At 37.7% G+C, this 128,370-nt stretch overlaps 2 protein-coding genes across 5 annotated transcripts in view; both read left to right on the forward strand.

The window, feature by feature from the left end:
- Positions 1–19,235: 19,235 nt before the first annotated feature.
- IFT56 (intraflagellar transport 56) lies at positions 19,236–90,616 on the forward strand. Of its 2 annotated transcripts, none has more exons than XM_069087326.1 (18): positions 19,236–19,378; positions 20,882–21,019; positions 34,472–34,564; positions 36,165–36,279; positions 38,646–38,695; positions 42,368–42,513; positions 43,212–43,383; positions 49,451–49,525; positions 52,292–52,394; positions 59,910–59,965; positions 61,519–61,572; positions 62,577–62,640; positions 75,530–75,618; positions 78,938–79,021; positions 81,255–81,324; positions 85,118–85,224; positions 87,668–87,801; positions 88,223–90,616. In XM_069087326.1, exons 1-18 carry the CDS (start codon positions 19,376–19,378, stop codon positions 88,332–88,334), a joined length of 1,665 nt encoding a protein of 554 aa, XP_068943427.1. In that variant the 5' UTR covers positions 19,236–19,375; the 3' UTR covers positions 88,335–90,616. The 2 variants fall into 2 exon arrangements, with proteins under 2 accessions (XP_068943427.1, XP_068943426.1); XM_069087325.1 differs by lacking the exon at positions 19,236–19,378 and adding an exon at positions 20,183–20,519.
- A 12,488-nt stretch (positions 90,617–103,104) lies between these two features.
- UBN2 (ubinuclein 2) overlaps positions 103,105–128,370 on the forward strand; it is a 135,785-nt gene continuing 110,519 nt past the window's right edge. For 2 of the 3 annotated variants that reach the window (XM_069087327.1, XM_069087328.1), the window contains exons 1-2: positions 103,105–103,936; positions 111,158–111,250. In XM_069087327.1, coding sequence (XP_068943428.1) covers positions 103,451–103,936; positions 111,158–111,250 — 579 coding nt within the window. In that variant the 5' untranslated portion in view covers positions 103,105–103,450. The remainder of the gene's footprint in view (positions 103,937–111,157; positions 111,251–128,370) is intronic. The other variant, XR_011168184.1, reaches the window with a different exon arrangement.

Raw genomic sequence — 128,370 nt, forward strand, 5'->3', positions numbered from 1 at the left:
TTACTAATTGTGGTATGAATTTATTCAGTATGTATGGAAGCCCATTACTATAAAACAGATTCTGTACAGTTAGCAAAAGACTTTTTTTTTTTTTTTTTGCTTTTTGGAGGGGGGAAGTCAGGGTAATTGGGGTTAAATGACTTGCCCAAGGTCATACGGCTAGTTTTGTGTTGTGTCTGAGGCCGGATTTGAACTCAGGTCCTCCTGACTCCAGGGCTAATGCTGTATTCACTGTGCCAACTAGGCACCCCAGTAAAAGACTTTTTGAAAGAATATATTCCTAGATTTACTTGGCATTAAGGTGTTACACTGGATACAGCACCAGGCATAGAGTCAGAAATACCTGAGTTTACATCACTTACTAGCTGTGTGACCCTGGGCAAGTCACTTAACCTCTGTTTGCCTCAGTTTCCTCATCAGTAAAATGGAGATAATATGGTACCTACTTCCCAGGGTTGTTGTGAAAATTAAATGAAATAATAATTGTAAAGCACTTAGCACATTATCTGGTTCTATATAGTAGGATCTATATAAATGTAATTTATTATCATTATTATTAGGTTTTATTTCCCTTTGTCTATCAACTGTGACAGAAGTACTCAACTACTTTCCAGAAAAATTGAAAAGGAAATCTGCAGAGCACTGCACAACATTTTCATTGCAGACATCACTGTGAACTCAAAGGGACAATAAAATTACAAAATGTAATTAAAAATTTTTTGTTAAAACTTTGTGCTAAACGGTATTTAGCCAGATATTTTCCCCCTAATTCTTACAAATAAAAGGTCTACCACTAATAGGAAAAAAAACTAGATTTATTCACTGTAAATGTTAATGGTATGTTAGTTCTCTGAATAATACCTGGTTGGTGGCATTCTGTGGAATTGTTGTAAGGCATCAGTGAAATGTGTCAAAGCTTCCACACACAGGTATTTACTTACCTTACTGGGAGCCCTCCCCACCACTCCAAAGGATTGTCTGGGCACCCTTTTTGTGGCTCAGAAGATTTCCTGAGTCACTATGGGGATATAACACCAACTTTGGGATCTTGAATTGATAAAACCCTAGGAAATGCCAAGGACCTAAGCCTACTCAGCTGCTCAGGGTATAGGCACGGGCTTCTATATAAAGATGGGAAAATCCTACTCTACTCTGTACCCCCAAATACTACACAAGTAAGACAGTATATGTCCTGCTTGGTAAAGGGAGGTCCTTGCTTTAATAGCACAGTAATGCTGAGCTTATATATTCCTAATTCAACCTGAGAAGTTAATATGAGCTATATACAAGTTCAGTAATAGCTGCATAACAACTTACCACAAAATAAAAGGATTTATTCAGCTGACTGGGAAATTGGCAAGACCTCTGAAAGTTTAGTTATTTTATTATTTATACATTATTTATTTAGTTATTTAATTAAAGTTATCAAATTTATTTAATTAAAATAAATAATATATTATATGCAAATTATATATTTAATTTCTTTTAATAATTATTTAGATGTAAATATAATAAATGATAATATATCAATGATAATGTAATATAAATATATTATTAAATTATTTTAAATTTTTTGTTTTTCTGAACTCAACAAACACCGACAGGAATAATTTTGCATAAAAAAAGAACAGAAAAAGAGACTATATATAAAACTACAAATCTCCATTATATAAACCTTTTAAAAAAGGTATATAATAAATTAAGCATGTTAGTTCCAAAGCAGTTACATTTGTCTGGGCTTTCCTCTAAACCACTTTGTTCTCTTCTGTGAATTTAAAAATAAATGTTACCTAGTACTCCAAATCACTAGTAATAAGAGAAGCAAAAGTCAAAACAAACCCCAAGGTTTCACCTCACAACCTACAAATTGGCAAAGGACAAAAGATGGAAATAGAGTTAGAAGTTTTGTGGAAAGATAGGTACTGGCACACTATTGGTGGAGTTGTGAATCAGTGCAGCCAAACTGGGAAACAATTTAGAATTATACAAATAAAGTCACTAAAATGTCCATTCCCAGAGATTCCATTACTAGGCTTATGCACCAAGTAGGTCGTTGATAAGAAAGTCTCCATATATGCCAGAATATTTGCAACAATACTTTTTGTGATAACAAAGAATTGGAAGCAAAGTAGATATACATTACTTGGGGAATAACTAAATAAATTTTGGTACATGTATGTAATGCAATATTACTGGGTTATAAGAAGACAAATATGATGGATATAGAGAAGTATGAAAAGCTTCACATAATCAGATGTAAAGTGATGTAAGTAAAGTCAAGAAAACAATTTACATAATGACTATATCAATGCAGACAGAAAGAATAAATATAAAACAATAAAAAATTAAAGTTGCAAAATTTCAAAGAACAAATATTCCTCCAAAAAAAGAGATATGAGAAGAAACACCCCTCTGACTCCCTTGCAGAAGTTGAAGTCCAAGAGTATGATACACTACACATATTTTCAGACTTTTTTTTTTTTGCTTTTTGAAGGGCAATGGTGTTAAGTAACTTGCCCAAGGTTACTCGGCTAGCTTTTTTGTGTGGGTGTTAAGTGTCTGAGGCCGGAACCAAACTCGGGTCTTCCTGACTCCAGGGCTGGTGCTTTACTCACTGCGCCACCTAGCCACCCCATTTTCAGGCTTTTTTGATGTAGTTATTCATCAAATATACTGATCTTTTTAAAAAAAATTATTTATTCTATGAAATTATTCTCTTGGAGGGGGAGAGTAAGGGATACTAGAGAAAGTCTTGGTGATTAAAAAAAGATATTAATAAAATATATTTTAAACAACAAAAAATATTTCATTTTTGTTTTTTCCTGTTCTCTTCTTTGTTTTGGAATCATTATCATTAACCCTCCTTTGTCAGGAACAATATAATAAAACCTTATACCATGCAGATTACAGTATTTTTTTTTCCTTAAAAAGTTCTGAAACTATCCTTAAGCATTAAATGGCTCTGGGGATTAAGATTTGGGCAATTGATTCTTGGTCTTGTGAGGCTCAGGCTTATGACCACAGGCCACCAGTATGACTGAACACCAACACAAGAGAGCTTCATTCAGTTGAATCAAAGTTGTATGTCTAGTGAATACCCTTGTCCTTCTCTGAATGTCCTTTCCTTGCTATAGCTAAATAAGCCTTCATTTGTTAGCTGTTAAATGAATTCTAAGTGTCTTGTTTTATTCCAGTATCAAACTTGAAGTGCTAGCATCGCTTGAGCCAGGTCTAGTCTACTAAAACCCCAATTTCCACCCCTCATATTCAAAACCCTTCCTTGTAATAAATAAGTATAGTTGAACAAAACAATTCCAAATATTGTTGTAATGTTAATGGAATAATATCTTCTCCACCCATTAATACACTTATGTGCCTAGCTGAACCACATCCTGAATCACAGAGCCTATTGGGGGAGGGAAACTTGTTTGTAGGAAGGCTTTCACGCATTTTGCTAATTTCTAATTAGGCATTGAGTCATGAAGGTGTGATGCCTTCTGACTCTGAGAAGTATATATATATATATACTCTGAATTGATATTTTGCTATGGGACCTCACTTATGAGAAGGATCTTGTGATTCCCTGGTCAAGATTCTGAGTGGCCATATGTTCAGAGCCCCCTGACTGCTCAGATGAAAAGGCTGTCTCGATCTAGGGATGTATGTATGTAATGGAAATGCAAATTTAAAGATCTTCCCTGCCCCTAGGCTAAAGTGCACCTGGAGCCTGGGGTGGGAGGCTTGTTTTTCAGTAGATACTTCTTGATTGGCCAGTGGGTCCAGAAGGTTGTTACATTCTCTGAGCCAGGAGAAGGCTATATAAGCCCTGATGTGTAGCTTTGTTTAGGGGGCTCACTTTGAGAAGTGTTCTGTGATTTGATCTGGATTCTGGGAAGCCGTTGTCCAGAGCCCCCCCGGCTTTGAAAAACCCAGATGTTGAAACCCAGATGTTGACTGGGTATGGATGTAATGGTTGGACAGTTTGGAAATCTGTCTACTTGATCTGTTTCTGTCTTGATAATTCTGCCTGTATACTTTGAAGTTCGGGGTGCTGACCTTTTTCCCCTGAACAAGGTAAACGATATATGTCTGACTGATTAAATTAAGCTTGTTAACCCATTTTGAGTTGCTTTCGTTTATCAAAGCAGATCCAGGAACCTATGGTGGCAGCAAACCCTGAGGACGCTTGAGGTTTTTGCTGCTACAATGTAAAGTGTATAGTTGATGCAGGGAGTCAGAGCCCTGTCTGTTGGTCTTTATTTCTCTACTTGTATTTTCTCTGAAGTTCAGGGTGCTGGCTATACCCCTGAACTAGTAAATGTAATTTTAAAAGATTGCTGACCCCTTAAACAGCTCTCTTTCCTAGTAAAGCAGATCTAAGAAGCTATGCTAGCAGCCATCCTGGATATGCCATTATGGTTGCCACTACAGTTGGTCATGTCCAAAAATGAATGTCTCATTATGCATCTCTAATCCTCTCTGTCAAGAGGTGGGAAGTATGATTCATCATTAGTTCTAAGGATTCATGGTTGGTTATCACCTTGATAAGGGTTCTTAAAACTCTCAAAATTTTTTTTCTTTATAATGGTATTGTTGACAAATAAATTGTTATGCTGGACACACAAAGCTTCCCAGTATAACCCCCCTGCTCAAAGTAGTTAGATGTTTCCTGAATGACAGCCCTGTGATGCCACTGTCCTTGAGTGAACTGCCCCAAACGACCTTTGGGTGGGAATGTTAAGTTTTTATAATAATATTCCATTACATTTATATATCTCAATTTATTTAGTCATTCCCTTATTAATGAAGTATGGATATGAATATATGTATATGTGTACATATACATATTTACGTTTGCATATGAGTTCTTTCCCTCTTTGATTTTTATACCTAATATTGGATCACTGTGTCAAAAAGTATCTACAATTCAGTGACTTTCTGGGCATAATTTCAATTTGCTTTCCAGAATGGCTATAATAAGTTATAGTTCATAGAACCACCAACAGTGCATTGGTGTGCCTGTCTTCTCCCAAATCCTCCAACAATCATCATTTTCCTTTTTTGTCATTTTCACCAATCTGATGTGAACACAAGCAAGGTAGGATTTTTGTTGTATTTCTTTTTGTTGAGATATTACCTTGGGGCTCACTCATGGGAAGAATATTTCACCTGAGGTCTTTCTGATTTCCTGGACAAGACTCTGGGTAGTTGTTAAGGGACTCCTGGCTTTGTGAATCCAGATATTGGTGCTCTCTAGGTCTGGTGATGTATGTAAATTGTTTATTATTCTGTTATGACAGTTGGAGCCCTGTCCATGGGATTACTAATGGATTACCTTTACCTTTTACTTATTGCTTCCCTCATGAGGTAAGACATGGAGCAGGAACAGAGAGCTGACTTTGTGTGAACCCAGGCAGGAGCTAGGAGCAATCCCTAAACCTGCAGGAGGAGGAATCCTGGAGTTCAGGACTCAATCCTGATTCAAGATGGCAGCTTTGCAGCAGGGCTAGAACAGTGAATGTGCTTTCCTGCTGTGTTCTCCTGGGATGGGCTGGGACCCCCAGGAGTAGAGTTGTCTATGGTAGGATGGTGGAAGTGCCATGGCCCCTGGGGGACCCACACTGTTGTCTTTGTTGCCCAGCTGTCCCTCAGGATTTGGAAGCAGGGGCTGGAGCAGTATTAGAATTTGGACTCTTTGGCTCATTGGAGCATGTGTGCACCTGAGAGTGCCAGGTGGGAGACCGCAATGGCAACTTGGGGAAAAGGACACACTCCCAAGAGGACTTTACTTGGACACTCTGTTTGGATTGAAGGGATGGTAACCTACTGTGACCTAGGGGTAGAGTATGTTTTGTTCTCTGCTGCCCCAAGGATGTGTTGTGTTAAGGGAAGACCCTGGCCTGGGATCCCCTGATTGTATAAACAAGTATTTTGGGACAGTACCTGAGTGAGGAGGAGCTGGTTGCCCATTCCCAAAAGATTCTGACCCCCAAAGAATGTATAAGGTAGAGGATATCCTAGGGTATGTTATATATTTTTGTGTCTGTTTAAGGCCATGTGGTCACCTTGCTAATAAGTTGTTATGGATTTTGATGTTATATTGTGAATGCTTTAGCTTCTTGAATAAGGTTTACTTTTGAGTAAATAGAGGACTTATTATGCTGTGTGATTTGACCCTAAATAAATATATATATTCACAGCAGCAGACCTCAAGTATGCTGTGTTGATTGGCATTATATCTGATGAGTATAAAGTGGAGCCTCAGAGTTGTTTTAATTTGTATTTCTCTCATTATTAGTAATTTGGAGCATTATTTCCCCATAAGGTTGTCAATACCTTAGATTTCATTTTTGAAAATTACCTGTTTATATCTTTTGGCCAGTTATCCTTATTCTTATATAGCTTAATCAGTTTCCTATGTATCTTGGCTATCAGACCTTTATCAGAGAAACATGTTACAAAGACTTTTTCCTATTAGTTATTTCCTTTCTTATTTTAGCTGCATGGATTTTGTTTGTGCAAAAGTTTTTAAAATTTATGTAATCAAAATTGTTCATTTTTGTTTCTTGTAGTACTGTTTGTCCTACGTTTGGCCAAATACTTTCCCTATAAGCCTAGTTACAAAAGCACCTCCTTCCCTGTTCCTTTCATTTACTGTGACCTTTTATATCTAACTTGGAAAGTAAGTTACAGGTAGCATCCCTACTGGCTTTATCTATTTCATTATCCCAGTACCTGGAGTTAAGCTTAGTTGTTGCTGCCTCTCCTATACTTTTTACCAAACACCACTACTTTTAATCTCGTAGAAGAAAGGAGGTCTGATTTATGTTCTTTTTTGTCTTATGTTCATTGACTATGAAAAAGGTCTAAATTTCCAAGATAATAATGCTTTTATTCTAGAAACATAAAAAGTCAGGGAGAATGTGGACTGACTTTTTTTCTTTTAACTCCTAGAGCAGGGGTGGGAAATCTCTAGGTCCTCAAGTGCAGCCCATTGACTGAATCCAAACTTCACAGAACAAATCCCCTTAATAAAAGGATTTGTTCTGCAAAACTTGGACTCAATCAAAAGGTGGCACCCAAAGACCTAGAAAGCCACATGTGTCCTCAAGGTCACAGGTTCCCGAACACCTATCTTAGAGCTTGTTGCAGGGCTATGAGTAATCTAAATAGCATTTTCCTGGGACTATGGGAAATCTTGCTGCCTGTAAATAGGACAATGAAACAAAACTTGTTCAATTTGCTGTAATCAATCTTTCTGTTAAAAATTTACTTTCCCCCCAAGAATATTCCAATTCACAGTTTTATTGTTGAGCCCTGCTCACTTAACTTTTTATACCACCTTTTTATTCTAACTTTGTATGCCTTCATCAGTCTCCTAGTTTTATATACTTCCATTTCTCTTCCAAGTCTGTTTATCCCCATTTAGCTGTGAACCTTGTACTATTCTTATTGATTTTTTTCTTCTCAAAAATGTTCAACTTTGTACAATGTGGAAAAGAGCTGCTTCATAATACCACAGAGGTTGTGTGTGTCTTTGAATAAATGTCTCTTTCCTTGCAGGTGTAAGCAATAAAGAAATACTGTGATTAAGCAAGAAATCAAAGAATATGGACTATTTCTTCAACACCTGTTGCATTTGGGGTCATAGGCCACAGCATCATTAATTTACCTGAACAGACTATTAGGAATCTCTTTAAGCCACAGCTTATTTGGAAAATGGGGAAATTAATATCTGTAGTAACACTAATAACTGACTCAAAGGATTGTTGTTAGGATCAGATTAGATAAATCATATGAAATACTAAATAAATGTAAACCAATATATTTTACTCTTTATATCCTCTGGTTTTATTTTACAGAAAAAATGTCAATATTGCAGTGTTTCATTTTTTCTGTTGTGTGTAGATTTGCTCATTGTTGGGCAAATATTTCATGTTAAGAATATCATCAGTTAAATTGATATAAGTATAGCAGCACTTTTGTGGCAGCAAAGAACTGGAAACAAAGTAGATACATATTGATTGGGAAATAGATTGTGTTACATGAATGTAATGGAATATTACTATGCTGTAAAAATTATAAATATGATGAATACAGAGAACATGGAAAGCTTCACATGATCTAATGCAACATAGAAATTAAATTGATTCTGTTTTTTATTGATCCTATTTAGTTAATTGATTTTGTCCTGTAGCTGTCTTTGTTTTTGTCATGTTTCTTTGTCTCTGAATTTAGTTCAGAAATTCAGCTGTCCTGTAATGAGTTAAGATTAGAAATCCAATGATCTTAGTAATTGTTCTGTTCTTGCCTCAAGGAAATCTGCTCTCTTTGAGAGATGCAAGTAGACACCAGGGAGTCTGGTCCACTATCTCTAACCTTACAAGTGGACTCAAACAATGAACATTTTTTAGTCACAGGAGTTTAGCTTCTGTCTGAGTTAAAGTTACAATTAATGGGAAAAAAACTGTTATCTACCCTACCTTCAGTTCCTAGGAAAATATCAAGACATCTGGTATTATCTTTAAGTTTTGAAGGTGACTCTAAGAAATATGTTGTCTATCCATGCCTGTTATTGTACACTTAATAAATAATAACAAAAGAGTCAGAGAGTCTGCTATCCCTGTTCCACTATCAATAACCTCAGGATGGGTCCCATAAAGCAATGAAGCATTCCTCTAATACAGAGAAGGGTGGTTGATAGCCCCATGTGAGTGTTAACCCACTCATCTTAATGTAACCAATCATGTTGTCTCCAGCCGCACAATGCTCTCTACTCTGTAACCAATGACATGGTCTTCCCCACCTACTCAGTTCTGTATTCCTCAAAACTATATTAAGGCTGGTGGGTCCTACCTCAGTCTTTGGTCACTGAGAGAGGCCACTGACCCAGTTTATTGGTTACAGCTAGCCTAACTAATAAATTGATCATTCTTAGATCATTGTCTCTCAGTTTAATTTTCTTCCCCTCCCCCAATTTATTAAATTATTTATTTTTAGTTTTCAAAATTCACTTCCATGGGTTTTAAATTTTCTCCTCCACCCCCCTGCCAGATGGCTTGCAATCTGACATGGGCTCTATACATACATTTCTATTAAACACATTTTCACATCAGTCATGTTGCATAGAAGAATTTTAATGAATGGGGAAAACCGTGAGAAAGAAAGAAAAACCCAAAATAAAACAAAAAAGAAAATAGTCTGTTTTATTCTGCATTCTGACTCCATAGTTCTTTCTCTAGATGTGACTCTCAGTTTTTTTTTTCAAATGTAAAGCAATGAAGTAAGAAGAGCCCAAAAAAACCCCAAACCCCCCAATATACACGACTACATCCGTGTAAACAGAAAGAATAAACACAGAACAATTAAAAATGAAAGTTGCAAAATTACAAAGAACAAGCCTGGTTTCAAATAACATACTTCCAACCTACCCTTTGAAAAGGCTATGGGTATGATTTATTGTGCATATTTTCAAACTTTCTCAATGTATTGATTCTGTTTTCTGATTTATTTTCTCTTTCTTTAAAGATAATATTTGTTAACATGGAATGGTTCTCTGGATGGAGGAAAGGCAAGGATGGTAGAAGAAACTTTGGTAATGTAAATAAAGTAAAAGATATCAATACAATTTGTTTTATAAAAAAAGAATTGTGTGATTTTTAGGACTCTTTACCTCTTCTGCCATTCCACTACTATTATGACAGAAGGGGGAAATGGGCCATATAAGACAAATAGCCATTTCATGCTTTTTGCATTCTACCTTTGCTATAACTCAAAGAAAAATCTTTACCTGGTGACCAGTGATTCTCTCTGTACTTACCTGAGCTAATTATCAGACCCAAAGTCTGTCACCAAGTCTATACACTAAACTTTTCTATTTTGCTAGAATATTCCACAGTTTATAGCTTTCAAGAACCTACAGGCTCTTTTGCTCCAGAAATTTATATCAGAGTAGTGCCTCACTGAAAAATGGAGCACTGACAAACAAGTTGCTTGTACCAGGACTTTATTAGGTACCCGCAATAGTTCATTCTAGGCCAAAGAGAGAGGTCCTTGCTCCCAGTTCCTTAGGAAATCAAGACTGTCTGTATGCGATGTAAAACGCAATATGGATTCCTATTCCCAGATTCCCTTGGTTCCCTCTCCTAACTTTGAAACTCAAAGGTCAGAGACTTTATTCTCAGCACCAAGACCAGAAAAGAGCAAATGAAAAGACTAAGGAATAAGACCTGTTTTCCCAGAGGCTATATGGCACAAGGGGTAAAGGCCTCATGGACTTTCCACTTCGACCACAATTTTCTCACTGGAAGCCATGAGTGAAGGAGTTAACCTTAGTCTCCCAAGACAAATACTGCCAAGAGATGGCCAGAGATTACTCAGATCTTTTTAAAGATACTGACAATTCCAGTTATGCTAATGAAAAAAGGATTCTACCAGTCATGTGCTTGGCCAATTGGAACCAGTTACAGAATATTCATACACATAATTCAGATATCATGATACTCTCAGAAGCAGCTCCCTACTGTTCGTCACATGTAGATGCCATCTTAACAAGCTGATTAATCTATACATGAGTCTATATATGCAATCTATACATGAGCCAGCAAATTAGCAGGACATACAATCACTCCATAGAAATCTGATCTCTTCAATACCTAACCAAATCTCAGAAAGCAGAGACAGAAAAAATAATTTGCATTCAAAATAACTACAGAATGTACAAAATATTTTAGTCTACCTACTAGTTCTCACATAGGAACTATATGATTATAACCTCAAGATATTCTTTGCAGAAGTAAAGACAGACTTAAATAACTAGAAATATTAATTGCTCATGGTTGGACTAAGCCAAAATAAATGACATATAAATGTCATTTACTGCCTAAATTAAATTTATTTTTTTAGTGCCATACCAATCAAACAACCAAAAGGTTATTTTATAGAATCAGAAAAATAATAACAAAAGGAAGAACAAATTATTCTCAAGAGCAATAATGAAAAAAAAAATGGAAGGGGACCTGGCTGTACCATACCTCAAACTATACTACTAAGCAGTAATCATCAAAAAAATTTGGTACTTGCAAAAAACTGAAAAGTTGCCCAGCAGGAAGGAATGTTAGGCAGGATGTGAAAAAATGATACTAATGCACTGTTGTGGTGCTGTGAACTGATCCGGCCGTTCTTGAGAGCAATTTGGAACTGTGCCCAAAAGTCTATAAAGCTGTATATAACCTTTAACTAGCAATACTACTTCTAGGTTTGTACCCCAAAGAAATCAAAGGTAAAGGAAAAGGACCTCTATCTACAAAAATATTTATAGAAAATCTTTTTTGTGGCATCAAAGAATTGGAAATTGAGGGGCTGCCCAGTTGGGGAATGGCTGAGCAAGTTGTCGTATATGATTTTGATGGAATACTATTGTGCTATAAGAAATGACAAGCCGGGTGGTTTCAGAAAAACCAGAAAAGACTAACATGAACTGATGCAAAGTGAAATGAGCAGGACAAGGAGAAGACTGTACACAGTAATGGTAATATTTAATAATGATAAACTGTGAATGACTTAGCTATTCTCAGCAACACAAAGATATAAAACAAATCCAAAGTATCATGATGAAAAATGCTATCCACTTCCAGAGAAAGAATTGATGGAGTGTGAATACAGATTGAAGCATACTTTTTAAACTTTCTTTATTATTCTTGGGGTGGGGCAGATTTTGGTCTGTTTTCTTTTTCTACATGACTAGTATGGAAATGTTTTGCATGACTGCATGTGTATAATCTATAGGTATATAGATATGTTATTGTTGTTCAGTCATTTCATTAGTGTCTGACTCTTTATGATCCATTTGGGGTTTTCTTGGCAAAGATACTAGAGTGGTTTGCCATTTCCTTCTCCAGTTCATTTTACAGATGAGGAAACTAAGGCAGACAGGGTTAAATGACTTGCCCATGGTTATCCAGCTTGTCATTTCTTATAGCACAATAGTATTCCATCACAATCATATACCACAACTCGCTCAGCCATTCCCCAACTGGGCAGCCCCTCAATTTCCAATTCTTTGATGCCACAAAAAGATTTTCTTTTTTTTTTTTTTAAGCAATTGGGGTTAAGTAACTTGCTCAAGGTTACACGGCCAGTTATTTCTGGGTGTGGTGCTGAGTATCTGAGCCTGGATTTGATCCAGGTCATCCCGACACTGGAGCCGGTGCTCTTACTTGCTGAGCCACCTGGCTGCCCCTGAACAATTTTTAACATCCATTTTTCTTTTTAAAGCAATCGGGGTTAAGTAACTTGCTTAAGGTTACATGGCCAGGTGTTTCTGGGTGGGTGCTAAGTGTCTGAGCCCGGGATTCGATCTCCAGGTCATCCTGACACTGGAGCCAGTGCTCTTACTCGCTGTGCTACCTGGCCACCCCCACAAAAAGATTTTCTATAAATATTTTTGTAGGCTGGATGTGAACTCAGCTTTTCCTGATTCCAAGCCTGGCACTTTATCCACTGTGCCACCTAGCTGCCCCTGTATGTGTGTGTGTGTGTGTGTGTGTGTGTGTATATATATATATATACACACACACATACACACACATACATATGTATATGACATATCACATGTATGATCTGTATCAAATTCTCAAGGAGGATAGAAGAAGAGAAGGAGATAATATGGAACTAAAAAATTTGTTAAAATGAATGTTAAAATTGTTTCTTTGGGGGTGGCTAGGTGGTGCAGTGAATAGAGCACCAGCCCTGGAGTCAGGAGGACTTGAGTTCAAATCTGGCCTCAGACACTTAAATACTTACTAGCTGTGTGACCTTGGGCAAGTCACTTAACCCCAATTAATCCCTTTACCCCTCCAAAAAATTTTTTTCTTTGCATGTAATTGAGAAAAATACAATATAAATTAAATGTAAAAAAAGGCTTAAATTTAGATGTATTAATTGCTCAGGATTGGGTCATGCTAACATAGTAAAAATGACATTACTATCTAAAAAAGAGAGAAAGGTTGGTCAGCAGACTAGATTAGGCATACAGCATACAGAAGCAAAGCAACATAGTTTGATAGCTCTAAGCCCCCAGTTGCAAAAGAAAGGACTCAATATTCTACTAAAACTTCTGGAGAAACTGAAAACCAGTTTGGGAGAAATTAAATTTAGACCAGCAATCATACCACAATAGCCTCCAAATGGATCCACCACTTAGATAGAAAAAGACATATCATATACAAATCAGAAGAGCAAAGAAGGAGATAATTTTTGCAATAAATGCAAAGGGAAAGGTTCTCCATCAAACAAGGGAGAGAGAGAGTATCAAAAGAGAGGAAATGGACAATTCCAGTGATATAAAATTGAAAAGCTTCTGCACACACAGAAGCAATGTAGTTTAACTTAGAAGAGAAATAGTTAACTGGAAAAATATCTTTGCATTAAGTTTCTATAATAAAGGTCTGATATCTAAGATATATGTAATTTATTTGAATTATAAGAAAAAAACATTATCCAATAAATTACTGGTAGAAGAATTTTAGTAGGCAATTGTCAAAGGATGAAATCTAAGCTATCAAAAGCAGTATTTTAAAAGGTCTTATCTCATTAATTAAAGAAATATAAATAAAAACAACTTTGAGGTCCCACCTCACATCCATCAGATTGGCAAAAAATATAAAGGAATATGACAACTGATGGAGGAGATATGGAAAGATAGGCACACTAATGCACTGTTAATAGAGCTGTGAATTCATACAGCCATTATGAAAAGTGTTTTGGAGTTATACGCAAAAAGTCATTAAGCTGTGTATATCATTATCTGTGTATATCACTATATATGATATACATATGTCATGTATATCACATGAGCCTAGTCTTATGCCCTGAAAAGATAAAAGGGGAAAAGGTCTCATTTGCACAAAAAATATTTATATCAGTTCTTTGGGTTGTAGCAAAAACAGGAAACTAATTAGGTGGTCTATAATTGGGAATGGCTGACCAAATTATAAGATATGAATGTAATGGAATGCCATTGGACCACAAGCCATAATGAAAGTGATAGCTTTAGAAAAACTTGAGAAAAATTGTATGAACACACATAGTGACATGAGAGAAGCCGGAGAACAATACAATGATGACAACATTGTAAAGATAAATAACTTTGAAAGACTTAAGAACTCTGGTTAATGCAATGACTGACCATGGCTTTAGAATACTGATGAAGAAGCATGGTCCCACCTCCTCATACAGAAGTGATGAACTTTAAAATGAGACACAAACTCTAATCTTGGACAACTTGGTGATTTATTTTGCTTGACTACACCTATTTATTACAAGGATTTCTTTTTTCTTTTTAGTTGGATGGGGGAGGATTTGGAATGAAGGGTGGCCTAGAGATAGTGATACACTCAAAAAAGAAAGAGTGTCATTGCAGCATTTTAAAAATGTATAGAAGAGAACAGGAGGAAATTCAGTAGGAAATGAATAAGCAAGATAACTTTTAAAGTAATGGGTTAAATTTATTATATGTTTTAATAAAAGGAACTTATACATAGAAGAGATTCACTGCTTCATTATACAATCCTCCTTTTCTGTTTGGTAAATATTTCTGATTATATTAATGGAGTTCATCTTGGCTGATTTTTTAAATGAGAAGTATGCTTGTAGGATTGAGGAGCTATAGTTTACAATCCATTCAACAGGCTTACCCCTTAGTGCTGTGAGAATATTGTGTCCATAGCTGCCCATTCTAGGAACTCTAGCCTTTTATGTCAATACAGGTCAACTGAGCGAGTCAATCCAGAAAAAGGGAAAAGGAAGTTCTGAGTCCATGTTCTCACTATATTTTGTTGTTGTTCAGTTGTGCTCAACTCTTTGTGATCCCATTTGGGTGTTTTTTTGGCAAAGATAGTAGAGCAGATTGCCATTTCCTTCTCTAGCTCATTTTACAGGTGAGGAAATTGAGGCAAACCAGGTGAAGTGACTTGCCCAGAGTCACATAGTTAGTAAGTATATGAGGCCAGATTTGAACTCAATGAGTCTTCCTGACTCCAGGCCCAGCACAGTATATCCATTGAGCCATCTACCTGCCTCTCTCACTATAGTTACAAGGTAATAAATATGGTGAGGGGAGTAATTGGGAAGTGACATTAAAAATTAATCAATTAAGCAGTTTTAAAATGAAAGTCACAAAAGAGTCAAAGGACTTCAATGCAGTGGTGACAAATCAATCGACATTAGATAATGTAGATCTTTGGTCATATGACCAATTGAGATGGAAAACTAGACATTTTCTCTAATTCTCATGCCCTCTAAGACCTATTTTAAATAGGAATTATGTGCTAGAAATAAAACAATTTCAGCTCTTTCCACAATGTAGGACACTGCCCTTCCTTTCAAAGAGGACCAATGACTTCATGGGGTGATTATCTTGACTGGCATGTGAATCTGATTTATGAGGTAGTCATTGAAGTCCAGAGGCAAGACAAAAGTTAAGATGTAAATATACAGAAACAAAGGACAATCTGAAAGAAGAGAAGAAAAAGCAATAACATTAAAGGAAGCATGATCTTCCTATAAGCAAAACATAATGATGTAAAAGATAGGATGCACATAGACAACTTAATGATTGTAGATCAAGAACATGATAAGTAAAAAAAAAAAAAACATAAAATGCCAGAAATAACACAAGAAAATTACCCAGAACTTTGGAAAACATAAAACAATGTCAATAGAAAGAATACACAGATTGCCTCCAACAAAACAAAACAGAACAAAACCTATGCTGCGAACTTTGAGACACCTAGTGGTTAGATTTAACAATACCCTTGACAAATAAATTTATAAGTAGCCAGAAGTTTTTATATGTAAAGGAAAAGTAACACAAGAGTAACACAAGACTATTCTGCACCCACCAGAAACCACAGGAGGGAACAGAATAATGTGTTCAAAAAAGCAAATGTGTTCAAGATGCAATCCAAATTGATATACCCAGCAAATCTAAGCCTAAAAATAAATGAAAAAAAAAAAAGATGGATGTTCAGTTTTTAAAAGGCATTTGAAACATTTCTAGAAAGAACAACAGAAGAAATTATTTGGTCTTCAAAAACCCCAAACAACAGAAATACAAACAAAGAAATACATCAACCAAGGACAACGACAACAACAGAGATACCATTAAACAATTTCTTTCTAAACGTATACAAGGAGACAAGAGTGAAAGCAGAAGTCAAATAGAAGTAATGGTGGAGAAACCAGTCTGGAATACCATGGACTAAAACTCATAACACTCTACCTACAGGTGAATCAATGTTTTTTGCATCCATTACCTGCTCACAATCCTCACTCACACCAAGGAAACAGACAAATGCTTTGAAAGTTACAGGTTGAATTTGTTATATAACAGATATTTAATAATATATATATATTTGTTATACCAAGGAAAATCAAGCTGTAGATAATAGGGATTTGTAACTTAATAAACAATCCTCTTTTCCTTTTTCTATGAAATTTTAAATTTTATTTGGTATTTGTTAAGTTCAAAATAATTTTTAAGAGAGAAAGACCCAAATAATTGTGCTCACAGTGAGGACTGAGAGCAAGCAATGGGTAGAAGAGATAGAAGCAAGAAGGACTCAGCAATCCACTGGATATGTAGGGTAAGGAATCAAGAAATTTTCAAAAGTTCTAAGTCTTGGGGTAGGTGGGTGGTGCAGTGAATAGAGTACTGGCCCTGTAGTCAGGAGGACCTGAGTTCAAATCCGAACTGAGACACTTGACACAATTACTAGCCGGGTGACTTTGGGCAAGTCACTTAACCGCAATAGCCCTCCCAAAAGCAAAAAAAAAAAAAAGTTCTAAATCTTGATAGTTGGGAGCATGGTGTGTCATCAGTAGAAACAGAGGAATTAGAGGGAAGGGCAGGTTTAGTGGGGGAAGATGCTGGATATCCAGCTAGTTAACTCAGAAGCAATTAGAAAACATGGACCAGAGCTAGCAAAGAGATGAGGGAGTGGAGATACAGGTGTGGGAATTACTTGCTTTGAGGGGATAATTGAAACCTATACAGTTTACATATGTTTCATATGAACCATACTTTAATGCCTTGTGGCATGCCAGAAATCCTGGATTTTCTAAATCTTTCCCCAAATTGCCTGCTGGAGTTTTGGCATATCCCATTAAGCTAAAAAGTCTGAGTAAAAGGTGTGGCACATTTTGATTCTGTGGGTATCTAAGCAGCCTTAATAAGTGGGGAGAGGCTTACTGCCAGGTTGGCCAGTAGGAAAATTTTTTGGGCATGGAGATGAATGAAAAATCAAAATACAGAAAATATGCTTGAGCTCTCAACTGCTTCTGCGATAATGGTAACAAAGGTGCAGAAGAGAATGCAGAGAACCACCATTAAAACACAAACAAACAAAAATCAAGCCACAAGGGCGAGTTTCTTTGGTGAAGTTCGAAATGTGAGTAGTTCAAAGAACAACAGGTTGATACACTATTGGATATAAGGAGACACATTAATATTGACATGAAACGACAGACCAATGATTTGCCAACGATTTGTACCAAAAATTGGTACGAGTATGACAGGAAAAGGAAGTGGTTTGGCCATGCAGCCAAAACAAAGAATAACACATCCTCTAAAAGATGTGAAAAGACTCAGAAGGTCTCCAATCCTTTGGGTACAGAGTCTCTATGGAGGATTGACATAAAGGACTGGACAAGAAGGTTAGGTCAGGTTGTGGTCTGTACTGGAGAGAAAAGAGGCCCCCGGTGAGCTCACAAATGAGGGAGCCTTGTGTGGAGCAGGAGGGCTGGAGGCGGGACTTAAATTCAAATAGCCACTTTGCTTCTGTGTCTACAACTGCTGACCTCTCCTGGCCTCAGTTTCCTTATCTGTAAAATATAAGGGATAGTTTCTGAGATCCCGTCTATCTGTGTATGACCCAGGGAATACCGGATCCGCGGGTACCTTCGGCACTTCTGCATGTACTCGGCCCTCGGCTGAGGGGGCCCACTGTCTACTTGGAGCAGAGTTTGCCCTGGGTTTAGCTCCCTGACCCAGGCAGAGATCACGTGTCAGCGCCTGCCGGGTTACTATGGAAGCGAAAGAACGCCGTCGCCACCGGAAGTGGTTCCCCGAAAATTACAATCCTTCCAAAGGAGGTCGGAGAACTAGAGCTCAAAGAAAGCTCAGTCATCCTCTAGTTCAGACCTCTTATTTTTTTCAGGTGAGGAACCTGACGCCCAGAGAGGGGGATGTCATTTTGTCCATCATGTCTAGTCGGCAGCCTCCTCCCCGAGGTGTTGTAGAGCTAAAATTATAGTCGGCTTCTAAAGTTATAGCTCTCAAGTACTCCTCTAGTGTTGATGCTGCCGCATTGCATGGCGGTGACCGTGGGCTCCTGAAGGTTAAGCCGGCTTGACCTGCAGCTCAGTATCTCGTTGTGGGAAGTGGCCCTCCGAAGGTTCTGAGTTCAAATTCTGCCTCAGACACTTGGCTAGCTGTGTGAACCTAGGTGCATCACCTAACCTCTCTCATTCTCAGTTTCCTCGTCCTGTAAATAATACTTTTCTGTCTCAGTTTCCTAATTTGTAAAATAGGAACGGTAGTAACAGCATCTACCTGTGACCTGGCCGACTGGGCCAAGCTTGCCCCGGACATTCTCTCTCCACTTGGAGCCTTTTCCCCGTCGCCATTGCGTGACACGTTCGGCCTCTCTCGCTTCCCGGGCTTCCTTTGTCTCAACTAAAACCCCACTAGACTGAGCTCCTTGAGAACAGAGACTGCTGTCATCGTTGTTTTAACCTTGGTATTCTTTGGGCTTAGCACAGTGCAAGTGCTAGTTGACTGAGTACCTCACAGGGCTGGTGTAAAGATCAAATAAGAAAGACGCATTAAAGCGCTCGGCAAACCTTATGGCGCCCTGCAAATGCTAACTCTCTCTTAAGCAGCTGGGAAGCCTTCAGGAGACTCCTGGGGACAGGATCTGTCTGGTTTCTAGCCTGGCTGGGGAGGTATAGAGAGGCTCATTGCTAGAAAGATGACCTGTAGGTGGTGAATTCTGTAGCCATGGCAACCGAGGAAGCGAAAGAAAAAAAAAATAAAAAGAACCCAAAAGCCGGCCAGATGGCCTAGGGTGGCTCTCAGAGAGAAAAAAAGCAAGCTCTTTGGGGATTGCCTGAAGCAGAGTGGAACCAAGAGCCTTGGGGATCTAGTTCTCGGGAGGACGCTTCTGCCCGACGGAACGTTTGGCTTTCCCTCGCGCCCTCTCCTCCCCCCCCGCCGGGTTGCCGTGGAAACGGAGGAGGGAGCGCGGATGCAGCGAGTGGCCAGAGCGGGGCCTTTGCTTCTTCTCCACCGAGTGGGCTCGATTCAGTCGCCAAGATGGTGAGTGTCCCGGCGGTGAGCTCCACCGCGGGGCGGGCGGAGAAGCCTGGCCAGGACCTGGGGTGGGCTGAGGGGGCGCGACTTGTTCCTGGGACCCCCTAGCTTCTGACTGAGCCGGCGGCTGGTTGGCGGGGCTGTTTCGGGATCATCCCTCGCCGGAGGAGGAAGCAGTGTCAGAGACCCCAGCCCCACACACGTACCCCGACACGTACCCGTAGACCCTCACTCCCCTCTGCCCTCCTCCAGTTCCTCTCCTTCCCTTCCTCCCTCCCCCCTCAACTTATTTTCCCCTTCTTGCCTTCCTCCTAGAACTCTTCACCCCTCTTCTTCCTTCCCCTTGATCTCCTTCCCTCCCCCAACTCCTTTTCCCCCACTCACTCCCTTTTCTCCCCCTTTCTCTTCTCATCCTTCTTTCTTCTCCTTGATCTCCTCCCTCTCTTCCTCCTTCTCTCCCCTCCTCCCCTCCTTATCTCCTCCTCCTCCCCTCCTTATCTCTTCCTCCTCACTCTGCTCCCTGCCTTCATCTCTGCCTTCTCTCTCTTCTTCCCCCATCTCCTCCGTGCCTTGATTTCCTCCTCCTCACTCCTCTTTTCCTTCTCTCCCTCTCTTCTTCCTCCCCTTCCTCTCCCCTTTATACTCCCCTCCCTCCTTGTTCTCCCTTCCCCTTCTTTCTTTCCTCCTCCTCTTCTTCCCTTCTTTATCTCCTCCTCCTTCTCCTCCTCTTCCTTCTCTCTCCTTCCTCTTCCCTTCTTCACCCTCCTTTTATCTCCTTCCCCCGCCCTCGGTCTCCTCCTCCTCCTCCTCTTCTCCCTCCTCCACCTCCTCTATCACCACGGATACCACCGGCCCTGGCATCACCTCTGCCCGTAGCCAGATTAGCAGGGAAGCGCAGAGCCTTGTGATGGAGAGCCTGGAAAAGGGAGTGTGAGGGAAGCAGCGCTGAAGCTGCAGATCTCCGCCTGGAGGGCAGCTTGGGAGTGTGGGGAGAGACCGCCGAGAAACCGGTTAATTCAGCGGAGGAGCAGAAAGCAGCGGAAAACCAAGGCTTCTGCACCCGCTTCCTTCGTCCTCTAGCATTGCACGGTGGTTTTGCTTCTTCACTGGTACATTGGGAAGAATGCAGTCTCTGGAGCTGGAGGAAGTGGGTTTGACTCCATGCTGATTCTTATTACCTGTGTGGCTTTGGGCAAATCATTTAACCTTGGTCTTATTTTTCTCATCTATAAAATGAAGGTTGGACCAGATGACTTCTAAATGTGATCCTTTGAAATGCTATTACAGCAAGAATTTACTTAACATAAATATTTCAGGTTGGAGAGAATATTTCTTTTTATTTTATTTATTTCTTTTTATATTTATCTTGATCCCAAGGAAGGAATTTCAACAGTCCCTTGGAATTCTTTTGTAACAGGATCTGTCGATGCTAGAATTGTTTGTTTCTGTTTTGATAAAGCCAAGTTCAGACCACAGTATTATTTTTATTATTTTACTTGTCCTTTTCAGATGCTTTCAAGAGCCAAGCCTGCTGTAGGTGGAGACCTACAGCAAATTGACAAACGGAAGAAGAAAGGAAGAAAGATTCCAAAACTAGAAGAGCTGCTATCACAAAGAGATTTCACTGGAGCCATTACCCTACTGGAGGTATCTCTTAACTTCTTTTGGGGCCTCAGTTTCTCATATGTAAAATGAGGGGGTGATTACTGAGGTCTCTTCCAGCTCTAACTTTGTGATTCTAATACTAACACATGATTGTCCATTTTTTTTACACACGTCTAAAACTCTGACTTGACCCTGTAACTTGCAATTAACAAGCATTTATTAAGCTCCTACTATGTGACCTCAGGCTAGTGTATAACTTTTGAAGATTAAATATTTTTTTATACCTAGATTCTGTCTGATCTACCCCATGGTTGATAGAAAACTTAACTGGTCTCAATGCTGTGGTGGTAAAGTATCATTTAATATAATAATCATTCACACAAATTAAATATTTTGTTCAGCTCAAACCTTGGCCACTTAATAATTTTCTTGTAATATGTGTTGCAGCATTTTGTGTAAGTTGAAAGAATTCTGAATTTTGACACATTTATTGTAATAAAAAGTAACTAGCTTTTAGAAATGTTTCTCAGTAAACAATATGGGGCTCCTAAAGTTGAAGCAGGATAGATAGAGGGACACTGATATAGAAAAAGAATGCCTAGTCAAGGTTTTTTTGTGGCATGATGCCAAAATCATTTCTAAAGCACCACTCCAACCATGTTATTCCTAAGTATATAAATAGCTAAGTATACTGTACCATTCTGCTGTTTGTTATTATGTATTTTTTTCAACTTTTGTCTCTTTAAGAGCATTATGTTTTATTATTTTATGATGGATTGATTATGTTTTATTCTTATTTTTGTAATGGAACACCTAACATTATGTATCCCCCTTATGATGATAATGATAATGTGGATTGTATTTGTCACAGGAGTAGGTTTTTCTAGGCAAGAAAATTATTCTCGTTCAGTCAGCATTAACGATTGATGTCATGTATACTTATGTATGTTATACATTCTTATTACTATAAATATCTCAGTTTCTCTAAAGCAGAAAGGTATCTTTACCCTCAAAGTGCAGTGACCTGGGGAGCAGGCAGCTCAAGGTTTTTAGGGCTGCTTGAAGATATCATAACTAAATTCAGTGATATACTAAAAGAAGATTCTGCATTGATGTCTTTATTTAGCCCCTAAGGGGTTCCTAATAGTTATTCTTGAATTGACTGGGCAGAGACCTTTATTCCTCCATCGCTAAATACTGCAAATCATGAGAGGTGGTTTTCTAGGGAATTTTGTGTTAAGAGAAAGACTGATCTGAATTTGATATTTTTTAAAAGTGACTTAGGAATTTGCCTAAATTTAGGGGGAAAGAACCATTGGGTAAGGTGCATATGCCTGTTAAGTGGGTAAGCTATCCTGAAAGATGTAGGTTAGAAATTTTTTATTTTGGAATCTAGAATCAATATTGCTATCTCTGCTTTTTAAAATTCACTGAAGCATAATGGATTTTGCTCCATCTTTTATTTTGACCTTGTGAATATGTTTTGAATGTGTTTTTTATAAACTTACTGTTGGAGTCTGCTTTCTAATCCATTTTGTTACCCTTTTCTGTTTTTACACTCAAAATTATTATTAGTTGTATATTTCTATCCTATTCTTTTATACTTTTTTCCTCTCTTTGGTACCTTTCCTTCTCTTTATAAAGAAAAAGGAGGTATTCAGAGAGGTGTGCTTAACATTTATTTTTGATGCGGTAAACTTCCATTACACTACTTGTCTTCTTTTCCCCTTGCCCAGTCCCTGAAAATAGATTCTTATCTTTTCTTTCTTTCCTTTTAGACCACCCTAGGAAGGTGGAATTTGTTTTATTTATGACTAATACCTCCCTGAATCTATAATCCTTCTTAATTCCTCTCCCCACTCTCTCCTGGTACCTGCCTGCTTATCTGTTGAGTTTAATGTAGTTCTACACTATATCCTATGTATGTATTCAACTCTCCTTTGTTGGGTTCAGATGGAAATGAGATTTGTATTTAGTCTGTTCTCCCCACACTTTCCTCCTTGTTTGTATAGTTTTCTATATAAGTACCCTGCTTATGGAAGATAAATTCCATCCTCTTTTTTCTTCCCTAGTCCTTCCCTTTTCTTTTTTCTCTCAAGATCTTAAAAATACAATAAAATTGGTCCTAGATGGTTTTAAGATTTATTAATCACTATTGAAGACATTAGTGTTCTAACAGAACCATTATTCTTTTGCTTACTTTAGAATATAAATATTTCATCATTATACAGACTCTTCTGATTTTCCTGCCCCCCCCCCCAGTTATATTCAGCTTTGCCAGTTAAATTATTCTTGGTATTAAGCCTTTATCTTTTGTCCTCTGAAATATAATTTCCCAAGGTTTCCTTTCCTTTTGTAGCTACCAGATCTTACATGATCCTGACTGTGACTTTCTTCTTGGGTACTTGAACACTTTCATTCTGGATTCTTTCCATATTTTTTTATTTGACCTGAAGTTCTGGATTTTGGTTGTGACATTACTAGGAGTTTTCCTTGTGAGGTTTCTTTCAGGAAGTGACTAGTAGATTCTGTTATCATTTAGCCATCAGGTTCTAATAGACCTGAGAGGTTTTCATTTATGATTTTTTGAAATATGGTATTTAGACTTTTTTTAATGGGTGAAGTTTTTCAATAGTCTGATGATTCTCAGATTATCTTTCCTTGACTTGTTTTCCAGGTCACTAATTTTTAATATAAAATTCTTTATATTATATTTTTTCAACCTTTTGATTTTGTTATGATATTTTTGTCTCAATCCAGCTTTCGAAGAATTTGCTACTTGAGTAAGGTTTTGCCCTTCCTGTACTAAGATGTTTATTTTCCTTCCAATACTTTTTTTAATCAAATGCTTTATTAACTTCTAGTTTATATCATTCATTTCCCCAAGATTTTGAGTTACAAATTTCCTCCCCGTTTTTCCCCTACCCACCACCCCAAAACAGCAATCCCACTGAATAACCGTTCCCCCAATCTGCTCTCTCCCATATCTTCCCCCATACCTCCTCTGACTTTCCAGTAAGGCACGGTGGATCTCTATGCCCCAGTGCCTGTATATCTTATTCCCAGTTACATGTAACATTTTATTAATAATAGTATATATATGTATATATATATATATGTTTTTTTTTAAACATTTGATTTTAAAACTTTGATTTCATTCCCAGATTCACTCCCTTTCTCCCTTGTTACCCACCCTTACTGGGAAGATAAGCAGTTCAATATAGGTTGTACATGTGTAGCCATGTAAAACATTTCCATAGTGGATATATTGTAAAAGACTGGCTATATTTCCCTCCCTCCTATCCCACCTCCTACTTGTTCTATTCTCTGCTTTGATCCAGGCTTCTTGGTCCTGATTATGGTCAGGAAGACATAGCTGAAAGCTCCAAGAATCCTTGTTAAGATGCTAGTCTGTGCCACTCTCCCTGTTCCTGGGATACAGCTTCAGACTTTAGGCTTCCCTAGATTGCTCCTTGATTCACAGCTGGAAGGCTTCTAAGATCTATGCTCTTGGGTCTTTTCTGTGTGGACCCCTTCTGTAGTAGTTGAAAGCAAGCTTCTGGCTGTGTCTTTGTGTATACTTGGGCTTGCAAAATGCAGTGAACTGCAGTTTTCTCCTTGGGTTTCTTTATCTTTTTGTAATCCTATCCTCTATTTTTTTCATGTTCTTGCTAGAGTAGTTATTTCAGAACTGGGCTGTTCTTCTTTCACTCATTCCACCATCTTGAAGAGAGTCCTAGAAATTTTTTAATGTATGAAAATGGAAAGGTGTGATACTTTCATTAGAATGACAGAATAATGGGGGAAGAGGAAATGGTAGGCTATACTTCTTATTTTTATGTAATGGAAGAGTGAGAAATTAATGAGCCAATCAAGCAAGTATTTATGGTGTCTACTTTGTGCCTAGCAAAGATTATTTAAAGCCTGGGTAATTGTCATATTCTTGCTAACTAGTTCTTTTACCCCAGAGACTTTCATTATGAAATAGGCAGGAGAAAAAAATTATTTGTATCAAATTACTTGGGATGAAGGAAAGGTTTTAAAAAGTTAAGATTATCATGTTTCATATATTATACTATAAAAAGCATCTCAGTGAAGTTAAGTTCAATATTTTGTCAGGAGAAAAGAAAGGAATACATCCTGTAGTTATTTACTTTCAGAAAAGACAACTATAACAATAACATGATTTGGATCAGAAAAGGAATATATATAGATGTGTGTGTGTATATATATAGCATTTGTGTATATATATGTAATATATAAAGCCTTTAATTTTTTGAGTTATTTAATATTCTCCCAGTTACATATAAAATTATTTTTAACATTTGTTTCTTAAAACTTTGAGTTACAAATTCTCTCTCCTTCCCTCCCTTGTCCCCCTCATTGAGCAGATGTGTAATTTGACATAGGTTATACATGTGTAGTCATGTGAAACAAGGAATATATTTTTAAAGCAAATGATACCCAAGAAACAGTCTTTTTTTTTTTTTTAAATAATGAATTTAAAGGGCGGCTAGGTGGCTCAGTGAACAGAGCACCGGCCTAGGAGTCAGGAGGACCTGAGTTCAAATGCGGCCTCAGACACTTAACACAAGAACTAGACACAACACAAAAACTAGCCGTGTGACCTTGGCCAAGTCACTTAACCCCAATTGCCCTACCTTCCCCCCTCCAAAAAAAGCAAAAAAAAAAAATGAATTTAAGCAGTTCTGTGGAATACTGTTACTACTACTATTTTATAGAACTTTGAGATTTAACAAAATATTTTATGGATTTTCTCATTTGAAAATTTAAAAAAAACCCTAATTTTAAACTCTGTGCGGTTCCATATTTCCTTCCAAATTTTGTTAATGTACATACATATATTTGTACCAATGCATACATACTCTTTTATGTTCTACTTTTTTCCACTTAACATTTCATGTACAAATTTTAGTATGTTGACATGGTCTGCACATGGAATGAAATTTGTCTTGGTGACTTCATCAGCTACCATGGGGCTTAGTTATCATCTCTATGCAGATGATTTCCAAATGTTTATATCAAGCCCTGGTTTCTCTCTTGAGCTCTAGTCTCAATTAACCAACTGTCATTTGGATCTTTTGAGCTGAATGTCATGGAACCACCCAATAGTTAGCATGCTCACAGTTATCTTTCCCCTAAAATCTACCCCTCTTGATCTCCCTTATTTTGGTCAAGGGCACCAACATACTAACATTTCTTAACTTCAGAGTTATCCTTTAGTCCTCATTCACCTTTACCCTACCTCATATCCAATTAGCTGCAATCTTGCTGATTTTACTACCTTAACATCTCTTGTCATTTCTGTTTCCTCTAGGGTCAAATACAAACCTCTCTTGCATTTATAGCCTTTCATAACCTGAATCCAACCTACATTTTTCTATACTTATTACACATTACTCTTCATAAAGCACTCTAAAGTTCAGCCAAAATGGCCTTCTTGCTGTTCTTCACAACACAGTACCCCATCTCTCATCTCCATACCTCTGTATAGGATGTGTCCCACACCGGGAATGCATTCCCTCCTCACTTCTTCCTCTTAGAAATTCTTATTTTCTAAAAAGCTCAGTTTAAGTATGGCCTCCTATGTAAGGCCTTTCCTAACTCCTTTCCACTGCTAGTGTTTTACCTACCAAAATTGCTTGTTATTTTATGGGTGTGTATGTATACATTGTCGTTGTTCTTCCTTTGTTTTCTAAGATGAGCAATCATATCATGATGTTGGGGTCAGGGTAAAGTGTATTCAGCTATGACTGATCAGTCCAGTATGACTTGGGAAGGCTCTACCACAGGTTGGTTACAAGTAGTCCATTAGAGCATTTGGGATGGGTGTGTCTCCAGATTTGTGCAGCTCATTTCTTTTTGCTACTGTGATACTTCTTTGCTCATGAAGTACAGCACCTTCTTTGATGAGGGCATGCCATACTGGGCAGTCCTGTGCCACCACCTCCCATGTCTCACAATTGATTCTAAAATTCTTCAGAGAGATCTTGAGAGTTTCTTTTTACTGCTTTTTCTGACCTCTATGTGAGCACTTCTCCATCATTTTAACTACTTGACCAGCCCATTAGAATTGCCTCTCTTAAGTAGAGTTTGAATGCTTGGTAGTTCAGCCTGAGAGAGAACCTCAGTGTCCAGTACCTTATCTTGCCGGTCTATCTTCAAAATCTTCCCAAGACAATTCAAATGGAAGCAGTTTGGTTTTCTGGCATGACGCTGATGGACTATCAAGGTTTCATAGCTATACAACAATGAAGTCATCACAGTGTCTTTGTAGACCTTCAGTTTGGTAGGCAGCCTAATATCACTGCCCTCCTTTGAAGCCTTCCAAAGACTGAGTTAGTTCTGGTAATGCATGAGCCACCTTCAACAATATGGACACCCTGGAAAGTATAGTGCCAAGGTAAATGCACTTATCCACAGCATTCAAAATTTCTTTACTGCCTCAGACACTTGACACACTTACGAGCCGTGTGAGTTTGGGCAAGTCACTTAACCCCAATTGCCCTCCAAAAAGCAAAAAATAAAATTTCTTTACTTACTATGACCAGTGGTTACACATATGGACAGTGCAGTACAAAATTTTTTGCCAAGATGATTTTATTTACCATTAGTACATAGAGTGTGCACACAGTCTTGGCAACAACATGAAATTCAGGAGACTGAGTGACTTGCAACCTGTTGTTGCAAGAGAATGCAGCAGGTATGCATCCATATAGCAGCCCTGAGTGAAGCAAGGCTAGCAAAAGAAGGCCAGCTTACTGAAGTCAAAGCTAGATACACATTTTTCTGGAATGGTTGAATGAAGGGGAGCACCGTGAAGCTGGTGTAGGTTTTGTAATCAGATCTAATCTAGTCAGCAAGCTTGTGTGCCTCCCAAAAGGAGTGAAAGACAGACTCATGACAGTGCAGTTGATACTTGCAGGAAAGTGCCATGCCACCATGACAAGCCCTCAGGTAAAAAAAAATTCTGTAAAGACCTGGAGACCCTCATCAGCAGTGTGCCAAAAGAGGACAAGCTTGTAATTCTGAGTGGCTTTAGCACCAGAGTAGGCACAACTATCAGACATGGCAGTGAGTCCTTGGCAGTCTATATGTATACATATAGAGTGTATACCAAAAATCTTAGTGCTATTTTAAACTAACTTTAATGGTTCTCATGTGTTCATTGTATGTATTTCATATACACACACTTATACATATTTATACACATGTCTTCTTTGATAGAGTATAAACTCCTTAAAGGAAGCAGCTTTGTGATTTTTGTAGTTGTGTCTCAAGGGCCTACCATCATTCCTGGGATATTAACAATACACTTGTTGATTGGTGGATTGTATGGAGATGTATGCAGTATCTTCTTGTGTTAATTTGGATGCTCTGGCACTACTCTCTCCAAGCCTCAGGCTTTAGGGTACCCTAAGGAGTCTGACAGCATCCTCTTCTATGAGGACATTGGCTCAAGCCAACACCTGATTGACTGTTCCCCACCTCATTTTTGGGACCCTGTGACTAGTGCTCCAGTTCCATTAGACCCCTTACCATCAGATGGCTATTACAAAAGGTATTTGTTTCAGACACAGCAAGGACAAAGCACAAGCATTTTACCTTCCCCCTCCTCCTGCTTCCCTGTACCTCAGGGACATCCTTTCTCCCATACCACCTTAGGCTCACCAGCTTCCTTCCTACAAGGGTTGTTCCCATCAAGTTCATGTCTAGAGGCAGCACAGATACTGATAAGTCCTTGTTCTTTGAGGTGACAGTCCTGTGATGACTTTGAATCTGACCACAATCCTTTCATTGGTCACCAAGCTCCCCCAAGATAGCTGAAGCGAGGTAGAGGGGCCAGAAGCTGTCAGGGATTTTTAAGTTTCTCTGTAGGCAGTCAAAGAGCCTCCACTTCATCACGTAGTGACTGACCTAAACCGTCTCTCCAAGGTATTCCCTTACACGTCATCACAAATATCCCAGATACAAGTTCCCCAGGTTCTCTGTGTGAGGAAATGCCTTTCCAGGTTCTCTGTATAGACGGACATTAAAACTATAATTTTGCTTAGTGATTTCCCTCTAATTGGACATTTGGATTGTTTTTTTTATAATTTTTTTATATATTAGTACTACTACAAAAATCTTAGTATAATTCTTGTTTTTCTTAATACCTTGGGACATATTCCCCAAATTAGAATTACTGAGTAAAACTGAGTTTATTGTGTGTATTGTCAGATTGCTCTCCAGAATTATCAAAGTAATGAATAGTACCATCCACAACATATTCCTGTGCTAGTTTCGCTATTTGTTTCTGTTAGTTGAAATCGTGGCATAGTACCTTAAAGTGCTATAGAAATGGGAATTACTTTTAATTTCTTTTCATTGTTAGTGTTGCAGTGATTACTGTTTGTATTTACAGATACTAATAACAGTGGCATAATTTACAAAGCAATTTACAGTTTACAGAATTCTTCACTTATATGATCTTATTCAAGCTTCACAATAATCTTGCAAGGTAGCTTTTACTATACAGATTTTGCAGATGAGGAAGTTGAGGCTCAGAGGGATCATGCCATTTTCAAGTAGCAGAATTGTGACTGAAATTCAAGACTAATGCCAAGGCCAGTGTCCTTTTAATTATATTAGAGTATTGCTTTTGTAAACTGTCTCCCCTGAATTGTTTATCAGATAGATTCTGGATATTATATATAGGATCTTTAGATATTAAATAGCAAACTTTTTGTTAGTTGTGTTTCTCATATATATATATAATGTATATATATTTCCCAGTTTGTTATTTTTCTGTTTAATATTTGTTACATTTGGTTTATTAATATTTTATACATATATTCAAACAAATCAATCTTGTTTCTGATTAATCCTCCATTTTTCCCCCCTTTTTGGAGTGGGGGAAGGCAGGGCAATTAGGGTTAAGTGATTTGCCCAAGGTCACAGCTAGTAAGTGTTAAGTGTCTGAGGCCGGAATTGGACTCAGGTCCTCCTGACTCCAGGGGTGGTGCTCTATTCACTGTGCCACCTAGCCGCCCTGTTAATCCTCCACTCTTAAATAATCAAATGTTTCTCCTTCACAGATCAGATAATTTTATTATTTAGATATTAAAAATAATTTTTAAAAGCTGAGTTCTTTATTCATCTGAAATTTATTGTAGTGCATTGTATAAGATATAGACCAAAGTTAATTCTTCCCTATAATCAACCTGGGCACTTTAAAAGATCAATTATTGGAAATTTGGGATAAATAAATATATGAAAAGAATTTTTAAAAACCATTTAGAACAAACAAACCCTGCATTCATTTGTTGCATTACTCAATAGCCTCTTCTATCAGATTCATGCTATTGAAATTTATTGCCCAATCCAGACATGTTCTTTCCTTCTTTCAGAGCCTAGTACATAATAAATGTTTGATAAATTTGCTTGTTGACTGACTGTTAACTCTCAAGAATCAGAGGCTATCATACAGAAAAAAGGGATTTTTCAAAAAATGAAAGAGGAGGAAAAAAGAAGCAGATGAAATGAAAACTGAAATTTCAATACTGAATCAATATGGGTATTCCCTTAAGCAAGTCAAAAAAAGTATTTGAGGAGGAGTTTATGAGGAATTCCAAACCTAATAATAAACACTTACTTGAAGGATAGTTTACTATGGGTTAGTGTACAGTTTCTAACTACTAGGACAATTTAATTTAGTGCATGCACATATTCAACTATAGTGATGTGTATTACCTAGAAATAGGGACTTAATAGCTAGAAAAGAAAAAGAATAGATTGACATTGCTAAAGCAGAGGTTCCCAAACTTATTTGTTCTGGCAGTCACTTTTTTTAACTTTTTGACTTTTTCTTTTTTATTAATTTGTGTCATTTCAAAACATTTTTTTAAAATGATGAATCTTAAATTTAACAATTTATTATAAGTTTGTGGGGATTTTTTTCCTGCACTGTAATTTTCATGACACAATATTGTATCAAGTCATTACATGCACATATTCCTGCCAATGCATTCAGGATTTCCCGACAATGCACAACACACTTGCCTGACAACACTTGCATGTTAAGACCTGTCAATGAACTTGACCACTGATTGGTTATAACTTGCATTTTGTGTATTTATTTGGAAAATAATGTAATCACTACAACCTTAACTCTGTTATACAACAGGAAATATGTATGAACACTTTTTCAAAATTTTCTTCTCAGGGGCAGCTAGGTGGCACAGTGAATAGAGCATCAGCCCTGGAGTCAGGAGGACCTGAGTTCAAATGTGACCTCAGACACTTAACACTTACTGGCTGTGTGACCTTGGGCAAGTCACTTAACCCCAATTGCCCTGCCTTCCCCCCTCCAAAAAAAAGAGCAAAAAAAAAAAAGCAAAATTTTCTTCTCTTCTGTCCTTATGCTTCCACTGCCCTCTTATTTTTATTCAGTGACTCCCAATTGCACCCAAGGCTACTGCTCCCTCTCTCACACTGCCCCCCATCATTTCAGCACCCCCCAGGGGCAGTATTGCCCACTTTGGGAACCTCTGAAAGTCATCACAACCATTCACTTAGTGCTTCTCCAAATTTTATTGCTTTTCATTTCTGTTGAGAATAACATAAAAGAAAATTAATTTTTTTAAAAGAAAAAAAGGGCTTCACCTATAGTTGTGGTTGAGATGAAAAATTAGCTATTTAGGAATTAGATTTGTACCACTCAGAAAAACCACTATGCCTATAAAATAGCCCCAGATGCAAGATGAGTAAGTACCTCTCATGTTTTCATTGTCTCTAATTCAATTGTAAATATTCTCATTTTTCTAGTTATAATATAAATAATATTTTGATACTAGATGGTTTTGTGGTCATATTGATGACACTTCATCTAATCAGTGGTACAGATTGAAATTCCATCCAGTGCCTTTTCATCCTGTATGGCTCTGAGGTATGGACCCATATCCTTACACAAATTGTCAGTCTTCCATCCATTGAGCTAGGGACCTTCCTGTGGAATAATGAACAGATCTTAAATTTTAACCTTATGTTTTGAATGGAATGTTACACTTGAAATAATGAAACTTGGGTCTGAGTTATGCCCTGCATACTTTTCTGGCTAAGTGACCTAGGTAAATCACAATCTCCTTAAGCTTCAGTTCTCATCCGTAAAATGGAAATAAAAATGACACCTACCTCACAAATGAGATAATGTTTTTAAAGTGCTCTGCAAACCTTAAAGCGCTATATAAATGTAAGGTATTAATTCTAGTATTATTACAGATGAGGAAACTGAGAGGAAAAGATTGTGACTTGCCCAGTGTCACATATCTTCAAAGGAAAAAAAATCACATAGATAATCAGAGGAAAATGGGTATAATGAGAGGTAAAAAGGAGGTAGACTGAATTCATAGTTCTCTACTTTATTTTTTTATTAAGGAAAATAATAGGGAAACTTTTATTCACAAAATATTTCTGAAGCAGTCAGATTGGAGATTGTTATTAAGTGTCAGCACACAAGAAATTTTATACTTAATCAGCAACCTCAATATAGCAGAATTATAATAATCAAGTGGCAAATAATAGTCCCAAAGTATTTTGGGGAATTTCAGAAGAGTTGATCTGAATGTTATGAGAAATGATCATTGAGTTAGAGGATTTTGAATTATTATTGAAATTTCCATAGAGGAACTGTTTGGTTAGTACATTTCCTGCTATATAATAGGTGCTTAATAAATGCTTATTAAATAAAATTGAAATGAATTGAAGGAAGATTTGGCTTCTTCACCAAAACCTGGCTCAAATACAGTGGACAGTGTTTGTACCAGCCAAAAATAAAAGCATATTGCCTTTATTCTTTTGCTTCAGGGTAGGATAGAACAGGGAATTTAAAGGGATAAATAATTAATACTTATACCACTTCAGCTTTGAATGAAGGCGGTTAGGGGAGCATCATTTCTGACTCCTGCTAAGGAGTTAGAAGAGCATCTTTTGACCCCATCTGCAACAGATTATAGCCTCTCACCTTTTTCTCTTTCACAAGAATAAATCTTCTCTCTTATCCTCCTCAAGGCTTTCCCTTCTCTCCCTCCTTTCCAAGGAGTCCAGGCCTTTCCCCACTCCACAACCCAGGTGAGGGAAAGAAATCCTCATGGTACTTACTGCCTTCTCTTCAGGAGTCCTCTCAGAGGTCCTGGGAAGTTAGGAAGAGCCTGGGACACCAGAGGCATTGGTTTGTGCCTGGTGGCCCCCAAGGTCCCTTCCAACTAAGGCATCCCATCCCCTTAGCCACTGCAGGAACATTTTTCTCCTTCTACTCTTAAAAACTGAACTTAATTGCATATATATTATTTCTCCCTAATGAAATCCAAAAGGGATTTGCATGCTCTCATCATCCCCTTGGTCCCATTTGGTAGTTGCTTGCCCTTGACTACGGTTGCCCTTGCTCTGAAATTTGCCTTTACTAATTATGTTTCTAAATGGTAAACTATAAAAGCCATAATAATTCATTTTGGCAGGCTGGCTTAACCATTTTCAGACAATATATTTTGTTGGAGGAATGTTGCTTGAATATTGAGAAGTACCCTAATGTTGGGATAGAATATTAATAAAATAAGATTGTCTCTTCAGTATATAGAGACAAAGTCCAAGAGGATATGCTCTAAATTGATCAGTGACTGAATGTGGGCAGGCACAATCAATCGTCAAGTACTGAAACTAAGGAGAATACTTTGAAGCTTTAAAAAAGTCAACTTAAAACAAATAAGATTAAGCTATACTTTACATGGAAGATAGTAAACTACAAGCTACAGTCACTTTGTCTCTGACCTTTTCTGTAAAATGCAATAATAGTCTAGAGATCTCTGGAGTCCCTTCTAGCTTTGTATTCTGACATCCTAAAATGAAATATGAATGAGCTTAAATAAAGTTTTCATAATCTTGAGAGTACTAAACGTATTATGAGTTCTTGATGGAAAATATAACATTTAGAATATGTCCTTTAACATTTTGCAGTCAACCTTGCCTGCCAAAAAAAAAAAAAAACCCAAAACCAAACCAACCATTTCTTTGTACTACTGTTCAAATTTGATTACTGGACCAAAGGACACAAGGTCTGAGCCATTTATAGAAGTTCTTATGTTCTTTTGTATTGTATGGTCTAGTGGGAAAAAGCCATGGGCCAAGAGCCAGGAGATCTAGGTTTTAATCCCAGTTTTACCATAAACCAACTATATGGTCTAAGGTAAGTCATGTGATTTCTCTGTACCCTACTTATTTCATCTCACAGAATTGAAAGGCTAGTAGATGTATTTTCTAAGTAAAAATCATTACATAAATAAATATAATGATGATTTTACCAGAATATAATCTTAACTAAAACTAAGAGTTTTACTAAAACTTCAGCATCTATAATTCATTATTATTGAGAATTTACCTTAATATTTTTAAAGGATTTAACTTTCAATGTTTATTTCACCATATCATTAAATCTTGAAGTTCAAACGTCATGTGGGAGAGCAAGATGAGGATGCTGATCTGTGGATTGGATATTGTGCTTTTCATCTGGGTGACTACAAGAGAGCTTTGGAGGTTAGTAAAGAAATAATTTTGAGTTGTGATTTCTTCTTAGAAATTCTTTGACAAAGTTTCATGTGAAGAAAATCTTTGTTTCTTTGTACTTTTCTTGATTATTTTCATGCCTGAGGAAGTCAAAATTTTATCACTTGATATTTATTTAGATTTTCTCATTTGAAAATAACATCTTTGCTTTTTGAAGCATGGTTATCTTTTAAATTATTCCATTTGGTTATTCCATGTTACATATGGTCAGTGTCTCTAATCTATAGGATTGTGGCTCAGAATATAAGCACTGACAGTGGGCAGGGTTCAGTAGCTATTTGTCACATATTTTACAGTTATTAAATAGAACCATTTGATCAGTTGAGCATATGTTCTTGCTCTTTAGGTACAGCATAGAATACTTGAGAAACCTAATAATTGGTGTAGGGGTCTTAAGAATTAAGTGGGGACTTAATTAATTAGTGACTGAAGAAGAAAAGGGACCAGGACAAGCAAGATGGTTGTAGATGTTTCAAGAAAACACCTATTGAACTGAAATTTACTGGAACAGAGTAGTTAGTTACTTGTGGAGGCTGGAGAAGAAAGGAAAGATAGAACTAGAAACATCATAAAGAAAACAAATGGAACACTGACATTTGGAAAAATAAATTTAAGAAATTGAAAGGTTATCAGAAAAGCATAGTTGGCAACATGAATTTCAAAATGCGACCCTGGTGGAAAATAAAATCTCTTTATGCAAATAAGTAAAGCTAAGAACTTATCAGCAGCATGGCATAGTGGATAGAGAGCCAACTGAAACCAGAGCAACATGACTTCAAGTGCACGTTTCTGCCACATGGTGGCAGTGTGACCCCCGGGCAACTACCCAAGACTGAGTTACAGAGATGGTACTGACCCAGCTTTGTAGGTGGCTTCTCCTCTGGGAGCCCCCATGCCAATAAAATCTGTCACAGCCCCAGGTCCTTTCCCTAACTCTAAGAGCTTGTGCAAGCAGCATTATTTATAATCTTTACCTCTTAAGGGATCTGAACTGAGAAGATAGAGGGGACGCATCATGAAGTGAAATTAGGACCAGGCTGGTGCTTGGAATAAGGAAAACCTGTATTCAAATCTGTCTTTACACACTAGCTGTGAGATCATCTGCAAGTCATTTAGCCTATCTGAGCTTCAGTTTACTTGTCTATAAAGTGAGGATAATGATATAGGTAGCATCTACCTCATAGATAGGGTTGTTGTGAGGCCCCCAAGTTGATAATGTATGTAAAGTGTTCTGCAGATTTTGAAGCCCTATGAAAATATTAGCTATCATTATTTTGTCTACTTCTACAAAAGGAATATACCTTAGCAGCCTTCCATTGTATACCTTGTTGACCAAGACCAAAAATTTTAGCAGCCTGACATCTCTACAGCTCTCAATCCTAGATCAATTTCAGAAGAGGAGAAAGTTTGAGGTGAGTGGGGCAGCATTCTTCCTAGAATTAAGTAGGTTGCACTCTAGCATGCTGCTTAACCTTTCAGGGAAAGAAAAGAACAAGGGAATCCATGATTTCCTAAAAGGTAATTCCTTCTTTATTACTTAAATATAACAGTTTAACGTCCCACATTTCAGGAATATGAATCTGTGACAAAGGAAGAGGGTTGTAATCCTGAAGTTTGGGTGAACTTGGCCTGTACCTACTTCTTTCTTGGGATGTATAAACAAGCAGAAACAGCAGGCTTTAAAGGTGAGATGAGCCATTCAGTTATATTACTTTCTACAGCAGCAGCAGTTTTTTGAGATTTTAAAACTTATTTTCCCCTATTCCCAAAGCAGAAAGTAAATTTTCTGATAAATTAGTAAGATTATGTGTGTTTTATATAATATCTAGTATGGATTTGTGGTGCTTTATGTTTGAGAGAGCTGATTTTCTTTCCTGTTTTTAAGCATAGTACAGGTGCTATTTCAAGTAGCTACCAGAATAACAGCTAACATAGCTTCTCCTATCTTACAGATCTATTAAAGAAAGAGAATTTCCCCAAGATTATCAGCCTCCCAAAATTAAGCTTTATCTCTAGCCCTGGCCAGTATCTAGGAGAAGAGGGAAAGGGCAGTATTTCTTCTTCCTAACTTAAGGAGATAGGAATTAGATACTGTTAGAACAGAAAAGGAGGATGATTATAGGGGACAAGAAAGGACAATAATAGTCCTTTTCCCAAGCCCTTTCATAACAAGATATTATTGTTCTTGCTCTAAGTTGAATTTATTTGATATACATATTGTGGTTGTCTTTTCTCTAACTGCTTTATCCTTTTCTAAAAGGTAGGGTCAGAATTGTTAGTTGAAAAAACTTGACTACTAAAACTAAAAAACTTTGCTCACCTCCTAACCCCTATCCTCATAGTCACTACAGAAGAACTATACTCAAGACTATTTAGACCTGATGTGGGGTACACATATAAGATTGGGGGAGGAGGGAAAGAGTAGGGAAAAAAGGTTGTAGAGAGTAGTTAGAGGAGAACCAATTGAAACTTAGAAAAGTCCAAGGACAGTTTGCCTGGTATAAGTTTATTTAACTTGGGGAAGAATGTATTAAAGAATTGAGAGGATTTTTTGGAATTAATTTTAGTTCAAGTCTTTCACAAAAACTGTGACAACTCCAGTTTACATTGACCTTGCTTTCCTTTTTCCATACCACATAATTTAATATTTATATACTGCCATATATTGTTCTCTGATTGTTTAATGTCAGTCAGTAAGCATTAGCACTATATGCTGAGCACCCTGCTAAGCCCTGGGGATACAAAGAAAGTTAAAGACCGTCCCTCGAGGTGCCCTCAAGGAGCTCCCAGTATATGGGGAAGACAACACATAAAAAAGTATGTACAGTTAAGCCATGTACAGGATAAATTGGAAATAATCAAGAGAGAGAAGGCACTAGAATTAAGGAGAATGGGGAAAAGGTTCTTGTGGAAGGTGGTATTTTAGCTGTACTTTAAGGATGTTGGGGAAATCAAGAGTTAGAGATGAGGAGGGAGAGCATTCCAGGCATGGGGACAGCCACTGCAAACGTCCAAAGATGGAGCATCTTGTTTGAGGAGCAGCAAGGAGGCCAGCGTCATTGGGTTGAAGAGTATGTGGTGGGTGTAAGGTGTAGAAGACTGAAAAGGTAAGGAAGGCCAGTTTATGAAGGGTTTTTAAAACCAAGTGGATTTTATTTGATACTGAAGGTGACAGGAAGCCACCAGAGTTTACTGAGTAGAGAATGATATGTCAGAACTTCACTGTAGGAAGATCATTTTGACAGTTGTGGAAGGGGGACTGGACCAAGGGGAGACTTGTGAAAGGGAGACCAACCCTCAGGCTATTGCAATGAGTTTTTGCTTTCTAAGTCGCTTGTAAGCTCCTTGAGAACAGGGATTCTGTCTCATACTTCTCTAATTTCCCTACCTGTGACTTACAGATTACCAATAAATAATTGTTGGTTGATTTTCTTTGGGAGTTTGTCTTCAAGCTTAAAAAACAGAAAAGAAACTCTCCATAGGAAGTTTATGAGTCTCCTATATATCCTCCTCAGAGGACTGTGATATTGGCATGAATAAATAAATAGATAAATGCACTTATTAAGTAATGGAGGGATTATACAAGATACATAAATAGAGGATAGAAAGGGATTCTTTTATGGAATAGGGATGGAAAATTCCAAAGAAAGAATATCAGGAAGAAGCCACAGGATATAATACAAATGCATTTGCTGAGGTGACTGTATCTTCCAGTCAGTGTATGGTTTGGCATGGGCTGAACCACATAAAGCAGAGTGTCACTGCTTTCTGCACTCGGCCTGGAGAGCTCTGCTTTGGGCCACAGCAATAGCATCTGATTAAGGGAAGCTGAGAGTTCAAGGGTAATTCCTTTTTGGCTCCCTCTGCTAATGCCCCCATAATGATTGGGGGCATGGACTGAAGTGGCAAGATTTTTATTATTTCAGAGATTTCTGAGAATCAGAGGTAGGAGTTGTAAAAATACAACTCAGGGGTTCTTCTGTTCCATCAAAGGTATATGTCTGATATGGACCATTCAGTTTTCTAACAACCAGCTTGTATTTTCTTTTAGCTCCCAAAAGCCGACTCCAAAATCGTCTTCTCTTCCACTTGGCTCACAAGGTATTATATTTCTGCTTAATTTGTGTATGTTGCCTATTTTTCCTTTTCTGTCTTCCTTTTCCCTTCCATTATAAACATTAATAGAAAGCCTGCCAAATCTTGATACTGGAATTTTTCTTTTTTTTTTTTTATTTTTTTATTAAGCAATTGGGGTTAAATAACTTGCTCAAGGTTATACAGCCAGTTATTTCTGGGTGTGGTGCTAAGTATCTGAGCCCGGATTTGATCCCGGGTCATCCTGACTCTGGGGCTGGTGCTCTTACTCAGTGCACCACCTGGCTGCCCCTGGAAGTTTTCACTGATTTTTCAGAACAAGTAGAATATGGACTATACCACAGGGATGGGGAACCTGCAGCCTCAAGGCTACATGTGACCCTGTAGGTCCTTGGGCATGACTTTTTGACTGAGTCCAAACTTCATAGAACAGATCCTCTTGTTAAGAGGATTTGTTTTGTGAAGTTTGGATTCAGTCAAAGTGCCAAACTTGAGGATCTAGAGGGCCACTTGTGGCCTCAAGGCCACAGGTCCCCCACCTCTGGACTGTAGCTATGCAGGATTATTTCTTCCATTAATTTCTTTACCCTTATAATATAGTTGTAGATGTTGGAATTCAATTTCTTTGTGGAAGTAGTCATTAAGAAGGTCAATTTGAATCAGCTGCATTCTAAACTCCTATCACCCCAGCTCATTTTGTAAAACTCTTACAATGATGATTTTGATCCCATTATCATGTAAGAATGATTTTAAATGCCCTCTTTTCATATTATTTGCTTGTTGATCACCAAAATTGAGACAAGTGGTAACTGGAATCATTAGATCTCTGTTCTAGGCTACAGTTTGAAAAATAGTAGTTGAATCTATCCAATTATCATGTTAAGGCAGAATTGAAGTAATTTTTGTTAAATGATCAGATTCTGCCTCTGAAGCTTGCTATTGATCAATCAAAGTAATTTTTTTTTTAATATTAAGTGTCTTCTATGGGTCAGGCATTGTATTAGTGCTGGAGACATAAATACAAAAAATTTAACTGTCTTCAAGTAACATATTCTAGTGAGGTAGACAACATGCATATATGAGTATATACAGAATAAATAGAAACTAAATACAAGGTAGTTAGAGACGGAGAGTCCTAGCAGTTGAGGAAGCCAGGAAAAGCTTTGTTTAGAAGATGGTGCTTAAGTTGCATCTTGAAAGAAGTGAGGGATTCACTGAGGGAGAGGTGAGGAGAGAGTGCCTTCGAGGCATGAAGGGTGGCCTGTGCAAAGAAGGGAGATGAGGGGCCATGTGTGAGGTACACCTAGAAGGCCAGTGTGGCTGGATTGTAGAAGGCAGGATGGTGAGCAACGTCGATAAGGCTAGCATGAGAGATTGGAGTCAGGTTATAAAGGGCTCTCAGAGCCAGAGGAGTTCTCTTTTGTCTATAAGGAGCCACAGGAGTTTATTTAATATAGGAGTAACATGGTCAGATCTAAGCTGAAGGAGAATTACTTTGGCAGCTGTGTGGAGGATGGATTTGGTGAGGAAGAGTTTGAGATAGGGATACCAGTTAGGCCTTTCCAATAGTTTAGGAGAAGAGTAATGAGCACCTAAATAAGGTTGGTTGCTCTGTGAGTAGAGAGAAGGGGCTGGCAAGGACAGATGTTTTGGAGGTAAAAATGGCAAGATTTGTTAACCAGTTGAGGTTAAGAGTAAGAAGTCAAGGACAGTACTAAGATTATGAACTGAAAGACTACCTTCAACAGAAAAAGGAATGTTTGGTTTGCATTGTGTCTTGGACATCTACTTTGAAATGTTCAGTAGGCAGTCTGTGAAAGAGATTCTGTGGTGTAGTATAGCAGAGCAGATGCTGGGCTCTGGGAGTCATGATGACCTGGGTTCAGATCCCACCTCAGACACTTAGTAGTTGTGTGATCCTGGGAAAAATCCCTTAATTTTTCTATGCCTTATTTCCTCTTTTCTATAATGACGGAGTAGGGCTGGATGGCCTTCAAAGTCCTTCCAGCCCTAAACCTATGATCCTGTGGGATTGATGCTCAAGAGAAAAAAAGGAGTCAGATTTGTAGACAAGTGAGTTTTGTGAATAATCATGGACAAGACACCAGACCTCTGAGTTACATTCTCCTTCTCTGAAATAAAGCAGTTGGTTGAGGTGATTACCTTTTAGTTTCCTTTGAACTCTGAACCCTGTGAGCCTCTGTAAGAACACCACATTGATCCCTGTTACCTCTAGGATAAAATACAAATTCCTCAGCTTGGTATCCAGATTCCTTCACGGTCTGGCTTCAGCTAGGCTTGTCGTACATTCTTCCCTTTTACATGCTGCCAAGTTTGCCTCCTTGCTGTTTCCCAAATTCAGTATTTTATCTCCTGCTCTTGTGCCTTTGCTCACACTGCCTATAATGGTTAGCATGCACTCCTCCAACACCTCCGCTTCTTGAAATTCTTGGCTTCCTTTATGAACCTGCTTATGGACCACCTCCTGCCTAACCTTTGGGATTCCTCTCCTGATTCCCCTCATTGTTAGTAGCCTGTCCCACCTCCTTAAAAAAAAAGTGTGTATGTATACATAGATGCATATATCACATATAATATACATACATATACATATGTATGTGTGTTTGTATACACACATATACATATGTATGTGTGTTTGTATACACACATATACATACACACCTACCTATCTCTCTATTTGTGTGTATTGTTGGGTAAATAGAATGGAAACTCCCATAGAGCACAGCCTGTTTTTCCTTTCCTTTTTGTGCCTAGTTCCTCCACCTGGTAGGCATTTAATAAGTTCTTATTGGTTTAGATTGCATTGGATAGTAAGTGTGGAGCAGGAGCTTGAACCCACAGCTTTTTAGTCAAGTCCACTCTGCTTTCACCTCATTTACTCTAATGAACTTTCTCTTATTTGAGTCTTTCTAGTACAGTGATTATTGACCCGTGCATCACCTTCTCTCTTCCCTCTTATTGTACTTAATATTCAAGGAAACCTCCTAACAGATGCTTTATACTCCAAATATGAGGGAATAAATGTTTTTTTTTCTTGTGAAGTGTACTGGAATGCAGAAAGTAGCATTTTTTTCTGCTGTTCCTAAAACAAATCTTTTTAGTAGCCAACTAAAACAGTAGGTGCACAGATCAGGAGCACTGCTTTAATCCTTTAGGCCACCTGCAGCCCCCACGAGCCTCATGGAGAGGAGGAACAAGATTAAGAGCCATGAACCTGGAGATTTATTCAATAAAGCAAACAATAAGAAATATGCATTATTTTTATATTATGGCTAATCAGTTAAGAGAAAAGTAGAGATAATGTGAAATTAGAAGCAAAAGGAAGAAATGAAAGGGAACAATGGCAGAGAAGAGTACAATGTTGGAGTAAAGACAAAAGCATTAATAGACATATATTTCACTCTCACTTTATAGACTTGTATTTGCAAAGCTAATTCTCCAGAGGCTTTTCTTTTTACTTTTTTTCTGTAAAGAAAGACAGAGAAGGGAGAGACAGAAAAAAATGAGTAAGGTAGAGAGGAAATGGAAATAAAAACACAGGAGAGTGACAGGGAAAAGGGAAACTCTGCCCATACAATAGTTGACTGTAATTGGTTTCTAATTTGGTATTGTTAACAGTTGAATCTTACAAGTCTTCTCTATCACGTTGTATCTTAGTTCAACGATGAGAAGAAATTGATGAATTTTCACCAGAATCTTCAGGATGTTACAGAAGATCAGCTGAGTTTGGCATCGATTCACTATATGCGTTCTCACTACCAAGAAGCTATTGATATCTACAAGCGAATACTGCTAGATAACCGGTTTGTGCCCTACCTCTTCAGTCTATTAGTTTTGATAGAACACTATTTATAGAAAAAAATAGTTTTGTTAAAACCAAATGCCTTTTGAATATGGTTTTCCCACCTTGTGTGTCTTCTTAGTTAGGTTTGGTAGTCATAGCGCGATTATCTTGATATGGTAAAATTCTAGATGTTAACTTTAGGTCTTTGGACCCTATGTTTGAAATGTCCCATCTTCAGTCATCCTACCCTGTTAGGTGTCATCTCCTGGCTTCTTAATATTGAAATACAAATATATTACATTGTAAAACAATTCTGCATTCCTTATTATGCCTCCTTCCACTCATGAAAGATGCATAAATTGCCTTTTGACTTAAATTTGCTGAGGTAATCCCTTTAAATTTTTTTATCTGAACTTATGATTGAATAATTATGTAGGATTCTGGTGTGGAGTTCAGTACTATGTTTGTAAATTATAGAATCTTTATAATTGCCTAGTGCACTGAGAAGTTAAATGATCACACAGCTAGTAGTATGTTTTAGAGGCAGCACTTGAACCTAGATCTTCCTGACTTGAAGGTCGGTCAGCCCTCTCTCTGCTCTATTTTGCTGCCTTGGTTTTATTCCAAAAGGCCATAAAAATGATCCTGATGCTCTAACCTTACTTCTGTGCAGTAGTAGAATGTTATATGCATGCTCTTACCTCTCTTATTTCTCAGGGAATATCTTGCTCTCAATGTTTATGTGGCTCTTTGTTACTATAAATTGGATTATTATGATGTATCTCAAGAAGTGCTGGCTGTTTACCTTCAGCAAATTCCTGATAGCACCATTGCTCTCAACCTCAAGGCCTGTAACCATTTCCGTCTTTACAACGGCAAAGCAGCTGAGGTATTTCTGGAAATTTGCTTTTAACTTCATTGTTATTGAAAATACTCTGCAAACATTTCCCAGTTGTTTAAGAACCTCTTTATAAAGGACATGTTCATGATTAGTGACATGTAATTTTGTCATTAGCATAGTTATATTATACCAAAATGTAGTAATGTGTCTGTGTGTCACATTTCCTGAAGGGAATTTGCATTTATGTATTTTTACATGTTTAGCAGGCTGTGGGTGGTTAAAATGTATTTGAGTGTTTTTTTTCAAGACAAATAATAATACCTTGCATTTGTATAGCAGGCTATATTTTTAGATTCCATTTAACAAACACTTATTAAGCAAGGCATGGTGCTAGGTGCTTGAGAATATAAAAATAAAAGAGTCACAGTATCTGCCTTCAAAGGTTTAACAACAACAGCTACTCACAGTTATTGAGCACTTGAAAGTTTAGGCATTGCAAGTCTTACTGTTCCCATTTTACACATCAGGGACCTGAGGTGAAGAGAGGCTCAGTGGCTAGTCTGATGCCTGCCTGGCTCTCTCAGACTGACCTCCCTGGGTGGCTGTAGTCTCTACCACCTCTCTGTTTAGTCTTAGCTGCAATCCTCAGCTGAAGTATTGTGGTGCTGTTTCAGAAGGATCAGGGACCTTTACCTTAGTACTAGCATATGCTCCCCCACTTTAGCTCCCTTAGTGACTCACTTCTGGGGCCTGCCACCTCAAAGGTAGCAGGTGGGAGAGCAGGTCAACCTTTAGGCTTTAGTCTCTTGTTAGGACAACTCTTCCTGTAAAAGGAAAGAAATCATTCATCCTAATTTGTGGTGACTATCCAGTACATTTTCCAAATCTGTATCTCTGTATTTTAGGTCACAATCGAGCAGTGGCTTTTCCCCCGGTAATCTCCAGACATCTCTGGGGCTCAGAGTTCTTCAGTTAAAAAACAAGCAACAACAACAACAACAAAAAAAACGTCTTAGGCTTTCCTAATGGTCCATGTTAGTAATTGAGAAAATATACAGAGGAAAAAATCTATGCCATGGGAACCAATGTTTTCTGCTAGTTGTGTAATTTTTTTTTCTTGCATTTTCATATGAAAATGACTACTCAAGGACTCATGTTCTTTACCAGGTATGAGTGAGCTGAACAAAATTTTATATGGTCTACAAGGTCTAAACTGATCCACTAGATTTTGAAAGGGCCTGCATCCTTTATAAGGTACAAATGCATTGTGAGTGTGAGGCACCCTTAAGATAGTCAGATTTTAATTGTTTTCCCTTTACCTATTTCACCTTGGAGAAGGTATTATAGAAATAGAGGAATATAAGAAAAACCAGAACACAGTGAAGCTGAGGGTGAAGAATTTCAAGCAGTAAATGGTTAGTGAAGTCAAGAGCGATGAGGATTGAAAAAAGATTATTGTAGAGGCAGAGTACAGTCAGGAAACCAAAAATCTACCAAACATTCCCCTCAAATGAACTTTAAAATAACTTCACATTCATAAATTAATCAAAATAAAATTTTGGAGCAGCAAAGCCAACAAAAGATCAGTGAGATATTTTTCGACCCTAAGACAACTTAAGAGATTGGCAGGAGAGGTGTGTAACCCTAGGATGGGAGCTGGCCCAAAGTATGGCAGAAGCATCAGCAGTGGACCTTGGAGGTGGCTCTGATAGCCCCAGCAAACAGCAGCAACTTCGAGAGCTCTCAGTCTAGAGACAGTAAGGGAGTTGGACAATTGTTCAGAAAGATAATACAGGTAGGACCCTTTGTTAGCACAGGGTGTAGCTGGCACTGATTGGCAATTGTTTTGCCCATATACAATTCTAGGTGGTAGTTCCATGGTGGAGAGAAGTGCTTGTGATCAGTCTCAAGGGAACAGGGGCCCTGGTCACAGTTGAAGGTAATGAGGAGCACTAATACTTGTGGCTGCAGGAGAGCAGAGTACCTGTTCACAGTTCTAGGTTCCAGGAAGAGCCCAAACACTGCAGGGAAGAAGGGGCCCTTCCAGACTGTAGTCCAGGAAGCAGTGACCACAACTCTTCCTGGATCACACCACCTTAGAAGAACCAAAAATCTTCTAGATACTCCAGAACTAGCTCTGAAAACAGCAGCATGAAAAAGCATGAAACTTGGGACAGTGCCTTCACACCCCTACATGAGCAAAACCCAACTTTAACATAAAGTTCAAAGTCAAGAAATAGACTGGAAAAATGAGCAAACAACAACAAAAAGAATTTGATCATAAAAAGCTACTACAGTGGCAGGGAAGACCAAGACATAAACTCAGAAGATAACATGTGAAAACAACCATAAACAAAGCATCAAAGAAAAAATGCTCATTGGGCCCAAGTCCAGCAAGAATTCCTGGAAGTGGGGGTAGCTAGGTGGCACAGTGAATAAAGCACAAGCCCTGGAGTCATGAGGACCTGAGTTCAAATTCGGCCTCAAACACTTAATACTTACCAACCATGTGACCTTAGGCAAGTCACTTAACCCCAAATATCCTGCCTTCCCTGCTCCAAAAAGAAAAAAGAAAAAAAATTCCTGGAAGTATTAAAGAACAGAGTGGCAGAGGAAAAACTGGGGAAAGAAATGAGAGTGATGCAAGAAAATTATGGAAAGAAAATTAACAGCTTTGTAAAAGAGGCACAAAAAATGCTGAAGAAAATAACTTTTTAAAAAGCAAAGTTGGCCAAATGGAAAAAGAGATACAAAAACTCACCAAATAAAATAATTTCTTAAAAGTTAGAACTGGGCAAGTGGAAGCTAATGACTCCTTGGGCTTTCAAGAAATAATAAAACAAAATCCAAAGAATGAAAAATGGAAGAAAATGTAAACTATCTCATCAGAAAAACAACTTGGAAGAAAGAGAGGAAATAATTTAAGAATTATTAGACTGGTGATTGGAAAAAATAAAATACTCTTTATCAATAAAAAAAGTTATCAGACTACCTGAAAGTCATAATAAAAAAACAATATTTCAACAAATTATCAACCCTGATATCTTAGACCCAGAGGGTAAAATAGAAATTGACAGAATCCACTGATAACCTTCTGAAAGCGATCCTAGAATGAAAACTCTCATGAGTATCATAGTCAAATTCCAAGTCAAGGAAAAAGAACTACAAGCAGCCAGAAGGAAATAATTAAAACATCATGAAGCCACAGATAGACTCACACAAGATTTAGTGCTTTCCACATTAAAGGAATGGAGGGCTTAGAATATGATATTCCAGAAGGCAAAGGAGCTAAGATTAAAACCAAGAATAATCAACCCAGTAAAACTCAGTATAATCCTTTAGGGGAAAAAATGAATATTCAATGAAATAGAGGATTTTCAGGTGTTCTTGATGAAACAATCTGAACTGAATAGAAAATTTGACTTTCAAATATAAGACTAGAGAAAAGGATTAAAAGGTAAATATGAAAGAGTGATAATAAGTGACACAATAAGATTAAACTCTTTATATTCCTACATGGGAAGATGATACATATAACTCCTCTAAGAACTTTATTATTATTAGGATAGTTAGAAGTAGTCTATGTAGACAAAGGGCATGAGTGTGAGTTGATTATGTTGGGATGATTTCCAAAAAATCTCCCCCAAAAATGAAGGGGTGAGAAAGAGAGATGTACTGGGAGAAGAGGTAGAATGGAGAAATTTTTGTCATATAGAAGGTGGGTAAGGAAGATCTTGTGTAGTGGGAAGCTTGAACCTCACTCTTATCAGAATTGGTTTGAAGACAGAAGAATATATATAAAAGGTAAGTTGGGTATATAAATTTATCTTACCCAAAAGGGAATTTAGAGGGGAAGGAGATTAAAGATATGGGAAAGAGAGTGATAAAAGGGAGTGGATTAAGGGAGGCAGTGGTCAGAAGCAAAACAGACTTTGGGGGGGATGGGCCAAAAAGAGAGATAAAAGGGTAAACAGAAGAAAATTGGATGATGGGATATACATAGTAATTGTAACTTATGAATGGGATGAACTCACCCATAAAATTGAAACAAATAGTAGAATGAATTAGAAATAACATGTTCTTTACAAAAGACACACTTGAAACAGAAAGAGACACAGTTAAAATAAAGGACTAGAGCTGAAGTTTAAAAAAGCAGAGGTAGCAATCATGATCTTAGACAAAGCAAAAATAAACCGAATTAAAAGAGATAATCAGGGAAACTACATTTTGCTCAAAGGTACCATAGATAATGGAGTTATAAAAAAATTTTATTGGACATTGATAAAGGCCTCATTTCTCAAATATATAGGGAACTGAGTCAGATTTATAAAGATAAAAGCCATTCCCCAAATGATAAATGGTCAGAGTATTTCAGGCAGTTTTCACAAGAAGAAATCAAAGGTATTTATAGTCATATGAACAAATGCTCTAAATCACTATTGATTAAAGAAAGGCAAATTAAAACAACTCTAAGGTTCCACCTCACATCAGTCAGAAATGACAAGGGGGATGAGGTGATGAGGGGATGAAGAAAAATAGGTATACTGATAAACTATTGGTGGACTTGTGGAGTGGTCCAGCCATTCTGGAGAACAACTTGGAACCATGTCCAACGAGTTATGAAACCATGCATACCTTTTGACTTACCAATACCACTCCTAGAGGGGTTGTCCATCTATTGGGGAATAGCTGAACAAGTTGTGTCATGCCATTATGATGGAGTGTCATTGTGCCACAAGAAATGATGAGGGGTGAAGATCTATATGAACTGATGCAAAGTGAAGTAAGAAGAACTGGAAAATCATTATACATTAATTAGCAATGTTTTAATGATAACTGTGAAAGATTAGGCTACTCTGAGCAATACAGTGATCTAAAACAATTTCAAATGACTCATGATGAAGAAATGCTGTCCATTTCCAGAGAAAGAACTGATAAATTCTTAGTGCAAATTCAAATATAATTTTCTCACTTTCTTTTTTGAGATATGGCTAATATGAAAATGTGTTTTGCATGATTTTACATATAATTGATATAATTTTGCTTGTTTTCTTAGTGGGTGGGGGAGGGATCACAAGGAGGGAAAGAATTTGAAACTCAAAATTTAAAAAGAAAAGAGTATTAAAATTAATAATTTTTTAAGTGATCAAATAAAAAGTCTTCACAGGTGATTTTGCAACTTTTTTTAAGCCATTGGATTTTATGATTAGGAGTTCATTGGTCAACTTCACGTAGTTTCAGTAGAGTTGTAGGGGGAGAAGCCGGATCATAAGATATTAAGGAACAAGTGGTGAGAAAGTGGAGGCCTAAAGATAGATTACTCTTTCAAGAAGATTACTCTTTCAAGAAGTTTGGCATTGAAATGAATGTGAGAATGAAGTTCCAGTTAGAGGCCAGACTTTGGTAGACCATTTTCAGAAGGGATGGTAGCAACGCAATAGGTGTAAAGGTTAGCTTTCGTAAGAAGGAAGAATACTTCTCTGAAACAGGTGAGGAGAGAATACATGGATCAGTGGAAGTAAATGAGGTAAACAGAGACAGTAGAGGTGTTGAAGAGGATTTGGGAGTAGCATTATAGGAAATACCTGTATTTACTAGGTAAAATTAAGAAGACAGTAGAAGTTCCCAAGGGTTGGGGATAAGCAGATAAGACAAACGATCAAGCAAATGATTCTAGGATACATTGTTGATAGAGCCGACTGCGAGGATCCAGGTTGGTTAATGAGGATAGAGACAGAAGGGAACTGATAGACAAAAGAATAATGAATGGTTGAGGAAATGTTAGAGATTTTGGACTACATTAATGGACAGGTCCAGATCTGTAATTAAATTAAGAAATAATAATCATACCTAGTTTCACCACTTACTAAACAAAAAAAAATAACTAAAACCTCAGTTTTCTCATTTGTAAAATGGGGACTAGAACATCTCTATTTACTTTTCAAGGTTGCAGTATGTACACATACATACATGACATGCATATATACATACACACATAAATAATATACATGAAAGCACTTTGTGAAGAATTATAAGGATATAATAAGATGATGAGGAAATAAAGCACTAGTTGCATATTTTTATGCTTTTCTTCATTGTCTTTTTTGAATTTTAGGCAGAACTCAAGAACCTGATGGACAATGCCTCTTCTTCCTTTGAGTTTGCTAAGGAACTTATCAAGCACAATCTGGTAAATAATGGGTTCTAGTTTTGAATGAATTGGCTTCTATCCTACTGTAGTACATTCTGCTCTATAAAAGGATGTGAGCAAGAAATTTCTTTTTTTTTCCCTCAGTCATTAAGAACTTATTAAGCACCTGTTATGTGCCCAGCATAATGCCAGGCACTTTCAGTACAAAGACAACATTAAAGCAACCTCTCATCTCAAGGAGCTTATATTCTGTCAAGGAAGAGTACACATCTACACACATAAATCTGTGCTGGAAATTTCACAAGCAAATAGCGTTCTACTACAAGCCAAGAAACTAATAAATTCTCATTGAATGATTTGCTCTGCAGAGGGGAAATACAAAAGAAGTATTAATATATAGTTTACCTTAGGAATCTTACAGTCTTGTAGTGATTATGCATATACAGAAAATAATGAAAGAATTCAAGTAAGAATAGTAGCAGATGCTAAATATAGAGAGATCAGTGTAGACTTGAATAATTAAAGAAGGCTTCATCATAAAGGTAGAATTTGAAAGGTGGGAGAGGAATGAAGAAAGGAAATTTTCCTTTCCAAGAAATTTGGAAATTATGATTTGGAATTTCCAATTCCAAGAAAGGAAATGGCATAATCAGAGGGACAGAGCAAAGATTAAGAATTATCTTTATGGAGGACAGTAAGCATATTTGGTTTATTAGGACTAAAAGCTTACATTTAGGAGGAGTGAGGAAAATAATTGTATAATAAATTGGGATCACATTATGGTATGCCCTTTTTAAATAACAAGGTATGGAGTTTACATCACTCCTATAGGAGAGGGCCTTTATAGATTCTTAACTAGGTCATGATAGGATGTTTATTCAAGAAGGTTAATCTAATAGTGTATGACATAAATTGGTTGCATGTGAGTCTGAAAGCAGGAAATCCAATTAGGAAGCTCTAGCAATAGTGAGGCAAAGGCTCAAACTAGTGTTGTGGCAGTATAAATAGAGAGAAAGGGACAGATACAAGAAACATTACAACAAAATTTACATTGTGATTGGTTTGATCTGGGAGATAGAGCACTCACAAAGTTTGTAGCCTAAGAAGCAGTGAGAAGGCTGCAAGAATTTTCATATCAACACTGCGGAGGACATTATCAGAAGTCCAGAAGATATATTTCCATAGATATAATTTTTATTGACAACTACTGTTTTAGTACAATTATATTTTTTCTTATCACAGTTTTTAACAGCTTTTCAAAAAGTGGCAAAAACTAAGAAATGCTGGATTACTTAAAGTCTAGCAGCTTGTACATTCATTTGAAATGAATTTAAAACTTTTTAAAGTAAACTCAACTAGTAAATTTATAATTTTTTTCTGAACAAACTACATTCTAAATATAAATTTTATTTTAATTAATACTGAGAATTACTTGGTACATTCAGCAATTCAAACATATGAATAAGAGTGTAAGAAAAAGTTTTAAGTTCATTTAAACAGAAACCAACCAACATACAGGATATTTTGAACGTAAATTCTTTCAGTAAATTATTTACTGACAACCCCATTCCAAAAGATACACATATTGATTTTATAAACCAAAATCTTAGAATATAGTAGGATTGCCATTCATTTTTTCTCCTAAAGATGTTACAATTCAACCTCGAGATCATCCAGGGCAGCATCCTTTAAAGCAGTCCTGCACAAGTTGGCAATAGGTAGGAGCCAAAATTAAAATAGGCTGAACTTCAGGTCACGGATAGGTTAGAGACAGACTGCCAATGGGTGGTTGCTGTAGGTCACATAACAAGCAGGACAGTGTGCAGTGGCAACCCTGTGTTTTTCACAGGCTGCCCAAAATCCTTTAGTGGGCTGCAAGCAGCCTGTGGGCTGTATGTTGTGTAGACCTGTTTTAAAGTTTTCTAGCTCAGGTTAAAAAGGTTAAAAAGGTGTGGTAACATAGTTTGGTACCAGAACCTAAATTTCCTCATTTGCCTAACAGGCTTTTCCAAACCAAACATGTTAATTCTATGATCAAATCAAGTTTGTGATATATTCTTTCTGTTCCTGAATTACCAAAGTAACTTTAGATATGTAAGAAATTTTTTTTATTTAATTGTTCTTTTCCCATCCCCACGTTTTTATTTACCCCCCAAAATACCACACTCCTTCCGAGGGCTTTACAATTTTCCATATATTTTACATTTCCAATTCTTAGACAGGTGTGAGTCTAGGCCATGGGTAATAAAGGGCCTTACTATTTGACCATCTACTTCAAGCCATTTCCAATTATGATCAGATATGAGGATGATAATTTTCTGAACTTGTTAGGTAGTAGGAAGGACTAGATGTAATTATAAGAAAGAAGTTGCTCTAGGGGGTCTTGACTTTATTCTATTTCTTTTTTTTTTTTTTTAACAATTGGGGTTAAGTAACTTGCCCAAGGTTACACGGCCATTTTTTTTATGTGGGTGTTAATTATCTGAGGCTGGAACCAATCCCAGGTCCTCCCAACTCCGGGGCCAGCATTCTTACTCACTGCACCACCTAGCTGCCCTTGAAACATTTAATTTTGACAGGGCAAAAAGTTGACCAAAAAAAAGAAAAAGTGATAAAAGCTAAATAATAATCATTTGAAATAATTGATAAACTACTTCCCCATAAATCCAAGTATTCTGAAGTTCTTTTAGATAGCTTTTGTCCAGAAATATGTAGAAGCTTTTCCTCCAGTCTAGCTACCCCAGCATTCTCTCTCTCCATGCCCATAATTGCTGCCAGCATAACATATGATTTCTTTTTCTGTAGGTTGTTTTCCGAGGAGGTGAAGGGGCTTTGCAGGTTTTGCCTCCCCTGGTTGATGTTATTCCTGAAGCTAGACTAAACTTAGTGATTTACTATCTTCGTCAGGGTAAGGAAATAAGGGTCTTAATCTTGATTGAACTTGAGAGGACTTTCAGACTATTTAATTTCTGATCCCATAATGAACTATGTCCCAAGTTTTTAAAGCCATCCCTAACATCCTGTTTTACTTACTTGCTTGTGGTTATTTCTATATGACTTTTATGATGAACTGTTCATTTGAAGTAACAAATCTATTGCATTTTTTCCAACTTAGTTCTTGAAATAGCAAGCCCTTAAGACTTGATAGCTTTGTAACTTGAATTTCTATGTTTTGACTGGGTCTTACTTCTTTGAAGTGGGAGTTGAGCATACTTTAAAACCTAGGTGGATATTGCTATGCCCTTCCATTTGTTGTTCTCTCTCTGCCCACCTTTATTGTTCTTTTTTCTTTCTTTTCCTTCTTTTTTCTCTTTATTACCCTTTCCCCTTTTTTTCTACTTCCTCTCCCATCTCTCTTTTCTCCTCTAAATACAAATAAGAGAGTATCCTGGGAACTCCTAATCTATAGCCCTGATAGGGTCCTAGCTATGCATACACCTGTCCATTCATGGGAGATATACCAGTGGCTAGCAAATTTAACTGTCATTCATGATAGCAAATTCACGTTTGTATAGTCAATGTTTATTGACATCTTTAGAATAAAGTTCCAGGAAAAGACTTATTGGATCCCAGAATCATCAGTTTTGTTGTTCTTGTATGTTGCCATAATGAGTTACAGAAAGTTTTCACCAGTTTATATTCCCACCTATGTTATAGGATACCTGTTTCCATATAACCCTACCAACATGGAATTTTTGTTATTGTTCTCATTTTATAAATTTATTGAGAGTATTGTAAAGATAATATCTTAAGGTTGTCTTAATTTGTAGATTTCTGGTGACCATGGGCAAGTCACTTAACCCCAATTGCCCTCCAAAAAGCAAAAAAAAAAAATTGTAGATTTCTGGCTATTATTTAGGTAGGCAATTTGAGCAACATTTCACATTATTATTATCTATAATTCTTTTTAAAAAATTGTTCATTTCCTTTTATCATTGCTCCATGAGGAGTGTCCATTAGTTTTATCAGTGTGTATTACTTTTAAAAAATATATTCTGGATGTTAAACCTTTTGTTTTCCTTTGTAATATGTTTCCTTTAATTTTAGAGACATTAGTTTTTGTGAATCAGAATCCTTTGTCTTTCTGTAATTCTATTTATTGAATTTGTCTCCAAAAATTTCTTCCATTAGCTTGATTCAAATGTTTCTTTTCTACATGATTGGAACAAATTATATTATTTCTTTTTTCCATTTAAAGATTTTTTTAAATTTTTAATTATTAGTTAGAATTTATTAATAGTGTATGGTTGTAGGCAGCATGCCCTACCTCCAGCATGAATTATCCTAGGAAGTCACTCACCTCTCAGTGCCCCAAGTGACACTATAAAATGGGGGTTCTTTTTTAATATTTTCCCCCAATTACATGTAAAAAATCTTTTAACATTTATTTTAAAAAATTTTTACTTCCTGGGGGGCGGAGTCAAGATGGTAGAGTAGAAACCGAACTTCCTTTAGACTCCCACTTTCACCGCCTCCAATCCATGTAAAAGGTGACTCTGAACAAACTTTGGAGCTACAGAACCCACAAAATGACACAGAGAAGCTAACCTCCTGATGAGGACAGTCCGGCAGGCCAGCAGGAAGGGGCCAGCACAGTGCTCTGGGAGCAGAACCCAGCCCCAAGAGAGCCTGAGGTTTTAGCCTCAGGGTGGCCACAACCAGCTGCTGGCTGGAAGGACTTCAGATCACAAGCAGCTGTGGCTGTTTCCAGAATTATCAACCCATGGATGCTAAGGAAAAAGTGAGAGGTCAGTGCAGTGTGGACTTTGGGATCCAGTAGTTTGGGAGTGCGGTCCGGCCTTTATCCCCTGGAGGGAGAAGCCACTGAGGCACGGCAGCTATGTAGCCGCCACCATGTGGCAGCTTCAGCTCCTGGCCTGCAGATTGTAGGGGACCAAGAAACAAGTCTGAGGGGTAATTTCTCTTGCCTTAACCTGCTTAGATCTGGATTGCAGTCTAGAGTGGAGGTCCTGGGGTGTATGACCAGCTTGCCACAGAGAGGACACCCAACTGATAGCTCCAGCAGCTGAAAAAACCCCAACGATTTAGGACAAAGCTCCCCTGTCTGGTAGCAGAGTCCTACTGTGGCAAAAAGTCCAAAAGTCAAGTAATTGAGTGGCAACATGAGCAAACAAGGGAAGCAAAGCAAGCAGAGCAGCCCAACTCTGCACTCCTATTTTGGGGACAAAAAGGATCAAAGCATGGAACAGGAGGAAGACAGTGAAGTCAGAACACCTTCACCAAAAGCTTCCAAGAAAAATATGAGCTGGTTACAGGCCATAGAGGACCTTAAGAAGGATTTTGAAAACCAAATAAGAGAAGTGGAGGAAAAATTGGGAAGAGAAATGAGAATGGTGCAAGAAAATTATGAAATGAGAGTCAACAACATGACTGAAGAATATAACACCTTAAAAAAAATAGACTTACTCAAATGGCAAAAGAGGCTCAAAAAGCCAATGAGGAGAAGAATGCCTTAAAAAGCCGAATTTGCCAGATGGAAAAAGAATCTCAAAAGCTCACTGAAGAGAATCATTCCTTCAGAATTAGACTGGAGCAAATGGAAGCTAGTGACTTTATGAGAAATCAAGATACTATTAAACAGATCCAAACAAACAAAAAAATAAAAGGCAATGTGAGATATCTCATTGGGAAAACCAATGACCTGGAAAATAGATCCAGGAGAGATAATTTAAAAATTATTGGACTACCTGAAAGCCATGATCAAAAAAAGAACCTAGAAATAATCCTTCAAGAAATTCTCAAGGAAAATTGCCCTGATGTTTTAGAACCAGAGGACAAAATAGAGGTTGAAAGAATCCACCGATCACCTCCTGAAATAGATCCCCAAAAGAAAACTCCTAGGAATATTATAGCCAGGTTCTGGAGTTCCAGATCAAGGAGAAAATATTATAAGCAGTCAGGAAGAAACAATTTGAATACTGTGGAAACACAATCAGGATAACCCAGGATCTGGCAGCTTCTACACTGAGGGATCAAAGGTCTTGGAATATGATATTCTGGAGGTCAAAGGAGCTGGGATTAAAACAAAGAATCACTTATGCAGCAAAACTATGTATCATGTTTCAGGGGAAAATATGGTCATTCAGTGGAATAGAGGACTTTGAAGCATTCTTGATGAAAAACCCAGAGTTGAATAGAAAGTTTAACATTCAGATAAAAGAAGGAAGAGAAACATGAGAAGGTAAATAGGGAAAAGAAATCATAAGGAACTTATCAAAGTTGAACTACTTACATTCCTACATGGCAAAATGATACTTGTAACTTATGGAACTTTTCTCAGTATGAGAATAGTTGAAGGGAATAGATATGTGTATATATATAATATATATATACACATACATACATACATATGTCTATATAGGAGGGTATATGGGCATATGAATACATATGTGAATGTGTGTATATATGTGTACAGGTATACCTAGATAGAGGGCACAGGACCAATTTAATAGGAAGGGATGATACTTAAAAGGTGAAATTAAGAGGTGAGAGAGGAATATAATGAGAGGAGATGTGGAGAGACAGAATGGGGTAAAGTACCTCATATAGAAGAGGCAAGGGAAAATGGTTACAATGGAGGGGAAGAACAGGAAGGCAAAAGGGAATGGGTCAACCTTATTCTCATTGAATTTGACTTAGGGAGGGAATGACATACTAAATAGTGTATCTCACCCTACAGGAGAGTAGGGGGGAAGGGGATGAGAGGGGAGATGATGTAAGGGAGGGTAGGGTGGGAGGGAGGGAAGTTGGAAGTACCCACTTTTGAAAAGGGACAGGATCAAAGTAGAGAATAGAACAAGTGGGAGGTGGGAGGGAAATATAGTCAGTCTTTTACAATATATCCACTATGGAAATGTTTTGCATAGCTACACATGTACAACCTATACTGAATTGCTTATTTTCCCAGTAAGGGTGGGTGACAAGGGGGGAAGGGAATGAATCTGGAATTCAAAGTTTAAAATCAAATTTAAAAATATATATACAGATACTATTATTAATATTATTTTACATGTAACTGGGAAACAAGACATACAGGCACTGGGGCATAGAGATCCACTGTGCCCCACTGGAAAGTTGGAGGGGGTTTGGGAGAAGGTATGGGTGAGAGTAGATTGGAGGAGAGGATATCCAGTGGGATCGCTATTTTGAGGTGGTGGGTAGGGGAAAACAGGGAGAAAATTTAGAACTCAAAATCTTGCGGAAATGAATGATGTAAACTAGAAGTTAATAAAGCATTTGATATAAAAAAATAAAAACATTTTTGTCTTCCCTCCATCCCTCACTTTTCCATTTCCCTGTGATAGTAAGCAATTTGATATAGGTTATACATGTGCAATCATGTAAAACATATTTCCCTATTAATTATATTTCATATTTTGAAAGCGAACATACTAAAAATATGAAAAAAACATAAAGAATGTGAAAATAGTATGCTTCAATCTGCATTCAGACTTCCTCAGTTCTTTCTCTTGATGTGGATAGCATTTTTCAATCATGAGTTCTTTGAAATTGTCTTGGATCATTATATGACTCAGAACAGCTAAATCATTCACAGTTGATCACTATACAATATTGTTGTTACTATGCACAGTATTCTCCTAGTTCTGCTCACATCACTTTGTATCAGTTTTTGTCTTTCCAGGTGTTTTTGAAATTATCCTGCTAATCATTTCTGATTGCACAATAGTATCATATTATGATTATATATCACAACTTGTTCAGCCATTCCCCAATTGATGGGCATCTCCTCAATTTTCAGTTCTTTGCCACCACAAAAAAGAGCTGCTTTAAATATTTTTGTGCAAATATCTCCTTTTCCCTTTTTAAAAAATCTCTTTGGGATACAGACCTAGTAGTGGTATTGCTAGAATCACAGGGTATGCACAGTTTTGTAATGCTTTTGGCATAGTTCCAAATTGCTCTCCAAAAAGGTTGGATCAGTTCACAACTCCATCAGTAGTGCCTTAATTTCTCAATTTTCCCCCATCCCCTCCAACATTTGTCATTTTCCCTTTCTGTCATATTAGCCAATAAAAAAAAAGACTTTCTTAACCTGGGGTCTATGGATAAATTTCAGGGTATCTGTGAACTTGGATGGAAAAAAAAATACAGCTTTATTTCCACTAACCTGTAACTGAAATTTAGCATTTCTTTCAGTTATGAATGATAAACTCCAGTAGTGTTAGACTTCACCAAATTGCCAGAGGGGTCCATGAGAAAAAAAAAGGTTAAAACCTGCTGGCTTAAGAGAAGTTATTATTGAGTTGATTTTGCTCTCTTGACACTGCTGAAGTTCATACAAGTCCTCCCAGCTGAAAGACCTTTTCTTTTTCTTTTTAAAGCAATTGGGGTTAAGTAACTTCCTCAAGGTTACATGGTCAGTTATTTTTGTGTAGGTGCCAAGTATCTGAGGCCGGAACTGATCCTGGGTCTCCCGACGCCGAGGCCAGTGCTCTTACTTACTGCACCACGTGGCTGCCCCAAGACCTTTTCAATTAGCAAAAGAAATCGCTTTTACTACATGACTGTTTAAAACCAAAACATGGCTTAATATACTCAGCAGTTTTTTATATTGGTACTTGCTAATTTCTCAGTAAGAAGGAAGAAATTGGAAAGTTGAATTTTTAAATGGAGAAATATATTATTAAATGCATAATTGGAAAATATGCCATTTATTCATTTAGTAGTCAACAGATATTTATTGAACCCTTACTTTCCTGAGTCATGTGATTATTCTAGGTCCTGAGGAAGATACCAAATTTATATGATACATTAATATGCACTACGGTACAAGAGATCCACTAGACTAAGACCTATCACTAGAACATGTTGAATACTTAGAAGTAGTGAGGCTCAATTACAATGCTATCAAAAGAAAAGAAAAGTTTTGGTTATTGATTGGCTGATCATGAGGCATAGCTTATTCTTTTGGATAGACATTGTATCATTCTTAAAAAATAATTAACAGTCTTGATGGTAATGTATGAGAAGTCAGATGAAAGCATGTATTGTATAACATTGCTGGGACTAATATCATTTTTTTTTTTGCTTTTTGGAAGGCAGTTGGGGTTAAGTGACTTACCCAAGGTCCCACAGCAAAGTAAAAGAAATTGCTTTTACTATATGACTGTTTAAAACCAAAACATGGCTTAATGTACTCAGCAGTTTTTTATATTGGTACTTGCTAATTTCTCAGTAAGAAGGAAAAAATTGGAAAGTTAAATCTTTAAATGGAGAAATATATTATTAGTAAGTGTTAAGTTTCTGAGGCCAGATTTGAACTCAGGCCCTCCTGACTCCAGGTCCAGTGCTCTATTCACTGCGCCACCTAGCCATCCCCCCCTTTTTTTTTTGACTAACATCATTGTATGATTAAGTTATTAACCAAATCCTTTAATGATATTGAGAAATCTTATTGTAAAGACATTCAGCCAGTAGTCTATATAATAACTGGGTTCTTTTGATGTCATTCTCCTTTACTAAAAAACATGAAGTCTCTCTCCTTGCATAATCAATATAATATCAACTCCTGATTTTGCGATTCAGTGCTTACTACATTCTAACTATGACCTTCACAATAAATAAGCTGTCTCAAAAGTCTTAGTGCAATTTTAAGCTATTCAAGCATAAAACTGTACTAAGACTTTTGGGACACCCTATATTTTAAACTTTCTTATATCCTTCTAGCCATAATGGACTATCCCATTCTTACTCTACCCTCTTCTCTCAGTGCTTTCAATTATGCCACCATGTCCCTTTTCCTCTAATGATTACCCATTCTTCCCTACCCCAACTTCCCCCACCATATCAGTCTTGTGAAATCCTTCCGTTCCAAGGATTCAGTCAAGTGGAACTTCCTTGAAGACTTCTCTCTATCCTACCCAGTAGCTGAAAAGACTCTTTCCAGACTTACATTTTAATAGCATTTTGGTCTTTCTTTGTCATTCTCCCACCTTCCCTTGCTTGATAGTTATTGATACACATCCCTCCCCTCTGCATTAAATTGTAAACTCCTTTGTACCTCCAGTGCCTAGCACAATACCTTTCCCAGAATAGGCACTTAATAAATGTTTTTACTGAATTGATTTCTAGTATTTTGTAACCATTTAAAAAGAAAAGCTTCTTGAGATTTTTCAAAACCAAGATGCCAGGTAGTCCCTATGTGGTGTTTGTTAGCTCATCTGTAAAATAAAAGGGCTGGGTGAGGTGGTCTTTAAGGCCCCTTTAAGCTTTTGAATCCTGTCTCTGAGTGATTTTATTGCAGTTTGTTATGTGTGATCTGAAGCAGAGCCATTAATTCAGGATCATAATATTTAAACTTTCTTAACCTGTCTTTCAGGAATGTTTTAAAATCACAGAAACTATCTAGAATGCATTCTGAGTAATTTTCTTGGTGTTTCAGATGATGTGCAAGAGGCTTATAACTTAATTAAAGATCTAGAACCTACAACTCCTCAGGTAATTGATAACATTTTCTTTTCCTACTACTTATAACCAATTTTTTTCCTACTACTTATAACCCAGAGGAACTTAACCCTGGTGACCCAGTGATGTCATTGTCAGATAGGGAGAAAGAACCAAATGTTCTAAAATATTTATAGCTGTACCCTTTTGGAGCACAAAACAAATAAAGTGAGTGCCCTTCAGTTGGTGAGTGACTAAATAAATTATGGTATTTGAATATAATAGAATATTATTGAACTATAAGGAATGAAAAAAGGGAGAGAAGAAGAAAAAAAGAAAAGTGTCAATTAGCATTTAAAAATATCCAGAAGAAAGCAGAAGGATCTTTAGAGGGAATCACAGGAAGTTCAGAAGGAATAGAAAGTTGAGGAGCAGGGCATTTTTGGCATTGTTATGTTTTACATATTCTTTAAAACAAGAAGCCCTTTATTTAATAGAAGTTCACAGTTTTATATACAGTTCTCTATTTCTGTTTGTAAATGTTTTTGTTTGCTGATGGTTTGTCAATATATTATAATTTTTATGTTTTATAATAAAGAAAATTTGAGAAAACAATTCAGTAGAACTTGAGAAAAGTAAACTGAAAGGCTCATGAAGAGATTGTAGCTTGAGAATTCCCAGAAGAGGTGTGTATACTAATAGGAAATAATTTTCCTGAAATGTAGTGATGTTAGGAGGTGAGTGTCCTGGGCTTTTATCGACCTACTTTGCACATTCCTGGTTCTTCAAAAGGGTTGGGGTATAAAGATTTTTATGCCAAAGCAGTAATGAACCCCAAAATTATAGGTACATAAAGAAATTCACAATAAAAAATGTGGACTTTTAGACCACAGATTCTAAGGCCGGTGATATACCTGAATTTGGTAAGCTTCAACAGTTTATTATTATTTTGAGTCATCTTGAATCAAAATAGCCCATATTTCAGCTTTTTGGGACTTTTTATTGAGGGTAATAAAAAGTGTAACCTGAGTGGTGCTAGAACAGAGCTTATTAGGTACATTCTGATCAATAGTTACAACAAAATTAATTATTAAATGTAACCTAGATACTCTTATTCTTTTAATTTTTTCCACTAAACAGTGTCACTTATTGTCACTTGTACAAGTAGTGTATTCTAACATGTAGACTCATGTCTCTTGGGAACTAGATTAAAAAACTAAGAAGTATCTCTTGGGTACCTATTGCTAGAACTAGGTAAAATAACACACTAGGTTAGAAGGAATGCAGAATTAGAATTGAATTTGAAAGAGTCTACCTAAACCTAGGGGCAGCTACATGGTACAGTGAAAAGAGCTCTGACCCTGGAATCAGGAGGACCTGAGTTCAAATCTAGCGTCCTACATTTACTGGCTGTATACCTGGGCAAGTCACTTATCCCTGATTGCTTTCAGTTTCCTCATATATACAATGAGTTGGAGAAAGAAATGGCAAACTACTCCAGTATTTCTGCCAAGAAAACTCCAAATGGGGTCACAGAGAGTTGAACATGATTGAAATGACTCAATACCACCACCTATCTTTACTAAAATAATATTCTGTATTTCTAGGAATACATCCTCAAAGGGGTGGTTAATGCAGCTCTTGGACAAGAGATGGGTTTGGTGAGTGTAAAATCTCTGGTATTCACGACTGTATAGCTTTATAGTAGATAGAAAGGATCAAAATGCAATTGATAGCAATTTTCAAAATGAGTATGTCATTCTGTAATACCATTCATTTCTGTACATTTACTATCAGCTTAAATTCCAAAAAGATATTAAGGTCTATTTAGCAAACAATTGCTGCTTTCCCTTAACACTGAGATTATCATTTTGTTTTGAACAAGCTACATCCATAATCATTGCTCTTGTCAAGCAAGATCAGTCATAGCATATTTTATACCTTCTCCCCCCCACTGAGTTTGTATTTAATCATGTAACAGATAAAGATTTTAAAAACTGTTTAAACACCCTAACAATACTGTACATTAGATGATGTTGGTAATGTCAACTCAGTGTAAAAATCCATTGCTTTTCTGATACTTTTGTGTATCAGCCTTTATATATAATAATATTTTAATTTACATAGCACTTAATACTTTTCAAAGCTCTTCTTATATACTGTCATTTTTCATGTTCTTTGTTTATTCATAGAAATAATGATGTTAATAATAACACATACTTACCCTACTTTGGTTGAAAGTAACAATCCCTTTTCAAAGTCAGGTGACAATATAATTGCACCACAGAATTGAAATATATTTGTCTTTTTCTTTTAAAAAAAATGTTGTTGAACTGAAAATAAAAACCAAATTAAAATATGTTTTATTGATATGAATAATGCTTTCAGTTCCCTTGTGTGTATCAGACATTGAGTACTTCCTTGTTTAATTAATTTTTCCCTTTTTGTCTATAAAGCCATATGTAAATTTTCTTCAGTTTCAGTTTGCCAATTTCTAAATAAGATCAATAATTTTGGGAGAGACCACATGAAATTCTGTATGTGAAGATACTTTAAATACTCAAAAGAACAATCAGCAATAAGATGATATTATTGTTATTATTATCTTATTAAAATATAGATACTCTGCTTATTTTTCTAATGAAAGGATTTCTCTGTCTTTCAGCGGGATCATCTGAAAATTGCCCAGCAGTTTTTTCAGTTGGTGGGTGGATCAGCTAGTGAATGTGGTATGTCTGAAATCTATACTCTTTTTGAGAGCATAGATCGAAGAAGCCATTTATAAGCACCCCTCATCAGTCAAGAGGTCTAAGCAAAGGAAGGGAACAATGAATTCTTTACCCTGAGAAGTTTAGTAAAGACATTTTCCTCTTCTACTGTATATCTCCTTATTCTAGCTGCAGTTATTTTGTTCATACAAAAACTTTAAAATTTCATATTCTGAAAAGTATCTTTTGTCTTTTATGGCTGCCTCTAAACCTTATTTGACTGTTAGTTTTATCTTTAGCCATAGTGGTAAAAGTCACCTTCTTCCACTGAGAGCCAGATTGCAGTCAGTACAATAAGATGGGAAGAGTGTGAGAGGAAGAAGTTTAGCTTGAAAGGAAGTTTAATAACCATAGAAAGGGTATTCCAGAAGGCATAATGGAAGGGAGATGGCAGAGGAGGAAAGGATATAGAGGCCATCTGAAGTGATTGAGGATGAGGGAGTGAGGAATGGTAACAGGACAATGAATGGGACTTTCAGTGTGTCAGACAGAAACTATAAATCATTAGAGAAAAAGACGTTGGGAATTTACTAGCCATAAGAAAAGTGCTAGTTAACTGGAGCTCCTACCCTTCACAGCCCTGTGATGCCAGAAGCCAGTATTAGTTTATTCTCTCTCAAACATCAGGAAATAAGGAATTAAACTAGCAAGGAGATTAGGTCAAACTTCTAGGCTCATAAATGTGTGATGAATAGGTTCTCCCTCCTTTTCCCCTCCTCCTTCTCTCTCCAGGGCCTGACTGAACCCATGCTTTCCTTTGCCTCATCCCAAGTTGATGGAGGCTGATGCTCACCTATAATATACCCTGTATGTGGTGTTTGAATTTGGTTCCTAGACTAGCCTGGACAAGGCTGTTGTGGTGGGAAGAAACCTAGTATCTGGGATTTTGATTGGAGACTGGAGGAATTGTTGCTTTTCTCAGATGGTTCACTGAAGCATGGTAGAGTAAGTGGTTCTTCTACATATGACAGTAAGCTCTGGGGTGAAGGGAGGGTTAGGAGTTAGAACTCTACCATCTTAATGTAGGTGCCAAGGCAGAGACCTTAGATGGCCCCTATTATGTTCACCAGTTACAGAAGAGTAGAGCATTATTGTTTTTTCAATCAGTCATTATAGCTACGGGGCAAATTGAGTTGTACCTCCATGTATATGATTCTGCTGCTGCTATCTAAAACCCATCCCCCATGGAACGTGAGTGGACCTGAGAGCTAAAGAATTGTTTTCTAAGATGGTTTGGTATTTTCCTTCACATGTGGCAGTAAATTCTGGGAGAGGAGGGAATTTCAAGCTCCTCAGTCCAGTGCTTGAACTCATTAAAAGCAGTTATGTATTCTCTTAGAATCTTCTCACTTAATTTGGTTTTCATTTTCCTGTCACTATTTTTATTCTGTCTTTTAATCTGAAAACCATTCTTCTTAGTAGAAGAAACAGAAGCAATGCAATAGTTCCATATTGTCTTTTTTTCTTGCTTTTTGGGGGTCAATTGGGGTTAAGTGACTTGCCCAAAGTCACACAGCTAGTAATTGTGTCAAGTGTCTGAGGCCGGATTTGAACTCAGGTCCTCCTGACTCCAGGGCCGGTGCTCTCTTCACTGTGCCATCTAGCTGCCCCCATTCCATATTGTCTTGATCTTTAGTTATCATCATAAATCTACCTTCCATCCTAAGCAATAGTTTAATTCCTTTCTATTTGCCTTTTGTCCCCAGGATATATTAAAAAGAAAAAAGCCTTATTGCCCACAGCATTCATCCCAATCCTCTGGTCATTATTGCCTTACATGTTCCTGATATTTTCATGTATCTCTCTATCTTTTGCTTCTATCCTCTATTCTTAATTGACTGGTTGGTCAACTAAATGTAGTTGTACAGATTCGCGTGCACTTGTATTGATCTTTCTACATAGCTCCCTCTTTTCTTTCTCATTTAAACCATTTGTATTATTAGAATTTTGTTCTTGAGATAAGCCTGTTATCCTTGACCTGATTTCCCTTTAAAATCCTAGAACATGGCATCCTATCCTTTCTTTAAACTCCGAAACCTTTCCATCCAAAATTTAGGTTATGTTTTTTAGCTGCCGAGTATTTTTCTCCTCATATCATTTATTGTTTCATGTAATATCTATTTAGGACAGGAAGGAACTTTTGATGTCGCCTGGTTCATCCACTCCAAGGTGAAGTGAGTTGCCCAAGATCAGACTGATAATAAGTAGCAGTTTGACTCCAGATTCTCTACTCTTTGAACTACATACCATGTTTCCCTGATAATAAGACCTATCCCGAAAATAAGCCCTCCTCTTACTGTGTAAGATTCCTCTAAAATAAGCCCTCCCCTGAAAATAAGCCCTATTGAGATTGCTACTGTAGTGAAGGTGATCCCCTGTGCTACACACTACATTACGGTACCCTCTGTATGCACCATTCCCCCCCCCCCGGGTGAAACGCACGCTGCGCTCCGAGCTGCATCCAGTCAGAGCTGCAGCAGTGAGCGCGTCATCCTGTTCTTCCCCGGTGATTTGCTTATTGAATAAAGGTACATTTTTTTGTTCACATTTACCTGTTTATTAAAATTGCTGTCAATGTTCATTAAAATGAGCCCTCCCCTGAAAATAAGCCTTCTGGTGTTTTTCTGTCCAAAAAAAATAATAAGACAGTGTTTTATTATCGGGGAAACATGGTAGCAATCAGAGCATCTCTCCAAGAGCCTATGCCTTGCATCTTCCCTTCTCCCCAATTTTTTTTTTTTTGCTTTTTGGATGGCAGTTGGGGTTAAGTAACTTGCTCAAGGTCACATGGCTAGTTTTTGTGTGTTAAGTGTCTGAGGCCGGATCTGAGCTCAGGTCCTCCTGGCTCCAGGGCTGGCTCTCTACTCACTGCGCCACCTAGCCACCCCTCTTCTCCCCAATTTCAACCACTTTAAATATACCCACATCTCCATCATTAAAAATCCTTTTCTTGACCCTACCAACTCTTCAAGCCATCATCCCAGATCTTTTCTTCCTTTAACAAGTAAACTCCTAGGGGAAAAAAATCTCTGCTCATTACCTCCACTTTCTCACATCCTACTCATTTCTCAGGCTTTTGCAGTCTGGCTTCTAATCCCACCACTTGGCTGAAACTTCTTTCCAAGGTCACCAGTGATCTCTTTATTACCGATGGCCTTTTCTCAGTACTGAATTTTTTTAACTTTTCTGCAGTATTTCATACTGTTGACTATCCAGTCTTCCTGGATATTCTCTTTTCTGGATTTTTACAAACTAGTTCTCTTCCTACCCATCAGACCTTTGCCATATCATTATCATGTATTGCCTTTCTGAATGGCTGTACCCCATTAGGTATGCCCTTAGTCCTTCTGCTTCTCCCTCTCTACACTCTTTCTTAGTGATCTCATCACACCATGGATTCAACTATCATCTTTCCAGGGTTCTCATCTCCTGATTTTCTGTCCCAAATATCCAACTATTTAATGTTTGTCTCCACTTGGATGGCTTATCAATATCTCAAACCTAACATGCCTAAAAACAGAACTACTTATCTTTCCCCTTGAATCTATCCCTACTCATAACTTATCTATTTTTCATTGAGGATACCACAAGAAAGAGAGCAGGGTAATTTGCTTCAATCTGCATTCAAACTCTGTTCTTTCCGATTCTTTCTCTGAAAGTAGACAGCCCTCTCCATCATGAGTCTTTTGTAATTTACTTATAGCCCTGCATTTCTGAGAAGAGTCCGGTCTATCAAAGTTGGTCATCACACATATGTTGTATCTGTAATGGTGTACAAATTTTTCCTGGTTCTGCTCTTCTCACTCAGCACCAGTTCATATAAGCCTCTCCAGGTAGATATGAAGTACATCAGCTCTTTGTTTCTTATGGGGCATTAGTATTCCATTACATTCATATACCTTAACTTGTTTAGTCATTCCCCAATTGATGAGCATCCCCTTAATTTCCAGTTATTTGCCACCACAAAAAGAACTGCTATAAATATTTTTGTACACATGAGTCATCCTCCCGCTTCTGTGATCTCTTTGGGATACAACCCTAGAAGTGGTATTGCTGGGTCAAAGGATATGAAATTACTTATAGCCCTTTGGGCATAGTTCCAGATTGCTCTCAAGAATGGTTGGATCAGTTCACAACTCCACCAGCAATGTATTAGTGTTCCAATTTTTCCACATCCTCTCCAGCGTTTATCATTTTCCTGTTTTGTCATCTTAGCCAATCTGGCTGGTGAGATGTGGTACCTCAGAGTTGTCTTGATTTATATTTCTCTAATCAATAGTGATTTAGAGCATTTTTTCATATGCTTGTAGATATCTTTAATTTCTTCCTCTGAGAACTGTCTGTTCATATCCTTTGACCATTTATCAATTGGGGAATGACTTGTATTCTTATAGATTTGACTCAATTTTCTGTATATTTTAGAAATGAGGCCTGTATCACAGACATTGGTGTTAAAAATTCTTTCCCAGTTTTCCACTTCCTTCTTAAAATTGGTTACATTGGCTTTGTTTGTACAGAAGCTTTTCAGTTTCATGTAATCAAAGTTATCCATTTTGCATTTTATAATACTCTCTAATTCTTGTTTGGTCATGAAATCTTCCCTTCTCCATAAATCTGACAGGTAAACTATTCCTTGCTTTCCCAGATTGCTTACTGTATCATCCTTTATACCTAGATCACATACCCATTTAGACTTAATTTTGCATATGGTGTTAGATAATGATCTATGCCCAGTTTCTGCCATACTATATTCCAGTTTTCCCAGCAGTTTTTGTCACATAGTGAGTTCTTATCCCCAAAACTGGGGTCTTTGAGTTTAGATTATTATAGTCAATGACTGCTGAGTCTCATATACCCAATCTATTCCATTGATCCATTGCTCTATTCCTCAGCCAGTACCAAGTAGTTTTGATAACTGCTGCTTTATAATACAGATTAAAATCTGGTATAGCTAGGCCACCTTCCCTACCATTTCTTTTCATTAATACCCTTGATATTCTGGACCTTTTGTTCTTCCAAATGAATTTTGTTACTATTTTTTCTAGGTCTATAAAGTAATTTTTTGGTAAATTGATTAGTATGACACTAAATATGTAATTTAATTTAGGTAAGATTGTCATTTTTATTATATTAGCTCTACCCAGCCATGAGCAATTGATGTTTTTCCAATTAGTTAGTTCCAATTCAGTTAGATCTGACTTTATTTGTGTGAAAAGTGTTTTGTAGTTGTGTTCACATAGGTCCTGGCTTTGTTTTGGTAGGTAGATTTCCAAATATTTTATAATGTCTACAGTAACTTTAAATGGGATTTCTCTTTCCATCTCTTACTGTTGGATTTCATTCAAAATATATAGAAATGCCAAGCATTTATGTGGGTTTATTTTATATCTTGCAACTTTGCAACTTTGCCAAATTTATTTATTTTATCAAGTAGTTTTTTACTTGATTCTTTAAGATTCTCTAAGTATATCAGCATATCATCTGCAAAGAGTGATAACTTGGTCTCTTCTTTGCCTAATTTGATTCCTTTGATTTCTTTTTCTTCTCTAATTGCTACTGCTAATATTTCTAGTACCAGATTGAATAAGAGAGGTGATAGTGGACACCCTTGTTTCACCCCTGATCTTATTGGAAATGCTTCTAGCTTCTCCCCATTACATATAATACTTGCTGATGGCTTTAAATAGATGCTACTTATTATTTTAAGGAAAGCTCCATTAATTCCTATACTTTCAAGTGTTTTTAATAGGAATGGATGTTGTACTTTGTCAAAAACCTTTTCTGCAGTCTAATGAGATAATCATGTGGTTTCTGCTATAGTTTTATATTATTATATTATATATAATAATATATTATTATTGTTGATATGATCAATTATACTGATGGTTTTCCTAATATTAAACCATCCTTGCATTCCTGGGATAAATCCTACCTGATCAAAGTGTATTATTCTTGTGATAAGTTGCTGTAGTCTTTTTGCTAATATTTTATTTAAAATTTTTGCATCTATATTCATGAGGGAAATTGGTCTATAATTTCCTTTTTCTGTTTTATCTCTTCCTGATTTAGGTATCAGTACCATGTTTGTGTCATAAAAAGAATTTAGTAGAACTCCTTCAGTAATTTTCCCAAATAGTTTGTAGAGTATTGGAATCACTTGTTCTTTAAATGTTTAATAGAATTCTCTAGTAAATCCGTCTGGCTCTGGAGATTTTTTCCTAGGGAGTTCACTTATGGCTTATTCAGTTTCTTTTTCTGAGATGGGGTTATTTAAGTAATTTGCTTCCTCTTCAATTAATCTGGGCAACTTATATTTTTGTAAATATTCATCTATTTCATTGATTGTCAAATTTATGTGCATATAATTTGGCAAAATAATTCCTAATTATTGTTTAAATTTCCTCTTCATTGGAGGTAGATTTACCCTTTTCATTTTTGATAGTCATAATTTGGTTTTCTTCTTTCTTTTTTTATCATAGTGGCTAAGGGTCTATCAATTTTATTGGTGTTTTCATAAACAAGCTCTTAGTTTTATTTGTTAATTCAATAGTTTTGTTAATTTCAATTTTATTAATCTCTCCTTTGGTTTTCATTATTTCTAATTTAGTATTTAATTGAGGATTTTCAATTTGTTCTTTTTCTAGCTTTTTCAATTGCATGCCCAATTCATTGACCTCCCTTTTCTCTAATTTATTCACGTATGCACTCAGGGATATAAAACTTCTCCTAAGAACCACCTTTGCTGCATCCCACAAATTTTGGTATATAGTCTCATTATTGTCTTTCTCTTGAATGAAGTTACTGATTGTTTCTGTGATTTCTTGTTTAACCCATTCATTCTTTAGGATTAAATTGTTTAATTTCCAATTAGTTTTTAGTCTGTCCTAATATGGCCCTTTATTACATATGATTTTTATTACATTTTTATCTGAGAATGATGCATTTACTATTTCTGCCTTTCTGCACTGAGTTGTGAGGTTTTTATGTCCTAGAACATGGTCGATTTTTGTGTATGTGCCACATACCACTGAGAAGAAGGCATATTCCTTTTTATCCCCATTCAGTTTTCACCAGAGATCTATCATATCTAGTTTCTCTAAAATTTTATTCACCTCCTTAACGTCTTTCTTGTTTATTTTGAGGTTGGTTTTATCAAGTTCAGAGAGGGGGAGATTAAGGTCCCCCACTAGTATAGTTTTGCTATCTATTTCTTCCTCTAATTCCCTTATCTTCTCCTCTAGCAATTTGGATGCTATACCACTTGGTGCATATATGTTAAGTAATGATATTGCTTCATTCTCAATGGTGCCTTTTAGCAGGATATAGTTTCCTTCCTTATCTCTTTTAATTAGATCAATTTTTGCTTTTGCTTTATCTGCGATAAAGCAAATGTCTTTTCAGTCTGCTTTCTACCCATTTTGAGGCAGGGCCCTAGTCACCCCCTTCCTCTAGGGTTCTCAAGCCTTTACTGTTTAAGGTTTTGCCCTGGGGCAATAATTACTATGTTTTCAGGGTCAGGGGGGGGGATTGGAGCAGCCAGGGTTCACTCTGCCATCCTGATTCCTGGAGGTCAAGATAGGGGCTTTTAAAATTTCTGGGCTGTGGATTGGTAGTCCCAGGAGTAGTTGCTGCCCCTGCCAGGGGCCCTGCATTTGATTCTTACCCTGCTCCATCCAGTCCCAGCCCTTGGTTGATAGTCCTGGCAATGGCCCTTGTGGTTGGTAGGTCGACTTGTCACCATGTTATTCAGGCCTTGTCTGGGCCTGCCTCTGCGCGCCTTGGCATCCAGGCCTGCCTCTCCAGTTTATGGACTTTAAAGGTTAATTAGGTTGTTCTTAAGTGGTTCTATTCAACTGCCCTCTTTTGTTTTCTTTTGAATAAAGTATAATCTTATTTTATGACATTATAGTCATGTATTGCATCCCACCAAATCTCATGGCTACATATTAGTCATATTTACCTTTTTTTTTTAGACCTCCAGCTCATTTTCCTCATTATTTGATATGATTCATGGACAATATTATCTTTGATCCTCTTTATGTATTTTGTTTCCTTCAAATTACTAAGTACTTCTACTTTTGCTCTTCTCGCCTTTTCTAAAGAGAAGATTCTTTCTGAAGGGACCTGCACTGTCATTAAATAGTAGTGATAAAAACACCACATGCTGCCTTAGGATCTTTCGCAAATAGCATAAATTTATTTTATTTACTTATTTGAAAGCAACTGGGGTTAAGTAACTTGCTCAAGGTTACACGGCCAGTTATTTCTGGGTGTAGTGCTAAGTATCAGAGCCCGGATTCGATCCCAGGTCATCCCGACTCTGGGGCCGGTGCTCTTAGTCGCTGTGCTACCTGGGCACCCCACAAATAGCATAAATTTAGGCATTTTCTTGCCTTTTCTAGAACTTTCTACTTGTTATCTGTTGTTCAGGCAGGCTTGATCATCAGTTAGCAGATTCCTACCTTAATGTAAATAATAAATATACTGTTATCTGTGAGAATGTCTTCTGAAAAAATTCTTAACATCCATCAGCTTTTGCCTCTTCTTTTATCTTAATTTTTTTTTCAATTAACAAGTATTTATTTTCTTTCCTTCTTTCCTCCTCATTACAAAATAAAGAAAAAAAAAGAAAACTCTTGTAATAAGTAAGCATAGTCAAGCAAAACAGACTCTCATATTGATCTTGTCCAAAAATATATATCTGATTTGGCATTTACCATTTGGTGTTCACATTGAGCCATTCACCTCACTGTTGTTGGTGGGCAGCATGTGTCATCATAAGTCCTCTGTAATCATGGTTGATCTTAGTATTGATCAGAGTTCTTAAACTTTCAAGGTTGTTTGTCTGTATAATGTTATTGTTATTATATCAGGAATTCTCCTAATTCTAATTATCGTGCTTGGCATCATTTGATTTCCTTTCTCTTTTCTCCAGTGAGATTAAATTATATACTAGGTGCCTAATAAATGCTTGTTTCCCTCCCTTTCTCTTTTCCTCTCATTGCTTATTCCAACCAGCTGCTTACTTTGTAGCTCTTCCTTGTGCCCTAATTATTTTGTCCCAACAATTGAACAGATGTCACACCCTACTGTCTGGTCTTTCTGATTCAATCTCCTTTTAAAATTGATATTTCTAAAGGGTTAGCCCTAAGGAGGTTACAAACATGAATAAAATAGGGTCCTTGCCCATTGCCTTGTAGTGGAGGGGCTTGCGTAGCTCAATGAAACTATGAGCTGTGCCATGCAGGGTTATCTAAGACAGGTCATAGTGGAGAGTTCTGAGAAAAGGTGATCCACTGGAGAAGAAATGACAAAACACTCCAGTATCTTTGCTAATAAAACCCCATGGACAATAGTACTAAAATGATAAAAGAAATGACATTGGAAAATGAGCCCCTCAGGTTGGTAGGTGTCCAATGCACTACTGGGGAAGAATGGGGAATGACTACAGGGAATTCCAGTACTAATGAAGCAACTGGCCCAAAGCTGAAAGGAAGCTCAGCTGTGGATGCATCTGGTGACAGAAGGAAAGTCTGATGCTGTATAAAGATCAGTGTTGCCTAGGAACCTAGAATGTAAGGTCTTTAAATCAAGGTAAGCTGGATGTGATCAAATAATACATGGAAAGATTAAACATCAGCATCTTAGGTATCAGTGAATTTAAATGGATGGGAATGGGTGCGTTTAATTCAGATGATCACTACATATACGACTGTGGGCAAGAATCCCTTAAAAGAAATGGAGTACAAAAGGGTGAGAAAAGTAGTACTGGGATATAATCTCAAAACTGACCAGATGTTTTCTGTTGAAATCCAAAGCAAACAGTTCAACATCACATTAACACAACTCTATATCCTACTGATGCTGAAGCAGTCAAAGTTGATCAGTTTTATGAAATCCTACAGTATCTTCTAAAAATAACACCAAAATTCTGCAAGCTAGGCTTCAACAATATATGAACTGAAAATTACCAGAAAAGTGGGCTGGTTTTCAAAGAGGCAGAGGAACTAGAGACCAAATTGCCAACATTTGCTAGATTATTGGGATAACAAGGGAATTCCAGAAAAACATCTGGTTTGTTGACTACACTAAAGCCTTTGACTATGTGGATTATAACAAAATGTGGCAATTCTTCAAAAAGATGGAAGTACAAGATAATCTTACTTATCTCTTGAGGTACCTGTATGTAGATCAAGAAGCAATAGTTAGAACCAAATATGGAACAGCTGATTAGTTTAAAATTAGAAATGGAGTACAACAAAGCTGTATATTATCACTTTATTTATTAACTTAGGTGCAGAGTACACTATACAAAATGCCAGGATGGTTGGATTAAAAGCCAGATTTAAGGTTGCTGAGACAAATATCAACCATCTCAGATATGGAAATGCTACCACTTTGATGATAATGAAGAATTAAGAAGCTTCTTGATGAAGATGAAAAAGGAGAATGTAAAAGCCAGCGTGAAGCTTAACATAAAAAAGAAAGCTTAAGATCTTAGCAAATGGTCCCATTACTTCCTGGCCAGTAGAGGGGGAAGAAATGGAAACAGTGTCAAATTTCATATTCTTGCGTTGAAAAATCACTGCAGGTGGTGACTGTAGCCATGAAACTAAAAGATGTTTGCTTCTTAGAGGGAAAGTTACGATAAATCTGGACTACATACTAAAAGTAGAGGTATCACTTTGCCAACAAAAGTCTGTATAGTCAAAGCCAGGTATGGTTGTGAGAGTTGCTGAACACCACATAATTGATACTTGTGGTGCTGGAGAAGACTTTTGAAAGTCCCTTCGATAGCAAGGAGATCAAATAAGTCAATACTTAAAGAAATTAATTTAGGCTGTTCACTGGAAGGTTAAATACTGAAGCTGAAGGTGAAATATTTTGTCCACATTCTCATTAGAAGATAGGATTCATTGGAAAAGACCCTGTTGTTGGGATAGATTGAAGGCAAAAGGAAAAGGAGATAGCAGAGGATGGAGATGGATAGTATCATGGAAACAATGAACATAAACCTGGACAAACTTCAAGAGATAGTGGAGGATGGAAGGCCTGGCTTACTATATGATCCATGGGGTCACAGAGTTGGATATGACTATGAACAACATAGAGGAAATAAGAAAAATACACAATATAATACAAAAAGAGTATTCTTTGTGTTTAAGAGAGATACAAAACAAAGTACTATGAGATTTCAAAAAGAGAATGCATTTCTGATGAGAAGAAGCAGGAAAAGTTAGTATCTGAAATGGACCACTGTATAATCTTTCCTAAATTATATAGTTTCTAGACTAAATTTCTTTAGGTATTGCTGTTTTCATGTTATTTTCTTAGTCAAAAGCCTTTAAAGTCTTTCTGTTTCCTCCTGAAATAAATCTAAATTTTTCTTGGCATTCCAGGCCTTCCATAAACTGACCATATTCTACCTATTTGACTTTATTTCCTAGTACTTCCCACCCTCTGTTCCAGCTAGACCAATTTTGTTGTTTTTCATGTTGGGGTGTGTGTGTGTGTGTGTGTGTGTGTGTGTGTGTGTGTGTGTGTGTGTGTGTGTGTGTGTGTGCGTGCGTGCGTGCGCTGCTGACATTTCACTATGTGTGTTCATTTCCTTGACTTAATATATATTTCTTGAATTAATTCCTGCTGCTGTACTTTTCATTCACAGAATTTCTTTCACCTAGAATATTTTTTTCTCTCTTCACTACTTATATTGTTGTTCTTCATTCAAGGTTTTGAGTTTTCACCCTAAACAATCTCATCTCTTCTTGTTCATCTTCTAAAGTCCTATCTCCTCGCAGTCTTCCCTGACATCTCTACTACTTCCTATTCTTCTACTAACCCTATACTTCCTTCATAAACTAGCATTTAACTATATACCATCCTGACTTGTTTGATTTTATTTCAGTTGTGTTAATCTTTCTCCCCAAATAGATTGTCTTCACCTTGGAAATAGGGACTGTTTTATACTTCTATATTCCCATTGATGCTTAACTGTGCTGAGCACAATATTTACCACTTAATTGATTACTAGGTTCCAAGAAGATAAATTGATGCACCAGAGGTCACCAACCTCTGATTATTTTAACCTGCTCTTATTATTTTATGTTAGAATGTAAGCTCTTTGAGGACAGGAACGGTTTTTCATTTTCTGTGTAACCCCAGTGCTTAGCAAAGTGCCTTGCACCTCCTAGGTGCCTAAAAAATTCTTGTTGGATTAGACTGAATTGTAGTAGCCCTGTGGGAGCTAAGTGGTGCAGTGGGTAGAGCATCAGGCCCGGGGTCAAGAAGACTCTTCTTCATGAGTTCAGATCTGGCCTTAGATACTTGCTGTGTGACTCTGAGCAAAGCCCTGTTTGCCTCAGTTTCCTCATCTGTAAACTGAGCTAGAGAAGGAAATGGCAAACCACCCTAGGATCTCTGCCAATAAAACCCCAAATGGGGTCACAAAGAATTGACCATGACTGAAAATGACTACACAGCAGCAAGCCCTGTAGGAGAGAGAAAACCTATCCAAAATGAGATCAGAGGATTCTTTTCTGGTTTCTGTTCTTTCTGTGTGTTACTGGTCAAAGATGACTATCTGTTGCTTCTATTCCTCTTTTCTAATACAAACTGTTGTCAGAGAGACTAGATACAGTAGCACAGGCTTACCTCAAGGCATAGCAAGCATCTGCCAAAGTCTTGTGGATATCAGATACCAGAGGAAAAGAGGGTCAGATGAGACAATTCCAAGTTTGAACATAGTAGGTTGATTAAAGGTTATGGGAAAATGTCTTGATTAAATCACTTAAGCTTTGGGTCAAGTAAAATGTTTGCCTGCTAATTTTCCTGCTGTTGTCCTCTACTACAGATACAATACCAGGGAGACAATGCATGGCTTCCTGCTTCTTCCTTCTTCGACAATTTGATGATGTCTTGATTTACCTCAATTCTGTCAAGGTTAGTATAGCACTTTCAGAATAGACATGTATAAGAAACTGCTTATAGCTAATGCTTGGGGGAGGATAAGACATCCTTATAGTCGGTTATTCTTTTCATTTACATAGTAGAAAGGGAATTTGAGGTCAAGGAAAAACTGGTTTTATATAAACTCATTACATTGAATAGAGCTAGGCTTTATACTGATTTCAGCTAAGTCCTCAAGGACATGAAGAATGTAAGCAGTCCTCACTTTTAGTTTTTGGTTCTATGAGTCTATAATCTATAGAATCTATAATTTCTACAAATTAAGATGAGTCCTTAAAAACATCTTTTAAAATGAGTCATATTTTCCCTATAAAACCAGATGATATTAGGGTTTCATTCCTTGTGAAGGACTCAGTATTATAAGAATCCTAGAAGTAACCAACAGTGTACCACAAAAATAAAACTACACCCATAGTACAAGGATAGGTCAGTAAAGTGAATATAAGCTGCTTTAGGAACATGAACCAAAGTGCTGTCAGTGTTTTATTACAGAAACTATAAGCACTGTGGATTTAGACATATTATATGGAGTAATGCACACATTATATATAAATATGAGAAAATAGAAGAAAATTAAAATTCACCTTAATTATTGGCTTACTGTCAGCCTCTTGAATGACTTAAACATTAAAAATTCAACCATAAAGTAGATAAGAATATATTATAAACACTTCAGTGTACTTTAGTGTCTACATACAGAACAAAAAGTAAAACTCTTTAATAAATTTGACCTATCTAAACCTAAGTTAACATCTAATTAAAAGTAATTTAGAGGGTCTTTTTCTATAATTCCAAAACTAGAATGGGCTGCTTCAGGGAGTAATGAGTTCTACACAATTCTGGTGTTCTGGCAGAGGCTGAAAAAAGTTGGAGATTTTTTTAAAGGGATTCATATATAAAGAAAGAGGTTGAACTAGTTGGATAAGGGTTATCTTTTCCAGCTCTAAATTCTTTGGTCCTGTCCAGTTCTCTTCTGACAAAGTTAGTCATTTACTTATCTATATATTTGAAGTTCTCTCTAAGAATTTTAATCATATGATAAATTAATTTTAATTATTATAAGAAATTCTCAAGAGAAAGTCACCACTTCTATCCGTTTTTTGTTCTTCATCTCTTACAGATGATGGCTTTAATGACACCTTTAATAACACCAAAAGGAGACTTAAGAATGGGGGAGGGGTTGAATGGATATTGAGGCATGATAAGAAAGGCAATTACACTCCTTTGCCTTATTGTGCATTAGGAGGCAGGGGTTTACAGGTTGATATGAGCCTTAGGACTTTTTTTTTTAAGCACTAGGGAACTAGATTAGCATCTCCTGCTCCATAGTCCCTGCTTTCCCAGAGTTTCTATGAATTACCACCTAGCTTCTGCAGTAGAAAATAAAACACAGAAGTTTATTAGGCAACAAAAAACTGACTATATTTTGAAGCTTATACCACTGGAAAATCTTTTCAGCTTCTACACATCACTTTTGACCTCCATATGATCCTTTTTGTCATTTCTTATCTTTACAGAGTAGTCTTGCCTCATTGGTACCTTTTATTTAGATTATTAGATATTTAGATTAATGTCTATGTACTGCCATACCAGAAATTTTAGAGCATTACTCTCTCCTTTATATTCAATTAGATGCTGGGCCCTTAGTGATTCTGTTTTGCAATATCTCTCAATTAGTGCCTACATCCCTTCTTTCTCTCTTCTTCCCAGCTCCCTGAGTTACCTGAAGCTTCAGAGACATTAACAACCTGTTCACAAAACTCTTGTTTTATTTCCCATCCTTATACCTCAGAGTATCAGTGTATCTCTCCACAGCCTCAAGCTTTCACCCACGCAAATAATGAATAGCTTTTTAGAAGACAGCTACCACCCATAACCTAGTTATCCTGTCCTTGTCCACAAGCACAACATTTATGAATGCCTACTGTCTGCATGGATCTAATACTGTAAAACAGGTATAACAGCTCACTACTGTGAAGGAATTTTCAATCCAATTAGGAAGCTAGGACCTAAAAAATTAAGTAGAAATATAGCACATGAACATGCCAAAGCGTGACATTCAGTGTCACAGATGTTCATTGTGGGTGAGGACATTTAGGAAGAACTGGGCTTCGAGGCAGACAGCCTTTCTTACCTAAGAAGTTCAGAGGAGGGGAAGAGCATTGGAAACAAGAATGAAGCAATGAATAGACCTGTTTTTCTGGTTTAAAAGGATGATGTGATGAAGTTGTAAACAGGTGAAAGATAGAAGTGGAGAAGTAATTTCCTCCAAATTGTTAAGGATCTTGAATGTCTGGTTGAGGTAGCTGACAATTTTCCTGTAGGCAGTGGAGTAGCCCTGAAGATTTTGGAGTTAAGGGGAGGAGTGGGGGCAGGTAGGTAGCAGAGTAAAAATGGTATTTAGGGAACCAGATGTGAAAGTAATATGTAGGATGGCTAGATGGGTTGAGGAGAGGTTAGAACAAGAAAATCAGTTTGAGTTTGAGGCTTAGGACTTCTTTTTTTTTAAACACTAGGGAACTAGACTAGCATCTCCTGCTCCATAGTCCCTGCTTTCCCAGAGTTTCTATGAATTACCACCTAGCTTCTGTAGTAGAAAATAAAACACAGGAGTATATTAGGCAACAAAAAACTGACTATATTTTATATATATATATAATATATATATATATATTAGCATCAATCAATCAGCAAGTATTTATTAAGCATTTACTACATGCTAGGCACTGTATTAAGTGCTGGGAATACAAAGAAAGACAAAAACACAGTCCCTACTGCCCTCAAGTTGCTGATATTCCAGTGGGGGAGATAACATGCATAAAATTGTATATACAAGAAACATTCTGTGTAAATGGAAGGGAATCTCAGAGAAAAGACACTGAGGGTGTGTGACAGGGACAGGGGAGGGCTATGCAAGGCAGAGGGGTGGGAAAGTCCTTCAGCAGAAGGCGAGCTTTGAGCTGAATCTTGACAGAAGCTAGGTGAGATTGTTGCAGTAGTACAGGCATGAGGCAGTGAGGACTTAGTGGTGGCATTGAGAAGGAATAGGAAGAGAAGAATAAGTAAGTTGTGTAATGAATATTACAAAAAAAAATGACAGGATGAGCACTGGGAAGAGGGAGTTGGATATCAAGAGTAATTCATTTTCCAGCCTGGATCACTGGGGGAATGCCTCAGAGGTGCTTCATGAATTCATAAATATGCTCTTTTTCTATTACTTTTCATAACTTATTCTGACACTTCATTCAATATAATAATGCTCTGAATTATCTGTGCTTGGACTGTTTTTCAGAGTTATTTCTACAATGATGACACCTTTAACTTTAATTATGCACAAGCCAAAGCTGCCACAGGAAACACCAGTGAGGGTGAGGAGGTAGGTATCTGCTTTTCAAAAGCATTATTTTAATGGACAACCACAATTCCAGAGAACTCATGATGAAACTTGCCACCCATCACCAGATAGAGAGGTGATGGACTTGGTGTAGATTGAGGCTTATTTTGTCTTATTTTGTTTTGGACATTACTGATGAGGGAATTTGTTTTGTTTGACTATTCACATTTGTAATAGGTTTTGTTTTTCTTGCTTTCTCAATGAGTGGAGGGGAAAAGGGAGAAAATGTAAAGCTTAAGATAAAATTGAATTTAAAAAAGAAAGAAAATATATGAGAAAAAAGCACTATGTTCTGAATACCTATATAATTCTGCCTTTCAGTTGGATTAGACTAGTTTCCCTAACTTATTCTTCATTCTTCCCCCATCTGTTTATTCCCTGAGGCATTTTCCAATACTTAGAGCATCTCTTTCTTGTCTCTACTTGTTGAAATCTCTTCCTTCAAGTTGCAGGTATCGCCTTCTCCATGAAGCCTTTACTAATTTCCCAGCTAAAAGTTATTCTGCTATTTTCATATTTTCCTCAAGAACTTTGTCTGGATCTTTCCTTAGCCTCATTACAATCTGAATAGTATACATATTCAGTACGTGTAGTGCTGAACACAGTAGATTGTAAAACCTTCAGATGATAGATCAAAAACGTTCAGTTAAACTGAATTCTGAATAAAGCAATCCAGCTACCTCTGAAGAGTTTATAAATTTATTACAAGAGTAGTTTTATCTACCTCATTTTCATAGTGTCAAGCAACTTTCCTTATCAACAGTCATGTAAGAGTTGCACTCTTGATAAAGCATTAGTGATCATTTGGCATTTGGCACACTCATAATGTGGCTATTTTCATGTGGTTGCTGGGAGAAACACCCTGTATAAAATGAGGTTGCAGGTACCGTAGAAATGGCCCTGTTGTGTTCTTTGAAGCTAGTAAAGCAATCCAATTTTCTCTGTGAGAAATAAAATATATCATTTTCTCAAAAGTAGGACAAGACCTATTCTTGGAAAACTTTAGCACATTTTGCAAAATGTATTCAACCGACTCAGCAGTACTCCAATGAAGGAAACATTCAACAATTTAAGTCAAAAGTCTACTTTGAAAACTAGATTCTCAAACTTTTTAAAAAAAGATTATTAGGCAATACTAGTCACTTAGCCCTGGGATACTGAAAACATTACTACTTCCTACTGCAGACGAAAATGAAAATAGCTGTCACAACTAAGTCCTATAGGAGATGCCTATAGCCTCTCCTGAACTTATTTAATTATATCTATAATACAATTCTTAATAAGCTTTATTAACTAGTTTCCTAACCCTCAGCATATCTGGAGGAAGGTACAGGCTTAAACAGACCAGAGACTAAACAGTAACTATGAAAAGTGATGGCCAATGGCCTATTAGCTCACATAGAGAGAGGGAAAAACACAAAAAAGAATAAAATCACATAACTATATATGTGTGTGTGTGTGTGTGTACATAATTTTATCATGAAGGTTCAGAATGATAATCTTGAATCGTCAAGCAGAGATATTATTTTCATTTTCTATTTAAGAAGCTAAAGAATACAGAATACATGTCAGAGAGATTGCCATAAAAATGGTTAAAGTAGAATTTGGTAACTACAAGGGGTTAAACTTCAGTTATCTGAAGCAAGTCACTTATGTGGAACATTTCTTAATTTATTGTAAACATGATTATTAGGTATTACTTTTGTCCTCTTGATTTTTGTCTCCCTAGTCAGCTTTAGGATATCTTTGGTCACTTTCAGTCTCACACTCTAAACCAAGGATTACCTAGGTTATATGGGGTATGCTTTCCCCTAGGGAATGTGTAAAACTTGTGAAGGGGCATCTGGGAAATATTTGGTAAAAAAATATATATATATATATATATATATATATATATATATATATATATACTTTCCTATCTTTTTATTTCATATGTGCATATCCATGGTAAACTCTAAACTTTATTTCCTTTCCTGTTGAATAGAGGATGTAGGAAGATTTCTTGAAAGTCAGCAGGTCAGGAAACAAAGAAAGTTGAAAATCCTTGCTGTAAACCATTTAACTCATCACCTCTCCTCCGTCATTTTCCCTGAGCAGCTCTTGGATTCTGGTGATAGAAAACAGTATAGCATCTCAAAACAAAGCAGGCTGATGGGGGCTTATCTATCTTTGTTGGAAATGCATCCTGGTTTTCATCCTGGCTTTTTCCCCTCAGGTGTTCCTTTTGATCCAGAGTGAGAAGATGAAAAATGACTACATTTACCTCAGTTGGTTAGCACGATGCTGTGAGTTATTTCCTCTTTTAAATGTAACACAGGAGCCCTCTTGTTCAGCTTGTTCATATTATGTAACCTTTCAGCTGACAGGCCCTCTGGCCATCTTCTACTTGTGTTTTTCTTTGGGTTGTGTAGTTTGAACTTCTTGAAGCAAGCGATTGACAAGTGATACTTAGAGTTTAAGTTGATTTGAACAGGTGGCCTTGTAAGCCAGTCTTCTCAGCAAAGGCACTGACCAATATTATGCCCTTTTATTTGAGGTGCTGAGAATAGCAATAGCTTGGAAGTCAGGATATCTGCTAATTCCTTTGTGATCCTGGGCAGCTCATTGAAACTATTTAGATATAAAATGGGAGGAGGTGTGACTCTTCCCTAAAATTCTACTACCCCAAATAGAAGATAAACTCCTTAAGGAAAGGAATTGTTTGTTTTTTGTTTTTGTAGCCCCAGTACCTAGCATTGCACCTCGTAGTCAGTCTTAGTAAATGTTTGTTGAATTGAAGCTTTATTCTGTTTTAGATTTCAGAGTTGGCCATTGAATCCTCCTGTCCTGCCAAAGGGTGTAAAGCCTCAATTTGTAATATCCCTTGCCATTTTAGCACTTATGAGATTAAACTGTTCCTAGCAGTTAATTGCTTTTTTTTTTTTTTTGCTTTTTGGAGGGCAATTGGGGTTAAGTGACTTGCCCAAGGTCACACAGCTAGTTTTTTGTGTGTGTTAAGTGTCTGAGGTCGGATTTGAACTCAGGTTCTCTTGACTCCAGGGCCGGTGCTCTATTCACTGCACCACGTAGCCGCCCCTAATTGCTAATTTTTACCATAATGAATGGATTCCTGAAAATTCCATTGGAAAGGGTGAAAAATGCCTCTCAAAAATAGCCACTATGTAGCCTGCACATGCCTCTATTTTCCATAAGATAGTGATCCTGCATTGGTAAAATGAAAGAAATGTTTACTGTCTATATTATCAACCTGCTTATTCACCAGTCATTGGCAGAAGCTGATAAATAAGCAGGTCATTATAGGGAAGAAAGAAATAAGGCACTTTGTTAGGGCCTTCTGAAGAAGAAATTGGTAAAACTTGGGACTTTAAATAGCGGGCATTACTTTTTATCAAAAGATCATCACAAGTTTTCTTTATAGTGATAAAAGAACCACTGCTTTTCTTATCCCTCTTTAGTTTACAGTTCTCAGAGCTAGCCAAGTGACACAAAGAGAAGAAGAGAGAAGGCAGACCAGTAGGGCCTTGTGAAAGTTTTAAAAAAAACACTATCTAGAGAAGTAAACTTTAGGAAAATGAGGGAACCACACCCCAATATTATATAGGGAAGGGAATATAGCTAGTTGAATGACTCTTAGGACATGGCGTAATCTGTAGTTCAGATAATCTGAATGTAATTGAGAGCTGATTATACTCTTTTTTTTTTTTTAAAGCAATCGGGGTTAAGTAACTTGCTCAAGGTTACATGGCCAGTTATTTCTGGGTGTGGTGCTGAGTATCTGAGCCCGGGATTCGATCTCCAGGTCATTCCAACACTGGAGCCAGTGCTCTTACTCACTGTGCTACCTGGACGCCCCTGATTATACTCTTAAGAACTTAAGCATTTGAAAATGAAGGGGAAAAAACACATAAAGCTAAACTGGTAAATATTTATAATCATACTCCTACAGCTAGAAAGGGTCAGCTTAGTGGCACAGTGGATAAAGTACCAGGCATGAATTCAAATCTGGCTTCAGACACTTATGTATGACCCTGGGCAAGTCATTTAACTTTGCTTCAGTTTCCTCATCTATAAAATGAGCTAGATGAGAAAATGTCAAACCACTCCAGTCTCTTTGCCAAGAAAATCCCAGATGGGGTCACAAAGAGTTAGACACGATTGAAAAATGACTGAACAATAGCAACTAGAAGAGACTTTAGAAATCCAGGATTTTTTTGTGTCAAGGACTCCTTTGGCAGCCTGATGAAGCTTATGTTCATGGGCTAGAATCATGTTTTTAAATGCATGAAAATAGAGGATTACAAGTGAAACCACTAATTTTTTTTTTTTTGCTTTTTTGGAGGGCAGGTGGGGTTAAGTGACTTGCCCAAGGTCAGATGGCTAGTAAGTGTCAAGTGTCTGAGGTCAGACTTGAACTCAGGTCCTCCTGACTCCAGGACCTTTGCTCTGTTACTGAGCCACCTAGCTGCCCCATGAAACCACTAATATCGAAATATAGTTATCAAAGAAATTTTTAAATCCTTGTTAAGTCTAGGTTATGGACCCTTGCATCTAGTACAAATCTCTCAATTTCTATGTGAGGAAACAACAAAGGTCAAGAGAGGTTCCCAAGACCATACAATAAGTTGTAGAGCTATTACTAGAAAATAAATCTTATGGCCCAAAGTGCATCACACCTTCTATTTAGACCAGAAGTTCCCAAACTTATTTGGCCTACCCCGGCCCCTTTTAAAAAAAAATTACTCAGTGCCTCCCTGGAAATCTACTTTCTTTAACCTTTTAACAGTTTCTGAAATTTGCATAGTTTCAAAAAAATATATAATTTTGAAATGACACATCTTAAATTTAGTAAATTGTAAATTTGTGGGATTTTTTCCTGCATAGAAATTTTGATGATGCAATATTGCATCATGTAGCCATATAGTATTGTATTGTAAACAAGTCATTACACACTGAAATTCCTGCCAATGCATGCTGGACTTCCCGACAATGTGCAACCGGCTCGCCCACTTTGCGAACAAATGTTCAAATAAACTGTAATGTCAGGCACTTTCATTGATGTTTGCTTTAGTGAATAAAAACACAATGTTTTAGATTTTTTTCTTTTAATTATTTTTTAGTATGGATATGGAAATTGAGGAAAAATGATGTGATTTAAAAAATATAGTAAAAGCAGAGTAAAGGTGAGAAGGATGAAAGAATTGTTCCTGATTAAGAAAGGGAATGAAAACTGCAGTAGTTTTCTTACAGGATACACTTTCTCCTCTGAGCTACTTCCCAGAATAATCCCAGGACTAGTAGCACACAGAAATTCTTCCCAAAGTAGTTAAATATATTACAAAGCTCTGAGTATGATCTATGCATTTAGAGAAATATTGACTAAATGTATTTGTTAAAGTGGGGTTTGACCAATATTTCCTTCTGCCTAGTTAGGAATAGCTTCTTAAGGAAAGTGGATGCTGAACTGAGGATGTGTTATAGTTTGATTGGGACAAGTGGAAATGAAACACAAAAAAGATAATCACAGCCTACAAGGAACTGTGTGTGTAGAGGCATATTGCACAATGAGGTAGAAAAGGGGCAAACCATTTGTGGATTTAAAGGAGATCATTAAAGATCTTAACTTAAATGGATTTCTTTCCTCTGGAGGAATAGGATACACATATTTAAAGGAAAAAGATTTATGTTTAAGACTGACTTATAAGTACATTTTTAAGCAGAGGAGAATACTGGTAAATACTGATATAGGGCACTCTGTGTTTTAGTGAAAGAAGTAAAGTGCACATTACTTTCTCTCTGTGTGTATATGTATGCATACATATATGTAAACATACATAAATGTACACACATATATAAATACATATATATGCAAGCACATAGTCCCAAATGTCTTAGTGCAGCTTTAAGCTTTAACAGATTAAAATCCATATTTAACTTTAATTGCTTTTTAAATGCACTAAAACTTTTGGGACATTATGTGTACTCATATATGAGAGACATGACAAAATCCATGGTATGAAAAATTGTTTCATAAAGGGATTTATATACTTTTCAAAGCATAAATTGTGCTTATTTTGGCAGATATTATGAATAAAAAACCAAGACTAGCCTGGGAGCTCTATCTGAAGATGGAAACATCAGGGGAGTCCTTCAGTCTTTTACAGCTCATTGCTAATGACTGCTATAAGGTGAATTTCTTTCTCCAGGCTAAATTGAAGGGAAAATTGGGGATAAATGTTACTGCATTGTTCCAAGTACAAGGTAATATTTTTTAGATGATAATGTTTAAAAAATTAGATTGGCTTTGTATTCACAAATGTGGAGAGGAAGAAGAATGTGACATCCCAGGTTTTTCCTCTTCGAAAAGTCACTCACTTCTTAACTGCTAACATTCTGGCTTCTGATCCTACAGCTGATCCTTCCTTACTGAAATGACCTCTCAGAGTTACCAACAATCTTTTAGCTGTTTAGTCAAGTGTTAGGTGATTTTTAAAATCAGGTCTTTGTCTCCTCTGCAGCTTTTGATAATGTTGACTGTTCTCTGTTTCTGAGTTACCTCTTCCCTTGGCTTCATAACATGGCTTTCTGCTTCAGCCTGTATGATAGACTGTTTCTTTTGCATCTCCTTTGTTGCATCATAGTCCATTTCCAGTCTGTTAAGTATTGCTATCACCCAAGACTCTGTTCTCTCCTATCCCTCCTTAGTTGCCATGGGTGCAACCATCATCTCTGCATTGAGGATTCCCAGATCTATAGATCCAGTACTAACATTTCTTCTGAACTCTAGGATGCTTTGTTGGCATCTTAAACTTTAAATATGTCCAAAATAGAATTCATCTCTCCCATTATGTCTACTGCTTCAGATTTACTGGAGTTTTTTGTGGGAACTCCCAAATTCTCAGTCAGCCAGGTCTGGAACTTTGGAGTCATCCTTAACTCTTCCTTCTCCCTCACACTCCATGTTTAGTCAGTTGACAAGTTTTGTCAGCTCACCCTCTGTATTTTTCTACTCTGCCAACCATCCTTGATTAGGCACTTATCAGCTGCCTTAACTATTTTAATAGTCTCCTAATTCAGCTCCCTGTTCTCTCTTCTCTTCATTCCAACCTCCAAAGAAGTGGCAAAATAATCTTCCAAAGACACAGGTCTGACCTTGTGGCATTGCTGCTTAGCAACCTTATGGAACTTTGGCAAAATACAGACTCCTTAACCTGGCATCTAAAGCCCTCCACAATCTGGCCTTAACTTTACATTCCTCTCCTTCACCCCATGTTTCAGCCAGGGCAGTCTATGAACTGTTCCTCACACTTAGCATTGTATCTGCTCCCATGCATTGGCACAGTCTGTGTGCCATTACATGAATGCATTTCCTCCTCAATTTCATATCCCAGGATCCTCGTTTTCCTTCAGGGTTCACCTCAGGTACTGCCTTCTGCATGAAGCTTTCCCAAATTCCCCTCATTGTTAATGCATTATTTTCCTTCTCAAATTCCCATGAATTTACTTCTCTGTTGCATGTTTCATATAGGCGTTTCATTCCCCAGGAAAATGGAAGCTCCCTGAAGGCAGGGACTATTTTGTTTTTGTCCTTGTATCTCCAGTATCAATCACAATGCCTTGTACATGTGCATGCTTATTTATTTGTTTTATTGAATCAACAAGGTTTCCAGGTAAATAGGTTTAGGGGACACGAAGGAGGTTTGTAGGCAGAGGAGAAAAAGCCAGTGGAGACAATGAAAGCACAGATTTAAGAGAAAGTGGGAATGATTGTGGAGCTAGATCCCAGAGGGAATAAGAGAGGATAGGGATAATGGCTAGCCTCGGCAAGTAAGAGAGCCATCCCTTCTTTAGAAGCAGGAGGAATAAAGGAAAGGATGCCTAAAGATATAAAAAGATGTTGAGCTACAGAAGAAGGAAGTTAAGAAAGTTCAAATTAAATTACTTCAGTATTCTCTTTAAGTAAAGCAAGAGTCAAGGTCATCTGCTAGAAATGAACCTAAGTGAGAGTAGAGTTAGGTCCTGGTGAAAAAAATATAAGCAACTACTCCAGAAAATAGTATGAGGAATCAAGAAGACTTTAATTTCTGTGCATATGCTCCTAAGTATAACAAAATCAGTGCAAGGCTTCCAAGGTTCCCACAGCATTTGATAACTGTTCAAGGAGTACTCTAGCAGTATACTGTTGATAACCATTATTTTGTGTATACATTGATAGTAGCCCAATGCCTTGAAAACTGTGTTTCCATAACTGAACACTAAGGAGAGGATCCAAGGGGGAAAAAAGATATTGATTTACTAACCACTTCTGTGAACAGGAGACTAATAGACTAAGTGTCTGTGGGAAATTTGGTATCTTAAAATTGCAACCTCATGCATGCAAGGTAGAAAGTAAAATTTTATCTTAGAAAACTAGTGCTTACTATGCCAAAATTTTGATTTTTTTCCTTTTGATAAAATGTATATAGACCTGAAGCAATTCTGCTTCTGACAGGAAAGAATGAAGCATATAAATGTCATTACCTGCCTATCTAATTCATAAAATTCCTCCTTTTCAAAAAAAAATCGCTCTTTGTAGACAGACTTGGCTTTCAGGTTATCACTTTAATGCTTTTTTGTTTGTATTTTGTTCAGATGGGCCAGTTTTACTATTCAGCCAAAGCCTTTGATGTCCTGGAAAGATTGGATCCCAATCCTGAATACTGGGAAGGCAAGCGGGGTGCCTGTGTGGGCATTTTCCAAATGATATTAGCTGGCAGAGAACCCAAGTACGTAATCTACTTCTCTGTTCACTTTAAGCTTATAAAGTCATTACTCATAATATGAAAAATTGGGCTAATACACCAAACAGGCATATCGCTTTTACAGTTATGTTTAGAAAAAGAATTGTGTCCATGTGATTAACAAGACCAATTAAATAACTTCAGGTTTGTAGAAATAGCTTCAACATTTCCGTAAATTTTACATGACTAGGTCTTACAGGTCATAGTGTTTGCACTGCAAAGAGGTTGGGAGGCCCTACTAAAGATTGCCTCTTGCTGTCTGAACTGTGAGTACCCCAGAAAGGGCAGGATTGACACCTACTGCTTTACCTCTCCAAGCCAGAGCAAGTGAAAAAAGGACTGGTGGCACATGTGAGAGCAGGATGTGGAAATTGACATTTTTTTTCCTTAAATATCATTTCTTCAGAGAGACCCTTCGGGAAGTGTTGCATCTACTGAGAAGCACTGGTAATACCCAGGTAGAGTACATAATTCGCATCATGAAGAAGTGGGCCAAAGAAAACAGAGTTCCTGTGTGAGATGGTGCCATCATGATCATCATAGTCAAGTTCAAGGGAACCAGATATCTCCTTGGGAGAAAAAAAGAAGTTTAGTTTTCATGTGGAGGGCAAGATGGATAATATCTTTATGGATATTTTCTTCCTGTGTTCAACTGTCCTGAAGATCAATGAACCACATGCTTAGACTGAGCTTTCTGACTGAGCAGAGTGCCATAGTGTACATTATGGCCCCTGTGTAATCATAATAGCAATAATACCTTAGACTTTATTGGTGCCTTTCAAAGAACTCAAATCACTCTGTGTAACATAAACTTATTTTAAAGAGAAAGTATGGGCTACTTTCTATCTCTATCACAGTAAAGTTCCATGGTACTGTCTCCTTACTGCAATAACTTCTGGCTTGTAGGTCATTGATGCTCAAGGATGACCATCACTTGATCATCTGATCTTATGGCCACTCACATTTTATCATCTGCTTGATATCACATCGAAAGCTTTATAAATGAAACATCACTGGCGTCTGGAAGAGCAGTGTCTACAAGTTACTGCATTAAGTTTTGAGTGACAATGGGCTCCTTCATGGAGCCCAAACATGATAGATAACTTAGTTCCATACAAATCACTCTTTTAAGAGATTGAATTTCTAGTGGCTATGTGTAACAGAGGAGAAAGATCAATAATGTATTTTTAAAGAAGTATGCACTTCTAGGAGACTCTTGAGTCCAGCACCTCTAAAAATATTCAGGAAACAAAATTTACGCATTTCCTTACTACCCCCATATAGTTTAAACAACAAAGATGCCTTTACATCAAGTCTTTATACTATTTTGTAGCCATCCCATTTAACTAATATCATTTCATAAAAGTAGTATATCAAAGATGTTTATATATATATAGTCTTATTATTTTAGCAATTTGATTTGAGTCATGGTTTGCTGATTGTATAGACCTCTATAGTGAGAATACCCTAATGGATGAATTCTGGAGGTATGGTAAGTGTTTTAGGACTTCTCATGCCTCATATTCCTAAGCCAACACAGAGCAGGATGAGACAGTCCCTAGGCTTATACCCCAGAGCCAAAATCCAAAGGAAATGAGTAGGATGAAGCCAAGAAGGCAAGACTTGAAAGGAGCTCTTAATTAGCTCTCTGTGACAGCCAGAATAGAGGAAGGTATCAAGCTCCCTCCATCAGTAGGGGACTTAGGGAGGAAGGACCCACTCCATTCCCAGCTCCCCACCAAACCCCCATCTTCCTACCCTGGCTCCAGTGTGGATGGGAACATGCTAGCAGTAAGAGCTCTTGGCTGCCAGGGAGATAGATAACAAGAGCACTCACTTCAGACCTCCACCCCCGGAGGTACAGCCACACTTCTCTATAGGGCTTGCATGCAGCTTCTTTTAACTTTAGCATCATTGTGGCTTCTGCTGTATTGAGTCAATTCTGATTACCCATGAAAATAAATGGGTTCTTCTAATTCACCTTAATTTTAAAGAATTAAGCTACATATGTCATATAATGAAGCACCTTTTCTATCATATTGTGTCTAATTTTTGAAAACTAGTCTCACCATTCAAGGCTCTATCCAGAGCACATCTGGACAGAATTTGAATGTAATTTTTGGTTACTTTTCTAATCCTTACCTCACTTGAATGTTAGGAAACATTTAAGACTACGTGAAAGATTTAAGTGGAATCTTTTTTTGTAACTCTTAGAAATGAGTTTTGTCTTCCAGTCAATAGCTGATTGCTTAAAATTTTCCCAGGTGTTTTTCTTGCTTGAGTGGCTTGTTTATTGATGGCAAACCCACATAAGAGTATATCTAAGGGATTAGCTCAGATTGTCTCTTTTAAAATACTTTTTATTATATATTTTTTTTTCAGGGACACATGCCCCAAAAAAAAGTTCCAAATTAAAAAAAATTTTTTTTAAAGAAATGCTGAGGCTTAAAAATGTTAACACTAATTCAAAGGAAGATTTGCATAAGTGAACCATTCAGTTTTGTTACTACTAAGGATAGTAACTTGTGAAATGGTTTGGAAAATTCTAGAAAAAGGACTGTGGCAAATTGGGCAACCATTGTTTCTATCTGTGATCACATGAGGAAAGTATAGTTGCCCAGGCTCAGGAATATAGTATAATATTTGCAGCATATAATAATCAGAATATTACATATCAGTGTACAGATATTGTAGCATATTCAAATAGAAAAGGGAAATCTTTCAATTATTTTTGTACTTTGAAGAGATTATTGCGTCCCACTGTAATATGTCTTAATTAAAGTTCATTGTTTGATTTCTATTTTAGTATTTTTATTGGGTCTATTGAGAATGGGGGACTGAGTATATGATCATTGGTTGTCTCTCTTCCTAGGCTGCACACTAAGGGAAGAGCCTGAGCATTACATAATTAGTTCTTGTGGGTCTAGAAAAAGTTTTGTGACTTGGTTAAGTTATAGTCTTAATGTTAGTGGTTATTCCACTTTAAAAAGTAACTGAAGGGGTTTTTTTCACTGGGATTGGGGTATGGTAGGTATGTAACGGGGTTAATCAGTGTGGCAGAATTCTCTGCAGGTCAAGGAAGGTCCTGCACCTTCAATAAGTTGCAGTGTTGGTTTCATTGGCTATTGTACACTGTATGGCTTAGATCTTGTCTCTCATACTTCAACCTTCAACCCATTTGTGTTCAAATCTGGAATTTGGACATTTTGGCTCGAGGCCTACAGGTAGCATTGGAGAGATGTGTAGAAGACAGAATCAAGATGATGGGATATCTGGAAGAAGCATAGCAAGTTCTGCTTTACTCCAACCCTTCCAAACAGATCTGAAAAATGCTCCGTTCCAAACCCTGATGGGAAAACTCAAGAAAAAGTCACAGTGAATCATTCTTTCAGCATAGGGAGAGAGATCAGTATGTGGACTCTAGGGATGGGATCTCACTAGAAGTGTGCCACACAGAGCAACGCAGTGCAGGATAAAGGCCACATACCCAGGCAAAAGTAAGTCCCAAATCCATCTTGGGACATCTCAATAGGAATAGGTGCCAACTGGCAACTTTGTCATTTACTACCGAGTTCCAGGTCATAAATTCATGGCAGATTGAGAATAGTACCTAAGTATAGGGATGGCATTCCAGAGTAAAGAGTGTTCAGGGGCCTTACCCTGTGTTACTTGTGAGGATCAAGTTAAGGAACAATGAATAGGAGTGCGTCTCAGATCCCAGAAGGAAAGCCAGGTCTCATCCAGCTTCTGGCCCGCTCTGAAGTCTGTAGAGGAATGACCATGGCAGAAATTCCATTTCAAAGGGGAACCTACAGTTCTATCACTCAGAACTAACAGAACTTCCCAACTGGCTTGTGGATGCTGAGTACAGTGACAGTTTTCTGTTGCTCAGATCCACACCCAAGTCAGGAACTTGCAGAGCTCAGATTAGAAGGGCAGCAATCAGACTTTGCCTTGGATCAGACCACTATGGGGGCACTGAAAGCTTGCAGATCCCCAGCCTGTGATGTCTCAGATCTTAGAATAACACAACAATCAAGACCTGAAAACCTGGGCAACAGGATCAGCCCACTTTCCCTCTTGAAATGTGTAGAGCCTGGCCCTAAGATCAAGTCCAAAGCCAGGAAGCAGACTAGGAGAATGAGTAAACAAAAAAAGAATCCCACTTCTTTCCATGGTGGTGACTTTTTCCAACACTTGGGAGTCCCCATTGCCTTCTTGTTCCATGGAGACACATTCTTATGGTATCTCACTCCTAGTACCAACTGTGAGAGATTGTAGGTGAGGTACCAAGAACGTAAATGCCCACAGACCACATCTAGGCAGTTTATTACTTACATTGACGGTCAATTTGTGGACTTGATGTTGGTTGCATTTGTTAGAAAATATGTGTTTGTCTTTTTTTTAAAAGCAATTGGGGTTAAGTAACATGCTCAAGGTTACACGGCCAGTTATTTTGTGTGGGTGTTAAGTATCTGAGGCTGGAACCGATCCCAGGTCTCCCGACTCTGGGGCCAGCACTGTTACTTACTGCGCCACCTAGCCGCCCCAGAAAGTAAGGTTTTTATTTGGTAGGGAGGGGTATAGGATTAGGAAAGGAAAAAAAGACAAATGATATGAAACCAAAAAAAAGAGGGCCATTATGTCACTTTTTTAAAAAAATGCAGAGAGAACAGGACAAAGTTTGGAAGGAGATAAATACAAGCAGGACAGCTTTAAAACTGTTAAGTTATATTCTTTTAAAAAAATGGAAGATGTACTTAGAACTGTATTAGAGATTTGTGATTTCATGTACAATTGTCTTGATATGTTATATTTGGAAATGTTCATATTTATTGATGCTTATTAAATTCATAATAATTTAAAAAAAATTTTTTAAAAGTTCTCTGAGGGCATTGAGAGGTTAAGGGATCAGCCACAGTCCTTAATCTCTTCATCATGTTCCCACTGAAACCTTGGATTTTGCCAGTGGAACTTGGAGATCTGCTAGGTGAACATTCACCTTGCCAGGAACCAGGCTTTGACATCACTTCCTAGCCACCATTTCCGGAGGCACTCCCTCTTCCACCCTACATACATACTCCCAGCTCCCTTTTGTTGTTTTCTTCCATTAGATTGGAAGCTCCTCGAGGACAAGGACTTTCTTACCTTTTTTGTATCCCTCATACTTAGAACTGTTCCTGGCACATAGGAAGTGCTTAATCAATACTTTATTCCTCATTCCCCTCATTCACATAGTATATGTTAGAGGGAGGACTTGAACCCAAGTCTTCCTGACTGGGAAGCCAGCTCTCTACCCACTCTTCCTTGCTTCCTTTACAGAGGAACAACATTCCATTTCATTCTCTATGTTAATTTTGGACCCTGCCAACAAGTTGATCCTTTTAGTGCTGGCACTGCAGCCAAAATATAGGTTTGGCATTAAGGCATACTTAGTAGCCTGTAGTTGGGAATAGTGGCCCGTCCTTTTAAGAAGGAGACTGACTTGTCCTAGCGAAACTAGGTTGGGTGTTTCAGTAGATCGCCACCTGGTGTGTAATTATGCTATTGCACTCTCACTAGATTTTTTAGTTTATTATTTATTTTAAATATTTTTTCTCACCCTCTGGGAAAGCAAGTGAAATGATATCAATCATACATCATGTGAAATCATGCACAAATCATTTCTATTTTAGCCATATTGCAAAAAAAAAGTTGTAATTCAGTTTGCTCTCAGAGTTCATCAGTTCTCTCTCTGGAGGTAGATAGCATTTTTACATCATAAGTCCTTTGGAACTGCCCTGGATCATTGTATAGATTGGAGGAACCAAGTCTTTCACAGTTGACCATCTCCTGGTTCTTCTCACTTGACTTTGCATCTATTCATATAGATCTTTCCATGTTTTTTTTTTTTTCCTGGAACTGTCCCCCCCCCATCATTTCTTATAACACAATAGCACTCCATCATAATCACATGACACAACTTGTTCAGTCATTCCCCAATGGAAGGGCATCCCCTCAATTTCCAATTCTTTGCCACCACAAAAAGAGCTGCAATAAACATTTTTGTACATGTAGGTCCTTTTCCATTTTTTAAGTCTGAGATACAGACCTAGTAGTTGTATTTCTGGGTCAGAGGATATGAACAGTGTTATAACCCTTTGGGCATGGTTCCAAATTATTATCTAGAATGATTAGACTAGTTCATAACTCCACCAACAGTTTATTAGTGTACCTATTTTCTCTCATCCCCTCCAGTGTTTGTCATTTCTGATGTGTCTCTCACTACATCTTAACCTGAATAGGCAGAGAAACTTATCACGAGATGATTGCTACTATTATACTCTGCCTAAGAAATATGCTTAAGGTCGGCAGCACTTGAGCCACTTAATATAAAGGCCTTCATATGGGTTGTGTCACAAGGATTACATCATTAAAAGAGAAGTTTGAAAGAGATGTCAATTTCAGAGGGGCTCATTAGATAGGCTGGGTTTCAGATAACTGAAGATCATGGTGGAAAGGTTGGAGTCAGAGGACCTGTGCTCAACTTCTTGTTCTGTCACTTTGTGACACCTTGGATACACACTCATTTTTACTCTGTGAGCCTCAATTCCTCATCTGTTCAATGGGAGGACTGAGCTAACCTCTCTTCCTTTGAGGTTCACTCAACCCACATTTACCAGCTAATCAAGATTCTAGTTATCTACTTACCTCCAGGACATTCTCCTTTCCTCAGTGAGTTTTCATGCCTGGCTCACAGTCTTTCCTTCCTAACTCCGACCCTCATGTTAGGGGACTTCAACATATATACTGATACTCCTTCAAACACCCAAACCTCTCAGTTCCTCAACTTACTCATTTCCCATGATCTCCTTCACCCTACCACAGCTACACAGGGAGATGGTCATATCCTTGGTCTTGCCATCACCTAGAAGTGTTTCACTACTATGTTCAGGAACTCTGAAATTCCCTTATCTGATCACAATCTATTGTCACTTCACTTCTTCCTCTGCCTCACAACTCCAAACCCTCTTCTTTATCCTGAGACCTTCAGTTCTTCCCTTTCAGTTCTTTTTCACTGCCCTTCCCTCCTCTAACTCCTATACTCTCCTCCCTCAATTAGACCCCTGGGTGAACCAGTTCAATGCTACACAGTGCTTTTCTCTTGAATCCTTCACCCACTTATCCTATTAAGGTCTTGCCCTTTCACACCTCAGCCTTGGATTACTCCCATTATCTGTTGCCTTTGTTCCTACTCACATGATGTAGAAAAAAATATCACAAAACTGCATTGGTCTATTTCAAATTTATGTTACACAGTCTCACCTGTGGACTCACTGAGAATCAAGGCAATCCTTTTAGACTTCATCACAGTACCTTTTTCTAAATCATTGTATCCTTTCTCAAACTTTCCATGCTTTCTTCTCCCTTACCTTTTTAGCTGAGAATCTTGCCTTATATTTTGCTGGAAAAAAAAACAGGTCATTTAACAAGAGCTCCCTCTTATCCCTTCCTCTTCATTTCTTATGAATAAGTGGCTCTTTCTGACAAAGCTAACCTCTCTCCATGAACATCCTGTCTTCTTCAGTAGATTGCCCCTTCTCTCTTAAATCACTCCCTGTCTGTTGGTTGTTTTCTATTGCCTACAAATACACCTGTGTCTTTCTCATCTTCAAAAGCCCTCACTTGATATGTCCATACCCGCAAGCTGTTGTACCATATCTATCATCTCTGTTATGATTAAATTCCTTGAGAAAACCAACTATAATTGGTCCTTCCACTTCCCTTCTCATCCTATCTGTCATTTTCCACAGTCTGGTTTTCAGTCTCATCTTTCAACCCAAACTGCTGATTCCGAAGTGATCAGTGATCCCTTAATCACCAATGGCCTTTTCTCAATCCTCTTCCTTCTTGACCTCTCTGCAGCCTTTGACATTGTAGATTACCAGCTTCTTGGTATTCTCTTCTATATTTTCTTGACAGCACTCTCTCTGTTCTTCTTCTGCCTATTTGACCACGTTTTCTCCTTTGTGGGATCTTCATCCAGGTCATGGCCACTAACCATGGGGGTCAAATGAAATAACTGTTCTAAAGCCCTGAGCACAATGTCTGGCACACAGAGGGTACTTAATAAAGGCTTGTTCCCATCCCCCGCTAGTCTGTCCAGGGCCCTCTCCTCTTTTCCTCTCTGTCTTGTTTTGCTTGGTGATCTCATCAATTCCCCATCCAATTATTATCTCTACGCTGATTATGCCAGTCCACATTTGTCAGTGCCTACCTACTATGTGCCAGGCACTGTCCTAAGCACTAGACATACAATTAATAAGGAAAGACAGTCCCTACCTTTAAGGAGATCACAATCTAATAGGGGGAGACAACATAGAAAAGGAGGTAGGAAAGGAGGGAAAACCAAGGCGTGTCTTGTTTCATGGAATTGAAAAAAATCAGGTAGGGAAAGAGATACAGAGTGAAGGGAACCCAAAAGTCCAATGTCTGCTCTCAAAAAAGGCTTATAATCAAAAGACATATTATTGTTCTGTACCTACTAGCTACATGACCTTAGATGAGTTCCGTGACCTCTACAATTTCTCATCTATAAATGTGGAGATAATAAAAGATACCACCTATCTTATCAAGTTCTTAAAAGAAAAGGACTTTGTAAACATTAAAGTGCTAATATAAATGTGAATTACTGTCAGCTTTAATGACTGTGTCATCATACTGACACTTGGTATCAGAACACTAAATCGAAGGAGAGAAGGGAAGGTAGTAGCATTAAAGGGGATTAGAAAAGGCTTCTTCTAGAAGACAGGATTTTAGCTGGGACTTAAAGGAAGCTAGGAAGTCTTGGAGATAGAGATGAGGAGGGAGAGAATTCCAGGGATAGGAAACAGCCAAAGAATATTTCTAGAGCTAATAAATGGAGTGTCTTGTGGGAGGGAAAGCAAGGTAGTCAGTGCTGCTGGATTTTAGAGAACATGGAGACTAGTGTATAAGAAGATTGACAGAGAAAAAGGGTAATATACAAGAGGTATTGAGAAGATAGAATTGACAATTTATTGACAGATTGGATTGGAGGGTGACATCTAGGTTGCAAGCCTAGGGTGACTGATGAGAGGATGGTGATGCCCTCAAAGTAATATGAAAATTAGGAAAAGGAGAGGGCTTTGGGGGAACCTGAGTTCTAATGGAGGGAGACTAGGTTACTTGTCTTCATACCCTTCCAGCTCATTTAATCCTCACCCTGTTAGGCTGAAGATGGCTGATTTTACTTGTACCTTGTGCTGTGACTCATGTCTAGGGTCTTTTCAAACGGGTGGCATAAAAAACTGAACTGTATACATTATGAAGCAGGTATGGGAATACTCTTTCACCTATTAGGAAAAAAACACAATAGAGGTGGTCCAAACCCAAGCTTAGGCTTAGCTCTAGGCAGGACATGAACTCATGGCCAGTCCTTTCCCATCCCTCACTGGAAGTCTTACATGATGCCACTTTCAGAGTCAAAGAGAGACTAGCCTGGAATCTGTCTCTTCTTTTTACTGACACAGGACCCTGTTCCCCTGCCTCAATCACAGAACCCAAACCAGATGGTTAGGTAATGGGAAAAGCCACTACCAACTTGGATGCTCTGCCTCCCTTGTCTTATCCCTTTGCCCTCTCCCCTGGTCCTGTCACAGAACTATAATACCAGAAAATAGGAAGAGCCACCATTATTAGAGTATACTCTATCTTCTTCTCCCCTAGCCCCCTTTCCTTACTTCCCTGGCTAGGCTTTTCCAAAACCCATCAGCAATGGCCAGGCATGAAAAATACACTACTCCTTTATCTTCCCTGTTGCCTGGGCTGCTTGACTGATCATACATTTTGAATGAGATGGAAATCAGCACCTCCATTTCTTTTGATGAGGTAGAGAACCACCAGGTCTTACCATCTAATGTGCACCATCTTCTAAGATCCTCTAGCACTTATCATGTGCCTCTAGGCCCTACAGATCCCCAGTACTGTCATCTAAACTACTTAAGTAACTTACAAACTTCCGGACCTTAGCATCTGCATTCCAGGTGAATGCTTAGGACTTATAGGTCTTTACATACCTCAGGAAATGTAACTTTCTTTTATGTGTTGTCTCTCCCAATCAAAGTGTGAGCAGGAAATTGTCTAGATTTTTCTGTTTTTATCTCCATGCTTATGGAGATAAACTTGATATATGTTCTTTACATATAGCAAGTAATTGATAAATACTTTTTAATTTATTTAATTCATCCATTTGTAAGGTGGGAGAGGACCATGGGACCATTCAAGTTTTGGTGTTTTTATAACAAAACAAAAAATACTTTTATCACTGGGTTATCACATGGCCAGAAGCAGGCCCCATAAATTCCACATAGTCAATTGGAAGTAGAAATGGTCATTCTAAGTATATTGAGTGGTTCTGCATGGCACTCTTCCAGGGTTCTAGAGATAACTTTGAGGGGTTTGGGTTTTATTCTCTAATGCCATTGATTTGAGTCCCCCACCAATGTGCCTCCCCCCCCCCAAGATTATCAGTTCAAAAACATCTAGCCATGTCAGTCTGAAGTAGCTTTAATACAGAGGCATTTACTAAGGAAAAACAATATAAAACATTTACCCAAAGTTCTATGATATGCTTTGCCACAAGAACTTAGATAGTACAGAGACAACTTAGAGCTTCCATTCATGGAGTACTCAAGAAGTTTTGTTTAGATAAAACGTATTCTCTTTGTTGTGCTCCTTGGTAGAGCTTTGAGTCTAGTTTCTCCTTGGTTTTAGATCAGACATCTTATCTGATGTCATTTCACTTCATCAAATGTCTTTCAAAGACTTTTGCATTTGGTCTAAGTCAGGGATTCTTAACCTGGGATCCTTGAGTTTATTTTTTTTAATATTTTGATAACTGTATTTCAATATAACTTTTCCTTCTTAATATTTGTATTTTATTTTATGCATTTAAAAACATTATTCTGAGAAGAGCATTCACCAGACTGCCAAAGAGAGAGTCCACAACACAAAGAAATTTAAGAACTCCTTTCTAAGTTTTTTATTGACTGATTAAACTATGTTCCCATCTAGTTAAGATATTAAGCTAAAACCTGAGTGAGGTGGTTTCAAATTAATGCTTACATAAGTGCCCTCTATGAGATAGCCACTAGAGGCCAATTCAACTTGCTATATTCTTAATACATTCGTTGCCTATTTAAACTTTGTAGGCCTTTACCAATATGGTCCTACAATTTCTTATTCTGAAAACTTATATTACCTTTTATGTATTGTAATGCCATGCACAGAAGATTTCCGGAAGAACTGCTACTGTGAACAGCCTTTTTTAAGGTTCTGATTACTCAGTATAGTGATCATTCTATTTATTCCATAACAAAAGCAAAATATACATGGAAAATCAAGGTACAGCATTCACAATATTATAACTTATTACAGAAAATCACAATATAATATTCACAACATAGTCTCAAAGTAAAATAGTCACTCTTAAGTTAACTCAATCAGTCACTTATCAGTAGTTTCAAAGTACAATAGTCAAAGTCTTCCACTCATGGGGCAAAGTCTTGATTAACTTAGTCAGTCACTTATCAGTAACAATATCTCAAAGCACTCAAAGTACAAATCAGTCACTTATTCAGCAAAGTCTTACTAAGTATCATATACAAAACCCTCCACCCCTTAGGTCACTAGTAAACTATAATTCCATAATTACTCATTACCCAAGGAAAGGTCTTTTCATCTTGACTTGGGGCCTGTTCTCAGATTCCCTGGATCCCCTTCCATCATCCCAGATTCTACCTGGATTCACCAGACTGTCACCTGGGTTCAATGGCAGACAGCTCCCAGTTCCTTCACTTCCAGCTCTCTGGGCAGGTCCAGGGAATTCAAGGCTCAACCAAGCCACAAACAAAGTCTCAGCATCCCAGTCATGCTTCAGTCACCTGGGCTCCTGGCTCCTGGGCTCTAGGGCTCCTGGATCCAGATTCCAGGATCCTGGGCTCCGGGGCTCCTGGCTCTGGAGTTCTCAGGAGTCAGTTCTCCATTCTTCTGTAGTTGCTCTACCACCAGATCTCAGTTTCAAAGAAATTCTGACTGTGCCTCTCTGGGGCTTTTCTTATATACACAGTATTAGCTACTTCCTTCAGCCAACCCCTTCCTGTTATGTGAGTAACAGGAGACAGGAGTTCATACCTTCTGTTTCCCCAACAGAGGCTTGATCAGTTAGTAAGTGCTAAGTAACTGCTACTTTTGCTAACACAAAGGGATCTTCAAATTCAAAATTACATTACCATTACAGGTATTTATATTATCATATTTGTTGCTCACCAAAAGACAATTTCATTGGTATAGGACAAAACTGTAAAACACAGGACAGGAGCATATTTCAGCCTCAACAAGATTAAAATTTAGTTGGGAAATATTTAACAAAATAAATAAAAATATAATAGAACACAGTTAATATGTGGTTTTCTATTTTCTAAGTCAATATGTAGCCAGCAGGGATCCTTATGTAAGGTTTAGTTTAGTGGGCCCCATTTCTATTTGAGTTTGACATCACTAGTTTAGGAAATTCTTTTTTTTTTTTTTGGATCTTTTTTTTTGGAGGGGGAAGGCAGGGCAATTGAGGTTAAGTGACTTGCCCAAGGTCACAAGGCTAATAAGTGTTAAGTGTCTGAGGTAGGATTTGAACTTGGGTCCTCCTGACTCCAGGGATGGTGCTCTGTTCACTGCTCCACTTTAACCACTCCTGGGGTGTAACAGTAACTTGTTTTGAATTTGAAGATCCCTTTGTGTTGGCAAAGATAGCAGGTACTTAGAGCTTAGTAATTGATCAAACCTCTGTTGGGGAAACAGAATGTCTGAACTCCTGTTTCCTGTTGCTGACATAACAGGAAGGGGTTGGTTGAAACAGGAAGTAGCTAATGCTGTGTATATAAGAAAAGCCCCAGAGAGGCACAGTCAGAATTTCTTGGGACCAGCATCTGGTGGCAGAGCAGCTACAGAAAAGAGAATGGAGAACAATGCCAGAATTTCCTGAGAACTTGTGGTTGTGGAGCTTCTTCTGAACAGAAGCCCATTAACCCAGTTGACAGAAGAGCCTAGGAGCCCAGGAACCCAAGTGACAGAGGAGCCCAGGAGAAGACTGAGGAAGCAGAAGACTGAGGAAGCATGACTGGGATGCTGAGACTTTGTCTGTTTATGGCTTGGTTGAGCCTTGAATTTCTGGGACCAGAAATTGAGGATCTGAGATGGACTGGACCCTGTGAACTTCAGCGTGGAGCAGGACCTACCCAGAGATCTGGACAAGGAACTGGGAGCTGTCTGCCATTGAACCCACGTGACAGTCTGGTGAATCCAGGTAGAATCTGGGACCATGGAAGGGGATTCAGGGTATCTGAGAACTGGTCCCAGTCAAGATGAAAAGACCTCTGGGTACTGAGTAATTATGAAATTATAATAATGAAATTATAATTTACTAGTGACCTAGGAGTGGAGGGTTTGTGTTTGATACTTAGTAATTAATTGCTGAAAAAGTGACTGAGTTAATCAAGACTTTGACTATTGTACTTTGAGATGATTGTTCTTGGTTCTAAATATTGTGACCACTTTGGTGAAAACTATGTGGCCATTTTAATGATAAGCTGTTGTGAATACTATATTGTGATTTTCTGTGATAAGTTGTAATATTGTGAATACAGTACCTTGATTTTCTGTGGATGTTTTGCTTTGATTTGTTATGGTTCACTATACTGTGTGATCAGAACCTTAAATGCTATTCACAGTAGCAGTCCTCTGGAAAGTTTCTGTGCATGGCATTACACCCCGACTCTGGGGCTGGTGCTCTTACTGACTGCGCCACCTGGACGCCCCTAGGAAATTCTTGAAATTCTAGCAACTTTCTCTACCAATGCAGAAATAGATAGTTCTAGGAGAAATAGCCAGCCATACTTCTTTCACTCTTCCAGCTACCTTTTCTACTTCTGCATGTTCTTTTTCTCTCTACTCTGCTCCACATTTCTGAGACCACTATCAAATCTGAGAACTGTGATCAAATCAGCCCTGCCACTGTTTCTGGATGAACTCCCCCTGTGGTCTCACTCACTATCCCTTTAGCTTTCAGTAACAAATTGTAGTCCTTAGCCAACACATTCCTTTGTTTCATTGTATGGTTTCATTCGTTAGAATGTAAGCTTAGCACAGTGCCTGACAATGCATTGTAAACACCCAATAAATGCCTGTGGACTCAACTTGCTTGAGAGCTCTTTTATGAGAACTCTTTGCTTTTGTATTTATATTCCCAGCACTTAAGCCCAGTACATGTCATATAGTAAATGCTTAATAGTCAAGTCGGGGAGCATTCATTTAGCTCCTACTACCTGCTAAGACAGCGCTAAGTCCTGGGGATATGCTTTTTCATTTACTCTACTACTCCATGCCACAAAAATTACTATCTCAGTTTTATATAGTGGGAAACTAAAGGTTCATAAAGGCTAACTGACTTGCCTGTAGTTAGCCAATAACAGAGACTGGACTTAACCCAGGTCGCTGATAAATTCAAGTCTAAGATTCTTACCACTACAGCTCAATACCTTCCTTCGTTCTAGGTGGACGATTGTGGGGAAAATCGCCTCAGACTGTTTCCTCCCACAGAACAATGAAACTGGGCAATCCAGGGCGGGGGTTATTCAGATTTTAGTTTGGCAAGTGGAAAGGAAGGGGAAATCATAGGGTTCACAGAACGAGCAGAAAGGAAGGGGTCATGGAGAACTACAGACAGGCTGGTAACCCACTACAACCCCCAGTGGACTGGGGATGCTCCAGGGAGCCAGTCTCCGTGCTGGAGCCAGCTCGAAAGCTGTTACGTAGTTAAAATTTCAGTTTGAGCATTTATACCTCGGAAAAAGGCAAAAGCTAATAAATGTGTCGAGAGCGATTTTTTTTTTCGTAGAGCTGGTTATTAAACATTTACCAGGACATCTCTGAATCACTCACAGATAAACCTCTTCTCTGCACCGGGGGCGCACAAGAGACAGAGTCTGAAGAACCCCTGCGGAAGCCTCCAGCGCCATTGCTGGCTCGTTCTCAGCTTGGTTTATAGGTATTAGACTAGGGCAATCAGCGACAAGCTCCTTCCTTCTTCACTGGTAGAGAGCCAGAGGAAAAGATCTTCCGGAAACTCGGAACCCTCCCCTTTTAAGGATCTCACCGCAGAAAGAGCCGGCAGCGTCTCTGTATCCACGGCAACACACCAGGCCTATACGTCACTTCCGCGGAGCTGTCCTGACTCCTGACCGTTGGGAGGAAAGGGGAACGCTGAGCAATAACAGCCACGACGGTGGACGTGAGCGTCTTCTCTCTGCGCATGCCCCCGCAGAGCGGCCTGCTTCTATTTATGTGGGGGATCCAACATGGCGGCCGCAGCGACCCGAGCGATGGCGGTAGAGCCGTTCAGAACATAGTGGGGGGGAAAGGGGGAAGAGTTCCTTTTGGGGGGCGGCGGCGGCGGCGGCTGTGGCTGGTGCAGGGAAAGGAAGCAACGAAGGTAGGAAAGAAGGGCAGGCAGCGAGCCGCAGAGGCGCGCGGCGGGTCGGCCGATTGGGGAGGGCCGGAGCCGTGAGGGGCTACAGTGAGGATGGCGGAGCCGCGCAGGGTGCCGTTCATTAGCCTGTCACCCGTGAGGCGGCGCGAGCTAGACTTCCCGGGGCCGGAGCGTGAACCTGATTATCCGCGGGAGCCCCCGCGCCTTGAGCCGCAGCCGTATCGCGAGTCGTCCGGGCCGGAGCCGCCGGTGCCTCGAGACGCCCACCCCCGGTCGGAACCTCTGCGATCGCAGCAGGAGAAGCCGTCCGCCCCGCCGCGCGAGGGCAGCCGGGCTGAGCAGCCGCCTCAGCCTCGCGAACCCCCTCGTCCCGAGCCGCCGCCGCTGCCGCCCCCTCAGCTGCACCTCCCGCCGCCGCCGCCGCCACCGCCGCCCCCGGCCAGGGAAGCGGCCGTCCGGGCCGATCCGCCGCGGCCCCTGGGGGAGACGGTGCGCCTGGAGCTGGTGCTGAAGGATCCCACTGACGAAAGCTGCGTGGAGTTCAGTTATCCGGAGCTGCTGCTGTGCGGAGAACAACGGGTATCGGACACCCGCCCTCCTCTCTCCCTCCATCCTTTCCTCCCTCCCTCCATCCTTTCATCCTTTCCTCCCTCCCTCCATCCTTTCCTCCCTCCCTCCATCCTTTCCTCCTTCCCTTCATTCTTTCCTCCCTCCCTCCATCTTTTCCTCCCTCCCTTCATCTTTTCCTCCCTCCCTTCATCCTTTCCTTCCTCCCTTCCTTCCATCCCTCCTTCTCCGTCTTAACTAGGGGTGAGGGCAGCCAAGATGCCCAACGTGTGGGGCCAGTGAGGCCTCTGTCCACCCAACACCATCTAGAGTGGGAAGGAGGGGGGCCGGGAGCAGACCACACACCTCGAGGCCAGCCCTGCTTGCCTTCATTTCCCGGGATCCCCCAAGGTTATAATAACACACCATGACTGTCCGCACCTACCCTGGAACCCGTGTAGTTTGGCCTCTTTTTCCTTTTGACTCCCCACACTTGGAAGTGGACAAAGTTGTTCTCTAGGTTTTAGCTGTCCAGTTTTTTTTTTTCGTAGGAAGAAAAGAAATCTTTTGAGGACTCTTCCCTCTAAGGCTGAAATGAGGCAGAGAGATTGACTATCTTTTCTCATCATCATCAATTTGTTTTGTGTGTGTTAGATCCTTAGAGTTGCTAGCTGAAAGTATTGTAATGTAGGGATGTGTAATCTTTTTCTCTATTTAAGGAGTCATGCAAGTAGTGTAGTCCCAATAATTTCCCAAAGACTAGGAATTCCACTCCTAGGAAATAGAGTAGGTTATCTAGTTACTGTCTTTAGTTCCTGTGGGTAAACCTTTTAAGATCAAGTTACTATGGAACCTGCTTAGTTGGTAATTGAGGCATGGGAAGATACCTATCTTCTCTTCTGTTTTATGTGGCATTTATCTTTATCATCATCATAATTATTTTGGACTGAATATATATAATTATTAATTTAAAGATCAGGGGGTGGAGGGAACTGTAATTGACCATCATTCTTTTTGGCAGGTGTTCTTAGTTTGAGCCCCTTTCTTACTAATTTCATTTTGAAATTTAAGAATCTTGTTTTTAATGTAATTGATGAGTGGGTTTTATGTGTGTCATATTATTATGGTTTCTCAGTAGAAAAAAGATAAGTGTTATTTTGCCCAAGCCACTATGCTAGGTGTTGAAGATAAAAAGACTACAGTACAAGAAATGCAAATGAGGGCCTACTTGTATAAAGAGGTAGGAGATAATATTTCATATGTGGACTACAGCTTAAGAGGCCAGTTTGACTGAAACCAAGATTATGTAAAATGGAGTAATATGAAAAAAGACAAGAAAAGTAAGTAAGAATTTAAATGGCAGGTTGAGGATTTTGTATTTTATCCTAGATGCAAATGAAGACTTTTCGATTGGGAAAAGGTATATGTGGAGTTTGGGGGAAGAGTACAGACAGGATCAGATTAGTATTTTATAAGTATCAGTTTGGTTGTTGTGTAGAGGATACTTTGGAGATAGAAGAGATGGGCAGCAAGGAAGCCAATTAGGAGAATTTCCTAGTGTTCTTGGTGATGGTAATCAGACAAAGAAAGGAAGGAATACAAGGATGAAGGGGAGTCAAGTTTGACAGGATTTGGGAAATGATGGGATATGAGGTAGAAGAGTCAAGGATGATTCCAGGATTTAGGAACCTTCGGAACCAACCAGAAGTATGTGGTGCCATCAAAAGAAATGGAGATGTTTGAGAGAAAGTAGGAATTCTCTTTTGGTCATGTTTAGAGTTTAAGATGCCTGCTGGACATCTGCCAGTCTTTGATAAAATCACAGAGAGTGCTATTAGTAATAATGAAAAGAGAATTATTGGCCCCAGATTATTTAGAATTTGTGTAGTTTACTGGTTGCCCAGAAACTGGGATCTAATAATTTATTTTGTTAATGGGCTTCCTGAATATTGTTTGGGTCTATCATGGTCCTTAATAGTTAAAGTGAATTTTCATAACTATGTAATTATAACTGCTAAATAATACTACGAGGCTGTATTTATTTTATAATTTGATTAATACTTTTAACATTGTTCATTATTGTACTTCATTCTTTTACCTAAATGTGTTCAACCATTCTGAAATATTTAGAGACAGAAGAATTGGAACTCTAAGCATCGAAGAAGAATATTAGCAGGGAGGGATCTTTAGAGTTTTTATTTTACAGATGAGGAAACTTAGGTCCAGCAAAATTGAATTATTTTCCCAAATACAGCTAGAATGAAAACTTATGTCTCGTGGATCCCATTACAGGCTCTCCATTTCATGGTGCTTTGTATCATTTCCATGTTTAGATTTACTTAAATTTGACAGATTGTGTTATCTCTTTTTTTCCCCCAAATAGCTTTGAAACTCTGAGATTGGGAAAAATAAAAAGTAAATACAATTTAGTTTTTTCAAATTTAAGTAAATTTCCAGTTCTCAAAATTTCTAAGTTTCCCCTACCCCCATTTTAAAAGAAGTGACTTTTTTTTTTTAAAGCAATTGGGGTTAAGTAACTTGCTCAAGGTTACACGGCCAGTTATTTCTGTGCTAAGTGTCTGAGCCTGGATTTGATCCCAGGTCATCGCGACTCTGGGGCCAGTGCTCTTACTCACTGTGCTACCTGGCCTCCCCAAAAGAAGCTACTTTAATTGTGTATATCAACATATGCAGTAACTTTCACAGGACCTCTTTCCATAACATTATAATATGTATTGCATATTGTTACTTGATCTGGTTTAAATTCAAGGATTTTTCCTAGCTAAACTGAAATATAGTTGATTCACAATAGAAAACAAATAGATGAGACTTATTATGAACCATATTTTACTATAATATTTATGACATTAAATAAATAATAGAATTGTCTGGTGCATATTCTAAAGTAAATGAAAAGTACAGGGGAAAAGATATTTTAAGATATGCTGGCTAGCTCTGCTCTCTTGATAAGTTATGTCATTATTGTGTAATCAAGGGTAGACAATCCATTTTTTCTACTTTTTTTCTATACCATCAATTTAATTGTTTATTGTGTCTGTGTGGGGAAAAAAATAGCCATTTTTGTTTCCCCTAGTAGATACAGAGTAGAAATATAATATGTTTTGGTGAGATGACTTATCATTTGTCATATACTACTTGAAGAAGGCCCTTGGGGTACACCCATAGTTATATGGTAGGTTGTAGATGATAATCCAGGAATGGAGACTGAGGAGAGGTCAGAAAAGTAGGAGAAACAAAGGAGATTGGTAATAGGGCTGAGCCTGTGCTGCTGCTAGATGGTCATTTGATTGGGCACTGATTGGCTTCTACTGGGTGGCTATGATTCTGACTACACCAGACCTATCTTCAGTGGTCTCCTTATATGTAACTTATATGCTCTTACTCATGGCTTCATAGACTTCTTGTATTTGAGAGAAATAATAAAAGAGACATCATACCGTGTTTCCCCGATAATAAGACACTGTCTTATTAATTTTTTGGACAGAAAAACACCAGAGGGCTTATTTTCAGGGGAGGGCTTATTTTAATGAACATTGACAGCAATTTTAATAAACAGGTAAATGTGAACGAAAAAATGTACCTTTATTCAATAAGCAAATCACTGGGGAAGAACAGGATGACGCGCTCACTGCTGCAGCTCTGATTGGATGCAGCTTGGAGCGCGGTGTGCGTTTCACGGGGGGGGGGTGCATACAGAGGGTACCGTAATGTAGCGTGTAGCGCAGGGGATCACCTTCACTACAGTAGCAATCTCAATAGGGCTTATTTTCGGGGGAGGGCTTATTTTAGAGGAATCTTACACAGTAAGGGGAGGGCTTATTTTCGGGATAGGTCTTATTATCGGGGAAACATGGTACTATCTAAATTATTTAGATATAATATCCTGGAATACTTTATCATAAACTCTCTTTTAAAAGTACATTAAATCCTAGGTTATATTTTTAAAAGTACGTGCTTTCTTGATTTGCTATAACCAATTCAACCAACATTAAGCACTTACAATGTGCAGGACTTTCTCCTTGGTATTAGGGATACAAAGATAGAAATAAAACATCTCAGACCATCAAGGTGCTTCCTTATTGGGGGAATACAACCTATCCACAGAAGTAAATAAATATAAGGTAGAGGGGCAGCTAGGTGGTGCAGTGAATAGAGCACAGCACTGGCCCTGGAGTCAGGAGGACCTGAGTTTAAATCCGGCCTCAGACACTTGACACACTTACTAGCCTTATGACTTTGGGCAAGTCACTTACAAAAAGCCAAAAAAAAAATATATATATATATATATATTAGGTAGAGAGGGAGTACCAACAATTTGAAGAATCTGAGCCTTAATTTTGAGAATTGAGTGAATATATTCAGGTTGTATTCTAGAGGAAGATGGATTGTGCAGATACACAAAAGTGGGAGATAGAGTATTGAATTTGAAGAGCATCTAATATTATGGTTTGACTAGAACACAGTTTGCAAAGAGTAATAATATAAATACCTCTAGAAAAGTTGAGTTTGAGATGCTGATGGGACATCCATTATGAAGATTTCTAATAGTCATTGCTGAGAATGATTGTGAATTCTGGAGAGAGATGTAGTGGATACCTTATCAGTTCAGTTTCTTCTGAAAAATTATGTGCTTATCTTTGTATTTTTGCACTAAAATTTGGTGGTATATAAGGGGGCAGTGAGGTGACACAGTGGATAAAGCACCAGGCCTGGTGTCAGGGAGATTTGAGTTCAAATGTGGCCTCACTTACTAGTTTTGTGACCCTGGACAAGTCACTTAACTGCCTCAGTTTTCTCATCTGTAAAATGAGCTGGAGAAGAAAATAGCAACCATTCCAGTATCTTTGCCAGGAAAACCCCAAATGGGGTCACAAAGAGTTGGACATGACTGAAAAATGACTGAGCAACAACAACAAAACACATAAGAAATTCTGTATTGGGCCAGACAAATAACCTGTCTAGCCCAGGTCTTGACAGTGGTATGAATGCCCCCATTACTTCAAACTTGGAAAATTAAGGTCATGCTTGGAATATCCATAACTTTTCCTTAACATGTCATAGTTTTGCTTTGTATTGTTTTTAAAAAATTAAATAAACCTTTCATCAGGAAAAAAAAGAAACCATAATATATTTAAATAACAAAATATGAGAGGAAATGACAGTGATGTAAAGGCAAGAAACATGAATAAAATATTTTCAAATAAATTAATAGTTACTTTAGTATGATCAATTGAAAGTTAAATGGAAGGATAATGGAAAGATATTTAAATGGGATTTATGTGTGTGGTTAACTCAACTTTCACCTTTCTGCCATCCTCTCAATTTCTCTTTTCCTTATCTTTAAAAAAAATGATGCCTTTGGGTCTTTGACATCACTTGTTTCCAAATACACACTCTTCCCCCATTGAATTCTTCCAGGAAGCAATAGCAGTTAAGCAAAATCAACCATCAACTGAAAAAGGAAACAGTTCTTTTTGCATATGCTCTAGTCTGTACCTACAGTTCCCTTTCTCCCTAGTGAGAGGAGTACTGTATATGTCAACCTCTTTTCTGTCATATACTTTTTTATATTGTTCTTTCTTGAATGTCTTCTATTTTTCAACTATATTATCTGATTAGTGAATTTCATCTGCAGTCTAAAATATAAAGTGACACTTGTTTTTAATTGATTCTAAAACATCCTCATTTAAGATTGGAGAAAGATCTAGTTCTTATGTTCTGCAGTTTGGGGATCCAATCTCAATCTTTACAATCTGTATATATTCTTTCTTATGGCATTGACTTTGATCATTTTACTCATCACAGCCATTGTGCTTCTGATCTGAAGAATTTTGATTTTTTTTTTTTAGCCTTTTTTGGAGGGCAGTTGGGGTTAAGTAACTTGCCCAAGGTTACATGCCTAGTTGGGTTTTTTTTTTGTGTCTGTGTGGGTGTTAAGTGTCTGAGGTCTGAACCAAACTCGGGTCCTCCTGACTCAGGGACCGGAGATTTACTCACTGCGCCACCTAGCTGCCCGAATCTTGATTTTTTTTAGTTTTTTCTCATATGGAATGCTCCCTACCTTCTGAGTACCGTTTCCAGTTCCTTTTATCTGTCTTGAGGTATCAGCTAAAATTGCACGGAGTAGTGCATGTACAGATAGACTTCTGTTTTGTTTTTTTTATTTTTTATTACTTTTTTTTACTGAAGTAGTTTCTTTTTTGCCTGGCTTTTTATGCAAAACAACAAACTAATTTCTTACCTTTTAAAAATTTTCTTCTGGAAAATTATCCATGGTTAAGTGAAAAATAGTGTCTTCTCACATGAATAACTCCTTTCTTGTTTATTCGTGTCCTGAGATGTTAATATACTTTATAGTATTCCTGTTGGAAGAGCAAACTCTTTACAAGTTACAATAGTAACTTTAAGAGAAATAGAAGGTGCTTGTGAGAGAATGGCACTTGCTTAAAAAAAAAAAAAAACTAAAGCTGTTGAAATTCATTTTAACTTGACTAGTCAGTTCCTTTCATTGGTACTAGAGGAAGGAAACAGTTTCATATAATCCAAAGCCACAAATAATCAAAAACCCATTTTCTTTTGGTTTTGAAGTATATGAATTTTGTTCTTGTTGTTAGTAAAAAAAAAAATGTCCTTCCCGTTTTACCTTGGCTCATTAAAATTGGTATTTATTCTTCTTAGAACCATTGACTGAGGAGGCCAGTAGTGAAAGTATAAAAGATTTGCTGGTTGATAGAGGATGAGGTAGCCTGGGATTGAATATTAACTGCAGATAATACATTAGATAATTTATATGGAGGTAATTGAAAAGCTGATTGATTTAATAATCAAGAGATTTTCTTTTAGAAGCATTTTCTTACATAAAATTCTCATCTTTAGTTAGTGACGTAATAAACAGAAATTCTGACTAATTTTCAATTCTACTCTTTATCATCTCTGTGTTGAAAAAATTTAAATCAGATTATTGAAGGGATTAAATTTGAAAATTTCATTAATTTGAATTTTCTGAGTACCTAAGCTACAGAGTAACAGAATTTCCAAAACCTACTAACATTGAAAATAATACCATTCAGAATATTGCTTCTTATGAGCAAACATGTCTTAAAAGGCTTAGGATTTGTCAGTTTTCAGGGAATAAATAGCTTTTAGTACCTCTGATGTATAAGAGTGTGTAAACCCATTGTTTAAATTAAACTAATGCTTCTCTTTCTTCTTTCCTCATTTGTGCTACATCAGAAGAAGTCTAGTCACTCAGAAGATCTGTTTAATGATGAACATCGAGAGAGGCATGAGGTGGAAATGTTGGCTAAGAAGTTGGAAGCAAAATATGTGAGTATTGTCATTGCCTGGGTAAAGCTGGTTCTTTTTCTTATTTGCTTGCTAACTTGGTGAGCCTTTAGATAAATTTGTTACTTTAAGCTTATAAACATCTGTCTGTTCAGCCTTGGTACCTACAAATTGCTTTAGAGTAATGGAGTGGTCAAATGGAAGTTTTCTTAGAAGTGTAATATTTGGGGTAGCTAGGTGGCACAGTGACGCAGGCCTGAGTTCAAATGCGGCCTCAGACACTTAACACTTACTAGCCATTTGACCTTGGGCAAGTTACTTAACCCCAGTTACCCTGCCTTCCCCCCTCCAAAAAATAAAAACAGTAAAAATTAAAAAAAAAGAAGTGTAATATTCTTCTACTGTCACATGAATGTTTGGAGACCCGTTTTACTTTCTTGGGCTTTGTGGTTACCAAAGGCTATGTCAGCTTTGAAAAACCTCTCCAGGGACAGGAGATGTTAGCCCTTTTCCTAGTCCTGGCACACACAGAACTATAGAATTTAAAAGTAGAAGGAAGTTTGGAGATCCTCTAGTCCAACCTTCTCATTTTATATGTAGCTCTTTCTTTTTTTTTTTTCTTTTTGGAGGGGGGTAAGGCAGGGCAATTGGGGTTAAGTGACTTGCCCAGGGTCACACGGCTAGTACGTATTTAGTGTCTGAGACAGGATTTGAACTCAGGTCCTTCTGACTCCAGGGCCAGTGCTCTATTCACTGTGCCACCTAGCCACCCCTACCTCTTACTTTCTTGAAAGGATAGTCATTACTCTGGCTAATAATCATTTTCCCTTCTGGTAATAGCAAAGTGGGAATACTCAAAAGTATGTGGTTAGAATGAGATGTTTCAGTTTTAGACTGAAGTTTTTGCTCTTTTTGCCTTTTGTTTGGAGAAGGGGACTGGGACAGCTTGTTGCTTATAATTACTTCATGATGTTTAAGTATATTTAAAATCATGTGTCCTCCAAGATCTCTGTTCTTTCTTCTACCCCATACTACAGTCTTTATCTATTATTTGCTTCAGAGATCCATTATGTTTTTCTTTTTCATCTAATATTATCTTGCTTGCCAATATTTGTGTTCTTGGAATCATTCTCCCTTGGTGCACTGTTATAAATTTTGTGCTGTACAATGTAAAGGGGGTGATAGTGAGAGTTGAAAAAGGAATTTGAGAGAGTTAAATAAATAGAACCAATAAAGAGTTTTCACATCATCTTTGGTGATGGTCTCATAAAAATGGAAGGAAGATATGTAGGGGTATATTGAATCTGGAAGGTGGTGCTGGAAGATCTTTTAGTTAAATCCTTTTTGGTGATGCTGGTATTGAATTTCACAGATTGCTCAAAACACTCACATGACAGGGAGGGGACTGGCATCCCCAGCAAATACCCAGCTATTGCTTGAACTAGGGAAGAAGTTAGTTATAGTAGAGTATCAGCTTAGCAATTTACAAAGGAATCTATTCTCCTTTACTGTAAATGCTAGAGGAAGAAAGGATGTGATCCGACCTTAAATTGTTCATTCGAATCATGTATTATAAAGGACCTCAGAGGAGTTGAGACATGGTGAAAGAAGTGGTAGGGAAATGAAGGATGAAAGTTAAAGTGAGCACCCTTCTATCCAGTGTGTTTTTTTTTTCTGTGCTTCCTTGTTTTCTTATGTCCTACTTCCATTATGTTGCTATTAGGATAAAGTAATGCTACTGTTAATAAATAATAATAAATAAATGATACTTTAAATAAAATAGTCATCATTTGTATTTAGAGAAGAAAAGGCATTGTAGCTGTTGAACACTTTTATAATATGCTAGACATCAGTTGCTATGCATAAAATTAGCTGAATACTTTCTGTTTCAAAAAATCTCATTAAAAAAAGTTCACTTCCTAATTAGTCAAGAGAGAAATGTGATTAAGATTATAAACTTCATTCCCATCTGATTCTAAAGCTTGAAGTCTTAGACTGAGCTGCCTTTTGTAGCTGCTGTTGAAGAAGCCTTGTTACCTATGTAGTGGTCAGGAAGTTCTCTAGAGTAACAAATGGGGTGAGGTATCTTAGTGTATAAAGGGGTGTGTATTCTTCCAGACCCAAAACTAGAGAAATCTGTGTTTGGAAGATCTGCTCTGCTGGTTGTTTTATTCCTTTACCTCAGTTACATCTACAATGTGCTGAAAACCATGATGTTATAGTTTGATGTCCAGCTAACTTCTCTTCTGCCACAATCAGCACTGTCAAAGTATATGAAGTGTGATAATAACATGTCATGACCTGGATTTGGAGTTCCTTTGTGAACTGACTTCAGAGCCTGTGGTGCCTCATTTTGAATAGCTTCTGTATGATGAACTGTCAACCTTAAGAGTGCATTTGGTATTTCTAAAGAAATTTTGTAGCCAAATCTGGTGAATCAAGAAGGTAATCAAATAAAAAAGGTGTGTAATAAATTAAGGTGATTGGTTTTCTTTTGCTCATTAACTGCCTCTGAGGGCAATTCTAAAATTCTAAAAAATGACAGTATTGCCTAAATGTGTATATGTAGTCTTCTAGGTGGATAATTTGAAAGGGTCAGTAGTCTTTTCAGTGTCTAACCAATGGCATGTTTAAAACAGCAGCAGCCAAAACCTAATTCTGTTATTTTGTAATTGGGCATTGTATTAAAACAGTTTAGATTGTTGAAGTTCTTATTCTTCTAAATGACTTAGGTTGGCATCTTTGTCTTTTCTTGACTATAGCAAGTTATTAAGGACAGGGCATTTAATCTCCTTTTCTGAAAAGTTTTAAACATTAGGTAATATATAGTCATGTAATTAACGAGTCTTCTGCACATCTTGGATTTATTAAAATTGTTCTCACGGAGATGACTGATTTGTTGGAGGATACTTTAGTCAGTGGGTCAACACAAATTTATCAGATGCCTATGTGCCTACCAAATGTAGAGAGTCTTTGCTCCCAAGGAGCTTACATCATTTTTATTTTTAATATATTTTTTATTTTGAACTTGGACAACACCAACAGTTTTAAGCATTTCCATATACAAAGAACATGAGAAAAGAAGATTGTATGTAGAGTAATGATCTCTATTAGGCACAGCTCTTTTTTTCCTTAAGTAAGTTAAAAAGATAATAAATTCAGCACATAAATTCCAAAGCTGCCTCACTTGTCTTTGTTTTCCTCTGAGCTTCCTTGATCTCTCTTCCATATATTTAAAAAATTTTTCACGGATACTGTCATTCTCTTTTCTTTTCTGACATCACTATCACTAGTTATCTCCTTTCCCTTTCCTTGCAAAAACAAAGAAACAAAAACCCCAAACTAGAATCCTTTTATAGCAAAAAACAATAGTCAAGTAGACTATTGGTGTCTGAAAGTGTCTCTCATTCTTTTTCTTTTTTAATTTATTTATTTTCCTTTAGTTTACAGTATTCAGTGCTACAATCCCTTCTGTCTCATTCTTATCTCTGGTCTGTCACCCTTCTGTCAAAAGGTGGGAAGCTTGCTTTTATCTTTAGTCCTATGAAGTTGTAGTTGATCATTGCATTGATTAGACTTCTTGAATTTATTTTTAATTCTGAACTTAAAATGCCTCCCAAAATTTCTGTAGGTGTAGGAGGACAGAAGATTTGATGTGAAACTATGAATCTTCATTTCATACCATTTGCTTTTTTTTTAAAGTATTTAATCATTCTACATGTTACTTTAAAACTATCCGTGCTTTCTTCTGAACTTCCATTCACTTCTGTCCACCTTTTTTTGCTGTTCAGTCATTTCAGTCATATCTGAATTTTTTGACCCCATTTGGGGTTTTCTTGGCAAAGATACTGGAGTTGTTTGCCGTTTTCTTTTCCAGCTCACTTCATAGGTAAGGAAACTGAGGCAAAAAGGATTAAATGCCTTGCCTAGGATCACATAGCTAGTATCCAAGGCTGAATTTAAACTCAGATTAAACAGATCTTCCCGACTCCAGACCTGGCACTCTAGCCACTGCACCACCATCATTTTTGCTAGCTACACCCCACCATTAAAAATTGAAGGAAACAAACCTTGTAACAAATAAACATAGGCAGAGTTGAAGGCAGTTGGAATTCAGTCTCAAAATGAAGGTAAAACATCTGCCCTGCTAACCTCAGCCTGACCGTGACCATTGCTGCCTTTTGGGTGAGGAAGAGGTTCATGGTCCAAAGAAATCAGAACAGTTAAGAAAACTGTTTATTGATGGCTTGAACTTCAGATCTACAGATGATAGTTCAAGAGAACACTTTGAAGAATGAGACATTCATGTGTGTTCTGATGAGGCAAATAAAACATTCCAGAGACTGTGACTTTGTGACTTATTCTTCTGTAAAAGAGGTAAGTGCAGCAACGTGTGCTCAGCCACCTAAGGTTAATAGGCATGTAGTTGAACCAAAGATAGTTGTTTCTAGAGAGGATTCTCTAAAACCTCAGGTACATGTCTAACTGTGAAGAAAGTTTTTGTTGGTGATATTAAAGAAGACACAGAAGAATATAATTTAAGAGACTTCTTTGCAAAGATTAAAACCGTACAAGTTAAGAAAGATTGGCTGAGTGAAAAGCAGAGGATTTGCTTTTGTAATTTTTGATGGTCATGATATAGTTGACAAATTTTTTATTCAGATATATACTATTAATGGGCATAACTGAATTGAAAAAGGCCCTTTCAAGGCAAAAAAATTTAGTCTTCTGGCTTACGAAGATTTTGTGGAGGTGAGTTGGGCAATTTTGTGGGTTATGTAGGGAACTTTGGTCATGGTGGGAACTTTGATGATGAAAGAGGTGGTGATGACAAGGGTGGTAGTGCTTGTAGCAGAGGCAGTTCTGGAGGTAGAGATTGGTGTATATAATGGATTTGATAGAGATAGTGGCAGCTGTGGAAGTAATCTTGGCAATAATAGTAGAGGGGGTTTAGATGGTGGTGGAGGATATGATGATAGAGAAAATTTTAGTGACAGTAAATGTGATGGCAGCAAGAATTGTAATGATTTTGGAAATTAGAATAGATAGTAGCAATCACATTATGGACTCATGAAAGGAGGGAGTTTTGGTGGAAGGAGCTAAGGCAGTCCCATGGTAATAGTTATGGATCTGGTGGTAGAGGTGGTGGATATTGATCAAAAGGTTATAAAAACTCATCAGAAGAAGGCTGCAGTTTTTAGCAGGAGAATGCGTTGTCAAGAAACCTTCAGGTTATTTTGACAGTCATCTCAAATGCATTAGAGGAACTTTAAAAATCTGCTATCAAAGGAATGTGATCCATAGTCAGAAAAATTTTTTCTGCTCAGGCAGGAAATTTTTCTTATCAGGACTGTCATAAATGCAGTTTGCAAAATATGCAGTTATTGATTAATGTAATAGGTCTTTTATGTGTTGTAGTTTTGTCTCTTTTTTTCATTGCATCGGATATATTGCCCTGTAAATTGTGATAGTAGTACCAGGAATAAAAAATGAAGGAATTTTTTAACTTAAAAAACAAAACAAAAAAGGATAGGCAAGCAAAATGAATCTGCACAATGGAATATCCAGAAACATAAGGCTCTTTCTGTATTACTTCTCTGTCAGGTGGGTTTAGTGCTTCATGATAGCTTTTTTGGGTTTGTAATTGGTCATTGCATTGATCGGGGTTCTTCAATCTTTCATAGTTGTTTTTATTTACATTATTTCTGCCCTTTAACTATTCTCCTGTCTTCACTTTGTTTCCTTTCATAATACTTACATTCTTTGAAATTGTCTCCATCATTTCATATGGTACAGTATTCTGTTACATTCATATCCCTCAATTTGCTCATCCATTCCCTCATCGTCTTTTTTGTCTTCCTCTTTTAATGCTCTCTTCAATTCAATTCCGTAGTTGTTGCCTCTCATTCTTGAAGAGGACCAAAATGACATTCTGTCAGGGTCAAGGAATAGTGTGTTCGACTGTGGCTGATCAGACCAATATGAATTTGGAAAGCTCTACCACAAGTTGGGCACTAATCATCCACATGAACATTTGTAGAAGACATGTCTCTAAATTTGTACCTCACTTTTCTTTTGAGCTACTGTAATTCTGCTTTGTTCATAAGGTAGAGCACTTTCTTTGATGCAGGTACGCCATGCAGGGTGGTCCTTTGCCAGTGTCTCCCATGTCTCACAATTCCAGGGTTCTTCAGAGAGACCTTGAGAGTGTCCTTGTGTTTCTTCTTCTGACTTATTTTTTTCTGTGAGTTCTCCATAAAAATGATCTTTTAGGAAAGTATAAGTTTGGTATTCAAACAATGTGGTCTGCCCATCAGAGTTGTGCCCTCTGCGGTTGCGTTTTAGTGCTTGGAAGTTCAGAAAGGACCTCAGTGTCTGGTCCCTTTTCTTGCCAGGTGAATCTTCTGAATCTTCCTAAGAATTCAAGTGGAAGCAATTCAGTTTCCTGGCATGATACTGATATACTGTTCAAGTTTCACAGGCATATAACAAATGAGGTTAGCACAGTGGCTTTGTAGACCTTCAGTTTGGTAGGCAGTCTAATACCTTTTTTCTCCCACACCTTCCTTCAGAGCGTCCCAAACACTGAGCTAGCTCTGGCAATGTGAGCATCAACCTCATCATTTATATGTACATCCCCGAAAAGTACTCTCCCGAGGTAAGTGAACTTATCCACAGCATTTAAAATTCCTACATTTGCTGTAACTAATGGTTCCATATATGGATGGTGTGGTGCTGGCTGGTAGAGAACCTGTTTTCTTGGTGTTAATTGTTAGGCCGAAATTAGCACAGGCAGCAAAGAATTGATCCATATTTTTTTTGCATCTCAGTCTCTCAAACTGCATTAAGTGCACAATCATCTGCAAAAGGAAGATTGCATACCAATTCTCTGTCTACTTCAGTCTTGTCTTATAGCCTTTTCAGGTTAAATAATTTACCGTCAGTGTGGTAGATGACCTTGATGCTGTTTTCGTCCTCTTTGAATGTGTCCAATAACATCACTGAAAACATCATGCTAAAAAGCTAGGAGCAAGCACATAGCCCTGCTTCATACCATTGGTGACTGGGAAAGCGTAAGAGCACCGTATATTATCTAGAACGAGGTAAGAATGCCATCATGAAACTGGTGTACAATACTGATGAACTTCTCTAGGCAACCAAATTTTGTCATGATTTTCCACAAACCCTAATGACTGACAATCTCAGAGGCCTTCATTAGATCGGCAAATGTGTACAGACCTCGGTTCTGCTCTTGGAATTGTCAAGCAGCAAACACTATATTTACCATTCCTCTACCCTTTCTGAAGCCACACTGCTTCTCCATCTTCCAGATGAAGAATGAACCTATTAAGGAGATCCCTGACATCTTGCTGGCATTGTCTAAGAAAGAGACCCCCATCGCCCCCTCCAACTACATGTGATTGTCACAGAACAACCTATTTCCCTTTCCTTTATAGAAATGGACAGTGGAGGCATCCTGGACCTCCTGGGGGATAACTTCCTCTTGCCATATAAGGCAAAGAATTTCTGTCAGCTTTTGTATGAGCAGTGGACCCCCTCCCTTGTAAATATCAGCTGGAAGAGAATCAGCACCAGTCGCTTTGCCACATGAGAGGAGCCTAATGGCATTCAAAACTTCTTCAGTTGAAAGTTTGGCTAGAAGAATATTAACTTAAACCTGAGGTCCTTATCTTAAACATTGATGACTTTCTGTTGAGAGTACTATGAAAGTGTTCAGCTGATCTCCTTTGGATCTTGTCCTTATCACTAATAAATATGGCTTTATCAGCCACTGAGTAGTTGAGATGCACCATATGTCTTTGGCCCATAAATAGCCTTCAGGGCATCAGAAAAGCTCTTTGGATTGTTACTATGAGGGTAAAACTGAATTTTATCTGCCTTCTTTCTTATTGAGCCAAGAATCCTGCATCTTTCTACTTTTGGTTGAGTTAAATGCTGCCTTTTTAGAGATAAATGAACTATTCTGCTGGTAAATCCTATGGAGTTCTTCATTTTCAATTTGCATCTTCTGAATTTCCCCATCATTTTTGTTAAACCAGTCTTGATGTTTGTGAGCATTCAGGCCCAGATAAGTAAATGCCGTGCTGTACACCAGGTCTCTGAAAGCTGCCCACTCCTTTTCTGCTCTGCTATTGCCAACTGTGTATTGACCCAGCTTTTACTCCAAGTTAGCAAAGAACTATTAATGCTCGGAGAAATGTTCTTATCTGTTGACGTTAAATCTTCTGGTACTTGTCTTGTGTTGATGCTGCTGCTTTTGTTGAATGCGAATGTTTAGTTTGGAGAGGATAAGTCTATGATCAGTCCAGTACTCTCACATCCTGCCTCTTCTCTTTACAGTGATAATAGTCTATTAAATGCCAGTGTTTTCTGTGAGGGTGCATCTGTGAAAGTTTATTGTGTTTAGGTAAATGGAAGACAGTGTTGGTTAATGGAAGGTCATGAGACAACACAAGTCTTCAGTAGTAGTAAGTGACTGTGACTGTTGCTGTTTCCAACTCCATGCTTCCCAAGGACTCCCTGATATGTCTGATAGTCTATGCCTGCTCTGGCATTAAAATCACCCAGAATTATAATCCTGTCCTCTTTTGGTATATTGATGATGATAGTCTCCAGGTCTTTATAAAATTTTTGACTTCATCAGGGTGATGATGGATGGCATGGCACTTTCCTGCAAGAGGCATTTGCATTGTCCTGAGTCTCTCATTCTTTTGGTAGGCATATAAACTTGTTGATTAGATTAGTTTGATTGCAAAATCTATGCCAGCTTCACGCCTATCCCCTTCACTGCAGCCAGTCCAGAAAAATGTGTATCTAGCTCTGACTTTAGTAAGCTGGCCTTCATTGCCAGCCTTGTTTCACTCAGTTCTGCTATTTGGATGTAATATCTGCTAAGTTTTCTCACAACAAGAGCTGTTCATCTTTCAGGTCTACTGGATTTTGTGTTGTTCATAAGAGTGCTCACATTCCATGTATCATGGTGAGTGGAATTCTCTTTGCAAAAGTTTTTGTACTTTTTTTTGTTTGTTTCAACCACAAGGTAGGATCCCCACCTGCTATGGCAAGTAGGCCAGGGTTGGATGAAGCAGACTATTTTTAGGGCACCTTTTTTAGCCCCTTCTTCATGTCAGGAGGTAAGCAGTGCAGTCCTTAAAAAAGTTGCTCAGATACCCAGGGAGCTCCCGAAAGCTACTGCTGCTTCAGTCAGAAGACAACACTATGACCCCTGATGTCTGTGTGCAGGGTTTTGACTATAGTTCCCAGTGTATTTGCACTTCTGTTCTCTCACTTGCCTGTTTCAACAGGACTTTGAGGTAGGTAAAAATGGTAAAATGGTATAGGTGATATCTTTTGACTCAAGCAGAAATTTGCTTTAAATGAGGTAGAGTTGCACAAAGTCGTTGGCTTCACTCTCTGTTCCAGTCATCACATTCCAATGGCAAGACAAAAATTGAGATGATTGGTGATGACTCAGGATGCAGTGGATGATCTTGGTATCTTCAGTGTCTAACCAAGGTCTAAGCACTCCACAGCATCAGCCTCAACTGCCTTTATGGCTATTAGAACAAATTATTCTCATCTACCCATTTCACCAGGGAAAGTCTTCACATGCTTGGGGTAGGTACCCACCTAACTCATCAATAAGTTTGAGAGCTCTCAGTTACCCTCACCCTGGTTTAGCCTGTCTGCTGAAATGGTTTACTGAGTTGTGGCCACTGTTTATGCTGTAGCTACTTGGAGCCACAAGTAAGAGTTAGGTGAATCAGATAGACACCAGAGGTTTTAGAAAGCAGCTTTGAAAAGGGCTTGGCAGCTCTTATACCAGAGGTCCTAGTCTTTCCTGAACACCTTACAACCCAGTTCAATTAAAAAAAAGTTACTAAATGTTTATTATTTGTTAGACACTGCTAAGCTAAAGAAAAAGATAAGCCTTTCCTCAAGGAGCTTTTAATCTTCTTATTTTTTTTGGAGGGCAATTGGGGTTAAGTGACTTGCCCAAAGTCACACCGCTAGTTTTTGTGTTAAGTGTCTGAGGCCGGATTTGAACTCAGGTCCTCCTGATTCCAGGGCCAGTGCTGTATTCACTGTGCCACCTAGCCACCTCTTTAAAAAAAATTTTTTTTTGCTTTTTGAAGGGCAATTAGGGTTAAGTGACTTGCCCAAGGTCACACGGCTAGTTTTGTGTGTGTGTGTGTGTGTGTGTGTGTGTGTGTGTGTGTCTATGTGTGTATGTGTGAATTGTCTGAGGTCAGATCCGAACTCAGGTCCTCCCGACTCTAGGGCCGGTGCTCTATTCACTGAGCCACCTAGCCGCCCATAGCCACCTCTTTTAAACTTATTTTTAATGTTATTTTATTTTTTCAAAATTTACATGTAAAACCAATTTTTAACATTTGTTGTTTTTTGTTTTTAAATTTTTTCATTTAGTATTTTATTTTTCCCCAGTTATATGTGAAAACAATTTTTAATGTTCTATTCACTGGGCCACCTAGCCACCCCCTCCAATTAATTTTTAATCCATTTTTCCACTGTTTTTTATTGAATATAATTTTTATTGCAGTAAGATCTGAAAAAAATGCATTCAATATTTCTGTTTTTCTGCATTTGGTTGTAAGGTTTTTATGTCCTAATACTTGCTCAGTTTTTGTGTAGGGGCCACACACTATTGAGAAAAGGCATATTCCTTTCCATTGCCATTCAGTTCCAAAGGTCTTATCATATGTAACTTTCCTAAAATTCTGTTTACTCTTTAACTTTTTCTTTTTTAATTTTTGCCTAGATTTAGCTCAGTGAAAAGTTGAGGTCTCTCATTAATAGTTTTACTGTCTCTTTTCTTCCATAACTCATTTAAATTCTCTTTGAAAAATGTACACACGATTGAAAAATGGTGCACAATTGTCTAATATTGATATTACTTCATTCTTTATGGCAGGGTTTCTTGAACTTTTTCTACTCGCAACCCCTTTAGCACTTCTTAAACTATGGGTTGTAACTCCATATGGGCTTTCTATGGTACCTTTTAACAAGATACAGTTCTTATCTCTTTTAATTAGATCTGTTTTTGTTTTGAGATTATGCTTTCTCCCTTTGCTTTTTTATACTTTAGCTGAAGCACAGTAGATCCTGCTCTAGCCCCCTTTTATTTTGTGTGTGTCTCTGTGCTTTAGATGTGCTTCTTGTAAACAGCATATTATAAGATTCTGATTTTTAATCCATTCTGCTGTCCACTCTCATTTTATGGATGAATTAGTCCCATTTGCAGTTATGATATCTAATTGTGTATTTCCCTCTATCCTATTTTTCCCTTGTTTATCCTTCTTTTCACATTTATCACCCTGTCCCTTCTCAACAAATATATTATTTCTGACCACTGCCTATTCTAGTAGGCTGTCTTCTGTCAGTGCCCCTTTCTCTTATCCTCATCCTTCTTCACTTCCCTATAGGGTAAATGAGATTTCTGTATTCAGTTGAGTGTGTATATTATTCCCTCTTTGAGCCAATTCTGATGAGAGTGAGTTTCAAACATTGCCCGCCACCTATCCCCCATCTTCCCTTCTGCTGTTATACTTCTTTTAAGTGAACTTATTTATCCTTTTCTATATCTTCCTTCCCTCTTCTCCCATTGTAATCTTCTTCCTCACTCCTTAATTTTGTTTTTTTGGATATCATAATACTCCTTCTAATTGTGCTAATAATGATGAAATTCTTAAGAGTTACGAGTATCATCTTCCCATGTAGGAATATAAGTAGTTTAACCTTATTGAATTTCTTATGTTTCCTCTCTCCCTCCCATTTACCCTTTTATGTTCACTTGAGTCTTGTATTTGAAGATCATATTTTTTTGTTCAGCTCTGGTCTTTTCATCAGGAATGCTTGAAAGTCCTCTATTTCATTAAGTGTTTTGTTTTTTTTTTCCTCCTGAAAGATTATACTCAGTTTTGCTGGGTAGGTGATTCTTGGTTGTATTCCTAGGTCCTTTATTTTCTGGAATATTGTATTACAAGCCTTCTGCTCTTTTAATGTAGAAACTGCTAAATCCTGTGTTATTTTGACTGTTGTTCCATGATATTCGAATTGTTTCTTTCAGTTGCTTGTAGTATTTTCTCCTTGACCTGGAAACTCTTGAATTTGTCTATGATTTTCCTGGGAGTTTTCATTTTGGGATTTCTCTCAGGTGGTGATATGTGGATTTTTTCAGTTTCTATTTTGCCCTCTTGTTCTAGGATATCAGAGCATTTCCCTTGATAATTTCTTGAAATATGATGTCTAGGCTTTTTTTTCCCCCACTTTCTTGCTTTTTTATTTTTTAGTTTACATCATTCATTTCCACAAGATTTTGAGTTACAAATTTTCTCCCCATTTTTCCCCTACCCACCACCCTAAAATAGTGATCCCACTGAATATCCCCTCCCCTAGTCTGCTCTCTCCCATATCTTCCCCCATACCCCTTCCGACTTTCTGGTAGGCTCTTTTTTTGATCATGGCTTTCAAGTAGTCTAATAATTATTAAATTATCTCTCTTCTATCTAGTTTTTAGGTCAGTTTTTTTTCTAATGAGATATTTCACATTTTCTTTTATCATTCTTTTGATTTTTTAAAAATTTCTTGATATCTTATGGAGTCATTAGGTTATACTTGCCCAGTTCTACTTTTTAAAGAGTTGTTTCCTTCAGTGAATTTTTTAATATCTTTTTCCATTTTTTTGTGCTTCCTTTACCTAGGTATTGACTCTTTTTAAATGATTCTCTTGCATTACTTTCATATCTTTCCCCAGTTTTTCTTCTCTTATCTCCATAGTAATTTTATATGATTAAGGTCTTTTTTTTTTTCGTTTTTTGCTTGTTTTTCTGTTTATTTTGTTACTTTTTACATTATGTAAAAGTTAGGCTATGTTCCTGAACTGGAAAGGACAGTGTCCCAAGCTTCTTGTGTCAGGGCTCAGAACCTTGCTGCTGGCTTGTACTGGGGGGTGATGCCTTGCTGATGACCTGCATCAGGGGCAGGGCTTTACTTCTGGCTTACTCTTGGGGCTGGGCCTCACTGTTGGCTTGCCCTGGAGATAAGACCTTGCTGCTGGTCTGGGGAGGGTAGGTACTTTATCTAATTTTTGGTGTCTAGAGAGATTAAGTGGGTATTGCCTACTTGGTTTTAATGCACAGATATGTAAAACAATGTATTTTCACTTTTATAGCACATATATACTTAATAAAGCATATTTTATTCACCTGTTCATTTCCAAAACTTTATATTCAGTTATAACTTGACACTTTGATGTATGTTACTTTATTAATATGGGTGAGTCCTCAATCAAAGCAATCTGCAGCATATCCATGCCTTCTCATATTTTGTGCTTCTTAACCCTCTCCTTCTATAAATCCTCCTCTGAGGATCTATTTAGGTTACTGGAGGTCTTTTTTTATGTTTTTCATCTTTCATGGATGGTATTGTAACATGTTCAGCTACATAATAATCTAAGTCTGACATTTCATGATAAAATTATAATAAAATTTCTGTTGCCTTTAGAATCATATAAATTCCTTAAGCTTTTTAAGAGATGTTTTTGTTGATATTTTCTATTTCTTATATTATCATAGTATCCTATGTACCACCTAGCCCATATGACAAATAGTAAAATTTTAAAGAGGAAAAAAAAGTTGGCACAACTGGTTAATCCATTGAAGAAGTCTGAACACATGTGATACCTCTGGATCTCCCACTTCTGTGAAGGAGTAGGTTGAAGGAGTCTTCCTTTTCTGTTGTGGTAGTTACTGTGTATATTGTTTTCTTGGCTCTGCTTGCTTCATTTTGCATGAGTTTATATGGATTTTTTCATGCATTTTTGTATTCATCAGATACATATTATATTCATGAACCACAATTTGTTTAGCCATTCCCCAAGTGATGGGCATTTACTTTGTTTATAATTCGTAGCTATCACAAAAAGCATTGCTATAAATATTTTGGACTATGTCTGGGCTTTTTTTTCTTATCAACAGCTTCCTTGGGTATAAACCCATTAATGGAGGGTGTGGTTCAAAGATTATGGACCTTTTAGTCACTTTGATTCCAAATTGTTCTGCAAAATATTTGCATTAGTTCATAGCTCCACCAACAGTGTATTAGTGTACCAGTCTTTCCATACACCTTCCATCATTGACTGTTAACAATGTTTGTTTATCATTTTTGCCAATTTGCAGGATGGGAAGGGAAACTTCAAGGTTGTTTTGGCTTACATCTTTTTTGCGGGGGGGAGGGGAAGGCAGTTGGGGTTAAGCGACTTGCCTAAAGTCACAGGGCTAGTTGTTGTATTGTATCTGAGGTCAGATTTGAACTCAGGTCCTCCTGACTCCATGTCTGGTGCTCTATTCATTGTGCCACTTAGCCTCCCCTAGTTTACATCTTCTTATTAGTGATTTGGAACATTTTTCATATCTTGAATACTTTGCAGTTCTTATTTTGAGGACTAATTTCTATGTCTTGGTTATCAGACCCTTAGAGAAATTTGATACAAAGATTTTTTTCTCCATTTGACCATTTCCCATTTTATCCTGGGTGCATTAAATGTTGATTCCATAGAAGCTATTCAGCTTCAAGTACACGGTTACGTAGTTTATCTTTTATGATTGCCTTTATCTCTTATTTGCTTAAGAATATATCTCTTACCCATATAAGAAGTGTATGATCTTTTTCTCTTCTATTTTTGTTAATAGTATGATCTTTTATATTGAGGACTTATTATAATTTCTTTTTTTTCTTTTTTGCTTTTTGGAAAGCAGTTGGGGTTAAGTTAAGCCCAAGGTCCCACAGCTAGTTTTTGTGTTAAGTGTCTGAGGCCGTATTTGAACTCGGGTCCTCCTGACTCCAATGCCAGGGCTTTATTCACTGCACCACCTGGCCGCCCCTCATTGTAGTTTAGAATGTATTGTGGAGTGTGGTATAAGCTGTTAGTCTATGCCCATTTTCTGCCAAACTGCTTTCCAGATTTCCCAGCAGTTTTGATGAGATAGGGATTTTTCCATAGGCAATATATGTTTCAGTTTTATCAGATACTGTTACTGAATTTTGTTGTTTCTTAATCTCCTTTGTTCAGTCTGTTCTGTTGATCTAACTCAGTTTTTTTTTTAAATTTGTTTATTTTTAGTTTTCAACATTCATTTCCACAAGATCTTGAGTTACAATTTTTTCTCCCCGTCTTTCCCCTGCCCCCCACCCCAAAACAGCAAGCCCACTGAAGACCCCTTTCCCCAATCTGTTCTCTCTTATATCCTCCCCTATCACCTCCCTAACTTTCTAGTAGGGCAAGATGGATTTCTATACCCCAGTGCCTATATATTTTGTTTCTACATTGCATGTAAAAAAAATTTTTTTTAAACATTTGTTTTTAAAACTTTGAGTTCCAGAGTCTTTACCCTCTTCCCTCCTCACTTGCCCCCCCTGGGAAGACAAGCAATTCAATATAGGTAGTACATGTGTAGTTACTCAAATCATTTCAATAGTAGTTATATTGTGAAAGACCAACTATACTTCCCTTCATCCCATTCTACCCCCCACTTATTCCATTTTCTCCTTTGACCCTATCCCTTTTCAAAAATGTCTGCCTCTAACCACCTTCTCTCCCAATATGCCCTCCCTTCTATCATCCCCCCTCTTGTCCCCTACCCCCATTTTTCTATAGGGTAAGATACCCAATTGAGTGTATATGTTATTCATTCCTTAAGCCCAATCCAATGAGAATCAGATTGTCCCATTCCCTCTTACCTTCTGCTCTTCCACTCCATTCTAACAGTTTTCTCTTGCCTCTTTTATATGAAATAATTTACCCTAATCTATCTGTCCTCCTCCCAATAAATTCCTCTCTTACCTCTTAATTTTATTTTTTAGATATCATTCCTTCATATTCAACTCATCCTGTGCACTCTGTCTAAGTATACATGCACATACATATGCCCACACTCACATATATATTTATATACACATACACCCTCCTGTACATATATATGTATGTAGACATATGTGTGTGTGTATATTCCCTTCAACTATCCTCATTCTGAGAAAAGTCTTATGAGTTACAATTAAAGTTTTTCCATGTAGGAATGTAAATAGTTCAGCTTTAATAAGTTCCTTATGATTTCTTTTTCCTGTTTACTTTCTCATTCTTCTCTTGCTTCTTGTATTTGAAAGTCATATTTTCTGTTCAGCCCTGGTTTTTTCATCAAGAATGCTTGAAAGTCCTCTATTTCACTGAATGACCATATTTTCCCCAATAGCATTATACTCAGTTTTGCTGGGTAGGTGATTCTTGGTTTCATATCCTAAGCCCTTAGATCCCTTAATGTAGAAGCTGCAAGATCTTGTGTTATCCTGATTGTGTTTCCACAATACTCAAATTGTTTCTTCCTGACTGCATGCAGTATTTTCTTCTTGACCTGGTGTAGCGTCAAGCACCCCAAGTGTCCTCAGGGTTTGCTGCCACCACAGGTTCTTGGATCTGTTTTGATAAAGGAAAGCAACTCAAAATGGGTTAACAAGCTTACTTTAATCAGTCAGACATATATCGTTTACCTTGTTCAGGGGAAAAAGGTCAGCACCCCGAACTTCAAAGTATACAGGCAGAATTATCAAGACAGAAACAGATCAAGTAGACAGATTTCTGTGATAGTAATGGCAATTAAAGATTCCCCTGTATTGGCTTGGTTTTCAAATTGATTGTGTTAAAACCCAGAGCTTGTTAATCCCACCTGTGGGATGGGCTTGTTGATGTGAAAAGAAAGTTCTGAACTGGGAAGAGCTGGTGACGTAGATTTGGAGAGACAAGAGAGAGGCGGAAGATCTTTTTGGAAGCAGCACCTCGTGGAGAGAGAGAGACTAAGAGAATTGCTGGTGGCCGCTTTGAATTGCCCTGGACTTTTGAGACCTGCCCCCTGAGCTGCCAAGGACTGAGGAGACATGGCTGTTTTGCTGGTACTTTTTGCTGTCTGTTTTGATGTTGTTTTGCCAGATTTGTCCACTGGTGAAAGACAGTCCTGTTGTTGAAGAAGTCCTGAAACCTGGCTTTTGGTTAAGAAGCCCTGAGACTGTCCTGCAGACAGAGAGTGAATACTGTCCACTGGTGAAGGACAGTGCTGTTGTTGCAGGGGTCT

The sequence above is a fragment of the Petaurus breviceps genome, unplaced genomic scaffold (assembly GCF_028583685.1).
Source record: "Petaurus breviceps papuanus isolate PSGF00001 unplaced genomic scaffold, PetGlider_PUasm1.0 181, whole genome shotgun sequence".
Lineage (NCBI taxonomy): Eukaryota > Metazoa > Chordata > Mammalia > Diprotodontia > Petauridae > Petaurus > Petaurus breviceps.

Excerpts from the sequence above, each read along its gene's own strand:
- IFT56 (XM_069087325.1), top strand. The coding sequence starts at position 20,496 with ATGCAGTCTCTGGAGCTGGAGGAA. Across the intron at positions 20,520-20,881 it reads AGTCTCTGGAGCTGGAGGAA|ATGCTTTCAAGAGCCAAGCC; the intron begins GTGGGTTTGACT and ends TGTCCTTTTCAG. Across the intron at positions 81,325-85,117 it reads CAGTTGGTTAGCACGATGCT|ATATTATGAATAAAAAACCA; the intron begins GTGAGTTATTTC and ends TTATTTTGGCAG.